Genomic DNA, 144,179 nt, shown 5'->3' on the forward strand with positions numbered 1-144,179 from the left:
TGGATGAAGACTTCTCCCGGCTTCGTTGAGGACTTCGGCCCGGTTGGGTGAAGACTTCTCCCGGTAAGGTGATCTTCAAGGGGTAAGTGTTAGTTTTTTTTAAGGGGGTATTGGGTGGGTTTTAGAGTAGGGTTGGCTGTGTGGGTGGTGGGTTTTAATGTTGGTGGGGGATTTGTAATTTTTTTTACAGTTAAAAGAGCTGATTACTTTGGGGCAATGCCCCGCAAAAGGCCCTTTTAAGGGCTATTTGTAATTTAGTGTAGGATAGGGCTTTTTTATTTTGTTAGGGGGATTAGATTAGGTGTAATTCGTTTAAAAATCTTGTAATTTGTTTATTATTTTGTGTAATTTAGTGGGGGTTTTTGTATGTTTATTTAATTGTATTTAATTGTATTTAATTTAGGGAATTAATTTAATTATAGTGTAGTTAGGTGTAATTGTAACTTAGGTTAGGTTTTATTTTACAGGTAACTTTGTATTTATTTTAGCTAGGTAGTTATTAAATAGTTAATAACTATTTACTAACTATTGTACCTAGTTAAAATAAATACAAACTTGCCTGTAAAATAAAAATAAACCCTAAGATAGCTACAAAGTAACTATTAGTTATATTGTAGCTAGCTTAGGGTTTATTTTACAGGTAAGTATTTAGTTTTAAATAGGAATAATTAAGGCCTAGATTTAGAGTTTGGCGTTAGCCGTGAAAACCAGCGTTAGAGGCTCCTAACGCTGGTTTTAGGCTACCGCCGGTATTTGGAGTCACTCAAAATAGGATCTAACGCTCACTTTTCAGCCGCGACTTTTCCATACCGCAGATCCCCTTACGTCAATTGCGTATCCTATCTTTTCAATGGGATTTCTCTAACTCCGGTATTTAGAGTCGTTTCTGAAGTGAGCGTTAGACATCTAACGACAAAACTCCAGCCGCAGGAAAAAAGTCAGTAGTTAAGAGCTTTCTGGGCTAACGCCGGTTTATAAAGCTCTTAACTACTGTGCTCTAAAGTACACTAACACCCATAAACTACCTATGTACCCCTAAACCGAGGTCCCCCCACATCGCCGACACTCGAAAAAATTTTTTTAACCCCTAATCTGCCGACCGCCACCTACGTTATCCTTATGTACCCCTAATCTGCTGCCCCTAACACCGCCGACCCCTGTATTATATTTATTAACCCCTAATCTGCCCCCCTCAACGTCGCCTCCACCTGCCTACACTTATTAACCCCTAATCTGCCGACCGGACCTGAGCGCTACTATAATAAAGTTATTAACCCCTAATCCGCCTCACTAACCCTATAATAAATAGTATTAACCCCTAAAATCCCTAACATCGCCGACACCTAACTTCAATTATTAACCCCTAATCTGCCGACCGAATCTCGCCGCTATTCTAATAAATGTATTAACCCCTAAAGCTAAGTCTAACCCTAACACTAACACCCCCCTCAGTTAAATATAATTTAAATCTAACGAAATTAATTAACTCTTATTATATAAATTATTCCTATTTAAAGCTAAATACTTACCTGTAAAATAAATCCTAATATAGCTACAATATAAATTATAATTATATTAGAGCTATTTTAGGATTTATATTTATTTTACAGGTAACTTTGTATTTATTTTATCCAGGTACAATAGCTATTAAATAGTTAAGAACTATTTAATAGCTAAAATAGTTAAAATAATTACAAATTTACCTGTAAAAGAAATCCTAACCTAAGTTACAAATAAACCTAACACTAGACTATCAATAAATTAATTAAATAAACTACCTACAATTACCTACAATTAACCTAACACTACACTATCAATAAATTAATTAAATACAATTGCTACAAATAAATACAATTAAATAAACTAGCTAAAGTACAAAAAATAAAAAAGAACTAAGTTACAAAAAATAAAAAAATATTTACAAACATAAGAAAAATATTACAACAATTTTAAACTAAGTACACCTACTCTAAGCCCCCTAATAAAATAACAAAGCCCCCCAAAATAAAAAAATGCCCTACCCTATTCTAAATTACTAAAGTTCAAAGCTCTTTTACCTTACCAGCCCCGAACAGGGCCCTTTGCGGGGCATGCCCCAAGAAATTCAGCTCTTTTGCCTGTAAAAAAAAACATACAATACCCCCCCCAACATTACAACCCACCACCCACATACCCCTAATCTAACCCAAACCCCCCTTAAATTAACCTAACACTAAGCCCCTGAAGATCATCCTACCTTGTCTTCACCATACCAGGTTCACCGATCGGTCCAGAAGAGCTCCTCCGATGTCCTGATCCAAGCCCAAGCGGGGGGCTGAAGAGGTCCATGATCCGGCTGAAGTCTTCATCCAAGCGGGCCAGAAGAGGTCTTCCATCCGATTGAAGTCTTCATCCAAGCGGCATCCATCCGGAGCGAAGCGGCAGCATCCTGAAGACCTCCACCGCGGAACATCCATCCTGGCCGACGACTGAACGACGTATGACGGTTCCTTTAAATGACGTCATCCAAGATGGCGTCCCTCGAATTCCGATTGGCTGATAGGATTCTATCAGCCAATCGGAATTAAGGTAGGAATATTCTGATTGGCTGATGGAATCAGCCAATCAGAATCAAGTTCAATCCGATTGGCTGATCCAATCAGCCAATCAGATTGAGCTCGCATTCAATTGGCTGATCGGAACAGCCAATAGAATGCGAGCGCAATCTGATTGGCTGATCGGATCAGCCAATCGGATTGAACTTGATTCTGATTGGCTGATTCCATCAGCCAATCAGAATATTCCTACCTTAATTCCGATTGGCTGATAGAATCCTATCAGCCAATCGGAATTTGAGGGACGCCATCTTGGATGACGTCATTTAAAGGAACCGTCATTCGTCGTTCAGTCGTCGGCCAGGATGGATGTTCCGCGGTGGAGGTCTTCAGGATGCTGCCGCTTCGCTCCGGATGGATGCCGCTTGGATGAAGACTTCAATCGGATGGAAGACCTCTTCTGGCCCGCTTGGATGAAGACTTCAGCCGGATCATGGACCTCTTCAGCCCCCCGCTTGGGCTTGGATCAGGACATCGGAGGAGCTCTTCTGGACCGATCGGTGAACCGGGTATGGTGAAGACAAGGTAGGATGATCTTCAGGGGCTTAGTGTTAGGTTTATTTAAGGGGGGTTTGGGTTAGATTAGGGGTATGTGGGTGGTGGGTTGTAATGTTGGGGGGGGGGGTATTGTATGGGTTTTTTTACAGGCAAAAGAGCTGAATTTCTTGGGGCATGCCCCGCAAAGGGCCCTGTTCAGGGCTGGTAAGGTAAAAGAGCTTTGAACTTTAGTAATTTAGAATAGGGTAGGGCATTTTTTTATTTTGGGGGGCTTTGTTATTTTATTAGGGGGCTTAGAGTAGGTGTAATTAGTTTAAAATTGTTGTAATATTTTTCTTATGTTTGTAAATATTTTTTTATTTTTTGTAACTTAGTTCTTTTTTATTTTTTGTACTTTAGCTAGTTTATTTAATTGTATTTATTTGTAGCAATTGTATTTAATTAATTTATTGATAGTGTAGTGTTAGGTTAATTGTAGGTAATTGTAGGTAGTTTATTTAATTAATTTATTGATAGTCTAGTGTTAGGTTTATTTGTAACTTAGGTTAGGATTTCTTTTACAGGTAAATTTGTAATTATTTTAACTATTTTAGCTATTAAATAGTTCTTAACTATTTAATAGCTATTGTACCTGGTTAAAATAAATACAAAGTTACCTGTAAAATAAATATAAATCCTAAAATAGCTCTAATATAATTATAATTTATATTGTAGCTATATTAGGATTTATTTTACAGGTAAGTATTTAGCTTTAAATAGGAATAATTTATTTAATAAGAGTTAATTAATTTCGTTAGATTTAAATTATATTTAACTTAGGGGGGTGTTAGTATTAGGGTTAGACTTAGCTTTAGGGGTTAATACATTTATTAGAATAGCGGCGAGATTCGGTCGGCAGATTAGGGGTTAATAATTGAAGTTAGGTGTCGGCGATGTTAGGGAGGGCAGATTAGGGGTTAATACTATTTATGATAGGGTTAGTGAGGCGGATTAGGGGTTAATAACTTTATTATAGTAGCGCTCAGGTCCGGTCGGCAGATTAGGGGTTAATAAGTGTAGGCAGGTGGAGGCGACGTTGTGGGGGGCAGATTAGGGGTTAATAAATATAATATAGGGGTCGGCGGTGTTAGGGGCAGCAGATTAGGGGTACATAGGGATAATGTAAGTAGCGGCGGTTTACGGAGCGGCAGATTAGGGGTTAATAATAATATGCAGGGGTCAGCGATAGCGGGGGTGGCATATTAGGGGTTAATAAGTGTAAGGTTAGGGGTGTTTAGACTCGGGGTACATGTTAGAGTGTTAAGTGCAGACGTAGGAAGGGTTACCGCATAGCAAACAATGGGGCTGCGTTAGGAGCTGAACGCGGCTTTTTTGCAGGTGTTTGGTTTTTTTTCAGCTCAAACAGCCCCATTGTTTCCTATGGGGGAATCATGCACGAGCACGTTTTTGAGGCTGGCCGCGTCCGTAAGCAACTCTGGTATCGAGAGTTGAAGCTGCGTTAAAAATGCTCTACGCTCCTTTTTTGGAGCCTAACGCAGCCTTTATGTGGACTCTCGATACCAAAGTTATTTTTATGGTGTGGCCAGAAAAAAGCCGGCGTTAGTTTTTCGGGTCGTTACCGACAAAACTCCAAATCTAGGCCATGGTACGGCCAGAAAAAAGCCGGCGTTAGTTTTTCGGGTCGTTACCGACAAAACTCCAAATCTAGGCCTAAGTTAATTATAGTAATTTAGATTTCTTTTAATTATATTTAAGTTAGGGGGTGTTAGGTTCAATGGTTAGACTTAGGTTTAGGGGTTAATAACTTTAATATAGTGGCGGCGACATTGTGGGCGGCAGATTAGGAGTTAATAAATGTAGGTAGGTGTCGGCGATGTTAGGGACGGCAGATTAGGGGTTAATAATATTTAACTAATGTTTGCGAGGCGGGAGTGCGGCGGTTTAGGGGTTAATATATTTATTATAGTGGCGGCGATGTCCAGTTCGGCAGATTAGGGGTTAAAAAATTTATTTAATGTTTGCGATGCGGGAGGGCCTCGGTTTAGGGGTTAACTGGTAGTTTATGGGTGAGCACTTTAGTTAAGAGTTTTATGCTACGGCGTTGTAGTGTAAAACTCTTAACTAGTGACTTTAAAATGCGGTACCAGTCTTGACAGGAGAGGGTGTACCGCTCACTTTTTGGCAGACTCGTAATACCAGCGCTATGCAAGTCCCTTTGAAAATATAGGATACGCAATTGACGTAAGTGGATTTGCGGTATTTTCAAGCCTGACCAAAAAAGTGAGCGGTACACCTGTACCTGCAAGACTCGTAATACCAGCGGGCGTTAAAAAGCAGCGTTGGGACCGGCCAATGCTGCTTTTTAAGCCTAACGCACAACTCGTAATGTAGCCGTATGTTTTTAATGTTCTTATGTTGATATTAACTATTCTGAGACATTAAGAGTTAATGTGTTTATTTACTGGTACCTCTATATAAGGGGTTATCAGGTGTATCACCAGCAGTTTACGAATAAGCGCCACTAGGGGGCACGAAACGCATCAGACATCCTTGTCCGTGTTTTGTACTCTAACTTTTAACATGTTGGAATAAATATATTTTTTTAATTCACTGCTGTGCTCCTGGATATTGTCCTACTTCATACTACCATGTATTAATGGGCAGTATTCATAGACGCTTGTGAGGTTGCTAAAAGACCTCATTGTTGGAAATGCATGTTGGAAATTCATTAAGCCTTGATTCACCTTTCTGAGTGTATGCTTAGTGGGCATTCCTGACATTAACATATATAGTAGCCATAAAGGAACATTTAACACTTAGAGATTGTAAAATAAAATCATTTAAATATATGTAAAAAATAAACTATATACTTTCATAATTTATTTTGACCCCTTTTCTGTAAAAAAAAAATGGTGCCTTTCCATTTCCTGGTAAAAGTGCATACTCCAGACCTAATACTGCTATATCACACACAGGCATTGGTTGCCATTTATAACTTTCCCTAAATGCCCTCAGGAGAGAAGGAAACATAGGTTACAACATGGCAGCATCCATTGCTTTATAGACACTAACACTTTCCAATGCCTAATTATATTATTAGGTTATATAAAGTGTTCATTAAGCTAAAATGTATAAAACTTATAGATTATTTATATGAAGTTTCAAATTACATATTCATTTTTAGACCATGAAATAGTGAGCTACACAAGGTTACAACATAGCATGTGTGTGATTGTGTGACTCACATGATATTTAAAGGGACATAAAACAGAATGTTCTAACATAAGTTTCTAAATATATAATGCAGCCACAGCTTACCTGCAAAACAGTTTCTATTTTAATCCCCATTGATTCAGGCATAGTTTTGTTTGCAGCAAGTTCCCCCCTGGGCATTTCTATATATGGAAGGTGCTATCCAGGCCATAGCTTCTGCAGAATGTACTCGTGCACGTGCACAGTAGGGGGCAGAGTCACATGGCACCTGACTAAAGCAGTGCACAGTATAATGCTGAAGCTTTCACTAAGCATGGGATATTATCCCCATGGAAACAAGCAAGCCACTTGGCATCAAACAATAGCAGTACCTGCTGTCCCTCCTCAACCCCCCCCCCCCTTTCTTGCATAAGTAATTATCCTCACATGCACACTTTGTTATATGATAGCACAAGGTTTAGACTAGGACACTGATAAAAGGGGGGGGGGAGTGGAGCAGGCTACACTTGGCAACACTAAAGTGTAAGTAATTTTTCAGATTTCTTGAAATTTTATTAAAATATGTATAAGCTTCTTTTTTTACACTATTTTTTTCACACACTGTTTTACCTCAGGTGACCCTTTTATAATGTGTGCATAACTCAAAATGTTTTATGGCACTTTAAGTTGCAAGTTTGTTCATGCATTATTTATAAATAATATTGTAGAATTTTTGTATATTTTTATGATGCTTGTGTCCACTTATTTTAAATATCAATTGTATCAAGTAATAATAGTCTTTAAATATTTATGGTATATATATTTTCATATTTTCAGTAGTATGTGTTAAGTATAGGGTCTAACAGGTTTGTGTATTTAACATCATCCAATAGCTTTCTAGAGTTGTCTTTTTAAAGTATGTTGAATATTGTGACATAGGGTCTATGCACTGGCGTATTTTGGCCTAGGCAAACAAGGCACTTGCCTAGGGCACCAGATTTTTTGGAGGGCAGCACTTTTTGAGTCCGACTGCACACACACTCACTACACATACACACTGCACTACACATGCACACACACTCACCATATACACACACACATATACACACACTCACACACATACATACAAACACACAAGCACTTGAATATGAACATTTACTTTGGAAATACCATGAAAAAAAAAAAGTCACGTTACACCTCTCCAAAAAATATTATGGCCAAAAAAGGCCTAAAACTTGGAGGATGAGGGTGGTGGTGGTGGTGGTGGGGGCAGTAGAATTTTGGGTGCCTAGGGCAGCACAAATCCTAAATATGCCACTAGGTCTATGATTATGGCATCCAGCCGAAACGCGTAAGACCAGTCAACTACCCTATTCCTGTGAATGGATTTTAAAGAACATAATAAAGATTTGTGTTTTTACTTGGATCCAGGGTTATCCTTTTGTTTAAATTACCATTTAATATTTGTATATCTGTTTTGTTATAGAAAAATAGTCTTGATAGATAAATGAAATATGTCATAGAAGCCTTGCAGACAAGACAATGGTCTGGCCATAGGATTTCTGGGGTGTGATCAGCATCTATAAAGACTTGATTACCCATGTGACATATCTTGTTTCACAATTGAGTCTCGCTGTTTCAAAGCTGATGAGGTTGTGTCGTTTTATCTTCCTTTCATTTTCTTTTAAAGCTTTTTTGTGCTATGTTAGAGTGGTCTGTTTTATATGTTTTCATCTGTAATGTTTTTAAGTCATTTCTGCAATGCCGCTATCCTTGACAGTTGAGCTTGTTTTATGCATTAAAATGTAAAAGGCTGCAAGATAGATGAGGCAACATTGATTGTGTTGGAATTAGTTTTTTTCCTGGTGCACTATTAATATCTAAGGCCCGCAATCAGAGTAGTACACAATCTGGTATTATATTTATATGGTAAAAGAATGTTTAGTGCTAAACAAGTTGTAAGTTATGTGTTAGTCGTGAGTGCAACACAAAACAATGCTAAACATTTTTTTGAAACTTGAGACCTGAAGTAAAGTGTTAGGGCTAGAATAAAAGTTTAACCACAATGAAAATAAAGTATTAAACTCATACATAAGTAAAATATGTTTATTATTGAAATTAATGTATAAAATGTGTTCTAAAGGGATAGGGTGTATGTCAAGGTGTTTGACTAGGGAGGACTCATATTTGTATATGTGTGTATGTATATATGTGTATATATCTATGTGCAAAAATATATATATATATACACATACAGATATACACATATATATATATATATATATATACAGTATATAAAAAGATGCAGGGAAACAGCACTCGCCAACAGATCAATCACCTGGTGCTCCGCAATTATTAATGTATACACGATTATTGGATAATACCCACGGTTGGCAACCGCATTCCACGGGACAACCACAGAGCAGGCAGACACAGGATTTCATCAAACGCCTTTAATTAGCATGAAAAGGCTACATTCCAAAAGTTTCGGCTCTCACGGGAGCCTTTCTCAATGGAAGCCAAACAGACATACAGTGCACACCCAAGACCATCCCCTATATACCAGCCTCCACCAATCAGACAGCAGGAACAATGCACACCCCTCTTGTTAGTAACACCTGTGTCACACACAAACGACCTGGGCGATTGCTGATGACATCATCAGACCGCATCTGTTAGACCACACATGTAAGCTGTCCGTTGTCATGGAGACACATGTAAACAGCATGCGCCCAGCTGTAGTACACAAAGATGTAGAGGGCATGTGGGCGTAGTCCGACTGCCAGATGAGTGTCATTCAAATACAATAGGTGATCACCCAAACAAGTAAACATACAAAAACAAGTATAAACCTTATATCAAACTTTGAATGAAAATATCCGAAGGACATCATAGTGCAACTATTAATAATGCTGTAAATATAGTGATCTCGGTTACCCTCTATACCAATATGGTATCAAGGTAACTCCAGAAGAACATGAAGCATATACTTCTTAATCTAAAGCAACTTAGGCATACATATCATGGGAAGAGCACACTGCACCCAAACATTATATTGATCAGAATAGGAAAAAATAAGCGACTCCTAGAAATTACTGATTAGACCCTATAGCAGCATCCAAAGTCAATGTTAGTATTGAGACCACGGGGGGGTAACCGTGTCCAGATTGAATATCCACCGAGCTTCCATTCGTAACAATGTCAGTCCTCTATCGTCTCCTCATCTTAGGCAAGGAACATGGTCGATAAGCATGGTCCTCAAGGAGGATACAGGGTGACCCGCAGTCAAAAAGTGCCGGGCAACTGGCTGTTCTGAGCGACCTTTGTCCAAAGCCTGACATATGGCTGTCTTATGATTAGCCAACCGTTCTCTGAATGTTGTCACTGTCATTCCGATGTAATATAGAGAGCATGGGCAAATGATGGCATATGTGACAAACTCTGGGGTGCAGGTTAATCTGTGTTTAATAGAAAACCTCTTATTGGTGTGTGGATGAGGAAATGTGTTGCCAGTTATTAGAGTATTACAAGTCATGCAATGTCCACATCAAAAGCACCCTGGTTTGCCCTTAGGTAACCACATTTGCTTCTCATAGCAGTGTGTTGGGTCATTTATAATCAAGAGATCCCTCAAGTTGCTTGCTCTCTTATACACCATTCGTGGAACCAGAGACTCACAAAAAGGAAGGCTTGTATCCTTTGAGATCACCAAGAAAAACTGGATGGTGATCTCGAAGGATACAAACCTTCATTTAGAAAAAAAAAATATTTTTACTTTTGATAGATAGATAGAAGACAGATTTTCTTCTGAGCAAAGAACAAACGTATTTAAACTTTGTTAACACACTTTCTACTTTAGCGCACCTTTGATTAAGCACACAAGCAAAAGCTGGAACAGGGCTTTGTAGCGCACCCTATAAAAGTCTATCGGGAGAGGGAGTTAGCGTGATCGTGTTACCTGACTTCTAAATGTTAGAGCACATGAGGTTTTTGCTTGAGCTGAACCAACTCAGAGGCTTTTAGAGTGAATAAAGTGTGTACAAAAAATATGCATATATAAAAGTATAATATATATATATTGTATAATACATTTATGGTCAGTAACCTCAAAACATAAATTTATTTCAAGTGAAATGATGATTACATGCAGAATCTTTGTGAAAGCAACATTAAAGGGACAGTAAACCTCAAAAATAATGTTATATAATTCTGCACATAGTGCAGAATTATATAACATTATATTAGCCAAACTTTATAAAACATAATATTCCCTTTTAATTTTTTAAAAAAACGGCTGTTTTACAGACCCGCTCTCTGTGCTCTTCTGAGCGGGTCTGTTTGTTTCACACAGTGCATCGGGCCAGCTGTATAGTCACAGCCCGGCCCGACCGCGCCATTATACACAGTGCAGCTCGCTCCTGCTGTCAGACAAAGCAGGAGCGAGCTGCACTTAGTGTTATGGTGCGGTCGGGCCGGGCTGTGACTATACAGCTGGCCCGATGCGCTGTGTGAAACAATCAGACCCGCTCAGAAGAGCACAGAGAGCGGGTCTGTAAAACAGCCGTTTTTTAAAAAAATTAAAAGGGAATATTATGTTTTATAAAGTTTGGCTAATATAATGTTATATAATTCTGCACTATGTGCAGAATTATATAACTTTATTTTTAAGGTTTACTGACACTTTAAGTAATGTCACCCAGTTCACGTGATATAGGCAGTTTAGAATAATATGTAATAGCTACAGCAATTAGAGTTAAATTGCTGGCAGAGTATGCCCTGTTATGTAACAAGTGTTAAATGCTAGCTGTTTGACATGAAATAATAGTGTCTTCTATTTAATTTAATTATATAATTACAGGTGCCAATTGGCATTATCTATTTATATAACAGCACTTCTGTGAAATGCCAGTAGCTACTTCCCTGAATTGATACTGCAGAGTAAGCTAAACTGTGTTATAGACAGTACTGCAGTTTATCATTTTTCATGACTTAAGAAAACATACAGGCACATAGGAATATACAATATACAATATATAATATATATAATATATATGTTACAAACATACTGAACTCTCACTTTTTCTATCATACATTTAAAATATGCTTTGAAGGGACATGAAGCCCAACATTTTTCTTTCAGAGCATTTTAAACAACTTTCCATTTTTTTCCCATTTATTAAATTTTCACAAACAAAATACAGAACAGACCACGGGATATAAACAAAAAGAAAATAATTATCTTTCATTACATGCATATAGATTCCAAAGAAAAATTCATACAGTAAATCACAAAATTTCAGTACTTCAGTATCCATTACACCAAAAAATCAATTAGTATATAACTTTTTACATAAATAAATATTATAAACCCAAAAAGAGAAAAAAAAAAAACACACAACCTCTACTCATCATCTCACACCCCCTATCCATCTACCACCACAGCCCATATTCTCCACCAACGATTAAGTAAATCAATGAGAGGACAACCAAAAGGAGGGAAGAGAATTGTTATGTACAATACTATGAAGATATGTCAACTTCTGAAATGGAAACACCAATTGAGCTGCCCGTGGTAAGGACGACACAGTTGCCATTTTATGAGAAACAATTATAACTGTCTCTCAGAAGTTAAGTTTAATTCAGATTGTTCCATAATTATTTGTACTTGCATCTTAAAGACAAATTCCGCGATACTACGCCCATGTACAATGTTTTAGTATGTTAAAATTACATTATGGCCAGTTAAAATAGCTGTAATAATCAAATGGCAATTTATATCTGTTCCTTGATCATTATATAGAAAAATTATCGGCTAGATTACGAGTTGTGCTTTAGCTTAAAAAGCAGCGTTGGCCGGTCCCAACGCTGCTTTTTAACACCCGCTGGTATTACGAATCTTGAAGGTACAGGTGTACCGCTCACTTTTTTGGCCAGACTTGGAAATACCGCAAATCCACTTACGTCAATTGCGTAGCCTATATTTTCAATGGGACTTGCATAGCACCGGTATTACGAGTCTGCCAAAAAGTGAGCGGTACACCCTCTCCTGTCAAGACTGGTACCGCATTTTAAAGTCAGTAGTTAAGAGTTTTACACTACAATGCCGTAGCATAAAACTCTTAACTAAAGTGCTAAAAAGTACACTAACACCCATAAACTACCTATTAACCCCTAAACCGAGGCCCCCCACATCGCAAACTCTAAAATACATTTTTTAACCCCTAATCTGCCGAACCGGACATCGTCGCCACTATAATAAATATATTAACCCCTAAACCGCCGCACTCCCGCCTCGCAAACATTAGTTAAATATTATTAACCCCTAATCTGCAGTCCCTAACATCGCCGACACCTACCTACATTTATTAACCCCTAATCTGCCACCCCCAACGTCGCCGCCACTATACTAAAGTTATTAACCCCTAAATCTAAGTCTAACCCTAACACCCCCTAACTTAAATATAATTTAAATAAATCTAAATAAAATTCCTATCATTAACTAAATAATTCCTATTTAAAACTAAATACTTACCTAGAAAATAAACCCCAAGTTAGCTACAATATAGCTAATAGTTACATTGTATCTATCTTAGGTTTTATTTTTATTTTACAGGTAAGTTTGTATTTATTTTAACTAGGTACAATAGTTATTAAATAGTTATTAACTATTTAATAACTACCTAGCTAAAATAAATTCAAAAGTACCTGTAAAATAAAACCTAACCTAAGTTACAATTACACCTAACACTACACTATAATTAAATAAATTAACTAATTTAACAATAATTAAATACAATTAAATAAAATTATCTAAAGTACAAACCCCCCCACTAAATTACAGAAAATAATAAACAAATTACAATATTTTTAAACTAATTACACCTAATCTAATCCCCCTAAATAAAAAAGCCCTCCCAAAATAAAAAAAAGCCCTACCCTACACTAAATTACAAATAGCCCTTAAAAAGGCCTTTTGCGGGGCATTGCCCCAAAGTAATCAGCTTTTTTACCTGTAAAAAAAAGTACAAATCCCCCAAACATTAAAACCCACCACCCACACAACCAACCCTACTCTAAAACCCACCTAATAACCCCTTTAAAAAAAACTAACACTAACCCCTTGAAGATCACCTTACCGGGAGAAGTCTTCACCCAACCGGGCCGAAGTCCTCAACGAAGCCGGGAGAAGTCTTCATCCAAGCCGGGCGAAGGGGTCCTCCAGACGGGCAGAAGTCTTCATCTAGACGGCATCTTCTATCTTCATCCATCCGGCTCGGAGCGGGTCCATCTTGAAGACATCCGACGCGGAGCATCCTCTTCAATCAGACGGCTAACACAGAATAAAGGTACCTTTAAGTGACGTCATCCAAGATGGCGTCCCTTCAATTCCGATTGGTTGATAGAATTCTATCAGCCAATCGGAATTAAGGTACAAAAAATCCTATTGGCTGATGCAATCAGCCAATAGGATTGAAGTTCAATCCTATTGGCTGATCCAATCAGCCAGTAGGATTGAGCTTCCATTCTATTGGCTGATTGGATCAGTCAATAGGATTGAACTTCAATCCTATTGGCTGATTACATCAGCCAATAGGATTTTTTCTACCTTAATTCCGATTGGCTGATAGAATTCTATCAACCAATGGGAATTGAAGGGACGCCATCTTGGATGAAGTCACTTAAAGGTACCTTTATTCTGTGTTAGCTGTTGATTGAAGAGGATGCTCCACGTCGGATGTCTTGAAGATGGACCCGCTCCGCGCCGGATGGATGAAGATAGAAGATGCCGTCTGGATGAAGACTTCTGCCCGTCTGGAGGACCCCTTCGCCCGGCTTGGATGAAGACTTCTCTTGGCTTAGTTGAGGACTTCGGCCTGGTTGGGTGAAGACTTCTCCCGGTAAGGTGATCTTCAAGGGGTTAGTGTTAGGTTTTTTTAAGGGGGTATTGGGTGGGTTTTAGAGTAGGGTTGGTTGTGTGGGTGGTGGGTTTTAATGTTGGGGGGGGGGATTTGTAATTTTTTTTACAGGTAAAAGAGCTGATTACTTTGGGGCAATGCCCTGCAAAAGGCCCTTTTAAGGGCTATTTGTAATTTAGTGTAGGGTAGGGCTTTTTTATTTGGGGGGGGGGCTTTTTTATTTTGTTAGGGGGGTTAGATTAGGTGTAATTAGTTTAAAAATATTGTAATTTGTTTATTATTTTCTGTAGTTTAGTGGGAGGGTTTTGTACTTTAGATAATTTTATTTAATTGTATTTGTTGTTAAATTAGTTAATTTATTTAATTATAGTGTAGTGTTAGGTGTAATTGTAACTTAGGTTAGGTTTTATTTTACAGGTACTTTTGTATTTATTTTAGCTAGGTAGTTATTAAATAGTTAATAACTATTTAATAACTATTGTACCTAGTTAAAATAAATACAAACTTACCTGTAAAATAAAAATAAAACCTAAGATAGATACAATGTAACTATTAGTTATATTGTAGCTAGCTTAGGGTTTATTTTATAGGTAAGCATTTAGTTTTAAATAGGAATTATTTAGTTAATGATAGGAATTTTATTTAGATTTATATAAATTATATTTAAGTTAGGGGGTTAGGATTAGGGTTAGACTTAGATTTAGGGGTTAATAACTTTAGTATAGTGGCGGCGACGTTGGGGGTGGCAGATTAGAGGTTAATAAATGTAGGTAGGTGTCGGCGATGTTAGGGACGACAGATTAGGGGTTAATAATATTTAACTGTTTGCGAGGCGGGAGTGCGGCGGTTTAGGGGTTAATATGTTTATTATAGTGGCAGCGACATTGGGGCAGCAGATTAGGGGTTAATAAATGTAGGTAGGTGGTGGCGACATAGGGGGCGGCAGATTTGTGGTTAATAAATATAATGTAGGTGTCAGCAATGTTGGGGGCAGCAGATTAGGGGTTCATAAGTATAATGTAGGTGGCGGCGGTGTCCAGAGCTGCAGATTAGGGGTTAATAATTATAATGTAGGTGTCAGCGATGTTGGGGGCGGCAGATTAGGGGTTAATAAGTGTAAGATTAGGGGTGTTTAAACTTGGGGTTCATGGTGTAGACATAAATTTAATTTCCCCATAGGAATCAATGGGGCTGCGTTAAGGAGCTTTACACTGCTTTTTGGCAGGTGTTAGACTTTTTTTCAGCCGGCTCTCCCCGTTGATTCCTATGGGGAAATCGTGCAAGAGCACGTTACACCAGCTCACCGCTAACGTAAGCAGCGCTGGTATTGGAGTGTGGTAAGGAGCAGAATTTTGCTCAACGCTCACTTCTTGTCTGGGTTGTAAAAACCTGTAATACCAGCGCTGTCTGTAAGTGAGCGGTGAGCATAAACTGCTCGTTAGCACCGCACAGCTCAAAATGAAAAACTCGTAATCTAGCCGTATATGTCTCACATTCAAAGATATTTTACTTCATAAAAATCGATTCAACCAATAATTAACTCTATTCCATAATCTAATAACTCTGGGAGTGAGAGACAGAAACAATTAACAATATTAGCTTTAGTAGAATGAGAACAGCAAAAACAATCACCGGTACAGGGCCAGATAAATAAATATATATATTTAGCCATGTATATGTATGTATCTCAATTTTAAAGCCCTTTGCTGGCCTTTTTTTTTAATCACCTGAGACCTCATATATTTGAACCCTTATAACTTTTTTGTGCAATAGTTTTTTTGTTTTTAAATAATTTTATTAGATGGTGTTATTATGAGTGTAACTTTATTTTGTAATGTATTTTTTATGTTTTGTAACACTTCTTTGTTTTGAAAAACAGTTATCCAGAGCTCTGAGGTCACGCTAACCCGACGCTTGTTAACTTCAATTGTGCTCAAGTGTTTGCGTTTACTTTCAATGTGCACAAACACCCGCGATAAACCCCTTTTTGCTTGCGCTTCACTCATAATTTAGCCCACAATTGGTGTTACTTTTAGACAGAAGGGAGAGATATAGGATTTATGTATTAGTCTGATATGCGACACTCTCCAAGCTATCGAGATAGTAGAATTCTCGGCTAAAGCAATACTTTGTTTAATATCTTAAATTTCCAAGACTATCTCTTTATTTTGCCAACTTTGAGTTATAAATTGCATATGCTCTTGACCCTTTTTACTCATAAGAAGTTTATTGTGTCCGGACTATTAGCCAACGGACATTTGGCCGACAGATAATAGTCTAACACACAAGTGGCTGTAAGATAACAGTCTGGCCACGAGAAAGATAGATAGATTTGATAGATTAGATAGATAAATAGATGTGATAGATACATTTGATAGATTCGATAGATAAATAGATAGATCGATCATTTCCCAGACAGAGAACCACAAGATGTGCAGGCTGGGACCCATGGCTAGGTTCCCAGAGGCCGTTGTGGCGCCCGAGGCTCTGATTAGAACAGAGCACTCTAGAGCGTATCTGCTCTCGGAAGAACTTGGAACATGCTTCGGCATTCTGTCCGTTGGCCAAATGTCCATCAGACAGAATGCTGTCGGCCAAATGTCCGTCGGCATTTTGTCAGAGCACCGAAGTTTATACCACACAGAGCATGAATTCTACATTCTTATAGTTTGATCCCTTTCTCTAGTTCTGCCCAAATCCCAGTTAGAATCTATAGTACTGGTCAACTAAAAATAAAAATGTCTTATTTGCAAGTAAGTATAGTTTTTATGAGGAATATCAGTCAGTGGATAACACATTAAAAGTCTTAATTAAATTGGAATCATCATGTTTTAGTTGTATTGTATATTTAAGGCCATTGTTTAAAAATTCTATTGAATAGACCTGGAGAGAAATCTGAATTTCCAACTCTGGGTTAAATATTTGGGGGCCGTTTTATTAAGCAGCGTATGCTGCTCATTCCGCCCGAGCCTTTCGGCTCGCCGGAATCAGGATTTAAGAAGCAGCAACCATAAGACCGCTGCTCTTTAATTTGTCCGCCACCTCCAAGGTGGCGGACTACAATCATCCCGATCAGATACGATTGTGATGATTGACACCCCCTGCTAGTGGCCAATATGCACCAGAAATGCTTGTGCAATGATAAATGCCGAAAGCGTATGCTACAGAGAATCATGTCCCCCCGCCATTTATCAAATCTACCCCATAGAGTCTCTATAATCAAATCGACATTCTTTGTAGATTTTTTGCTAAACACAAATAATATTTTTGAAAACCTGTAAGTCTTGTATATTGGAGGGAAGCTTGCTAGTTGGACAATGCAGAATAGCTTTTAATGAAAAATGATATATCAACTCCTTCAGATTAAACAAAAAGGTGACATCATTTATTTCTGCTAACCAATCAACTGCAAATTTTACCATTGTAACTCAGTTATAATATTTAATAGACGGAAATGCTAAACCTCCACTTTCTCTAAGTTGAGTTTGTTAAAATATATAGCGACGTGATTTCCTGTTTCCCCAAATTAACTCAGAACAAACTTTATTAAATTGCTGCATATGCTGTGAATTTATAAATAATGGGAGGTTTTGCATCAGACTTAAAGTGATGGTAAACTTTAACTAATCAAATGTCCTAAATGTAATCCATCTGTGAAAGGGTTAAATTAGTTCATATATATGTTTCTTATTACAATGTTATGCCGGCCCACATGGATGAACTTTTTTTTTTTAATGAAAATTCCAGTGAACATCTAATCAACATGTGTGTCATATGACAATCTTGAAGTCCACCCCCTTTAACCTCTTAAGGACATATGACGGAATTTTTCCGTCATAAAACAATTGAGCAAACTGAAAGCTGTGTCCTTAAAGGGTTAAAACACTTAGAAATCCTATGTAGGGAGTGGAGATGACTGCTCTATACATCACAATTAGGATTATACATTTTTTTGTATAATATATATACACTTTAAAAAAAAATTAATTATGTGGTTTTACTTGCAAACTAATATATTTTTCATTGCAACATAGTTATAGTCTGAAATTTACCATGACTTTAATATTCTTTATTCATAGCTTTATCTTGTGCCCTACTCATTCTTCCTAATTCAAGGTATAAAGTCATTTTAAAAATCCCCAGATATTACCAAATTTCCCTGCATATTTCACAAGCTTATTGGGGCCATAAATATTACACAAGATTCAGAGCATATCATTAACTATTTTACCAAGAACCTCCCCTCTGAATCTATAGTCTTGAATAAAAATATTATGGGCCAGATTACAAGTGGAGCACTAATTAACGCTCTAGCTTGCACGAAAACTCAGCTAAAAGTAAGCTTTGTTACGCGTCTGCAAAAAACTGAACTTATAATATAATAACAAAAGTATTGAAAAAAAATATTGCACAAAAAAAGTTATAAGGGCTCAAATTTATGAGATCTCAGGTGTTAGGGAAAAAAAGGCAGGCAAGGAGCTTTAACATAGACATACATACATATACATGTTTTAATATGTATATTATGTATATATATATATATATATATATATATATATATACATACAGTATATATATGTTTATATGTGTGTACATATGTATTTATATGTGTATATATGTATTTACAGACATATATACACATATAAACACATAAATACATATGTATACACATATATATATATATATATATATATATATATATATATATACATACCTAGGTTTTGGATCCAAGCACTCACTGTACGTTGAATTGCCTGGGTGCACTCTATGGTAGATAGGTAGAAACTTTTCATGTAGAGAAGAGGCACACACAGGACTTAAATAACATAAGTTTTATTTTTTAATTAATTCAGTCAACGTTTTGGTCCTCACAGGGACCTTTGGCAAGACTGTTCATGTTTTCTTCCTTCCGCCCAGGAAGCAAACATGAACAATCTTGACAAAGGTCCCTGTGAGGACCGAAACGTTGACTGAATTAATGAAATAATAAAACTTATGTTATTTAAATCCTGTGTGTGCCTCTTCTCTACATGAAAAGTATATATATATATATATATATATATATATATATATATATATATATATATATATATATATATATATGCATTAGAGCCCTTTGCAGTTAAGTAGATGAAAACATGTAAAAATATATTAATGCAATATTCATCTACACTGTAATCGCTTTTGCAATGCATTCGTCGCCAGTTGCGCACGCATCCTCAAAGGAAGCTGCATCCTGGTGAATTCCGAAAATGGCAGGGTGGTGAAATCTGCCATTTTCGGAATCCACCTGGATGCAGCGTAGGCAAACAAAACCTTAAAAACATGCAACCGCCTGCACAAAACAACAAAAAAACACGTAACTACCCACAAGAAATAAAAAAAAACCTAACCACCCGCACAAAGTATAACAAACACCGAAACTGCCAGCCCCACATCGCAAAATAATAAAATATTAACCCCTAAACCGCCAACCCCCACATCGCAATAAACCTAATTAACCTATTAACTCCTAAACCGCGAACCCCCCACATCGCAATTGTGACGGATCCCGGCTACCCGACTGGGTAACTCTGCCAATGGATCCTCCCGATGCCTGGAGAAGTTGCTCACCTAAATAACTAGACAGACTAGCATTCAGGTGAAACGAGAACTGATTTTATTGGAAAACACACACTCCTTTTATACACAAACACAGGGTCTTATCTTGCTCCCAAATCTCCCGCCATTCCAGCCCTTCCAGACAGGCTATCGCCTGCCATAGCAGCCACAGTCCCACAGAGACCCAGGGGTAGTGGTGAAAGCTCTCAGTCCCCAGATGCCACAGTCCAAAAAGCGGCATGATTTGTTACTGGAGTTACAGCCCGGTAAAAATAGGGGGGTAGGGGTGTCCAAAACCCCAGGTTCCCAAAAGAGCTCCCCTCCGGCAATCACCCCACCTCTTGTCCTCCCTAGGGGCTACCAATCCCCAAAAGAGCGGAGCTCTGAGGCAAAGGGCCGCTGGAGCGACCAGGGGTAAAGTTAGCTGGAGTCCAGCGTGAAGAGGCCGACCGGGAGTTCTAGGAGCCTTGCTAGTCTGAGAGGGGTTAGGCGGGTGTTTGGCCTTGATGCGGCTACCCGGCAGTTCCAGGAGCCAGGCCAACCTAGGAGGGTTTTCCCGGTCAGGGATCAGCTCTTTCAAGAACAGGTTCACATACATTTCTAACCAAAGGGAAGGGGTTGGCGATCGCGGTTTCTCTGAGGAGCCCAAAACTGCCAAGAAATTAGAGGGTGTGAGGTAGTAGGGGGTAGGGGTCTTACCCTTGCAGCCCATTATCCGTGAAAACTCCACCCTTCCAGTTCGGCAGACCCGGCTAGATCCACACACAGTCGACCTGGGGCTGTCCGAGGAGCTATGCCACTTCAGTCTGCCAGGAAAGTCCATCAGCGTTTCGATTGCTTTTTCCCAGCCTGTACTGAATGCCAAAGTTAAAGGGCTGCAGGGCGAAACTCCACCGCAACAATCTTCCATTGTCTCTGGAAACTCTGTTAAGCCATAAGAGGGGGCTGTGGTCGGTGAGGACGGTGAAGGGTCTCCCATAGAGGTAGGGGTGTAGCTTCTTCAGGGCCCATACCAGGGCCAGACACTCCTTCTCCACCGCCGCATAGCCTACTTCTCTGGGCAACAGCTTTCTACTAATGTAGGCTACGGGTGGTCCTGCCCCTCTTCATCTGCCTGGCTTAACCCAGCTCTGAACCCGAACATTGAGGCATCTGTGTGGACAGAAAAATGTTTGGTGGGGTTAGGAGCAGCCAGTACTGGAGCAGAGACTAAGGCATACTTAAGGCTCTGAAAGGCAGCTTCGCACTCAGGGGACCACAGGACCTGTCGAAGCAGTCGTTTATGGGTCAGGTCTGTCAGGGGTTTAGCTAGGGCACTGTAGTTGGGGACAAATCTTCGGTAGTAACCGGCGGTTCTCAGGAACGCTAGCACTTGGGTTTTGGTTCGGGAAGTGGGCCAGTTGGCCACTGCCTCAACCTTAGCCGGCTCTGGCCGCTGCTTTCCGCAGCCCACTCGGTGGCCTAGGTACTGGACCTCAGAGTGACCGATGGTACATTTGTCGGGTTTCAGAGTCAGCCCGGCAGCTCTTAAGCGATCTAAAATGACGCCTAAGTGGACCAAATGGTCATCCCAGGTGTCGCTATAGATGGCGATGTTGTCCAGGTATGCGCAGGCATAGTCCTGGAGGCCATCCAAAAGACGATTCACCATCCTTTGGAAGGTGGCTGGAGCATTCTTCATCACAAACGGCATTACTTTGAACTGGTAGAGGCTAAATGGGGTGATGAAAGCAGACTTAGGGACGTACTTAGGGTCTAAAGAGATCTGCCAGTATCCCTTGCAGAGTTTGAGGTTGGTCAGGAAGTTGCCGAGGGCGATTCTATCTAATAGATCATCGACTCGAGGCATAGGGTAGGCGTCAGTGGTTGTTCTGTCATTGAGCTTACGGTAGTCGATGCAGATCTGGGTAGTCCCATCCTTTTTGGGTACTAACACCACCAGGGAGGCCCAGGGGCTGCTGGAAGGTTCAACAACACCAAGGTCCAGCATTCCCCGAAGCTCACGGTGCATCCTGTCCCTGACTGCCTCTGGAATCCTGTAGGCTGCCTGTCGCAGGGAAGCCTGTCCCGGGGTCTCCACTCGGTGTATGGCCGTTGAGGTGTACCCTGGGACAGTGGAGAACATATCTTGTCTCTCTTCCAAGAGGTGTCGGACTTGCTCTCTCTGTTGAGTCCCTAGGCTCTCATCTAGGGGTATGTCGGCCACCCCTTGGGGAGGTCTCACCTGGTCCGGGGAGCTCCGGCATTGGAAGACTCTCAGAGTCCTCGACCGCTAGAGCACAGATAGTGGCCACATCCTTGGCCATTTCTACATAGGCCTTCAACATGTTCACATGAAAGGTCCGGCGGACCCGGTCATCTGAGCATTTGGTGACCAGGTAGGTGGTGTCATTCAGTTGTTCCACTACCTGGCAGGGTCCTTACCAGGAGGCCTGTAGCTTGTCTGTTTTGACAGGCTTCAGGGCGAGGACCTTCTGTCCTACTGTCAGGGTTCGGGTACAAGCATTCCGGTTGTACCACCTCTTTTGTTTACATTGGGTGACCCAAAGGTTCTCTCGCACCTGTTCGGCAAGATCCTTCAGTCGGTCCCTGTACTGAAGAACATACCCCACAATGGAGTGTTCTTCCCCCCCTGTAGTCCCTTCCCAATGGGCTCTTAATAAGTCAAGGGGTCCCCTTATCTTCTGGCCATATACTAATTCAAAGGGGGAGAAGCCTGTGGATTCCTGGGGCACCTCTCTATATGCAAAGAGGAAGTGCGGCAGGAATCATTCCCAGTCCTTGTAAGTGACAGAGAACGTCCTAAGCAGCTGCTTAAGAGTCCCGTTGAACCGCTCACTTAGCCCATACGTCTGGGAATGGTAGAGGGCACTATGCAGAGGTTTGTTCCTGAGTTCCCTGATCAGAAATCACCTCCCGGGTGAAGCCTACCCTGGTGAATATCCGGAGCATTGCATCTGCTATGGTCTCCGCCTGGATATTGGCCAAGGGGATTGCCTACTGGTATCTAGTGGCATAGTCTACTACTGTAAGGATGTACAGTACCTTTTTCCCAAGGGGCTAGGTTGAGCTAATGGACCCACTATATCGACTGCAATCCTGCTAAAGGGTTCATCGATAATAGGGAGGGGGTGCAGGGGGTCCTTAGTATGGTCTCCGCTCTTACCTATTTTTTGGCACACTTCGCAAGACTTACAGTAGTCCCTAATGTCTGCTGTAATTCCTGGCCAGAAATAGGTTTGGATTAGGCGATGGTGAGTTCTGGACTGGCCTAAATGTCCAGCTAAAGGGATATCATGTCCTGGGGGTCAGTTTCTATTTGGTCCCGATAAGAGGCTAAGGTCGGGTCGTACAGGGTCTCCTGGGCAATGTTGGAGGGGGACGCATAGGGTTGGGAGGGAAAGTTGGGGACAAGGGGAAGTCGGGCGGAATGTCTCACCTGGGTCCCTGGAGCTGGTGCAGTAGCTTGGCGTCTGTCTTGCTGGCAAATGGTTACTGGGTAGGCATCCGGGGAGTTATTCCCCACAAAGGCTGAGGCCAGGTGGCCGAAGTCATTTCCCAACAAGACCTCAGCAGGTAGCTATTGCATGACGCCCACCTCTACATCACGGGAGCCGGCTCTCCAGTTCAGATGTACCCAAGCTGTGGGAGTATGTAACATGGCTCCTCCAGCCACCTTAATGGCAAGGGTCCTCCTGGTTTGACTGGAGGTGGGGGCTAAGTGGGGTTGGACCAGGGAGACGGTGGCACCAGTGTCCCTTAATACCTGGGCCACCTGCCCATTGACCCAGACGTCCTGGCGATGGTGCCGGCGGTTATCTTGGGTCACCAGGTTGACTTCATGCAGAACGCCAACTTTCTCATCTGGCCATTATGCATAGCTATCAGGACCCGCCACATAGGCGCAGTGGGCAGCGGCCTGGAAGGTCCTGGCTGGAGAGGTCCCCCACTGGGCTGGGGAGGAGTTCCTCGGCTGCTGGGATGAGGGGTTTCTTGGCTTTGTTGGACAGAACCGTTGGAAGTGGCTGGGTTGTCCACACTTGTAGCAACCCCCTGTATTGCTGGCCCATAAGATGAAGATAGAAGATGATGGAGCCGCCTGGAAGAAGACCTTCTCCGCCGGACTTCAGGAACGTTGAGTACGTATTTGGGGCTTAGTCTTAGGCTTTTTTTTTTAGATTAGGGTTTTTTGGGCTGGAAAAGCAATGGGAAGTTTATTTATTTTTTTAGTGTTTTTTTTTTATTTTGGGGGTTTTGGTGGGTGGGGGGCTTTTTACTGTTAGGGGGTAATTGGTTATTTGTTTAGGTAAAAGAACTGTTTAACTTAGGGCAATGCCCTACAAAAGCCCTTTTAAGGGCTATTGATAGTTTAGTATTAGATTGGGGGTGTTTTTATTTTTGAGGGGATTTTTTTTTATAGGGGTATTAGTTTAGGTTTATTTTTTTTAATTTAGATAGCTTTCTTTATTTTTTTCTGTAATTTTACATTTTTTATTCTGTATAATTTTAGCTTTGGGTTTGTAGATTTTTTTAAAATAGACTGCCCTCTGGCATAAAGGGGTTTAGTGTGTATGTAATGTAAATATTTCAAATCCAATGTTCTGCACATAGCAGAAAATGTTTTAAGTATTTATAAATAGATATTCCAATATATATACAGTATGTATAAACCCCACCTCCTGTTTCTCACCCTCTTACCCTTGTAGATTGTAAATCTCCCACGGGAATAGGGCCCTCAATTCCTTCTGTATTTGTTTGTCCTGTGTCTTAAAAATATTGTATCATCATTGTACTTTTATCTTTTGTACCCATGGGCAGCACTGTGGAATATTCATATTTTCGTGTCGGTTAGTGCACTTGAGAATATGCAATCGGGTTAACGAATGAGTGGGGTGTTTTTTCCACTTTTTTCTCCATTGACTTCTATGGGTGAATAGGTTATCGCATGTGCTATATTCTAAGTTCGGCTCTTTGCGCACACCGGGTAGCCCAAAAGCAATAAAAAAAAAAATTCAACTTGTAATACGAGCACAACTTCTAGCGCAGTTAGCGCGCAAGCAAAAGCAGTAAATAGCGCTCCACTCGTAATCTGGCTCTTACAATTTTCAGCTCTTTCATTTTAAATTTCAGTTTAAGGAGTTCTCTGTGAGATACCTACACAGACCATGATTATTAAAAAAAAAATTCAGCAGACAATGCCCCTTCAGAAAATACTTTTAGTTTACAAAAAGAAATGACATAATGCCACAACCTGAATGTAATGTTTTACAGTCTACATGCTAAAGAACTGCGTGGGTCATACCTTTCTAAATGCATAATTGTGTAAGTGACTGTCCATTTACAGTTCTGATTAGTTAATTTGATTAACCAATTATAATTAACTTCATTTTAAGTACTCTCAAGCAATTTTACAAATACCTGTACTAATTAGTTGAGGTTAGGAAAAATATCTCATGGTTAAAATGAATGCTGTTTGATTCAATAATATATTTGAGAGCATTTGTAACAATGTGGTATAAATTTCAACCCCCCCCTCTATATATTTTTGAGATTTCAGTAATGGTTGTATTCCTCTATGGATTGTGGATACCCTATCTAACGGTTATTGAGGTTAAAGGGACATTCCAGCCAAAATTGGAATCCACATGGATACATTTCAGTTTTGAATAGAAGCATTCTTGTAATGTACTGTATATGTATTAGCAAAAATGCTTCTAATAAAAGCTATAGCTGTTTCAAAAGTGTATTTAAGTATGCACCGTGCACCAGCATTTTAAACACGGCACTTGCTTAGATAATCTAAGGAAAGCTGTACAAATATTTCATTTCAATTCCGAATCGACCCCATAATGAGCATAAAACTAAAGAAATTCTCATGACTTAAATACGACTAAAACTAAAATGGCATTTTAGTCAAAAGACTATGACTAAAACTAAATCAAAATGTGCTGTCAAAATTAAACCTTTATGCAAGGTGTTATAATCAATCCATATCTAATTACTGCTCTTTTGTAAAAAAAAAAAAAAAAAAAGCAAGGTTATCTTCTTGTTTATTTACGAAACTTAATTTTAAGATAAATAAAGACGTAATATATCACAACAGTTAAATCTGTTAAATCTGTATTGCATGTTCAAACCTTAATACCATAAATAAAAACAGGTTACTAAACCTTTACTCCAGGAGTATATAATGAGTTTGGAATTTCTAGAGCAGTATTAATTTAGTTGCCGAAAATGTTTCGAATCTGTGACCAATCAATTCTTCCTATAGAAATAAGAATAACCCACAAGTATGGGTTTAAGTTATGCTGTGCATGTGCTAGCTATAGAAACTTTGTGTTGTGTTGAGTTACTTGATACTTGTTTTAATTATTAACAGAGAACTGTTAAAGTTTTTATATTGGGTAATATGTGCAAAGGCGTTACAGCCAATACAGTTTACAGTTTTTTTTTTATATTTTAAAGTTGCACTTCTGTTTGCTTATAAAACTTGGTTTTATTTAATTTTAAAGTTTAATAAAGACGTTATATATCACAACGACTAAATCTGTATCTGTATTGCATGTTTAAACCTTAATACCATAAATAATAGAAAGTGTTATGTTTACTCCTGGAGTATATAATGAGTTTGGAAATTATAGATAAATGCTTAAATAATGCATTACACTTTAACTAAACCCTTTAGATATTAGTCAATTAAAATCTACTGGAGATTTATTTGACTAAAATCTACTGGAAATGTAGTCAACTAAAAAAATTCAGATGACTAAAATACGACTAAAACTAAAATGCAATTTTAGTCAAAATATGGAAATGGGTTCGATTCTGAATTGAAATTAAAGTACAGCTTTCCAATTAAGGTGTCAATTCCATTAACGATTATCTTTATCAGCTGTTTTTCATCTCCCGATACACCATTTTTTACATCGTTATAATCATGATTCAAACTATATCATCATTAAACCTATATTATCTATAGGTAAACCATAAAGCAACTGTATAGTTTATTAGTAATGGTCAGGAGAGAAATTCACATATGTATATGTATTTAATAGACATATACATATATACGTGATATTGTGTACAGCTATCTGTAGGAAAAACAAGAAAAAGACAATGACAAACACAAAATCTAGAAATGACGTTTAGCAATCTTGTTCTTATAATTTTTCTTTTTATTTCATACTTTTCGTGATTGTACGTTACAATAATTTCATCTTTTTAAACATGATTTCTATCAGCAATCACATCTTTGGGATTTAATAGTTTGCAATTCCATCTTGTTTTTTGGCAACTGAGATTGTTAGCACAGTTTTTTACATTTACCAGAAGTAAAAAAAAATCGTGTTTTTCATCATCGCGATTTAAAATATATCTAGAACTTTGTGTCTCTATCTTCTTACAGTAATAGTTATTTGGCAAAGACAAACCTCATTTTGTACAGTGAGGTTTGGAACTTCTGTTGGTATTTTAAACACTGACTGTTCTTCTTCATTTAAGATGAAAATCTTGCCAAAATGGAAAACTATTTTTTTAATTAATAAAAATAATAATTAAAAAAATGTTAAAATATTAAAAACTGAAACAACATTACCAGTATACCTATAGGGTATACTTATAGGAAACACCACTTTATCCAAATGCAAAACACACACATAGATTACATTAACACCATTAAACCATTTTGGTTTTCAGTGACTGGCAGCCATTATCAGCTGTTAACTGTGCCATTATGGGATAATGGTAATCAAATATCATAGGAGTTATCATCAATCTTGGCTATGTTTGACTTGTAATAGTTTTGATTAAAAAAAAGTCCAATCCCATTTTTTTATATATTGAATGTGAAATTCCAAAAACATTGGAATTGACCCCAATATTTTAAAGATGTATGATCTAATGGAAAAAAAAGAAAGAAAAAATATATAATATAGCTGATTAAAAGATGTAGAAAGATAATTGATTATGACCTCCCACCCCTTTATTAAGCTGCAAATGCAGCTCTGGGGACCAATCGCTGCAGGGTCGCATCAGACCACAGCTTTCTAACCAGTACACCAGCTATTAGCTGGCGGATTAAATTTCCCTGGGTACGTTCGCTCCCAAGGGTGACTGTCAACCCCTATCCGCGCGCCATTGGGCTAGCTTGTGCAATGTTAAATATGGGCAGCACATTGCTGTAATATGCTGCCCACATTTTGCGATCCCAGGAGGACAGGTTCATGTGATTGAACACTGTCCATCCGGCAGATAATAAATGTAGGCCTATATGTTATTTGATTGCGCTTGCCACCCTTTTAAATCCATGTATTTCGTGCCAAGTGATAACTAGATTTTTAGTATTGATTTCTTTACCATTAATTCTGACCAAATCACCAACACTATTTTCAGCAGTGCAGCCCAAAACTTGCAAGGAACCTCCACCATGCTTCACTTTTGCCTGCAGACACTCATTCTTGTACCACTCTCCAGCCCTTCAGTGAACAAACTGCCTTCTGCTACAGCCAAATATTACAAATTTTGACTTATCAGTCCAATTTTTTCTGCACCCCAGTTACTTTGTTTTCATGCATAATTGAGTAGCTTGGCCTTGCTTCCAGTTCAGGAGTATTACTTTTTGGCCGCAAGTTTTCAATGAATATCCCTTCTGATCACTAGATGTACCAGGGTCCCAATGGTTTCTGCCAATTCTGAGCTGATGGCACTGCTAAAAGCCTTCTGATTATAAAGGGAAGCATCATGTGTCTTTCATCTGCTGCACTAAGTTTCCTTGGCAGACCACTGCATCTACGGTCCTCAACATTTCTCGTTTATTTGTGCTTCTTCAGAAGAATGGGGACAGCACAGCTGGAAACCCATCTGCCTTGAAATGTTGGCCCTGGGGGAGACCTTGCTGATACAGTATAACTACCATGTGTCTGGTTGCTGTGCTCAGTCTTGCCAGGGTGACTTCTAGCATTAAAGGAAAAAGTGTATACCAATTTACATACAGTATAACTGCATATAATAGACACTACTATAAAGAAGAATATGCACAGATACTGATATAAAAATCCAGTATAAAACCTTTTAAAAACTTACTTAGAAGCTCCCAGCTTAACACTGTTGATGAGGTTAGGCTGGGACACCCATTGAAATGGGCTGAGAAAGCAAACCCTCCTCCCTTCTCTGCATATGAAAAGACAGATAACATCAACAGGAGTCTGCAAACACGCGTATACATCTGACACTGTGGGGCTTGGTTAGGAGTCTGAAAATCAGAACAATGTTATTTAAAATTAAGCAAAACTATACATTGTTACAAAAAACACTCTCATATGGGCTATGTAAATGGAACATCCACAAAACATGTATGCAAAGAAAAATATAGTGTACAATTTCCCTTTAAACTGTCTTCAACAACCTCACATTGTTAGCGGAGTTTGGTTGTTCATCACCCAGTTTTATTCATCCTACACAGTTGTTTCTGTTTCAGTTAATGATTGTGTTTGAAGCTACATGTTAAATAGATGATCATCAGCACATGTTTAGTATACTTGTTTAATCATGCACCTGACTACAGTATATGCCTACAAAATCTATGACTAAAAGAATTGGTGCTGTTTTGAAGGCAAATGGTAGTTACATCAAATATTGATTTAACTTAGATTTTTCTTCTGTTAACTCACTTTGCATTTTGTTAAATGATAAAAAATAAACTACTAACATTTCTATTTTTGAAAGCAGTCTTACTTTACACCACTTTCTACACCTGCCTACTTGTATATGCTAAAATAAACAAAAAGATTTTAATAAAACATATAACTATCTGTAAATTAGGAAGAGATGTGTGGCAAGGTTAGGCTTTTTAAGCATGCCTTGTGCTCTTTCAGTTTTCGCAAATGGAAAATCAACAATTTTCAGACTTAAATGGACAAAAAAACAAAAATGTTTATTTTGTGATTTAGATAGAGCATACAATTTTAAACAAGTTTCCAGCTTAGCTCTATTATATAATTTGGTTCTCTTGGTACACTTTGTTGAAAAGCATATCTAAGTAGGCACAGGAGCAGCATTGCCCTACTGGGAGTTTAACACAGCTCCCAACATTTGGGGCTTGTATCCGGAACCCAGGAGGTAGCATTAGGGCCTGTTGCCGTTTTGTGGATAGGGCTGCACCGGGAGGAAAGGGCTTGCAGATCAGTAATGGACTAGATTGTATGCGTGCCTCATTGGTTGGTGTTAATAGCAGATTGTGGGCGTGTTCTGTTGGTTAGTGGGCTGGACTAAGTAAAATACTGCAAATCAGGAGATGTCTCGGAGAGCAGCGCTAAGAATTAGGAACTATTCCTTTGGGATAGTTAGGAGGTCTGCAGTTAACTGCTGATTAGTGGCTGCACATATAAGCCTCTTGTCATTGGCTCACCCGTTGTGTTCATCTAGCTTCCAGTAGTGAATTGCTGTTCCTTCAACAAAGGATACCAAGAAATTGAAGCAAATTTGATAATAGGCGTAAACTGGAAACTTGTTTAAAATTGTATGATCTGAATCATGAAAGAATGAAAGAAAAATAGGGTTTCATATCTCTTTCAATCAAGAAAAGGAGCAAACTAAATACAAATGCATAATTAATTATTATGAACATTTATATTACAATTGTAAAGTGTTTACTGTTCACCTAACAGATCTACAACGCATTGTCTTCGGTGGAAAACAAACGTTATATAAAGTTTGATTTATGTTAGAAAAAAAAAACTATAAATTGCATTTTGCCCTACTCAAATATGAGTACTGACGGTGCCAGTGTTGATGACGTAGTTCCTTTTTCATAACGTTCATTGTTAGGAAGTCCTCCATGTTTGCTCCGCCCCATCCGGCTTTGTAGCTATAGGCATGTCTACTCTGTCCAAGGTGGTGCTGGGCATCTCGGTGCTCTTGTCCGTGGGTACAGTCGTTGGGGTGCACGTGAAGCAGAAACTCGACAGAGAGGTTGGTGCCATGAATGTGACACCACCGCTCGCATAGTGTGTGCTTATGTGTACGGCGTCATTAATTGACCCCTAACTCCTGAGTGCAGTTTTACTTATGTTTACCAATTGTATGAGGTATATCGAGTGATATATTGGAATATTAAAGTTCGATAAACGAATAAAAGAGGGCAGAGAGACTTTCTTTACATGTAACGTACTATGCACGTATGCCAATTAATAAAACCATAATATAGTATAGGTCAGGTGGTGGTGCAATTATTAGAAACGGTGATATTTTTGTAGAATTCCTTTTACAACCATAGGAGATGTCAGGTGCTCTGCCCTAGTAATTGCCCCCTTATTGCTGCATGAGGGTATAAAAGCATCTTACTAGCCCAGAAAGCAGTGTGACTAGCATTTACACACGTTTGGGCATGTAAACGCACGTTTTTATTAAAACAATCATATAAGGAAAATACATTCCTAAGTTGAAGTCTTTAGAGGGGAGGGCGTGGGGGTTCTAGAATAAAACCCTGTAGCTCTACTATGAAACCTTTTAATACCAGTCATTTAATGTGACTTGCATGAGGATGTGCATACTTACTATACTTAACCTTATTCTGTAGTTCAATATGTTTTAGTTAGATTGAAACATCATTCTTGGCTGTACAGCACATTACAGTATAAAAGCATAAAACAGATATTCATGTCTTTTTAATTATTGTAGATCTATAATTTAATAGAATAGATATGTAGGTGACATTGACATTACTGATATTTAATGACCAACATGCTGCTGCATAGAACAAGTTAAACATTTATAATGTGGATGGTGCATATGTACATTGCAGCTTTAGCTTCTCAAGAGATAAGTTACTTCAGTACTTTTAGGAACTTTGACGGGTTTAGTAAGCCTAAATTTTATAAATGTTTCAGAAGTTGGTTCTTGTGAGAAACTTATGTAATAAAATAACAAAAGAAAAGCTAATTGTTAATCATCAGCTAAGGGAAATGTATTTGGTTTTTATATCACTGATTTTCATTTTAACCCATGAAGGGCCATAATTATTTTGTGATAATATTTTAAAACCCTCAACTAGCCACCTAGAGCAATGGTTCTCAACCCAGTAGATTTTAGTCAGATGTCTCCAGGCCTTGTGTGTATGTATGTATATATATATATATATATATATATATATTGTTGTATGATCGTTTTGAAGTATCCAAAAATAAGTTATGCTAGTGAAATTGCTATTATAAAGCTCCGGATAGGAAATCATGTTAGTTTGCTATAGCAGTCTTCTTTGCTAAGTATTATTGGTAGTTTGTGTTTATACACAAATACAAGGACATCCTTTTTTTGTTGTTGCAGAGACTTCGTGAAGGTGTTTTCCGTGATTTGGAAAGGCAAGTACGGAAAGAAGAAAACCTCCGCCTTCTGCAGGAGCAAATTGTCTTAACCAAACAGCTTGAGGAGGAACGTGACAAAATCCTTTTAAGTGAAAGATCCCACAGATCTTAAAAGTAATTGCTAAGAAAAAACATAATTAAGGAACTGTGGTTTTCTTCTTGTTAACACATACATTTATTTTTTATTTGTGCTCTTATTGGCAAACTGAACTCATTTGGAGGATGGAAGCAATCGCAAACACACTAATAATTTGATTACCAGACATATGTATAGATAAATACGTTTGACCTGTGAATGCCATTTGTTTTCCTGTGGTAAAAATGGATACCTCTGCCCATATGACTCATATTGAAGATGAAACCACTAGGACATCCACTTCTGAGGGTTTGGAGGAGGGAGAAGTGGAAGGAGAAACACTTCTGTTGGTGGAGTCTGAGGACCAGGCATCAATAGATCTATCTCATGATCAGAGTGGAGATTCATTAAATAGTGATGTTGGTGATGATGTGGATCCACCATGGATGGAAGAAATGCCTTTTTATTGTGACAAATGTCAAAAATGGATACCAGCAAGTATGAAAACTCTTCAACCAAATAATATGCAGTTGTTAATTTTGTTTACCACTGGTTTGAGGATCAGATAATGATTTTATTTTTATATTTTAGCTGTGCTGAAGTAAGCTTTAGTTTAAGTTCACCTTAGTATTGTATGTAAATTCTGGGTTCTAAATGTTTATAATAACAATTTGGTGTTTTGGAACCATACTTTTTAGCTTAATTTGTGACATATTTGCATATTGGGAGAGAATATAAGTTTTAGACAAAGCTACAATCACAGCTACTTCACCAATCTTTACAAAAAGGAATTATGAAGAACCTAGAGAATGTTACTAACTAGATACAGAGATGTGAAGACACAGTTATGCCTTACAATGCTGTACATGTATTTGGAACGACAAATGTTAATTGAAGGAACAGTGTACACCAATTTAATATATACCTGTATGTAATAGACACTACTATAAAGAAGAATATGCACAGGTACTGTTATAAAAATCCAGTATAAAACCTTTTAAAAACTTACTTAGGGGCTCAAAGTTTAGCACTGTTGATGAGGTTAGGCTGGGGCACCCACTGAAAGGGGCTGAGAAAGCAGGAAGAGCAGACACTCCCCCTCCCCTGCATATGAAAGGATATATTACACAAACAAGAGCAGCAGGGATCTGTAGACATCAGTATACATCTGATACTTTTGGTCTTGGTCAGGAGTCTGAAAATGAGCACAATGTTGTAAAAAAAAAAAAAGCAAAACGATACTTTGTTACAAAAACACTCCCAGATGGGCTATATGAATGGATGATCTACAAAACATTTATGCAAAGAAAAATCTAGTGTACAATGTCTATGGCAGCAGTATTTGCAACTATGTTTAACATTACTACAAAAACATTGTTACATACACTTGCCAGATAGCTAAAGACATGCATACTCCTAGGATTACTCTTTAACCAGGAATACCAAGTGAACAAAGCAAAAATGATCATAGAAGTAAAATGGAAAGTGGTTTAAAATGTCAAGTTTAAATTTGACTTTACTGCCCCTTTAATATACTTTCAACATTGTATCATCAACTTAAAATTTAATTTAAGCAGTTATACCCATTTAAGTTTGTTTTGTACATGCATTAGGATTATTAATTGGCAGACTGATGGGCTGTGTACAAACAGCCTAGTTATGTGACCCCAAAATAAGATTTATTTACAATAGAGAGATCATAGGTCATTGTATTTATTCTAATAAAAAAACCTTTTACTATTTGCATAGGCATCTTATGTGTAAAGATATTTCAAAAGTTTTCACAATGTGTTTTTATAATAATGCTCAAATAATTGCATCTAAGTCAAATCAAACACCATACAATGATCACATATAAAACATTTCAAGATTTTGTAATGTATTTAATTTATTCCCAAATACCAAATATAATTAGTATATACCTATTCCTACAACACTTTAACCCTTTGCCGCCATTAGGACGTTCCATGCCGTCCTCACTGCGCTGGGCTTTATTGCTACTAGGACGGCATGGAACGTCTGAAGCCACAGCCGCTTCCTAAATGGGATCGCGTGCTGGAGGGCCTGCCTAGCGTCATAGGCACCCCCCTGACATGATCCCATAATTGAAATCACAAGATCGGTGGGATTTTCAATTTTTACTTACATCGCTACTTTGTTCCGATGTAGACAAATAAATCCTGGCGTGAAAGGGTTAATTTACGACTGGAAAAACCTCCAATTAGAATTGGATCCAGCAATTGAAAAAAAAATCTTAGAAAACAATGTGAGGAAATCCCCAATATCTTTCTTTGTTATATTTTTTTTAGCCTTTATTGTATTAAACTATAAACATTGTTGTGAAAATTGATGACACAGCCCAGATCTTTGTCAGTCATCTCTAATAATGTCCTTATATACTCCTGTCTTCATTGATCTAGTTTCCATTGCTGTTATAAACTGGAGGTAAAAACAAGTATCTCCATTAAACTTAATGGAAATGTTTTCTGTTACCACCGTTTTACACCGATTATAGCAGCAATGTAAACCAGTTTTAGGTACAGGAAAAGGGGTACTATAGTGATGTATGTTTATCAAGGGTAGATATTTTCCTCCTTTCTTCAGACACAGTATTGTTTTTCCAATTTCCGTAAGAATTGGAGATGCATACTCCTGTCTTCAGTATCCTAACCCTGCAACATGGTTCTCAGTGATTGTTTGATCAGTGTTGTAGCTCATCGCTTTTTGTTTCTAATTGGCTGATTAAAAGGCTATGTCAAACTGTAGAAAATTGCAAATTCTTGTAGCAAAGTTGTTTAAATGCTTTTAAAATATTTATTTTGTATGCAGATCATTTAACTAATATATGGTATTATAATGCATAGGTCTACAAATCTGTTTAAAATGTAGGAGCCAGCAAGATTATTAAGGAGCCAGACAGTGGTATTTGTATATAGATAAATGGAGAATAATCCAAAAAGTTAGGGGCCAGGGGTAGAATTATTGGTGCCAGTGTCTCCCAAGTTTGCCAAGCCCTGAATTACAGCATGGCATCTTTTCAATACTAATACTAGTTTACTTTTAATTTACCCCATACATCGGTTAAACCAGGGGTCGACAAATTTGTTTAAAATTTGTATAAAGATTTATGCAGAATACCTGAAAAAAGGCGCCATGGGTAAAATTCTGGTTTCAATTAGCAGCTATTTCGTATACAAAAATATAACTTACAATTTCAACTCTGCAGCTGGTATAAGTCATTTTAAACACATTGGGCTAGATTACAAGTGGCACTCTATTTTTATCGCGCAAGTTTGCGCCCTTTTGGTCACACGTAAAAGACCATATAACAAGTTGAAAGTAAAAGCAAACACAAGAGCACAATCACGATATACGTTTGTTGGGATAGACTTCAGAGCTCTGCTTAACAATTACGCTCGACTAAAAAGTTGCACAAAACACACAAAAAATACCTGTAGCAGCACAGTTACGCTCATGTTAACACTGTGATAAAAATTGTTGCATAAAAATATTGCATTAAAAAGTTATAAGGGCTCAAAAATATGAGATGTCAGACATTAAACAAAAATGTCCGAAAGTGCTTTTATATAGGGTTCCATAGGAACACATGTATAAATATATGTATGTCTATAAATAATATGTATTTATATCTGTATTTATATGTGTATGTATGCATTTACATACATACTGTATATACACATATAAATACAGGTATACATATGTATAGAAATACATATATCTCTGTGTAATCCGGCGCTCGTGTTTACGCAAGCTGGCGGCTATTTTTATGTTCAAAACAAGGCTCCATTAAAGTCTATGAGGGAATACGACCCTGCATTTGCATCTTTGCAGTGTCTTTTTTTTTCTGCGTCGGGATGTGACCGCAAGAGTGCAAAATTTTTACTTACAGACTGTAATACAAGCGCAACTGGGCACACAATGGTAAAAAAAAAGGTGAGCGCAAATTGTAATCTAAACTTGCCCATTAAGGGCAAACCAATTTTACAATACTATGTCCCTTTTAAGTAGCATATCAGCAGGAAGTCACTATAAACCAATGTGCTTTAGCAAGGATCACCATTTAGCCCGTGAGTATTAGTATGCATTTCCCAACAGACACAGTTGTATTTGTTTCATTTTAAATATCTAAAACTTTTACTTTAGTTTTTCATGAAAAAAACCCCCACAAAGAAAGAAGTATATATTCATCTTGTTTTAGTGCTGCCTTTTTATGTGGATGATAGACAAAAAAGGAAGGGCCGGAATCCAAGCTAAAACCTCATAGAACTCTTTAGTATAAAAAAAAACTATGATGAAATCTCTCAATTATTTGTAACCGAATATACCAATTCTAAATCTACTGTTGGAGTGTAAACACGGACTAAGTAAAGAACTACACATGCGGATATGAGGGCTTAATCTCGAGATTTTGAATGCCTAATCCATTTCTGGATTTAAGATTTGGCCATTCTAACTGGGACATTTGTTTATTTATAAGAATTTTCAGAATAGCTATATATTATTTTATCAAGACTGTGTATAGTTTGTTTCAACATATAGACTGCTACTTTTAGGTTGGCCAAACTATAGATTTTTTAAATTTAAGTTTAGTTACCTTTTTAGGCAATACTTTTATGTGCGATATTTTCATTTAGAAGTTTTTATTAGAAATCCTTCCTAACACGTTATTAGAAATATAGCAAGTTTTTTATACTAACGATTTCTATGAGGTTTTAGCTTGGATTCTAGCGCTTCCTTTTTAACCCTTTTTTGATGAACGTGAACAATAGGGAATGTATCTCTATAGCACAAGATAGAGGAGTGATATCTCTTGTATTGAAATCTTTCATATGGATGACCTTTTTTTTTCTTTTAAACTACAGTGTTTGTTTTAACCAGGAATTCCCTGCTTTTTTGTGTTTGCTAACTTTAACTTTGGTATTAACACAAGTTTTGTGCTATTTATAAAACAAATCCATTTTTTTATGTTACATGCAGTGTTATTGGGGGGTAGTGGTGTTTTTTTTTACTGTTGTTTCCCACTCTCTAACTAGATAGTGATCCCTTTAAATGTACCCCCTGTCCCATTTTAAATCCCATTTTTTAAGCAAAAATGCATTAAAGGGATATTTGTGATTCAAACAGAGCGTACCATTTTTAAAAAGTTTCCAATTTACTTCTATTATCAAATTTGCTTTTGATATTCTTTGTTGAAGAGATACCTAGGTGGGTGTCTGGAGTACTACGTGGCAGGGAATAGTGCTGCCATCTAGTACTCTTGCAAATGGATAACATTGTTGCAAAACTGCTGACATATAGTGCTCTACACACATGCACACTCCTGAGCTTAAGTCTGTGCTTTTCAATAAAATATACCAAGAGAACAAAGAAAACTTAATAGGAATATTGGTTGAACTCTCATGCTCTATCTGAATAAAGAAACCGAAATATTGGGTTTCATATTCATTTAACCCCTTAAAGGGACACTGAACCCAAATTTTTTTCTTTCATTATTCAGATAGAGCATGAAATTTTAAGCAACTTTCTATTTTACTCCTATTATAAATTTTTATTAGTTCTCCTGCTATCTTTATTTTAAAAGCAGGAATGTAAATCTTAGCAGCCAGCCCATTTTAGTTTCAGCACCATGGATAGCGCTTGCTTATTGGAGGCTTACATTTACCCACCAATAAGCAAGCATAAACCAAGTTCTCACCAAAAAATGGTCCGGCTCCTATGCATTACATTCCTGCTTTTTAAATAAATATAGCAAGAGAACAAAGAAAAATTGATAATAGGAGTAAATTAGAAAGTTGCTTAAAATTGCATGTTCTACCTGAATCATGAAAGGCATTTTTTGGGTTTTGTGTCCCTTTAAGGACGTTGCTGGTCTTTTAATGGGGATTGCATTACTAATAGCTATTTCTTGTGACCAAAAGGGTGGAGAGAGGGTACAATTGCACAGTCCCGCCGCTTGCGGCGTGACCTACGCTATTGTTAGCAAGGAAACCCTTAACGACCAGCGACGTACATTTTCATATAACAGCATAAAATAGATACTACTATAAAGAGGAATATGCACAGATACTGATCTAAACATTCAGTATAAAACCTTTTAAAAACTTAAAAGCTCTCAGTTTAGCACCGTTGATGAGGTCAGGTTGGGACAGCCATTGAAAGGGACTGAGAGCTGAACCTCATGGCTGCTCCTGTTACTTTCATATCCCCTTACAGAGAGGGGATGTGCAGCACTTACTGTGTGTATGTAGTTTGACTATACAAGTGGAAGTCAGACTACACAAAAACACAAAATTCATTCACATTATAAAAAGTTACAAGCACATGAAAATGGGTTTAACATTGTTTAGTTTGATTTAACATTGTTTAGATAGTTTGCAGCTATGGTTATGATATATAGAATTTATACACGCTGTTCCTGTTTCATATTATCATCAGTGCCATATGCAATGTATTTTATTATAATTGATGTATAAACTCCAAGATGGTAGAACAGTATATGTTCATAATTTCCTGTATTTCAAATATTTGTGTCAAAACTTTTATTGTGCCCTTAAAGGGACAGTCAACACCAGAATGTTTGTTTTTAAAAATATAGATAATCCCTTTATAACTTATTCTCTAGTTTTACATAACCAACACAGTTATAATAATACACGTTTTACCTCTGTAATTACCTTGCATCTAAGCCTCTGCAGACTGCCCCCTTATTTCAGTTCTTTTGACAGACTTGCACTTTAGCCAATCAGTGCTCACTCCTCGGTAAATTCACATGCGTGAGCTCAATGTTATCTATATGAAACACGTGAACGAACGCCCTCTAGTGGTGAAAAACTGTCAAAATGCAATTAGATTAGAGGCGGCCTTCAAGGTCTAAGAAATTAGAATATGATCCCTCCTAGGTTTAGGTTTAAACTAAGTATATAAAGAGAACAAATCAAAATTGGTGATAAAAGTAAAATGGAAAGTTGTTTAAAATTGCATGCCCTATTTTAATCATGAAAATTTAAAGGGACTTGACTGTCCCTTTAAATTGATAGGAACGTCAAAATTAAACTTTCATGATTCAGATAGAGCATGCAATTTTAAGACACTTTTAAAATAACTTCTATTTTCAAATGTGCTTCGTTCTCTTGGTATCCCTTGTGGAAAAAGAATATGCACATATCCTACACTAGTGGGAACTAGCTGCTGATGGTGCCTGCACACATTTGTCTCTTGTGATTAGCTAACTAGATGTGTTCAGCTACCTACCTGTAATGCAATGCTGTTCCTTCAGCAAGAGAATGAAGCAAATAGAAGTAAATTGAAAAGTTGTTTAAAATTGTATGTTCACTTCTATCCAATATATGAAAGAAAATGTTGGGGTTTCCTGTCCCTTTAATAGAAGTTTCTTTATGGCGATTATAGTTACTCGTATAATTGTACATAGATTACACAATCACATTTGTTTTTTTAGAACAAAATACAAAAGTACACCATTTAAATGTGCAATGCAATGGACTTTTTATTGTTTTTGGGTTTTTTTCAGGACAGCTTAGATGTGACCCACCAAGTTACTTGAAAGGGGATAACTTTTTCAAATTTGCTTGCTCTGCTTGTTCAGAAGATGGGAAGGAACAGTTTGAGCGCTTAAAGTTAACTTGGCAACAGGTAAGCTAATATCCATATGAATACAAATATGCCAGTTGTTAGTTATACTCCAAGAGATACTGAGGATTAAGAGATGAATCTGAACTTAGTTTTAATCGATAATTATAAAGAAAATTTAAGTTGGCATATTTAGCTTGACATCTGTTCATTAACGCAACAAAACGAATAAATACAACTTTTGTTCATCATTCTAATGGAGAATAGTATTAGAGATTTAAATCCGTCTTTCATTCATTATTCTAATGTAGAATAGTATTAGAGATTTAAAACCGTTTTTCATTGTTGTAATAACCAAGCACTTAGCAGTGGGTTATACTTAAAGGGACAGTATACTATAAAAATGTTTTTCCCTTAATGTGTATCCAATTTATTTTTTTACCAGCTGCAGAGTATAAAATGTATTTGAATTAGCAGATTTCTCTTGCAAGGTGTATCCAGTCCACGGATTCATCCTTACTTTTGGGATATTCTCATTCCCTACAGGAAGTGGCAAAGAGAGCACACAGCAAAGCTGTCCATATAGCTCCCCCTCTGGCTCCGCCCCCCCCAGTCATTCTCTTTGCCGCTCTAACAAGTAAGTCGTCAGACTTTTCACCCGGGGGAGTGGGAACTCCATCCGGAGGTATTTGCTCAGCTGACTCAGTTTTGGGGCATTCCAGAGTTGGATCTGATGGCGTCCCGTCAGAACACCAAACTTCCCCTTTACGGATCCAGGTCCAGGGATCCCAAGGCGGCATTAATAGATGCTCTAGTAGCGCCTTGGTCCTTCAATCTGGCCTATGTCTTTCCACCGTTTCCCCTTCTCCCTCGGCTGGTAGCCAGAATCAAACAGGAGAAGGCCTCGGTAATTCTGATAGCGCCTGCGTGGCCACGCAGGACTTGGTATGCAGACCTAGTGGACATGTCATCTGTTCCACCATGGACACTGCCAATGAGGCAGGATCTTCTAATACAGGGTCCTTTCAAGCATCCAAATCTAGTTTCTCTGCAGCTGATTGCTTGGAGATTGAACGCTTAATTCTATCCAAGCGTGGGTTCTCTGAATCGGTCATAGATACTCTGATCCAAGCTAGAAAACCTGTCACCAGGAAAATTTACCCTAATATATATTGCGGAAATATCTTTGTTAGTGTGAATCCAAGGGTTACTCGTGGAGTAAGATTAGGATTCCAAGAATATTGTCTTTTCTCCATGAAGGATTGGAGAAAGGCTTATCAGCTAGTTCCCTAAAGGGACAGATATCAGCTCTGTCGATCCTTTTACACAAGCGTCTGGCAGCAGTACCAGATGTTCAAGCGTTTGTACAGGCGTTAGTCAGAATCAAGCCTGTCTATAAACCTGTGGCTTCTCCATGGAGTCTAAATTTAGTTCTTTCAGTTCTTCAAGGGGTTCCGTTTGAACCTTTACATTCCATAGATATTAAGTTATTATCTTGGAAAGTTTTGTTTTTGGTTGCTATATCTTCTGCTCGAAGAGTTTCAGAATTGTCTGCTTTGCAGTGTAATTCACCCTATCTGGTGTTCCATGCAGATAAGGTAGTTTTACGTACCAAACCTGGTTTTCTTCCTAAAGTTATTTCTAATAAGAACATTAACCAGGAAATCATTGTTCCTTCTCTGTGTCCTAATCCAGCTTCTAAGAAGGAACGGCTTTTACACAATCTTGATGTGGTTCGTGCTTTGAAATTCTATTTACAAGCAACTAAGGATTTCAGACAAACATCATCTTTGTTTGTTGTCTATTCTGGTAAGAGGAGAGGTCAAAAAGCGATGGCTACCTCTCTTTCTGGTTGTAAAGCATCATCCGATTGGCTTATGAGACTGCTGGACAGCAGCCTCCTGAATGAATTACAGCTCATTCCACCAGAGCTGTGGCTTCCACTTGGGCCTTCAAGAATGAGGCTTCTGTTGAACAGATTTGTAAGGCAGCAACTTGGTCTTCACTGCATACTTTTGCCAAATTTTACAAATTCGATACTTTTGCTTCTTTGGAGGCTATTTTTGGGAGAAAGGTTTTGCAAGCAGTGGTGCCTTCCGTTCAGTGACGTGCACTCATAGGAGGCAGGTGAGGCAGTTCCGCACCTGCCATTTGGGGCAAAAGAAAAACTTCCGTTTAGGTTACCTGTCTTGTTCCCTCCCTTCATCCGTGTCCTAAAGCTTTGGTATTGGTATCCCACAAGTAAGGATGAATCCGTGGACTGGATACACCTTGCAAGAGAAAACAGAATTTATGCTTACCTGATAAATTACTTTCTCTTGCGGTGTATCCAGTCCACGGCCCGCCCTGGCAATTAAGTCAGGTTAAAATTTTTTGTTTAAACTACAGTCACCACTGCACCCTATGGTTTCTCCTTTTTCTCCTAAACGTCGGTCGAATGACTGGGGGGGGCGGAGCCAGAGGGGGAGCTATATGGACAGCTTTGCTGTGTGCTCTCTTTGCCACTTCCTGTAGGGAATGAGAATATCCCACAAGTAAGGATGAATCCGTGGACTGGATACACCGCAAGAGAAAGTAATTTATCAGGTAAGCATAAATTCTGTTTTTGTGTTTTGAAGCCACAACCTAATAAATTGGGTTGAGCTTGTAGGTATAATCAGATCTCATTACTTTATCACATTGTGCACACATACCTGCTTCTTTATCTTATATCTGTCCATAAACCAATCATCAATACTTGGAGTGAACAATGGAAAATTAACATTTTATTACCTTATACTATAACCCACTAAGAGTGTAATTTCTTCTACTGGCTGTGTTAACACAGCTTGGCCTTGAGGCCAAAAACTTTCAGGATGGATGGGGATACCACAGGCTAAATAAACTATTTAAAATGCCAATATAAGCGTAATGGAAATACTTGTAAACAATTTAATACACTCCAGCAGGTAAAGTGGATCATTGGGAACAAATTAAAGGGGAGAACATTTTTTAGTAAACTGTCCCTTTAAGGACCCTGCCTAAGAAAATAAAGGTCTTTTAAAAAGAGATTTGGTGGCTGGAAAAATTGTTTGTTCATAGTACAGTAGAGACCTGGATACTCTGTTTCATTGCCCCACTCTGGAGAGTGTGCTGTATTCCCCTGTGGATAAAATTATACTTAAAGGAACCTTAAACTTTCAAAGTAAATTTTTTTTTTTATTATAAATATACTTGTGTATCTATTAACGATGTTAAAATATAACTACATTTCAATTAATATTTAATTTCTTAAGTCAGATTGTAGCCTTTAAAAGTGTCCGTGAGCTCATCTTTAACTCTAGCCCATTGAAAAAAGCAAGCCCCCTCATTTAAAATGTGGTCAATCATTGCTTTTAATTTATGCATACCTAATTATGTGAAGCTCGCTCCCGTTCACACACGCAGTGCCGTAACACGCTACACGCTTGCGCTACTTCATCAAATATCGGCACTTCCGTTTGTAACATCACAATTAAACGCCGCAATTTTCCGCACATATAACAGACAGATCAAGTGCTATAGATGTGCGCATGCGCTTAAGTGATGTGCTCGCCACTGAGGTCCTATCTGGATAGCAATCATGGATAGTGCTTGCTTCATGGCTTGGAAAACAATAGATATTTAATGTATTATTGTGAAGTTAAGAAAAATAATTAATAACATATATTTGCTAATTTAAACCTCAGTTCACTTTACACACAATAGAATAAAGACAATTTGAAGGTTTATTGTCCCTTTAATAGAAATCATTGTAATATTTATTTTAAAACAATTTTACCTTTACAAAGAGGCTGTGGTCTCTACAGTAAGGCAAATGAGTAGCTTTGCTTTGAAGTGGTTTACAAGGAAACACCTGCACTAACTATCTCCATTCACTTTCTTGCCCATGCTCAGTAGATGTCTTTTGTTACAAAAATCATGTGACAGTAGAACATCTCCTAGCTCCCTTATCTCACTAAAGCCAGTAGTAAGAATTTCTAAGTGCTCAATTTTCAAGAAAATAAGCTTCCTGTTTTTTTGTTTACTTTGATTTTTTATTTTTTTCCTAAAGGAGCTCTGTTTCAGATCCCTTTAATGAATGAATGTTATATTCTTTCATTTAATTTTGTTAATGAACAACTATCAGGTAAAATATTACAAACTGCAAAATTTTGTCAAATGAATAAAACATTTTTGCACATCTAGTTATAACCACAAAGCATGCTGATTTAGAAGTTCCAAATTCTTCTTATACTATGCATTTAAGACATTCAAGGACTATTAAATATGGTAGAATAAGAATTGTATAATTAGCAAATGCAAAATAACAAGACAATGCAAATATGTTAAAGACCCAATGATCAAAAACCTGCTTGCATGGTGAGAAATCACTCAAGATCTTTGAGAGTTTTATTGCAATCAATGTGTTTTTTCTTTCACATCCAGAACCCTACATATCAAGATAAACAGCTCTCAAGCTAAAAGTGTCCTTTCTAAAATTCATTGAGAAACCTTGTGGTACTGATAAGGCTTTTTTAAATAATCTTGCAGAAGTGTGTAGAGCTTTAGATGGGGACCCTTAGTCTGAATTTCAAATTAGTACAGGTAGTAGATTTTGTTCTGACAAATTTCAAAGTTAAATTGACAGCCATCAGCCAATCGCAAGCGCATATATATATATATATATATATATATATATATATATATATATATATATATATGTACTGTGAACTCTTGCTCAATAGGAGCTAGTACTGCAGAACGTGTACAGAGTGTTTTACATACACATAGAATATCACAACCTTTAAACAATGAGCTTAATTGTCATTTTGTTAGCTAATTTGGCGTTGTTTTGTATTTTATGTGCTTACTCTTTTTAAAAGTCCCTTGAGTAGGTTTATTGTATCTCCTTTGTTGTGGTGGATGTTTAAACGACCTCCAGCATTGATTAAAATAATGTAGGGTTTGCTTCTTAATTATGAATAATGCACTCCAGGACCAGCATCTCCAGGGGCACTGGGGAAAAAAAATGTTGAGAGTTAAATCAGAGAAAAAGTGGGCAAAATAAATAATAAAAGTACACTGTAATTTAATTCTAGCTATTTATCATACTTTAGGTGGTAATGTTGGCTATGTACAACCTCTCATTGGAGGGCACAGGTCGACAGGGATACTTCAGATGGAAGGAAGACATTTGCTGTTTTATTGAGAAGCATTGGACCTTCTTATTGGGGAACAGGTAGGAATACAGATATAATGCAAGTGTTTATATGTTTGTTTGAAACTTAGGACCCCCCCCCCCTGAGTTAGGAGATTGCAACAGAATTTTAGGAATCATGATTCCAAAAACAATGTAGAAAATTAGGTTTCCTAAACAAGAATATTAGAGGGTTACTTGCTCACATGATTTGTCAAGCAGAAATAATTAATATAGCTTACCTGAGTTAAAGGGACAGTCTACAATAGAATTTTTATTTTTTTAAATGATAGATACCCATCCCCCAGTTTTGCACACCCAACACAGTTATATTAATATACTTTTTACCTCTGTGATTACCTTGTATCTAAGTGTCTTCTGATAGCCCCCAAATCACAACTGTATTAATTATCTATTGAATTGCATTTAGTACATTTGTGCTAACTCTTAAATAACTCCCCGAGCGTGAATACATTGTTATCTATATGGCCCACATGAACTAGCAGTCTCCTGTTGTGAAAAGCAAATACAAAAGCATGTGATTAAGAGGCTGTCAATAGAGCCTTTGAAAACAGGCAGAAATGTAGAGGTTTAAATGTTATAACGTACATGAATATAACAATGTTGGTTGTGCAAATCTGGGGAATTGGTAGTAAAGGCATTATCTATCTTTTTAAACAATAACAAGTTTTGTGTAGACTGTCCCATTAAAGGGACACTAAACCCAAATTTTTTTCTTTAATGATTCAGATGCAATTTTAAGCAACTTTCTAATTTACTCCTATTATTAATTTCTCTTCGTTCTCTTGCTATCTTTATTTAAAAAGCAGGAATGTGATGCATAGGAGACGGCCCATTTTTGGTTGAGAACCTGGGTTATGCTTGCTTATTGGTAGGTAAATGTAAGCCTCCAATAAGCAAGCGCTATCCATGGTGCTGAACCTAAAATGGGCTGGCTGCTAAGCTTTACATTCCTGTTTTTAAAATAAAGATAGCAAGAGAACAAAGAAAAATTGATAATAGGAGTAAATTAGAAAGTTGTTTAAAATGTAATGCTCTATCTGAATCATGAAAGAAAGAAAATTAAGTTCAGTGTCCCTTTAAGTATTTTCTTTTGTGCAATGTACATCAAAGTGAGCACCACCTTCTCTAGAGACTTGCAATAGCACAGGATGTCAGCACCAAGGAAGTTGCCTGAACCACCTGGTATAGGTATTAGAGATGTATAAATTTGAACAGATGTGCACTTCAATATGCCAATTATCCATATATATATATATATATATATATATATATACACACACATACAGCCTGAACAGTGTGACTGCTTTACTTCTTGTTAAACAGCGGGATGTTTCCTGTTTCTTTAGGAAGAAGACCTCTACTTGGTGGAGTACTGTTGCAGGATGTCTTTCTGTTGGGAGTCCTATGTTTTTCAGATCTGGAGCTCAAGAGTTTGGAGAACCAGGATGGTGGAAACTTGTTCACAATAAACCTCCCATTATGAAACCTGATGGAGAAAAATACCCTATCCCTTCACAAAAGGCAAAAGGTAAAGAAGTTCACGGATTTGTTGAAGTCCAATATTGTACTTGGTGTATGTTATTGCTGTCTACAGAAAATAATGATGCCTTGATAGCAAATTACTTTCAACTGGTGCTCAAGCCACTTTGGTATGTTGCTGATCTGTTGTCCATAAAATACAGTTCAGATTATATCAACACCTTTTAAGCCTGTCCGATTTAAAGTTTTTTAATAAGATCAAGATAGTAAAGGTTCTAATTCTAATGCAAAAATGGCATACTCTAATCTGTTACAGTATGTGATTTTTTTATTATTGACCCTAGACAACTATGTTCTTGACCCCAAAAAGCGGTAAATTTCAATTTGCAAGCCAAAAGCATTGCAACTGCCAAGCAGGAAACTGCCTGTGAAACAATCAGGAGCAGTAGCACAACCAGTCACCAGCTATTTTCTGCTCAGAAGCAGCATTGCTTCCAGTTTCCAAGCATGACTTAGTCTAGTCAAAATTAAATTTTCATGATTCAGATGGAGCATGCAATTGTAAAGGGACAGTATACTCCAATTTTATATAACTGCATGTAATAGACACCAATATAAAGAATAATATGCACTGATACTGATATAAAAATCCAGTATAAAACATTTAAAAACTTACTTAGAAGCTCCCAGTTTAGCTTGGTTAAAAGGTTGGCTGGAACACCCACTGAAAATGATTGTATAGCGAAAAGAGCAGACACTCCCCCCTCCCTCCGCATGTGAAAAGACTCTTAACACAAACAGGAGCAAGCTGGAGTAGGTATACATCAGTATACTTCTAAAACTTTGGGTTTGGTTAGGAGTCTGAAAATAAGCAAAATGTTATTTAAAAATAAGCAAATAAGCAAAACTATACATTTAAAAAAAACAAAAAACTGTATAGGCTATGTAAATGGATCATCAACAAAACATTTATACAAAGAAAAATCTAGTGTATAATGTCCCTTTAAGAAATGTTCTAATTTACTCCTAGTATCAAATTTTATTTGTTCTTTTGGTATCTTTATTTGAATGTAAGTTTTGTAGCCGGCCCATTTTTGGTTCAGAACCTGGGTAGCGCTTGCTGATTGTTGTCTAAATGTAGCCACGAATCAGCTAGCACTACCCAGGTGCTAAACCAAAAATTATCTGGCTCCTAAGCTTACATTCTTGCTTTTTCAAATAAAGATACCAAGATCATGAAGAAAATTTGATAATAGGAGTAAGTTAGAAAGTTGAATAAATAAATCAAATTGCATGCTTTATCTGAATCATGAATGTTTAATTTTGACTAGACTATTCTTTTAACCTGTGTGTTTACTTAAATTAGATATCTAGACCGCAGTGGAGGCACCTCCATTTTTTGGGAGGGGGGGGGAGAAAAAAATAAATAATATGCTATTGTAAGGTGAAAAAAGTGAGGTTCCTTTTTTACAGGTTACTATATTTTTTCAGGAGGGCGAGGTTAGTTTAAAATAATAATAATAATAATAAAACAAACCTTTTACAAAATATTGTTCAGCTCTAAATGCTTTTTTAATATTTGCTCTGTCTGAGAGCACTTGAAACATGCTCAGTTCATCCCTATAAGACATTTCTGAAATCACCCATTTAGTCTCCTTATGGCCATTAAGGCTTTAATAAAAATAAAATGGCTCCTAGCCTCCCATTGGCTAACAGCTTGGGGGGTAGGGGTTACGCATTCTTTTTACTATACCCTCAGATACAACCATGGACCTCACCATAACCTGAAGATGTTTTAGGAACACTTTGGTAACATTAAAGGTAAGGCAGTGTAAGAGTGTAAAGTGTGCTTTTGTAGGTGATGGCAAACAAGTGTGCAGGAGAATTATACTGCTTTCATACAGTGCTTCTGCTGTTACTGCTCAATGTGTGTAAGGCCGTGGTGGTTGGTGAAGTTCTATCTTCTTGGCCGATCTCAAGGATTGTTAATTCTAGGAGATATTTTCAGTTTGCTTATTTAATATATCTGGGATTTACTGGTACTTGGCTCCCTTCTGTTTTTTTTACTGGGGAAATAATTCCAGCACAGCTGCTACTATCATCATCATCCCAGCTTCTCTGAGATGACAGTGCAGAGATCCTCTACCCCAGCACTAACGGAGTCCAGCCCCAGTGTGTCACTGAGTACTGATGTGGAAGATGTGTCTATTATTACTTCCTGGCAATTGTGTATTCTGGAGCTTGAGTGAGCCAAGCTGCTGCTGCTTCCAAAACTTTGCTTCCTCCCTTTCTGTAGCTAGGTATGTCACTGACATAACCTGCAGGCTGATGTTCCTTAGCGCTATGCGATCCTTTTTTGCAATGTACTGATTTTTTTTATTTCTTTTTTGCCCAGGCCTAACACATGGTGATTATCTCCACATTATTTATGTACCAACCTGCTCAATGACTGATTACTGTGCCTAGATGTGTCATATATTTAGTACTAAGCTGTATAGACAAGAAAGTTTGGCTAATGAAACCAGGCACAATGCCACTCTAAACATATGTGCTGATTATTTTTCTGAGGAATATCACATTCAAATAATCTGTAGGGTGATGCTTCTTGGCTCTGTGTTAATTTGGCCATATTTTTCTATACATCTTTTATATTGTAATGATCTGAGCTTTATAGACAAGAAACCAAAGCTTATGTAAACTAGTACTGTGCCCCTCGTAAGGTACTCATATGGTCTTGGTTGAAGCATCTGAGAAAAAAATTAATTGAGTTTGCACTTTTCTTTCTAATGGCAATGAGAGTCCACAAGTTCATCATAACCTATGGGAAATACTTCACCTGGTCACCAGGAGAAGGCAAAGACACCCCAAACAAAAGCATTAAATATCCCTCACACTTCCCCTACCCTCTCTGTAGTTCTTTGCCTCGTTTCCTTCTTAAATGGAAAGAGTCCACAGCTGCATTCATTACTTTTGGGAAATAAGAACCTGGCCACCAGAAGGAGGCAAAGACAACCCAGCCAAAGGCTTAAATACTCCTCCCACTCCCTTCATCCCCCAGTCATTCTTTGACTTTCGTCCCAGGAGGATGGCAGAGAAGTGTCAGAATTTTTTATTTTTGTTTTTGTCTCTTATGGAAGGTAGTACTCTTCGTCATGTGACACGAGTTTTAAGTAGTTCTGTCAGTCTCTCAGTAAGGGCTTGGATGAAGGTTAGAGTCCGGAAATGCAGGGAGTTTCTGCGAAACCATCCCGACTCATATCAACAGCTGCTCAAGCAATCGTTGTTGTCGAACTTCGCTTCGCTGCCTGCTTTCTTCTCTCAAGTCCATGGCGGAGGTGATGCTACTATCCGTCACACTTGAAGGGCCCTGTTCCTGTTCCACTGTGTAGATTCCGGTAAGATCGTTTCATTTTACTTTATTCGCAATGTACTGTAATGTATATGCTTCCTGAGAGGCTACCACCTTGCAGGTCTAACTTATAACTTAAGGGTCTCAGTGAGTCTCTTTTAGTATCTTGGAATCGAGGGTTAATATCTCCTGAGGGGGGTTTATTATCATGTATGCAATGGTTTAAGAAGCGCTAAAAAGCTATGGGGTGGATTTCTCTTGTCTAATTGTCCCTGCGTGGTTTGAATATCCCTGCGTGGTTTGAATTTATTCTGTGTCCGTTTTACTTTACCATTTAATATACTGTGAATAATAGCACTACTATAATTTGTATTTTATTCTTTTTACTGAATAAAATATAACATTTTGCTATTGCAAATAATTGTTGATAGTATAAAATCACATCAATACCACATAAAAAATATGACAGGAAAAATATAAAATGTCCAAATTATATTCGTGTTCTAAGTTGTGGCCACAACTCTGCCTTCAAGACTGAGGCGTATGTATTCCTGTTAAAAAGTTTGTTCCTTTATATCCAATGTGTGGTTAAAAACACTTTTTTTCTTACTGGCGTGTTTTCTATATAAAATGAAACAATTGTAACAATTGTATATACATTTTCCGTGAATGTTAGATACTATATTTGCTCCATTAGTGTTATACACTGTGGTTCCTCCGTAAGTGTTATACACTTTATTAGGTTTAAGTCCCTTATTATGTAAGTGTACCCCCTTACTGGACCTCCGATGGCTCCTGTCTCCTCTCTTCTGGGTTATGGAAGGGTTGCCTCAGCTGTCGCTGTTGTTTTAAGGTTGTTCGCCGTGACAGTATGTTATGTTTCACTGTCTTTCGCCAGCTTTGATTTCACCCGACAACTTCCTTCTACCTGGTAACTTCCTTCTACCCGGTCACGTGTCACGCTAATCCCATGTGACACCGGAGGGCCAACCGGGAAACCGGTATACGGGGAATGTTCTTCTCTCTGGTTGGTTTTGCAAAATAGTATCTATTTGCTTAAATCAATGTTCTTGGAGCCAGTGGTGTTCTTAATAGTCTACGCGTTTCAGCGCTATCCTGCGCCTTTTATATATAAAAATATCACTATGTATCAGCTGTTCATTGGCCGATAAGGAAAACTCACATCTCTGTCAGTGACATGTAATTACTTTTCCCAGACCGTCCCCGTGTGTCCCTGAGATTCGGGTCACGTTGTGCACGGTTCCTTTCACACGGTTTATAATCATGTTTGTTACGTGATTAAACCTGCTTATGTGCAATGTTTACTGGGCTTGTGAATGTAACATTGAGGCCTTTGGAAGTGACGCGGCCTTTTGACTGGGCGCACTTGTTTGGACTGTACGGTTCACCTTGTGTTCGGGCGTGGCTACATTCTGTTGTACCATTTCCGTATTCCCGACCGCATGGCAAAGGAAATTTTCTAGTCCGCAGGGGTCTGGTCCTAGGAGGTGGTGAGTGCCCCAGCCATTGGGGGTGTCAGGTGCCGTTTTAGTTTTTTCACTACTTTAGTCCATATTTAAATATCCTCTATCCAGCTATGGAGGATTCTGATGCTGAGACTGTGTTAATTTCAAATTTAGTTACAGAGGATTCTGATACTGAGACTATTTTGATTTCAGATTCTGTGTCCGGGATGAATCCGGAGTGGCCTCGTTGACGCCTGTCAACCAGTTTAGTTCCGTATGCCATTTTAGAGCGCCTGGTTAATCGGGGAATCCAGGGACTGCTGAGCCATCCTGTCCTCCGAGAGGCGAGTTCCCTACCAAATCATACTTCTGCACATGGTTCCTCCATGCGGGGTTGCCTGTTTCCCCTGGAGGTTGCAGCATGTGTTTGCTTCCACATAATGTTGGCCATTGTTTGTCTGCAGAGTCCAGACGTTTATTTGAGAATGTGCTTGTGCCCTATTGTCCCGGGCCTTCCGACTTGGGCCTCTACAGTTCCCCGCTGGGGTATCTGTTCCTGAGTGTTTTGCCTTCCGTTACAGGATTGCGCGCCTTCGCGTGTTGTTCAGACATGTTTTTCAGTTATTGAATTACACTATCGTTAACAGATACAGGGATTTTCAGTCTGATACTTCGAATGGTGCACCTCATTAGACATGTGGGGATGAAGTTATCTCCTGATTGTCATTTGTTAGAAATCTTTCCCATTTTTGTGTGATTGGGCTCCATTTGGCTGGTCCTGCGGGTAGGCCTGTGTCTTTTTGGGCGTTAACCTCCGAGTTCCCTTATATTTTATTTATATCTAATGGGATGTCTTTTATTTGTTTTTTGTTTCCTTCAAGAACCTTCTGGGATTGTTACTCTTTATAACTTCTTCGGAAGTTGTTGGACATGTTAATCCTCTGTTAAAAATGTCTGTTTTCTGTTTTTTTTTCCAGCAAGGGAAAATATACGCAGCTTGCCGGTTGGGACCCTAGGTGCAGGCTGGTCCTGTCGGGTTTGTTCGGTTTTGCGTCTGTTCAGACACGTGGCGCTGTTCTGCTCGGCTGGTTCGGTAGAAGCGTCGAGTGCTCAGGTTATCATTGTTTTTCATGTTCAACTAAGCATTCGAGAGGACCTGTGGGTCCGTGAGGTGGGAAGGATTGTTTCAGTCCTTATAGCCTTCAGTCATAGATGACCGGGCAGGGGAATTTTTCCACTGCATCGCTCTATCTGACATCTGATTTCCTCAGATCTTAGAGTTTCCTCCCCCATGTGGTGGAAGGTGGGAGGGCCCTATTGAACGGTTTGGCCTTCATTTTTTAGTCCTCTGGATGTGTCCTTTTGAGCTTCATCCAACAGCTTGTACAGGATAGCTGTCTAGCATGCGGAAGGTTTGCAGTTTGAAACCTGTTGCAGCTCTTGACACCTTGTAGGTGTACGTGTAGCTGCTTCTAGTATATCTAGATGCAGCTCTTACTCTTGACTTAGTTATAAAGAGGCCTTTGAGTCTTCTTCCATTGCTTCCGGGTGAGTGGATCTACTTTTAGGGATCTGTGTTTCCGGGTGATGGTTGTTCCCTGCGGGGACTTTTGTTTAGCTCGGGGTTTTCCGGAGCTGGGTAGGCTTAGTGCCTTCTCTTCCTTGTGTCCTCTGCTTGTGCGGAGGTGTTAGGGAGACTAGTCCTGCTTGTAGGATTTTTTGGTCCTCGAGGTATCCCTTGGTTGTCTTGAGGCTCTGAGAAGTATCTTCATATGACTCTAGCCTTGCTTCTTGGATCGTTGGACTAGGGGTGGTTCCTTCCTTTGGTCGGAGCTTTTGAGTTCTTCTCGCTATCCGGATTCTCTAGATTTCCATCCATACCCTTGTGTCTGGCTTTTTGGCCGGTTGGGGTGTTTAGTTCTAGGGTAAGGTTTGCCGGAACTATTAGGTGCCCGGACCTGGTTTTCTCCCTGAGACTTCCGGTTGCTAATGCTTTGCTTGGCTTTTTTACTGACCCTGTTTTGGGTGGTTTTGGAATCTTGAATCTCAGGGCTGGTCGGGGTGTTCCAAGGTAGTGGGAACTTGGGCTCTGTCCTTGCTCCATCTACCTCACCTGGTCATGGTTGTCCAGGTTTTCTGAGTATTTTTTTACTCTTTGCCACAGAGTGGCCCATATCATCTGGGGGTTAGCTGTGTGGCTTGAGCCTCAAGGGTGGTTGGTTCATACCCAGCTGCTGGCGCTGGATGCACAATTTATGGTGCGCCTTAGGGTTGCATTCCCCTGGTCAGCTTGCCAGTGTTCCCGTGGATTCCCTGCTCTGCAGGCGAATGAGTTTGCTGTGCCTCTGCTTGGCAAGCTACTTGTAGGGGGGTCCTTTTCTAGGACATCTGTGTTGGGAATTTCCCTTCCCATTCGCTGGTGCCTTCGGGCCTTGAGGACAGTTGTTGCCCTTCCGGCATCATCCCTTTTCTTTAGGGAATATTCTCCTCCCTAGGGAGATAGAGTCCTTGTTTGGGACTTCTCCTGGATGGGAGGTGGAAAGGTGTGATTGGTTTCCCCGGGGGTCTTGCTGGCTCCAAGCAGACTTGTTGGGCCTTTATTTTGATTTCTTAGGTATATTGCCTTGTCTGTTTCAGAGTCGGGTTGTACTTGTGCTCTGTGGGGATGGCTGTGCTATCCTTACACTCGTTCCTGTACCTGTTTCAGGATTCTTTTGTTTCCCTGTCTTGGAGGCTGGGTTGTCCAGCTGAGTCTGGGTCTGCAGGTCAGGATGGCTGAGCGGTCTCCTCTGAATGGGTGAGCTTGTTGAATCTATCCTGTTAGCTTAGTCTGCTAGGGTATAGATTTTCCTTTCAACTTGTTTCATTGATTAGAAGAGGGTTTACTCTTCCTTCGGGTTCTGAGAGTATACTCTCCTTGGGGGACCTCGATTGAGGTTTTTGTGTTCCCCTTTTTAGGGACCTGTGTGTAGGTCCGGCGACTTAGGTTGCCTGGAACGTGCCCTCTGTATAGGTGTTGTTTTTGCAGTCTGTTTCTTGCTTGACTGCTTCTTCTTCCTCGCAAGTACCCTCTGTGTCGTCCTGTTGTGGTCAAATACCTTGGTATTCTAGGGACAGACACTGGGAGGACATTGCCTCTTCAGTTGCATTTCGTGCTTGCAGGATATTAGGGAGACGTCTGTTCTGTCTCTGTGCCCGGTCTTATTCCAGGTTTCGCTTGGTATAGGCGTGGCCTCCTTTCCCTGTTTGGGCCCCTTTGGGTCTCTGTTCCTTTTTGTATTAGGCGACCTTTCGATTTCCTTGGTTCTCCTTTGCCTTGTTCACTTGGGGGTTTCTGCTGGTGTCTCCTTCATTTGTGGAGATGAGCGGTGGGGGACCGTTTGTTGGGCGACAGTGTCTCCTGGAGGACTGTTAACTCAGTCGAGTCAGTTTGTAGTCTCTAGTTTGGCTTCTGGACTAACTGCGAGTCAGTGTCACTGGGGCTTTTCCTCTTAAAGGGACACTGAACCCAAATGTTTTATTTCGTGATTCAGATCGAGCATGCAATTTTAAGCAACTTTCTAATTTACTCCTATTATCACATTTTCTTCATTCTCTTGGTATGTTTATTTGAAAAGCAAGAATGTAAGTTTAGATGCCGACCCATTTTTGGTGAACAACCTTGGTTGCCCTTGCTGATTGGACAGCACCAATTAACAAGTGCTGTCCATGGTTCTGAACCAAAACTGTGCTGGTTCCTTAGCTTAGATGCCCTCTTTTTCAAATAAAGATAGCATGAGAATGAAGAAAAATTGATAATAGGAGTAAATTAGAAAATAGCTTAAAATTGCTTGCTCTATCCGAATCATGAAAGAAAAAAATTGGGTTCATTTTCCCTTTAAAATTTTCTCAGCTTCCGTCGAGGCTGGGTTTTTTATTGGGTAGAGTTTCAGGCCTGGTGTCCTCTATAGCTTGGGTATTGTTTTCCCAAAAGTAATGAATGCAGCTGTGGACTCTTTCCATTTGAGAAGAAAAACATAAATTATGCTTACCTGATAATTTACTTTTCTTCTGATGGAAAGAGTCCACAGCTCCCCACCCGTAATTTTATGTGGGGCGTCCTTATATTCTTCTGGCACCTTTCACCCTGATATTTATTCTACTGTTCCTTGATCCTCGGCAGAATGACTGGGGCATGAGGGGAGTGGGAGGAGTATTTAAGCCTTTGGCTGTGTTGTCTTTGCCTCCTCCTGGTGGCTAGGATCTTATTTCCCAAAAGTAATGAATGCAACTGTGGACTCTTTCCATTAAAAGAAATGGAAATTATCAGGTAAGCATAATTTATGTTTTCATGGAGGTTGGCAAAGAGAGGTGCTCTGATGAAGATTCAAGGTTTATGTCCACAATTAATTGTTTTCTGCAAGAGAGGACTGGGGAGCCATGCAATCCTCTTAGTAGATTCTTGTGTCTGTTAGCTTCTGGTGATCGTAGGGAAGTTCCCATGCCTCCTCCAGGTCTCTGAGCTATACTCTTTTGCAGACAAACAGTGTTAGTTGCACTGAGTTTCTCTGTGTTACAGGACCCAGACTGGTTGAAGACTTCTGACTGGATAATTCCCTTGCTCTTCCTCATAATATGGCTCGTTGCCTAGAATGTTGGGCTGTGAACACTTATATGGAAAGGGAAAGTATTGATTTTTATTGGGGACATTATTACTGGGGTACCTCTAGTAGAGGTGGGCAGCGTTATAATGTGTATATAACAATCCCTATAAGCGGCACCGTATTTTTTTATTTTAACTTACAAGCGGACCCGGTGCACGCTGTTTTACACACCATTCAAACTACTTTTAAGGCTCAGGTGGAATCCTCTCAACAGTGAGGAGTGGGCAGGCTCTATGTGGGGCAGTGTATTTTTATCGTGATGCAGTAACTATAAGGTGCACATACAGATGGCGCCTTTCCATTGCAGACACATATTTTGGTAATAGTGGGAGTGTCCGACAGGAGCAGGAGACGCACTTAGGTAGCATACAATTGTTGGCTCCTTTTTCACCACGCTCTATGTATAACATAGCGCGCTGTGTGCCGAGACACATTGGAAAAGGATCGTCAGGGCGAAAGGTGGCTTGCACGGGAGGTGGTGAGACATCCCAGATATAAGCATTAACTTGGGGCTATATTAGGGAGTTTTTTTCTCTCCGGTTAATTAATAATAATCTTATAATTGGGACTACTGACTGTTATAATGGAAGACTCTATCTCAGACTTTAGTCAGGAGGATGTTTGCCCTACTCCTTTAATTGAATTAAATAAATGTATCCTTTGCAGATTGAGCAAAGTGTGTCCTCCTGCTCAATTGTGTAACTTATGCCTTATGTCTGTCCTGCAGTCTTTGTATTGGGCCTAGTACCCAGACTCCTGTGATATCTCTGCCAGCCCAGGCTAAAACTGTAGGCTTGTCGACTTTCTAGATATCAATGAGCCCTTACATGCCAGTTTTACAACCCCATTCTACCTCTAAGTTCCTGACATGCAGTGCCCTGTAACCCCGTCTTTCAAACATTTTTTAGGGGTTAGCGTTTTCTCCTCATGACTTTGCAGCCCAATTACAGTCGTCAGTCTCTGCTGCCATGAGTGCTATGCCACTTGCAGGAAAAAGGAAGCGGAAGGTTAAGCATTGCTCCTCTGAGTCTAGGATCAGCAGCTCTATGGGGGCTGCAGCAGCTTGTCATGTGCCACTTTTTGATGAGGACAATTCCATGGCTAGTTCTAAGGGGGAACTTTCATCCTCTAACTCCTCTGTTGAGCCAGTACAGGACTCTGAGGACATAATTTTAAATTTTAAATCAAACACCTGAGGTATTTGATTAAAGAGGTTTTATCCCCATTGGGCTTACCTGACTCTAAACCAGCAGAAGACAAACTGGTACACAAGTTGAATATGGTGTTTAAACCTAAGTTAACAACCCCTAAAGTGTTCTCAGTACCGTCCTAGGTGATGGACATCATATCCAAGGAGTGGGAGAAACCTGGTGTTCCCTTTTCTCCTCCTCCAAGCTTTAAGGAGAGGTTTCTGATGCTGGATACACATTTGGAAGATTTGAACACTGTTCCTAAGGTGGACGCTGCCATTTCCAATCTGGCTAAGCACACTACTATACCTCTAGGGGATAGTACATCTTTTAAGGATCCTATGGATAGGAAATTAGAGGGATACCTGAGAGAGGTTTTTCTTCAGGTTGGCTTGCTTTTCCAGCTTGTATTGCAGCGGTGGTGGGGGCTGTCACTTTTTGGTATGACTCCTTATCTGAACTGATTTCGGTGGAATCTCTGTTAGAAGATATTTAAGAACGCATTCAGGCACTAAAAACGCCCAATTCCTTTATTTCTGACACAATTATCCAAATCATTTGTCTTAAAGGGATAGTAAACCCCAACATTTTCTTTTATGATTCATGATAGAACATACAATTTTAAACAACTTTCCAATTTAATTCTATTATCAAATTTTCTTTATTCTCTTGTTATCCATTGCTGAAGGGACAGCATTGCACTACTGACAGGAAGCTGAAAATATCTATTTAGCCAATCACAAGAGACAAATGTGTGCAGGCACCAATTCGCAGCAGCTCCCACTAGTGTATGATATGTGCGTATTTATTTTTTAACAAGGGATACTAAGAGAACAAAGCGCATTTGAAAATAGAAGTGAATTTAATAGTGTCTTAAAATGACATGCTCTATTTGAATCATGCAGGTTTAATTTTGACTTTCCTATCCCTTTAATGCAAAGGCCTCTGGTTTTGCTGTACTCGCTAGAAGGGCTCTCTGATTTAAGTCCTGGTCAGCGGACAGGGTCTCCAAGTCTATTATCACTGGCTTTTAAAGAGAAGACTTTATTCAGGCCAGGCTTGGATTCTATTATTTCTATGGTCACTGGCAGTAAAGGGGCTTTTCTATCCCAGGACAAGAAAGCTAAATCTAAGGGACATCCTATGGGAAAGTTTTGCTCCTTTCGCCAGAACAAGACTCAGAGGAACACATCCTCATCCAAGTCGGATCCTCCCAACTTGGAAACCTATCCCAGTGTGGAACAAGAACAAACAGCCCAATAAATCGACCCCTGACCACAAATTAGCATGAAGGGGTGGCTTCCGACCTGGGCTCAGGTCAAGTAGGGGACAGGTTATCTCAATTCTAGGAAGTTTGGCCTCAGTCCATTCAGGACCCTTGAGTGCTGGACATTGTATCTCAGGGATACAAAATAGGTTTTCTATCTTGCCCTTCAAGGGGCAGGTTCCTCCTCTCAAGGGTTTTTCGAGGAGGCCGGAGAAAAAAAGTCTGCCTTCCTACATTGTTTAGAAGATTTAGTATCCATGGGAGTTATCGTCCCAGTTCCCCAAGCAGAGAGGAAAGGGATTTTATACAAATCTATTCATAGTTCCCAAAAAAGGAGGGAACCTTCCGTCCCATTCTTGACCTGAAGTGTCTAAACAAATTCTTGAGGGTTCCTTCCTTCAAAATAGAGACCATCAGGTCCATCCTTCCCCTTGTTCAGTAGGGTCAGTTAATGACCACCATAGATCTGAAGGATGTGTACCTTGATCATTATCAATTTCTCCGTTGTGCCTTTTTGGACAATCACTACCATTTCATAGCTCTTCGATTTGGTCTAGCTAAGGCTCCGAGGATCTTTACAAAAGTCCTAGGCCCTCCTTGCGGTTGTCAGACTGCATGGGATTGCTGTAGTGCCATACTTGGACAACATCTTGGTTCAAGCGCCGTTTTTACATTTATCAAACTCACACAGAGAAGCTTCTTTGGTATCTTGGGACACATGGCTGACGGGTAAATCTGGAAAAGAGCCCTCACATTTCCAACACGAGAGTGAATTTCCTCGAGTCGGGATCATAATAGATTGTCAGCATGCATATTTATCTCACAGATCAACGCAGGGAGATGCTTCAGGCTGCCAGTCTGTCGCTTCAATCCACTCCTCGCCCTTTGTTGGCTCAATGCATGGAGGTGGTAGGTCTTTATGGTAGCTGCTTTGGATACTATTCCTTTTGCTCACTTTCATCTGAGACCTCAGTTATGTATGCTCAGCCAATGCAATGGAAATTACTTAGACCTGTCTCAGGAAATCTCTCTGGATGCAGTGTCAAGAGAGTCTTTTTCCTGGTTGCTGTCTTAGGAACCTGTTTTCCAGGGCATTTGTTTCCTATGACCATCCTGGGAGATTTTATCAACAGATGCGGGTTTGACAGGCTGGGGCATTGTGTGGGGGTCTCTGAGGGCTAAAGGGACCTGTCACCCAGAGGAAGTGATTCTTCCAATCAACATTCTGGAATTGAGGGCCATCTTTAACTCTCTTCAGTCATGGCCCAAGTTGCGTTCTGTCCGTTTTATTAAATTCCATTCGGACAGTATCACTATGGTGGCTTATGTCAATCACCATCGGAACTCGCAATTCTCTGGTGATGCTGGAAGTGTCTCATATCCTTCAGTGGGCAGAGACATTTCAATGCCAAATATCAGCTATACATATCCCAGGCGTGGACAATTGGGTAGCGGATTTTCTGAACAGACAGACTCTTCACTCAGGGAAATGGTCGCTAAACCGGGAGATGTTTTGCGAAATCACCCACAGGTGGGGATGCCCTGAGATAGATCTGAGGGCTTCCAGTCTCAATGCCAAACTGCCAAGATACAGACCAAGATCGAGGGATCCTCAGGCGGAGTTGGTGGACACTTTAGCAGTTCTGTGACAATTCAATCTAGTGTATCTTTTTTCCTCCAATTGTTGTACTCCCTCGAGTAATAGCCCGAAAAAGAAGGGAATTTCAGCGATCTTGTTAACCCCTGCTTGGCCTCGCAGTACTTGGTATGCAGATCTAGTAAGAATGTCATCTGCTCCTCCATGGCGACTACCTCAGAGGCCGGACCTTCTGGCGCAGGGTCCGTTTTCTATCAAAATCTAGATTCTCTAAGGCTGACTGCATGGAGATTGAACACATAGTCTTGTCCCAGAGAGGATTCTCTGAGGGGGTTATTGAATCTTTGATTAATGCTAGAAAGTCTGTTCCAGACATATTTACCACAAGGTGTGGAGGACTTATCTGTCTTTGTGTGGACTGCGGGGTTCCCTTGGCACAAGGTGAAGACTCTGCGTATCCTTCGGTTTCTTCAGGATGGATTAGAGAAAGGCCTGTTGGCTAGTTCTCTTAAGGGTCAGATTTCTGCTCTTTCTGGTTGCATAAGACATTGGCTCTTTTTCAAGGTGTTCAGTCATTTGTTCAAGCTATTGCTAGAAATATTCATCCATTGCTCCTCCATTTCTCCTCCATAGAGCCTTAATCTTGTTCTTAGAGTTCTTCAACAGGCTCCATTTGAGCCTATGCATTCTGTTGATATCAAGCTACTATCTTGAAAAGTTTTGTTTCTGTTTGCATTTCCTCTGCTTGAAGAGTATCTGAATTGTCTGTCCTACAGTGTGACCCACCTTATCTAGCGTTTCATGAGGATAAGGTTGTTCTGTGGACAAAGATGGGGTTTTTATCTAAGGTTGTCTCTACTCATAATATTAATCAAGAAACTGTTGTTCCATCTTTTTTTCCCAATCCTTCTTCCTCTAAGGAGAGGCTGTTATATACAGTAATCTGGACGTGGTTCTATCTTTATGCTACCAAGGAATTTTGTTAATCATCTGCCTTATTTGTCCTGCATTCTGGTAAGTGCAAAGGTCAGAAAGCCACTGCTTGTACAATATCCTTCTGGCTCAGAAGTTTTATTCGCATGGCATATATAGAAGCGGGCCAGCAGCCTCCATTGCATATTATGGTACATTCTACCTGTGCTGTTTCTTCTTCCTGGGTTATCAAGAATGAGGCTTCAGTTGAACAGATATGTAAGGCTGCTACTTGGTCCTCATTGCATGTGTTCACAACATTTTACAGATTCAATGTTTTTGCCTCAACTGAGGTATCCTTTGAGAGAAAGATTTTTCAAGCCGTGGTGCCAAGTTCTTAGGATTGCCTCTCCCTACTTTTTTTTCCCCTAAATTGTTTGTGAACTCCTCCACAGCTTCGATATTAGTTTACCATAGGTTATGATGAATTTGTGAATTATCACTGCTATTAAAAAGAAAACATAATTTATGCTTACCTGATAAATTATTTTCTTTCTTGACAGTGAGAGTCCACAAAACCACCCTGAACAAATGTAGTGGCTGCAGTCTTTTGGCACCTCTGTACCCCTTTTTATCTCTCTACTTTTCCTTATCCTCGGCTTGAACTACTGAGAGGGTAGGGGAAGTGGGAGGGATATTTAATGCTTTTGTTTGGGATGTCTTTGCCGCCTCCTGGTGTCCAGGTGTAGTATTTCCCATAGGTTATGATGAATTTGTGGACTCTCTCTGCCAAGAAAGAAAATAATTAATCAGGTAAGCTTAAAGGGACATAATACTCACATGCTAAATCACTTGAAACTGATGCACTATAACTGTAAAAAGCTGACAGGAAAATATCACCTGAGCATCTCTATATAAAAAAGGAAGATATTTTACCTCACAATCTCCTCAGCTCAGCAGAGTAAGTTCTGTGTAAAAAGTTATACTTCACCTGCTCCGTCCCAGCTGCAGGTAAAAATAAAAAAAAAAATGAAGAAATGAACAGCAGCCAATCAGCATCAGCAGTGCTGAGGTCATGAACTCTTACTGTGATCTCATGAGATTTGACTTAACTCTCATGAGATTTCATAGTAAGCTTCCTTTACCTGATTGGTGAAATAATATGAGAGTTCACGAGGCTCATCCTTTCAGCTGTCCCAGGACAGACACACTAAAATGCTGCTTAGAAATCCTTTACAATGGGAGGTGGCTACTGAGGAACTTTTGAGGTAAAATATCTTTTTTTACATAGAGATGTTCAGGAGATATTTTCTAGTCAGCTTTTTACAGCTATACTGCATCACTTTCAAGTGTTTAAACATCTGGGTATTATGGCCCTTTAAGTTATGTTTTCTTCCCCTATGGCCAAAGCTTATATCCTTGTGTTATGTAGATATATATGTCTATTTTTTCTATTAAACCACACTGCTGCATTATCATGTTGTCATCTCAATGTTCTATATTAAATCACACCATATTGCTATACATTAAAGGGACACTGAACCCACATTTTTTCTTTCGTGATTCAGATAGAGCATTTTAAGCAACTTTCTAATTTACTCCTATTATCAATGTTTCTTTGTTCTCTTGTTATCTTTATATGAATAAGATGGCTTTTTTCTTGGTTCAGAACTCTGGACAGCAGTTTTTGATTGGTGGATGAATTTATCCACCAATCAGCAAGGACAACCTAGGTTGTTCACCAAAAATGGTCCGGCATCTAAACTTACATTCTTGCATTTCAAATAAATATACCAAGATAATAAAGAACATTTGATAATAGGAGTAAATTAGAAAGTTGCTTAAAATGTCATGCTCTTTCTGAATCACAAAAGAAAAAATGTGGGTTCAGTGTCCCTTTAATATAATATTATTGTTGTTATTAGTAATTGGTTGACCAAAATTCTTTAAGTGAACGGAGCCATCTGAGGGGGTCTGTTTTTTTATTTAAAGGGGGAGGGGGGTCTAACACCCTACCATTTTCAAAATGTACCAGCTGCCACTGATCTAGGGTTGTCTTTCCATTACAATGTCGCTTTACTATATGTTTAAGCATACATTGACAAACTTTATATTTTTAGTAAGAGATACTGGGATGTGTCTAAAATGTCTTCTTCATTGGAGGTCTAATGAATGACTAATCTTGTGAGAAGCAAGATCACTACACTAAAGCATACAAAGACTGTAGGACTGGAGACAACTTGCTATCAGGGTTTTGTATCCTTAGAAGACAATAGCTCTGCCATTTCCAGCACTTTTCCTCAAATCTCCTTCCTTTCTTTCTTCCTTCCTTTCTAATGATATTGCGTTGCTTTGAGCATCATAAACTATGAAATGCTTGTGACATACACTTTTGTCATGTATTCTACAACTTGTATGAATCTGGGTGTGCACAGATAATCCATATATATAGTTAAAAACATTTATATCTAACTGTGCTTTAAACTCTCATAAGGATGCATAAGGGGTTAAATGACACGTTATTAAATGAAGAGGATAGCAGCTCTTTACGTTTGCCAGGTTTTGTTGAAATTACTCTATAGGTAGTTTTATCTTTAGTACTTGATTACTGCAGTTAATCAAAATAGACACTTGTACAATATTTTACAATTAAATGCCAAGTTCCTAGGCATTTTAAGCAATTTTTTTCTTAGTACTGAAAGCATAGGAAGGCATGTGCTAGTTACTTAACAAGTAATACTGTTCAGTGGAATCATCAAAGCCATTTAAAAGTAGTATGGCTTATAGATGGTACTGTTGTGTTTTTGAGTAGACACTTACGTTAAACATGCAATTAAAAAAATGCAAGTTACCTACTTGTTCTTTTTGAGTACTGATTTCATCAAATAAAATCCTTTCATACTGTAATATTATAATTGTATGTATTTTGAAGGGGTATTAAAGTATTTTTTTCTGTGTTGCATCTAAAAGAGGATATTCTAAAACATTACTTTTTGTGCCTGTTCTGAATAAAACAACCCTTTTTGTTTTGTTTCTATGCTTCTATTTATGCTCTGCATAAATAGAGTTTTGGCAGTTTTTATATAAACCTGGATTTTCTGCTAGTTTCAATATGCATTCAGTTTTAACTTAATATTTTTCCTATGGACAAAAATAAAAAGGATTGCTTATTCATATGCATTATAGGAAATGTTTGAGTTTAATGTCCCTTTATATTTGTTTTGTATAAGCAAAAATCAATAAGGAATCTGTGTTTTTGAAACCAGAACTAATTTCTGTGGTGACCTGCATTACAGTCCACCTCTGAGCTAGGCACACATTCTCTCTCTACAGTTCAGGTAAAACCTTCCCTGGACTCTGTCATCACAGTTGAAGGCCTCAGGAAGAGAGTGAGCCGAAACCCTGTGGAATCTGCCATGGAGCTTAAGGAAAAGAGATCTCGAACCCAGGAGGCAAAAGATATACGAAGGGCCCAGAAAGAGGCTGCAGGATATGTGGATCGTAGCACAACCTCTACTCCTGTCAAATTTTCCAGCAGCAGAAACCGTCGACCAGATATCATGCTTGAGAAGGGAGAGGTTATAGACTTCTCATCCTTGAGCTCCTCAGACCGAACCCCTATGACCAGTCCTTCTCCTTCACCATCTTTGGACTTCTCTGCTCCAGGCACTCCGGCTTCTCACTCTGCAACACCTAGCCTGTTCTCTGAGGCAGATCTAATCCCTGATGTTATGCCACCACAAGCCTTGTTTCATGGTGCGTATAATAAACTCTTCAATAGCACTGAATGTATTTTATTAAAGGGACATTAAAATCAATTTGTTTTCCTTGTTGCATATAAAGGAAGATATTTTGAAATGCAGTAAAAAAAAATATTCTATTTTTTTATTCTTTAATTATATTTCTGCTCTGAATTAAAGTTTTTGTCAAACATGGAGGATTTGTCACTAGATAAGTGCATGAATTTGTTATTTGTTATTCATTGCATAAATGAATAACCATTATCCTCAGTTTCCTTCTATTTGGCTAGTATCAGCACCAGATATTTTAGAACTTAAAGGGACAGTCAACACCAAAATTGTTATTGTTTAAAAAGATAGATAACTCCTATACTACCCACTCCCCTGCTTTGCACAACCAACATTGTTATATTAATATACTTTAACATTTAAACCTCTAAATTTCTGCCTGTTACTAAACTACTACAGACATACTTTTTTATTAGCTTTTTATAACAGGAGACTGCTAGTTCATGTGGGTCATATAGATAATACTATGCTCACGTCCGTGGAGTTGTGGCTGACACTGCACTAACTGGCTTAAATATAAGTAGTAAATAAATAAGTAGCCATGTGATCATGGGGCTGTCAAAAGAGGCTAAGATAAAAGGTAATCACAGAGGTTAAAAGTATATTCATATTACCATGTTGGCTGTGCAGAACTGGGGAATGGGTGATAGAGATTATCTATCTTTTTAAACAATAGGATTTTTGGAATTGAGTGTTCCTTTAAATGCAGCTACAAATGTGATTATTTTCAATTATATTGGGAGGTATACTTAAGTTTTAATATATCTAATGTCAGAATTAACCAAATGCTGGAAACTGAAGCTAACTTCGTTCATATAACAAACTATGAATGTATTTATGCATGTCTGCTTGTCACTGTCTACCAGTAAAGTTGTAGGAATTGTCATTATTAGCCAGTGAGCAATCTATCTGAATGTGGTGTGCAAGAACATGCCTTGCCTTTCCCGATAGTTTACACTTAAACATCTAACTTAAAATATTTATTTACTTGAGAAAAAGATTAACAAACTAACTTGCTGCTCTTTCATATGCATGATAGAAAATGTTTGAGTTTAATGTCCCTTTTCATATAAAAAGACACTAAATGTTAGCAAATAGAAATGAAGAACAGTAAACTGTATCAAAGTTTAAAACTAACTTGATTTAATGGGCACAGCAAGATTAAGTAGTTTGTGAATTATATTTAAATCTTAAATGTAGGTGTGCAATGTTTTAAGGTTAAATAATGTTGCATTTCAGCAACGCATTAGAACTAGAAATACTTTGGTGATTCTTGCTGTTTATAAACCACCTTGATTTCACAAACATAGCATAACTGGCATTGAGCTACTTTGGTTCAACACTTGGGGCTCCATTTATCATGCTACGATTGTAGCTTTGGAATCCTTGTGAGCCTGCAACTACAAGTTAAGAAGAACTGGTCTTACAGCTGCTGCCGACTAACCTCTGTCATCTCAGAGTTGTCTAGGATGATTGACAAGCCCTGCTCAGCAGGGATCAGAGCTGCACAAGCAATTGTTAGCGGTTTTAAGTGTGGGCAATGCGTGCTGCCTCACAAGCCCAGAACTTGTTCACTGGCATTTTGAAAAATAGGGCCCATTGTTTTTGCACTCAGGTATTAACAATAGTCTTGATGATGAAGCAAAGAATGTGATATCACACACATTAAATATATTAATCGACTGGACTCTTAATCTCATTGTTAAATTACAGCTGGAGTCATTTCAATTGCTATATATTTTAGTAGTACATAGAAAGTGTAAACCTAGACTTAGAAACCAGGATTAAGGTTATAAGGATCTTTGATATGTATATTTGAGGGTAGCATTTTTTAAATGTATTTAACAATTTTGTGGTATATGGATTTGTACCAGAAATAATAGGGTGGTCTTGTGATAAGGCTTTTACGCCCACTCTTTAGTTTATATTGCGTCATATTTCTGTGTTGCAGATGATGAAGACATGGATGTAGATGGTGTCATTGATCCAGGCATTGAATACATACCACCCCCAAGTAATGCAATAGCAGGATCTTCAACACCTATTCCTCGAAAAAAGGTCAAAACTTCTCTGCAGATCAAGCAAGAAATAGAAAGTGAAGAAGAAAGATCTGAGAGGGTGGAAAGTGAATGTCACGAGGATTCCATTTATGACCGAGGACGTGAGAGAAAAAGGCAGCCTGCCATAGAAAAGGAAAAGAGCAAAGGTCCTGAATATAGTAGTATTAGTCTTTATGAAGAAAAAGGACTTTTAAAACGTCTTGACACCTGTCCCAGTGCTGTTGCTGTAACCCCAGAGGCCAGGCGATTAAGGCGAAAGCTGCTCATACGGCAAGCCAAACGTGAAAGGGGTCTGCCCCTTTTTGACTTAGATCAAGCTGTGAATGCTGCACTCCTACTTGTTGGTGGAATATATGGAGCAAGGGAAGGGTCTGTTACAAGACCACAGAGCACAGTTCCAACATTTCAGACAACAAGCCAAGACTACAGAGTCCTTGATAGATTTCAGGTAAATATATTCTATGCTTAAAGGGATAGTAAACCCAAATATTTATTTTCATGTTTCAGATAGAGCATGCCATTTTAAGCAACTTTCTAATCTACTCCTATTATCAATTTTTCTTCGTTCTCTTGGTATCTTTATTTGAAAAAGCAGTAATGAAAGCTTTGGAGCCGGCCTATTTTTGGTTCAGTACCCTGGATAGGGCTTGCTGATTGGTTTCTACATTTAGCCATCCAATCAGCAAGCGCAACCCAGATTCTGTGCCTAAAATGGGCCGGCTCCAAAGCTTTTATTCCTGCTTTTTCAAATAAAGATACCAAAAGAACGAAGACAAATTGATAATAGTAGTAAATTAGAAAGTTGCTTAAACTTGCATGCACTATCAGAATCAGGAAATAATTTTGTTTATGTGTGCGTGTGTATGTGTGTGTGTATATATATATATATCTATATATATATCATCAATTTCAGATGCTCAATGATGTGATGCTACATAAATTATTAACTGGTATTTTGAGACATAAGTAAATTGTAGTACTCCCTGCTAAATCTGCATAATTAGTTGTTTTTTTCTTAAATGAATTGTCTAACCACTGTTCTGTATAACAGAATACAATGCCAACCACAAAGCGGCGTCAAAATTTAACTACAAGTTTTTTGGCTCGTCTGGGAGCTTCAGAAGATAAGGAAACTGATCTCAGCATTATCAGTCCCTATACGTCTAGAGTCCTAAAGCCTTACATTAGGTAAGTACCAAAACCCTGCAGTTGGTAATTGTATTCGTCTTGGATCTCTGTTAAAGGGACATGAAATCCAAAATTTTAATTATTTTGTTATTCAGATAGAGCATACAATTTTAAACAATTCTCCAGTTTACTTCTATTGTCAATTCTCTTGGTATCGTTTATTGAAGGAGCAGCATTGCCCTACCGGGAGCTAGCTGAACACATTGCTAAGCCAATGACATGAGGCATATATGAGTAGCCACCAATCAGCAGTTAGCTCCCAGCTCCTGAGCCTACCTAGGTGTGCTTTTCAACAACTAGAGAACATAGCAATTTAGATAATAGAAGTAAATTGAAAGTTGTTTAAAATTGCATGAATCCTGAAAGAAATTTTTTTTTGAGTTCCATGTCCCTTTTAGTATTTCTAGTTAATAAGAGTTCAATGTGTGAGGATCTGCTAGTACAGCATAAATAGCATTCTAACAAACTATTTTAGTTTTGTATTTCTGTGTGGTTCAGTTGCACAGGAGACCACTACATATTATTGACAATGCCCACAGAGGCTGAAAAGTGTTTGGTTTTTTTAAATTATTTGTATTATGTCTTTTCTTTTAATTGAAAGGGCATTACATTTGAGTTAGTTTTTTTTTAGTTGATACTGACAGATGATTTAAAGGCACAATGATTTAATTCGAAATTGACATTTTTTGTGATCCTTGTGAATGATATTAATTGAAACACAAGCGCTGGGAAGTATTTTTATAATGTATGTGTATAAAAGCAGCTTGATGCATATAAGGTGAGGGTACTCAGCAGATAGGAAAAACTCCAGAGTATTTAATTGATACTCTGTTCTATAGAGATTATCTTGTCAAATGTTTATCTCATGATATTTTTCTCAGATTTCGTAAGATCCAGCAGTAATTTTATTTTCTGAAAAAAATATGAAAAATAAAGACTGAGGTAATTTTTTATTATTAATAGTTACATATTTACTTTGTGCTTAATCTGTTTAAATATTTATAGGTCTAAGGGGTCGATATATCATGCTACGGTGGACAGGGGCGTACATAAGCGGACCTGTCCGCCGCAGCTCGCCTCTGGATTTTTGCGCTCTTGTGCAACGCCGCCCCCTGCTCGCGCACAGCCAATAATGTGAGGGCAGGAGCTATCAATCTCCCCGGCCGGACGAGACCAGGGAGATTGAAATTCGCCACCTAAGAGTTGGCGAAGAGGTTAGGAAAGCAGTGGTCTGATAACCGCTGCTTCATAAATGCGGACTGCAGGTTCTCTTGTGAGAACCTGCAGTCGTAGGGGGGCGAAGCCTTTGATAAATCGACCCCTAAGTGTAGTGTTTGCATTCTTAACATTTCAGCTAATAAAACATATTGCTTTATAAACCGGAGGGAAATATTGGGACAAATTCTGACAGACCTGGCTCATGTGATGTTTATATATTTTATCTAAAATGCTTTTACCCAGTTGTTTATTTTTGTGGGCTATTAGATTTTTGTTTAGTCTATTATTGGTCAAATTATACATTTTTACAATAATTTAACATCAGCATAAAGATGGCATTCTGAAATATGGAGAATAATTTGCTTACCATTATTTCTGTTGTAATAGCGTTTTACTTTTCATTACATTTAAAAGGACATTAAAGTAATTTTTGTATATATGTATTTATCATCTGTCTGGAATAGTGGTAAGAGCACATTCTTTAGAGTTAAATTACAGTGAATGCAGGCATAATAATTAATGAAAATATTACAAAGTTGTTTTTGTTACTATGCATGGTAGACATTTTAATAATACATTTTTGAGTTAATTGACCCTTTTAAGGCGATTGCTTTGTTAAAGGGATAGTAAACACCAAAAATGTTATTATTTTAAAAGATAGATAATCCCTTTATTTACTATTCCCCAGTTTTGCATAACCAACACTGTTATAGAAATATACTTTTTACCTCTGTAATTACCTTGTATCTAAGTCTCTGCTGACTGCATCCTTATCTCAGATCTTTTGACAGACTTGCTTTTCAGGCAATTAGTGCTGAGTCTGACTCTTAAATAACTTTGTGCGTGAGCACAATGTTATATGAAACACATAAACTAACACCCTCTAGCTGTGAAAAACTTTCAAATGCATTCAGATAAGTGGCTGCCTTCAAGGGCTTAGAAATTCGCACATGACCCTACCTAGGTTTATCTTTCAACTAAGAATAACAAGAGAACAAATCAAATTTGATGATAAAAGTAAATTAGAAAGTTAATATAAAAAGAAATTCCTGAGGAGGAAAAAACTTAAGAGGATGCGCTTGGAACACAGGTTATCAAAGTGGGACCTACCACTTTATGATTGGGTTTGTACCCGTATGCATAAATAAAAAAAAATATTTTTATAAACAGCACAGTGTTTGGTATGTGTAAAAAATTTATAATAATGACGAAAATAAATTGTGTGTAAAACAAGTGCTCAGGACAATTTGTGTATAATATTAGTGATACATTGAAATAATCAGATATCACAGATAAACAATGATATTTGTGGCGATTAGTAAAATATATAAAAAAAGTACTTATCAATGTCCCAAAAATTGCTGTGATGTAAAAAATAAGTGTCCAATCCTAATATGTGAACGGTGATGTGTTCAGGTGTTTGGCGTGCTCCTCTTGTGTCCCGCGGTGCGATGGGTCAGGGTGTCTAGAATGGAAGATAAACAAGGGGCGCCAACATAGTGTGAATCGTTCAAACAACAAATATAAAAGTGATGTGCAAAAAACTACTCACAAGGAAAGTGGCACCTTAAATGAATAAGGTGCGATAAAGCAGGCTGACATTCAAATTCCACAGGTCCTCTGGGTGAGACCTCCAGCGTACTGACTGCTGGAATTTGAATGTCAGCCTGCTTTATCGCACCTTATTCATTTAAGGTGCCACTTTCCTTGTGAGTAGTTTTTTGCACATCACTTTTATATTTGTTGTTTGAACGATTCACACTATGTTGGCGCCCCTTGTTTATCTTCCATTCTAAATTAGAAAGTTGTTTAAAAGTACATGTCCTATCTGAATCATGAAAGTTTAATTTGTACTTTGCTATCCCTTTAATATTACTCTTTCTTTGATGTTTGCACAGGCGGGACTATGAGACAAAGCCTTATAAGCTGCAGCTGTTGGCACAGATCCGTGCCTATCCCCACAGAAATGATGCTAGCTGGGATCCAGGACCAGAAGCTCCAATTGATTACTGCTATGTTCGTCCATGTCACATTCCTACCATTAACTCCATATGTCAGGAATTCTTCTGGCCAGGTATGACTTTAGGATTTTTTTTCCCCCTGTATTTCTTGTAAACATTTTCAGAATGAGGTCTGTTTCCATCTTTTTTTATTTTTTTTAAAGTATTTATTTATAACCAAAATTCATGGAGTATAGCATGTAGTGAAAGAAAATATATGAGTGACGTCACGCAGGACGCAATAAATAAATCCATGCTGATAAGTCATAGATATTGAGCGTATCCATCAAACAATACAAAAAATAGAAAAAAAAAGAAAACAAAAAAAAAATATATATGCAAGAAAACAATCCGCCATTATAATACGCTCCATATAAACAGCTGTTGGTGTTTTTTTTGTTAATTTATATTAAATGTTAGAATATTATAGTTAATTCCTATTAACATTACATCCACAAACAGTAGAGTGTATATTGAAAAATTCATTCATTACCCAAATTAACTTCGGGAATTTGTAGATTGTTGTGGGATCTGTTGGTTCACAGAAAACATATACAGAACCAGACAAACAAAATAAAATAAAACAGGACAAACCAAACAAGCAAACAAACTAACAAGCACACAAAGAAGAAAAAAAAAATAAAGATGAGGAGGGAGAGAAGGGACAAAAGGGTGGAGAGCAGAGGGAGAGAAAGCGCTAGGTGTCTCAATGAGATAACCTATTCAAATTTACTCGGCTAGACAAATGTTATTGAGATGGCCGGCATATCAGCATTAATTAGTGGTTCCACTAATTGGATTTGTGCTGTCTCAGAGGGAGAACATATAAAACTGGTCAATTTTTTTAAACATATGGGCAACTGCCTGTCACTGGGATTTTGCAGTCTGTGTTGATCTACTGTACACTGTGATATCAGCACTTGTTTCAGATCTGAGAGCTTGGGGGCCCGATGAGCTTTCCAGTTTCTTAAAATAAGATTACGTGTTAAATATATTATTGTATTGATTAGAGGAAAGTTCTTGTGTACTCCCTGAAATCGTGCTAAGAAAAAAACAGTCTGGGGTTGGACCACAAATTCTAATGATAAGACTGTATTCATCCAGTAGTTGATCTTAGCCCAGAGCTGTAGAATTTTAGGACAGTCCCAAAAACAATGAAAAATATGCACACGGCTGGCCTTGCAATTTGGACAATAAATATTAGAGTTATAAGACCTTGTTAGAAAATTAATTTTAGATGTGATTCTCGCCAAGTTGTCAAAACCCATGAGTTACCTATTATTTTAAAGCTATCTTGAATATCTTGGGCACTGATATTTAGAAAGTATTTTGTCCATTTAATTTTGACATATTCTATTTGATCATTGGAGGAAAGAGCGATCAAAGTAGCATATAAAGGTGAGATCGAGTATATCCTGTTGCAATATAGATTAATACTTCTTTGTAAAGGGCCCATGGACCAGTCTGGTCCATATTTCTGTTTTAGTTCAACCAAAAAGTGCCTGATCTGAATGTAAGCATAGAAATCTCTATTTGGTATTCCATATTTATTGCAAAGATCAAGAAAAGATTCAATAGTTAGATCTGATCTTACTATTTGTTTAATCCAAATTAAACCCCTGCTATACCACTGAAGAAAAACTCTACTTGAAAGACCTGGGGTAAAGTTAGGATTCCCTATGATCGGAAGAAATTCGGACACAAACGGAATGCATTTAGATTCAATGCAGAATTTCTGCCAGGCTATAACTATATTTTTAAATGTAGTTGGATGGCAGGGACCTTAAAGGGCAATGTAATATAGCATTTAGGTGAAAAGGCGCTATCAGGTTAGTTTCACAATGCAGTACCGTGACTTGTTCTTTTTGAGTGATCCAGTCTATCGCAACTTTAATAATAGCGGCTAAGTTATAGAATTTAATATTTGGAGAGTCCAGCCCAGCCGATAGTCTAGAGTTCATAATGCGAGTAAGTGCTATCTGGGGTTTAGCTCCTTTCCAAATAAACCTGGAACAAGATTGGTTAAACCTTTGAATATCTACTTTATGTATGAGAATCAGGATATTTTGTATTAGATATAATAGTTTGGGAAAAAATTGCGTTATAATTAAAATCACCCGTGCGGAAAGAGAGATTGGTAGATTAGACCATTCCTCCTATCTAGTTATATTATTATTAATATTGGTTATTTGTAGAGCGCCAACAGATCTACACACTCATTAAAGCATTTAGGAGAATTCAAGCGATACCACTCGTGTGGATTTGCACTTATTCTAATACAGAGATAGTTGATCGATGTAGACTCTGTAAAAGGGTGCTTAAAATTGCTATGTTTTGATTTATATAGCCAGAGTAACTCTGACTTCATTAAATTAATCCTGTATCCAGAGATATTACCAAACAACTGGGTATCGGCAAGTAATCTGTGTAGATTAGCCTTGAGATCACTTAGAAATAGTAACAAGTCGTCTGCATATAGTAGAAGCGTTAGCTTCTGGCCCCCTAGTTGTATTCCGTCCAGATTTTGGCGCAACAATATTGCCAAAGGTTCCAGAGCAATATTGAAGAGGAGCGGGGACAGTGGACAACCCTGCCTCGTACCTCTGTGTAGATAGAATCGTTTGGAAAGAGAGTTATTAATAATTAAAGAGGATATTGGAGCGTTATATATTAAGCGGATAAAATTATTTATGTGACCTGAGAAACCAAATTGATCCAGCGTGAAAAACAGATGGTCCCAGCTAATATAATCGAAGGCTTTCTCAGCGTCGACTGTTAGTAGCACAAGGTCAATAGTGCTTCTAAATTTTGTATTTTTAAATTTATTCCAAAAGAAGTCCAACACCAACAATACTCTGCGCATATTTTTCACCGGATTCCTGCCATTCATAAAGCCAGTTTGGTTTTCATGTATTATATTACTTAAATAGAGTTTAAGTCTTTTGGCAATGAGAGATGTTAAACGTTTGTAATCATAATTCAGTAGGGAAATGGGTCTATAAGAGGTAGGTAGTTCTGGATCTTTATGTTTTTTTCAGAATTAGGGTAATATTTGAGGCAGAAAAATACCGTGACATTGGGTATTATCAGAAAAATAGAAATTATATAATTTGTTAAAGGGACACTAAACCCAATTTCTCTTGTAAGCTGTGTCCACGGATCATCCATTACTTGTGGGATATTCTCATTCCCAACAGGAAGTTGCAAGAGGACACCCACAGCAGAGCTGTCTATATAGCTCCTCCCCTAACTGCCATACCCAGTCATTCTCTTGCAACTTTCAACAAGCATGGAGGTAGTAAGAGAGAAGTGGTGAAATGTAGCTGTTATTTTGCTTCAATCAAGAGTTTATTATTTTTAAATGGTACCGGAGTTGTACTATTTTGTTCCAGGCAGAAAAATAGAAGAATCTGCCTGTGATTTCTATGATCTTAGCAGGTTGTAACTAAGATCCATTGCTGTTCTCACACATGACTGAAGAGAGAGATAACTTCAGCGGGGGAATGGCGTGCAGGTTATCCTGCTATGAGGTATGTGCAGTTAAGATTTTTCTAGAAGATGTGAAGGCTAGAAAATGCTGCTGATACCAAATTTATGTAAGGTAAGCCTGAATACAGTGATTTAATAACGACTGGTATCATGCTTACTTTCTGAGGTAATACTCTTTTATATTTACAATATAAAACGTTTGCTGGCATGTTTAAACGTTTTTATATATACTTTGGTGATAAAACTTTATTGGGGCCTAGTTTTTTCCACATGGCTGGCTTAAATTTGCCTAGAAACAGTTTCCTGAGGCTTTCCACTGTGTTACTATGAGTGGGAGGGGCCTAATTTAGCGCTTTTTTGCGCAGTAACTTTTACAGACTGAGACATCCAGCTTCCTCCAGGAGCCCCCTGAATGCTATAGGACATCTCTAAAGGGCTCTTAGGCTTTCCAAAATCGTTTGTTGGGGAAGGTAGGCCCACAGCAAGGCTGTGGCAGTTTGGTGTGACTGTTAAAAAACGTCTATATCGTTTTTTTGATCCATTTTTTGAACTAAGGGGTTAATCATCCATTTGCAAGTGGGTGCAATGCTCTGTTAGCTTATTATACACACTGTAAAAATTTCGTTTGATTTACTGCCTTTTTTCAATGTTTTTCAAATTCTGACAAAATTTGTTTCTCTTAAAGGCACAGTACCGTTTCTTATATTTGCTTGTTAACTTGATTTAAAGTGTTTTCCAAGCTTGCTAGTCTCATTGCTAGTCTGTACAAACATGTCTGACATAGAGGAAACGCCTTGTTCATTATGTTTAAAAGCCATTGTGGAACCCCCTCTTAGAATGTGTACCAAATGTACTGATTTCACTTTAAGCAATAAAGATCATATTCTGTCTTTAAAAAATTTATCACCAGAGGAATCTGACGAGGGGGAAGTTATGCCGACTAACTCTCCCCACGTGTCAGATCCTTTGACTCCCGCTTAAGGGACTCACGCTCAAATGGCGCCAAGTACATCCAGGGCGCCCATAGCGTTTACTTTACAAGACATGGCGGCAGTCATGGATAATACACTGTCAGCGGTATTAGCCAGACTACCTGAATTTAGAGGAAAGCGAGATGGCTCTGGAGTTAGACGAAATACAGAGCATACTGACGCTTTAAGAGCTATGTCTGATACTGCCTCACAATATGCAGAAGCTGAAGGAGAGCTTCTTTCTGTGGGTGATGTTTCTGACTCAGGGAAGATGATGCAACCTGATTCTGATATCTCTACATTTAAATTTAAGCTTGAATACCTCTGTGTGTTACTCAGGGAGGTTTTAGCTGCTCTGAATGACTGTGATACAATTGCAGTGCCAGAGAAATTGTGTAGACTGGATAAATACTATGCAGTGCCGGTGTGTACTGATGTTTTTCCAATACCTAAAAGGTTTACAGAAATTATTGCTAAGGAATGGGATAGACCAGGTGTGCCGTTCTCTCCCCCTCCTATTTTTAGAAAAATGTTTCCAATAGACGCCATCACACGGGACTTATGGCAGACAGTTCCTAAGGTGGAGGGAGCAGTTTCTACTCTAGCAAAGCGTACTACTATCCCTGTCGAGGACAGTTGTGCTTTCTTAGATCCAATGGATAAAAAGTTAGAGGGTTACCTTAAGAAAATGTTTATTCAACAAGGTTTTATCCTACAGCCCCTTGCATGCATTGCTCCTGTCACTGCTGCTGCGGTGTTCTGGTTTGAGTCTCTGGAAGAGGCTTTACAGGTAGTGACTCCATTGGATGACATACTTGACAAGCTTAGAGCACTTAAGCTAGCCAATTCTTTTGTTTCTGATGCCATTGTTCATTTGACTAAACTAACGGCTAAGAATTCTGGTTTTGCTATCCAGGCGCGCAGAGCGCTATGGCTTAAATCATGGTCAGCTGACGTTACTTCAAAATCTAAGCTGCTTAACATTCCCTTCAAGGGGCAGACCCTATTTGGGCCTGGTTTGAAGGAGATTATTGCTGATATCACTGGAGGAAAAGGTCATGCCCTTCCTCAGGATAGGTCCAAATCAAGGGCCAAACAGTCTAATTTTCGTGCCTTTCGAAACTTCAAGGGAAGTGCAGCATCAACTTCCTCTAATGCAAAACAAGAGGGAACTTTTGCTCAGTCCAAGACGGTCTGGAGACCTAACTAGACCTGGAACAAGGGTAAGCAGGCCAAAAAGCCTGCTGCTGCCTCTAAGACAGCATGAAGGAACGGCCCCCTATCCGGTAACGGATCTAGTAGGGGGCAGACTTTCGCTCTTCGCCCAGACGTGGGCAAGAGATGTCCAGGATCCCTGGGCGTTGGAAATTATATCCCAGGGATATCTTCTGGACTTCAAGGCTTCCCCCCCAAAAGGTAGATTTCACCTTTCACAATTATCTGCAAACCAGATAAAGAGAGAGGCATTCTTACACTGTGTACAAGACCTCCTAGTTATGGGAGTGATCCATCCAGTTCCAAAGGAGGAACAGGGACAGGGATTTTACTCAAATCTGTTTGTGGTTCCCAAAAAAGAGGGAACCTTCAGACAAATTTTGGATCTAAAGATCTTAAACAAATTCCTCAGAGTTCCATCATTCAAGATGGAGACTATTCGTACCATCCTACCTATGATCCAGGAGGGTCAATACATGACTACAGTGGATTTAAAGGATGCTTATCTTCACATTCCGATACACAAAGATCATCATCTGTTTCTCAGGTTTGCCTTCCTAGACAGGCATTACCAGTTTGTAGCTCTTCCCTTTGGGTTAGCTACAGCCCCAATAATTTTTACGAAGGTTCTGGGGTCGCTTCTGGCGGTCCTAAGGCCACAGGGCATAGCAGTGGCCCCTTATTTAGACGACATCCTGATTCAGGCGTCAAACTTCCAAATTGCCAAGTCTCATACGGACATAGTGTTGGCATTTCTGAGGTCGCATGGGTGGAAGGTGAACGAGGAAAAGAGTTCTCTATCCCCCCTCATAAGACTTTCCTTCCTAGGGACTCTGATAGATTCTGTAGAAATGAAAATTTACCTGACGGAGTCCAGGTTATCAAAACTTCTAAATTCCTGCCGTGTTCTTTATTCCATTCCTCGCCCTTCGGTGGCTCAGTGCATGGAAGTAATCGGCTTAATGGTAGCGGCAATGGACATAGTGCCGTTTGCACGCCTACATCTCAGACCGCTGCAACTCTGCATGCTCAGTCAGTGGAATGGGGATTACACAGATTTGTCCCCTCTACTAAATCTGAATCAAGAGACCAGGGATTCTCTTCTCTGGTGGCTATCTCGGGTCCATCTGTCCAAAGGTATGACCTTTCGCAGGCCAGATTGGACAATTGTAACGACAGATGCCAGCCTTCTAGGTTGGGGTGCAGTCTGGAACTCCCTGAAGGCTCAGGGATCGTGGACTCAGGAGGAGTCACTCCTTCCAATAAACATTCTGGAACTAAGAGCGATATTCAATGCTCTTCAGGCTTGGCCTCAGCTAACGACAATGAGGTTCATCAGATTTCAGTCGGACAACATCACGACTGTGGCTTACATCAACCATCAAGGGGAAACAAGGAGTTCCCTAGCGATGTTAGAAGTCTCAAAGATAATTCGCTGGGCAGAGTTTCACTCTTGCCACCTATCAGCTATCCATATCCCAGATGTAGAGAACTGGGAGGCGGATTTTCTAAGTCGACAGACTTTTCATCCGGGGGAGTGGGAACTCCATCCGGAGGTGTTTGCACAATTGTTTCATCGTTGGGGCGAACCAGAACTGGATCTCATGTCGTCTCGCCAGAACGCCAAGCTTCCTTGTTACAGATCCAGGTCCAGGGACCCCAAGGCAACGCGGATAGATGCTCTAGCAGCGCCTTGGTCCTTCAACCTGGCTTATGTGTTTCCACCGTTTCCTCTGCTCCCTCGTCTGATTGCCAAAATCAAGCAGGAGAGAGCATCGGTGATCTTGATAGCGCCTGCGTGACCACACAGGACTTGGTATGCAGATCTGGTGGACATGTCATCCTTTCCACCATGGACTCTGCCGCTGAGACAGGACCTTCTACTTCAAGGTCCTTTCAGCGATCCAAATCTAATTTCTCTGAGGCTGACTGCCTGGAGATTGAACGCTTGATTTTATCAAAACGTGGTTTCTCCGATTCAGTCATTGATACCTTAATTCAGGCACGAAAGCCTGTCACCAGGAAAATCTATCATAAGATATGGCGTAAATATCTTTATTGGTGTGAATCTTCATTCCATAGATATCAAACTTTTATCTTGGAAAGTTCTTTTTTTGGTAGCTATTTCCTCGGCTCGTAGAGTTTCCGAGTTATCTGCCTTACAATGTGATTCCCCTTATCTGATTTTCCATGCAGATAAGGTAGTTTTGCGTACCAAACCTGGGTTTTTACCTAAGGTAGTATCTAATAAGAATATCTTTCAGGAGATTGTGGTTCCGTCTTTGTGTCCTAATCCTTCTTCAAAGAAGGAACGTCTATTTCACAAATCTGGACGTGGTTCGTGCTTTAAAGTTTTACTTACAAGCTACTAAAGATTTTCGTCAAACATCTGCTTTGTTTGTTGTCTACTCTGGACAGAGGAGAGGTCAAAAGGCTTCGGCAACCTCTCTTTCTTTTTGGCTAAGAAGCATAATCCGTTAGCCTATGAGACTGCTGACCAGCAGCCTCCAGAAAGGATTACAGCTCATTCTACTAGAGCTGTGGCTTCCACATGGGCCTTTAAAAATGAGGCTTCTGTTGAACAGATTTGCAAGGCGGCGACTTGGTCTTCGCTTCATACTTTTTCAAAATTCTACAAATTTGATACTTTTGCTTCTTCGGAGGCTATTTTTGGGAGAGAGGTTTTAAGGGCAGTGGTTCCTTCTGTTTAAGTACCTGCCTTGTCCCTCCCTTCATCCGTGTACTTTAACTGTGGTCTTAGTATCCCACAAGTAATGGATGATCCGTGGACTGGATACACCTTACAAGAGAAAACATAATTTATGCTTACCTGATAAATTTATTTCTCTTGTGGTGTATCCAGTCCACGGCCCGCCCTGTCATTTTAAGGCAGGTATTTTTTAATTTTAAACTATAGTCACCACTGCACCCTATGGTTTCTCCTTTCTCTGCTTGTTTTCGGTCGAATGACTGGATATGGCAGTTAAGGGAGGAGCTATATAGACAGCTCTGCTGTGGGTGTCCTCTTGCAACTTCCTGTTGGGAATGAGAATATCCCACAAGTAATGGATGATCCTTGGACTGGATATACCACAAGAGAAATAAATTTATCAGGTAAGCATAAATTATGTTTTTGTTCTTTCGTGATTCATATAGAGCATGCAATTTTAAGCAACTTTCTAATTTACTCCTATTATCAAATTTTCTTTGTTCTCTTGCTATCTTTATTTGAAAAAGAAGGCATCTAAGCTAAGAAGCCTGCCAATTGTTGGTTCAGACCTTGGACAGCACTTGTTTATTGGTGCTGTCCAATCAGCAAGGACAACCCAGGTTGTTCACCAAAAATGGGCTGGCATCTAAACTGACATTCTTGCTTTTCAAATAAAGATACCAAGAGAATGAAGACAATTTGATAGTAGGGGTAAATTAGAAAGTTGCTTAAAATTGCATGCTCTATCTGAATCACAAAAGAAAAAATTTGGGTTCAGTGTCCCTTTAAGCGTAGGGGTAATTTGCTCTTGGAGTACTCTGTAGAATTCTAAAGGGAGCTGGTCTGGGCCAGCTGCTTTATTTAATTTTGCAGACTTGATACCATCTGAAATTTCCTGGATAGAAATAGGCAAGGTAAGGTCAGTCATTATTTCTTGTGAGAGTTTGGGTAAATTGAGATTCTGCTAGAATGTTTCGTTCTTCACTGGATCTACCTCCTCTGCTTTATAAAGCTCTGGAAAGAAAGTATAAAACACTTTTCTCCAACATAGGTGTGTCCGGTCCACGGCGTCATCCTTACTTGTGGGATATTCTCTTCCCCAACAGGAAATGGCAAAGAGCCCAGCAAAGCTGGTCACATGATCCCTCCTAGGCTCCGCCTTCCCCAGTCATTCTCTTTGCCGTTGCACAGGCAACATCTCCACGGAGATGGTTAAGAGTTTTTTGGTGTTTAAATGTAGTTTTATTCTTCAATCAAGAGTTTGTTATTTTAAAATAGTGCTGGTATGTACTATTTACTCTGAAACAGAAAATAGATGAAGATTTCTGTTTGTAAGAGGAAGATGATTTTAGCAACCGTTACTAAAATCGATGGCTGTTTCCACACAGGACTGTTGAGATGAAGTAACTTCAGTTGGGGGAAACAGTGGGCAGACTTTGCTGCTTGAAGTATGACACATTTCTAACAAGACTTGGTAATGCTGGAAGCTGTCATTTTCCCTATGGGATCCGGTAAGCCATTTTCTTAATAAGAATAAAGGGCTTCACAAGGGCTTTAAAGACTGGTAGACATATTTCTGGGCTAAAACGATTACTTTATAAGCATATTTAATAGATTATAACTTTGAGGAGTTATTTTAATCTTGGGAATTGTATTAAAAAAAACGGCAGGCACTGTATTGGACACCTTTTTCACTGGGGGCCTTTTCTAGTCATAGGCAGAGCCTCATTTTCGCGCCACTAATGCGCAGTTGTTTTTGGGAAGCAAGGCATGCAGATGCATGTGTGAGGAGCTCAGATCCACAGAAAAAGCTTATTGAAGGCGTCATTTGGTATCGTATTCCCCTCTGGGCTTGGTTGGGTCTCAGCAAAGCAGATACCAGGGACTGTATAGGGGTTAAATGTAAAAACGGCTCCGGTTCCGTTATTTTAAGAGTTAAAGCTTTCAAATTTGGTGTGCAATACTTTTAAGACTTTAAGACACTGTGGTGAAATTTTGGTGAATTTTGAACAATTCCTTCATACTTTTTCACATATTCAGTAATAAAGTGTGTTCAGTTTAAAATTTAAAGTGACAGTAACGGTTTTATTTTAAAACGTTTTTTGTGCTTTGTTATCAAGTTTATGCCTGTTTAACATGTCTGAACTATCAGATAGACGATGTTCTGTATGTTTGGAAGCCAAGGTTCCTACTCATTTAAATATATGTGATGTATGTGATAAACAAAGTAGGGACAATGATGCCACTGATAATGATGTTGCCCAAGATGATTCCTCAAGTGAGGGGAGTAAGCATGGTACTGCATCATCCCCTTCTGTGTCTACACCAGTCTTGCCCACACAAGAGGCCCCTAGTACATCTAGTGCGCCAATACTTCTTACTATGCAACAATTAACGGCTGTAATGGATAATTCTATTAATAACATTTTAGCCAAAATGCCCACTTATCAGCGAAAGCGCGACTGCTCTGTTTTAGATACTGAAGAGCATGAGGACGCTGATGATAATGGTTCTGACATGCCCTTACACCAGTCTGAAGGGGCCAGGGAGGTTTTGTCTGAGGGAGAAATTTCAGATTCAGGAAAAATTTCTCAACAAGCTGAACCTGACGTTATTACATTCAAATTTAAATTGGAACATCTCCGCGCTCTGCTTAAGGAGGTGTTATCTACTCTGGATGATTGTGACAATTTGGTCATTCCAGAGAAATTATGTAAGATGGACAAGTTCCTAGAGGTCCCGGTGCCCCCCGAAGCTTTTCCTATACCCAAGCGGGTGGCGGACATTGTAAATAAAGAATGGGAAAGGCCCGGCATACCTTTTGTCCCTCCCCCTATATTTAAGAAATTATTTCCTATGGTCGACCCCAGAAAGGACTTATGGCAGACAGTCCCCAAGGTCGAGGGGGCGGTTTCTACTCTAAACAAACGCACTACTATCCCTATAGAAGATAGTTGTGCTTTCAAAGATCCTATGGATAAAAAATTGGAGGGTTTGCTTAAAAAGATGTTTGTTCAGCAAGGTTACCTTCTACAACCAATTTCATGCATTGTTCCTGTCACTACAGCAGCGTGTTTCTGGTTCGATGAACTAGAAAAGTCGCTCAATAAAGAATCTTCTTATGAGGAGGTTATGGACAGAGTTCAAGCTCTTAAATTGGCTAACTCTTTTACTTTAGACGCCACTTTGCAATTAGCTAGATTAGCGGCGAAAAATTCAGGTTTTGCTATTGTGGCGCGCAGAGCGCTTTGGCTAAAGTCTTGGTCAGCGGATGCGTCCTCCAAGAACAAATTGCTTAACATCCCTTTCAAGGGGAAAACGCTGTTTGGCCCTGACTTGAAAGAGATTATTTCAGATATCACTGGGGGAAAGGGCCACGCCCTTCCTCAGGATAGGTCTTTTAAGGCTAAAAATAAACCAAATTTTCGTCCCTTTCGCAGAAACGGACCAGCCTCAAATTCTACATCCTCTAAGCAAGAGGGTAATACTTCTCAAACCAAGCCAGCCTGGAGGCCGATGCAAGGCTGGAACAAAGGTAAGCAGGCCAAGAAACCTGCCACTGCTACTAAGACAGCATGAGATGTTGGCCCCCGATCCGGGACCGGATCTGGTGGGGGGCAGACTCTCTCTCTTCGCTCAGGCTTGGGCAAGAGATGTTCTGGATCCTTGGGCGCTAGAAATAGTCTCTCAAGGTTATCTCCTGGAATTCAAGGAACTACCCCCAAGGGGAAGGTTCCACAGGTCTCAATTGTCTTCAGACCACATAAAAAGACAGGCATTCTTACATTGTGTAGAAGACCTGTTAAAAATGGGAGTGATTCATCCTGTTCCATTAGGAGAACAAGGGATGGGATTTTACTCCAATCTGTTCATAGTTCCCAAAAAAGAGGGAACATTCAGACCGATCTTAGATCTCAAGATCCTAAACAAATTTCTCAGGGTTCCATCGTTCAAGATGGAAACCATTCGGACAATTCTTCCTACCATCCAGGAAGGTCAATTCATGACTACGGTGGATTTAAAGGATGCGTATCTACATATTCCTATCCACAAGGAACATCATCGGTTCCTAAGGTTCGCCTTTCTGGACAAGCATTACCAGTTTGTGGCACTTCCATTCGGATTAGCCACTGCTCCAAGAATTTTCACAAAGGTACTAGGGTCCCTTCTAGCGGTGCTAAGACCAAGGGGCATTGCAGTAGTACCTTACTTGGACGACATACTGATTCAAGCGTCGTCTCTGCCACAAGCAAAGGCTCATACGGACATTGTCCTAGCCTTTCTCAGATCTCACGGGTGGAAAGTGAACGTAGAAAAAAGTTCTCTATCCCCGTCAACAAGAGTTCCCTTCTTGGGAACAATAATAGACTCCTTAGAAATGAAGATTTTTCTGACAGAGGCCAGAAAATCAAAACTTCTAAGCTCTTGTCAAGTACTTCATTCTGTTCTTCTTCCTTCCATAGCGCAGTGCATGGAAGTAATAGGTTTGATGGTTGCGGCAATGGACATAGTTCCTTTTGCGCGAATTCATCTAAGACCATTACAACTGTGCATGCTCAGACAGTGGAATGGGGATTATACAGACTTGTCTCCGACGATCCAAGTAGATCAGAGGACCAGAGATTAACTCCGTTGGTGGCTGATCCTGGACAACCTGTCACAGGGGATGAGCTTCCGCAGACCAGAGTGGGTCATTGTCACGACCGACACCAGTCTGGTGGGCTGGGGCGCGGTCTGGGAACCCCTGAAAGCTCAGGGTCTATGGTCTCGGGAAGAATCTCTTCTCCCGATAAACATTCTGGAACTGAGAGCGATATTCAATGCTCTCAAGGCTTGGCCTCAGCTAGCAAAGGCCAAATTCATAAGGTTTCAATCAGACAACATGACGACTGTTGCATATATCAACCATCAGGGGGGAACAAGGAGTTCCCTGGCGATGGAAGAAGTGACCAAAATAATTCAATGGGCGGAGAATCACTCCTGCCACTTATCTGCAATCCACATCCCAGGAGTGGAAAATTGGGAAGCGGATTTTCTGAGTCTTCAGACTTTTCATCCGGGGGAGTGGGAACTCCATCCGGAAATCTTTGCCCAAATAATTCAATTATGGGGCATTCCAGACATGGATCTGATGGCGTCTCGTCAGAACTTCAAGGTTCCTTGCTACGGGTCCAGATCCAGGGATCCCAAGGCGACTCTAGTAGATGCACTAGTAGCACCTTGGACCTTCAACCTAGCTTATGTATTCCCACCGTTTCCTCTCATTCCCAGGCTGGTAGCCAGGATCAATCAGGAGAGGGCTTCGGTGATCTTGATAGCTCCCGCGTGGCCACGCAGGACTTGGTATGCAGACCTGGTGAATATGTCATCGGCTCCACCATGGAAGCTACCTTTGAGACGGGACCTTCTTGTTCAAGGTCCGTTCGAACATCCGAATCTGGCCTCACTCCAACTGACTGCTTGGAGATTGAACGCTTGATTTTATCAAAGCGGGGGTTCTCAGATTCTGTCATTGATACTCTTATTCAGGCTAGAAAGCCTGTAACTAGAAAAATTTACCATAAAATATGGAAAAAATATATCTGTTGGTGCGAATCTAAAGGATTCCCATGGAACAAGATAAAAATTCCTAAGATTCTTTCCTTTCTACAAGAGGGTTTGGAGAAAGGATTATCTGCAAGTTCTTTGAAGGGACAGATTTCTGCTTTATCTGTTTTACTTCACAAAAAGCTGGCGGCTGTGCCAGATGTTCAAGCTTTTGTTCAGGCTCTGGTTAGAATCAAGCCTGTTTACAAACCTTTGACTCCTCCTTGGAGTCTCAATTTAGTTCTTTCAGTTCTTCAAGGGGTTCCGTTTGAACCCTTACATTCCGTAGATATTAAGTTATTATCTTGGAAAGTTTTGTTTTTGGTTGCAATTTCTTCTGCTAGAAGAGTTTCAGAGTTATCTGCTCTGCAGTGTTCTCCTCCTTATCTGGTGTTCCATGCAGATAAGGTGGTTTTGCGTACTAACCCTGGTTTTCTTCCGAAAGTTGTTTCTAACAAAAATATTAACCAGGAGATAGTTGTGCCTTCTTTGTGTCCGAATCCAGTTTCAAAGAAGGAACGTTTGTTGCACAATTTGGATGTAGTGTCCTAAAGCTTTGGTATTGGTTCCCACAAGTAAGGATGACGCCGTGGACCGGACACACCTATGTTGGAGAAAACAGAATTTATGCTTACCTGATAAATTACTTTCTCCAACGGTGTGTCCGGTCCACGGCCCGCCCTGGTTTTTTAATCAGGTCTGATGAATTATTTTCTCTAACTACAGTCACCACGGTATCATATGATTTCTCCTATGCATATTCCTTTACGTCGGTCGAATGACTGGGGAAGGCGGAGCCTAGGAGGGATCATGTGACCAGCTTTGCTGGGCTCTTTGCCATTTCCTGTTGGGGAAGAGAATATCCCACAAGTAAGGATGACGCCGTGGACCGGACACACCGTTGGAGAAAGTAATTTATCAGGTAAGCATAAATTCTGTTTTTCAATATCTGCCTTCTCTGTGAATCTATTTTTATATTTTCTGATGGAGGTAATATAGTTCCTAGATGAGGGTTTAGTAATTCTAGTCAGAAATTTTGTTGATCTACCCACATAACCCCCATATATAGCCTTTAATCTAAGCCTCTCAAGTGCTGTTTTTTGTTTTAATAAAATATCCCTTTGGGTCTTGGAGTTCACATATTTTACCCACAGGTGCTTACTTGGGTTTGCTATATACGCTTTGTAGGAATTTCTGACCTCGTTTGACAGTTGTGTTTCTCTTTGCTTGGCTTTTTTTTTTAATGCAAGCATTAATAGGCTTTAATTTCCCCCCGCAGCACTGCTTTAGCTGATTCCCAAAAGATTTCTATTTTCTCTAAGTATCCAGCATTGAGATTATATAAATTTCTCCATTTCCTCCTTAACTAGTTCTGAAAATTAATTGTATTGATTAGATGTCTGGGAAAATGTATATGTATATCTGACTGGGAGGCTCGGACCTCGAAACTCAATAAGATAATGGCATGATCCGAGATCACTATCAGGGGTTCTGAAATTAAAAACATGTCTATCTGTGATAATGACTGCTGACCTTTAGCACTACACGTGAATGATCTAAGATCGGGGTTCTGAGCCCGCCATATATCCACCAGGCCTAAATGGGAGGAAAATGTCTGTATTATACAAGCTTTCCTGTCTTTCTTAATTAAAGATCCCTTATTTAATCTATCTAAATTAGGCATTGCAACTAAATTAAAATCACCCACAACTATTAAATTTTGACCGATATATTTATGGAGTTTGAGAGTCAGGTCATTCCAGAATACTCTATTAGGGCCGTATATATTGCATAAGACCAGCCGACTATTATTAATTATAATTTCAAGGATTTGATATCGTCCATTTATGTCAGTCTCACTGGCCTCAACTTTATATGTTAACTGTTTAACAAGATTGCCACCCCTCTTTTCCGGGCGTTGTGTGTAGCGGCGATTACTTCCACGACCCATTTGATTTTAAGTTTAGAGATTTCAGTGGCTTTTAGATGAATTTCCTGAAGAAAGGCAACATCCGGTTTGTATTTACTTGATTGTTTGATTATTGCCTTCCTTTTCATCGGGGAGGTTATCCCACCCACATTCCATGACGAAAATGTAATCATGTCTATTCCCAATGAGATCGGTGCTTAGTGTTAAACAAGAAGGAGAACAGAAAGAAAAGGGGGTAGAGGAATGATAGGGGGGGGCAGGGTAGAGAAAAGAAAGAGGGGGAAACAAAAAAAAAACCACATAACAAATATACACATACATTGTGACTCTGTTACTTATCTAATCAAACTATTCAGCCGGGCTCTGTCTGACTAATATAGGCCTACTGATTTACAAAAACTAGATGCCTCTGCCATATTATTACACGTGAGAGTTCCCTTCCCTTATCAATATAAGTTTGGCCGGGTAAATCAATCTAACATTAAAATTAGCATTCATCAACTTAACAAAAAATGGGGACATCTCTCTCCTTTTTGCCAGGGTCTCGGCAGAAAAATCCTGAAACATCAGAATTTTATGGGGTCCAATCATGAAAGGGTTTAACTTCCTGTAATATCTCAGGAAAAGAATCTTGTCTTGGAAATTAACAAATTTAAAAATGACAGGTCTGGGTTTCTGGTTTCCTTCTACATTCCCTCTATTCGTGCCTATTCTGTGGGCTCTTTCAATCTGAAATGTCAGAGTTAGGGATTGTATTTATAACAATTGTGGGAGCATAAACAAAACAAAATGCATCTTGTCCTGAAACTCAGATGTCTCAGAAAGACAGATAATTTTAAGATTATTACGCCTGAAGCGATCCTCCAGGTTCTCTATTCTGGCTTGTAATGCGGCTAGTATATTAAGTCTGGGCAATCATGTTCGGTTCCTGCACATTGACCCTGTCTTCAAGATCTGAGACCCTTGTCTCCACTTCATCTAACCTGGAAGCACATTGTCAAATTTCGTTTGCAAGACCATTTATTTCTGTGTTAATTTCTTGTTTAACTTGTTTAATTGGGAAATGATTATTTCTTCTGTTAAGTGTGATCAGTCCACGGGTCATCATTACTTCTGGGATATTACTCCTCCCCAACAGGAAGTGCAAGAGGATTCACCCAGCAGAGCTGCATATAGCTCCTCCCCTCTACGTCACCCCCAGTCATTCTCTTGCACCCAACGACTAGATAGGATGTGTGAGAGGACTATGGTGATTTTATTTAGTTTTATTTCTTCAATCAAAAGTTTGTTATTTTTTAATAGCACCGGAGTGTGTTATTCCTTCTCTGGTAGAATTTGAAGAAGAGTCTACCAGAGTTTTTACTATGATTTTAGCCGGAGTAGTTAAGATCATATTGCTGTTTCTCGGCCATCTGAGGAGAGGTAAACTTCAGATCAGGGGACAGCGGGCAGTTTAATCTGCAAAGAGGTATGTAGCAGTTTTTATTTTCTGACAATGGAATTGATGAGAAAATCCTGCCATACCGACATAATATCATGTATGTATATTTTACATTTGAGTATTCTGGGGAATGGTACTTCACTGGAATTACACTGTGTATATAAACTTTAGCCTATTTGGCTTTTTACTAATTTATGTTAAACGTTTTTGCTGGAATGTAAAATCGTTTTCATTTTCTGAGGTACTGGGTGAATAAAATGTTTGGGCACTATTTTTCCACTTGGCAGTTGCTTGATCTAATTATGACAGTTTACTGATCTCTCTCACTGTTGAATGTGAGGGGGAGGGGCCTTTTTTTGGCGCTTTTTGTTACGCATCAAAAATTTCAGTCAGAAGCTCATTGTTTTTTCCTGCATGTTCCGGTTCATCTCTACAGAACTCAGGGGTCTTCAAAGCTTGTTTGAGGGAAGTAATCTAACAGAGCTGTGAGATTGTAGTTGACTGTGATAAAAAACGTTTATTCTTTAACTTTTTTATGCCATCAGGGTTAGTTATTCTTTGCTAATGGGAACAAGCCTTTGCTAAAATTGTGTTTTGTTTTACAAAGTTTATTGATTTCAACTGTTATATATCTTTCTGTGCTTCTTGCGCACAGTACGTTTTTCATTGTATTTTACTTAAATAATATTTCCAAGTTGCAAGTTTAGTTGCTAGTGTGTTAAACATGTCTGATTCAGAGGATGAGACCTGTACTATTTGTGCTAACGCCAAAGTGGAGCCCAATAGAAATTTATGTACTAACTGTATTGATGCTACTTTAAAAAAAAGTCAATCTGTACAAATTGAACAAATTTCACCAAACAACGAGGGGAGAGTTATGCCGACTAACTCGCCTCACGTGACAGTACCTGCATCTCCCGCTCGGGAGGTGCGCGATATTGTGGCGCCCAGTACATCTGGGCGGCCATTACAAATAACATTACAAGATATGGCTACTGTTATGACTGAGGTTTTGGCTAAATACCAGAGCTAAGAGGCAAGCGTGATCACTCTGGGGTGAGAACAGAGTGCGCCGATAATGCTAGGGCCATGTCAGATACTGCGTCACAACTTGCAGAACATGAGGACGGAGAACTTCATTCTGCGGCTGACGGTTCTGATCCAAACAGATTGGATTCAGATATTTCAAATTTTAAATTTAAGCTGGAAAACCTCCGTGTATTACTAGGGGAGGTGTTAGCGGCTCTGAATGATTGTAACACAGTTGCAATACCAGAGAAAATGTGTAGGTTGGATAAATATTTTGCTGTACCAACAAGTACTGACGTTTTTCCTATACCTAAGAGACTAACTGAAATTATTACTAAGGAGTGGGATAGACCCGGTGTGCCGTTCTCACCCCCTCCGATATTTAGAAAGATGTTTCCAATAGACACCACCACACGGGACTTATGGCAAACGGTCCCTAAGGTGGAGGGAGCAGTTTCTACTTTAGCTAAGCGTACCACTATCCCGGTAGAGGATAGCTGTGCCTTTTCAGATCCAATGGATAAAAAGTTAGAGGGTTACCTTAAGAAAATGTTTGTTCAACAAGGTTTTATATTGCAACCCCTTGCATGCATTGCGCCGGTCACGGCTGCAGCGGCATTCTGGATTGAGTCTCTGGAAGAGAACCTTAGTTCAGCTACGCTGGACGACATTTCGGACAGGCTTAGAATACTTAAGCTATCTAATTCATTCATTTCGGAAGCCGTAGTACATTTAACTAAACTTACGGCTAAGAATTCCGGATTCGCCATTCAGGCGCGCAGAGCACTGTGGCTAAAATCCTGGTCAGCTGATGTAACTTCTAAGTCCAAATTACTTAATATACCTTTCAAAGGGCAGACCTTATTTGGGCCCGGTTTGAAAGAAATTATCGCTGACATTACAGGAGGTAAGGGCCACGCCCTACCTCAAGACAAAGCCAAACCTAAGGCTAGACAGTCTAATTTTCGTTCCTTTCGGAATTTCAAAGCAGGAGCAGCATCAACTTCCACTGCTCCAAAACAAGAAGGATCTGGTGCTCGCTACAGACAAGGCTGGAGACCTAACCAGTCCTGGAACAAGGGCAAGCAGGCCAGGAAACCTGCTGCTGCCACTAAAACAGCATGAATTGAGGGCCCCCGATCCGGGATCGGATCTAGTGGGGGGCAGACTTTCTCTCTTCGCCCAGGCTTGGGCAAGAGATGTCCAAGATCCCTGGGCGCTAGAGATAATATCTCAGGGATACCTTCTGGACTTCAAATACTCTCCTCCAAGAGAGAGATTTCATCTGTCAAGGTTGTCAACAAACCAAACAAAGAAAGAAGCGTTTCTACGCTGCGTACAAGAACTTTTGTTAATGGGAGTAATCCATCCAGTTCCACGGTCGGAACAGGGACAAGGGTTTTACTCAAATCTGTTTGTGGTTCCCAAAAAAGAGGGAACTTGCAGACCAATCCTGGATTTAAAGATCCTAAACAAATTCCTAAGAGTTCCATCGTTTAAAATGGAGACTATTCGGACAATTTTACCCATGATCCAAGAAGGTCAGTACATGACCACAGTGGATTTAAAGGATGCTTACCTTCACATACCGATTCACAAAGATCATTACCGGTATCTAAGGTTTGCCTTTCTAGACAGGCATTACCAGTTTGTAGCTCTTCCATTCGGATTGGCTACAGCTCCAAGAATCTTCACAAAGGTTCTAGGTGCTCTTCTGGCGGTACTAAGACCGCGGGGAATTTCGGTAGCTCCGTACCTAGACGACATTCTGATTCAAGCTTCAAGCTTTCAAACTGCCAAGTCTCATACAGAGTTAGTACTGGCTTTTCTAAGGTCACATGGATGGAAGGTGAACGAAAAGAAAAGTTCACTCGTTCCACTCACAAGAGTTCCCTTCCTGGGGACTCTTATAGATTCTGTAGAAATGAAGATTTACCTGACAGAGGACAGGTTAACAAGACTTCAAAGTGCTTGCCGCACCCTTCATTCCATTCAACACCCGTCAGTGGCTCAATGCATGGAGGTAATTGGCTTAATGGTAGCGGCAATGGACATAGTACCATTTGCTCGCTTACACCTCAGACCACTGCAACTATGCATGCTAAGTCAGTGGAATGGGGATTACTCAGACTTGTCCCCTTCTCTGAATCTGGATCAAGAGACCAGAAATTCTCTTCTATGGTGGCTTTCTCGGCCACATCTGTCCAGGGGGATGCCATTCAGCAGACCAGACTGGACAATTGTAACAACAGACGCCAGCCTTCTAGGTTGGGGTGCCGTCTGGAATTCTCTGAAGGCTCAGGGACAATGGAGTCAGGAGGAGAGTCTCCTGCCAATAAACATTCTGGAATTGAGAGCAGTTCTCAATGCCCTCCTGGCTTGGCCCCAGTTGACAACTCGGGGGTTCATCAGGTTTCAGTCGGACAACATCACGACTGTAGCTTACATCAACCATCAGGGAGGGACAAGAAGCTCCCTAGCAATGATGGAAGTATCAAAGATAATTCGCAGGGCAGAGTCTCACTCTTGCCACCTGTCAGCAATCCACATCCCGGGAGTGGAGAACTGGGAGGCGGATTTCTTAAGTCGTCAGACTTTTCATCCGGGGGAGTGGGAACTTCATCCGGAGGTCTTTGCCCAAATACTTCGACGTTGGGGCAAACCAGAAATAGATCTCATGGTGTCTCGACAGAACGCCAAGCTTCCTCGTTACGGGTCCAGATCCAGGGATCCAGGAGCAGTCCTAATAGATGCCCTGACAGCACCTTGGGACTTCAGGATGGCTTATGTGTTTCCACCCTTCCCGATGCTTCCTCGATTGATTGCCAGAATCAAACAGGAGAGAGCATCAGTGATTCTAATAGCACCTGCATGGCCACGCAGGACTTGGTATGCAGACCTGGTGGACATGTCATCCTGTCCACCTTGGTCTCTACCTCTGAAACAGGACCTTCTGATACAGGGTCCTTTCAAACATCAAAATCTAACTTCTCTGAAGCTGACTGCTTGGAAATTGAACGTTTGATTTTATCAAGACGTGGGTTTTCTGAGTCAGTTATTGACACCTTAATACAGGCTAGGAAGCCTGTTACCAGAAGGATTTACCATAAGATATGGCGTAAATACCTATATTGGTGTGAATCCAAAGGTTACTCTTGGAGTAAGGTTAGGATTCCTAGGATATTGTCTTTTCTACAAGAAGGTTTAGAAAAGGGTTTATCTGCTAGTTCATTAAAGGGACAGATCTCAGCTCTGTCCATTCTGTTACACAAACGTCTGTCAGAAGTGCCAGACGTTCAGGCTTTTTGTCAGGCTTTGGCGAGGATTTAGCCTGTGTTTAAAACTGTTGCTCCGCCATGGAGTTTAAACCTTGTTCTTAACGTTTTACAGGGCGTTCCGTTTGAACCCCTCCATTCCATTGATATAAAGTTGTTATCTTGGAAAGTTCTATTTTTAATGGCTATTTCCTCGGCTCGAAGAGTCTCTGAGTTATCAGCCTTACATTGTGATTCTCCTTATTTGATTTTTCATTCGGATAAAGTAGTTCTGCGTACTAAACCTGGGTTCTTACCTAAGGTAGTCACTAACAGGAATATCAATCAAGAGATTGTTGTTCCTTCTTTGTGTCCAAATCCTTCTTCGAAGAAGGAACGTCTACTACACAATCTGGACGTAGTTCGTGCCCTAAAATTTTACTTACAGGCAACTAAGGAATTTCGACAAACGTCTTCTCTGTTTGTCGTGTACTCTGGTCAGAGGAGAGGTCAAAAGGCTTCTGCTACCTCTCTTTCCTTTTGGCTTCGTAGCATAATACGTTTAGCTTATGAGACTGCTGGACAGCAGCCTCCTGAAAGAATTACAGCTCATTCTACTAGAGCTGTGGCTTCCACTTGGGCCTTCAAGAATGAGGCCTCTGTTGAACAGATTTGCAAGGCTGCAACTTGGTCTTCGCTTCATACTTTTTCCAAATTTTACAAATTTGACACTTTTGCTTCCTCGGAGGCTATTGTTGGGAGAAAGGTTCTTCAGGCAGTGGTTCCTTCTTTATAAAGAGCCTGCCTATCCCTCCCGTCATCCGTGTACTTTTGCTTTGGTATTGGTATCCCAGAAGTAATGATGACCCGTGGACTGATCACACTTAACAGAAGAAAACATAATTTATGCTTACCTGATAAATTCCTTTCTTCTGTAGTGTGATCAGTCCACGGCCCGCCCTGTTTTTTAAGGCAGGTAAATATTTTTTAAATTATACTCCAGTCACCACTACACCCTTGGTTTCTCCTTTCTCGTTGGTCCTTGGTCGAATGACTGGGGGTGACGTAGAGGGGAGGAGCTATATGCAGCTCTGCTGGGTGAATCCTCTTGCACTTCCTGTTGGGGAGGAGTAATATCCCAGAAGTAATGATGACCCGTGGACTGATCACACTACAGAAGAAAGGAATTTATCAGGTAAGCATAAATTATGTTTTTTGCAATTTTGGTGACTAGTTCTGACATGTCAAAGTTAGCTGAAGCAGAGGCACCACGATCCTGTGAAATGTCAGGGCTAGAATCAAGATTCTTACTACCTTTCTTGTCTTTCTGTTTCGGTGGCATAATTGGGGATCAGCTCTTTGCTTGTGCTATGTATCTTTCCATGGGCCCTACTCTGGAGGGACAGAATTGTCAAATATTGGCTCAAACCCTATTGTGAACAGTGCAATATGTGTTATTGAATACTCAATAGTGAGTATTCAACAATATATGTGCTAAGGGAACAACCTAATTAGGTTAATTCAAATGTATACGTGAAGAGATTATACAAGTATATATTTGTGACTATGCAAAAACAAACAGCAAAATAGAGTGTATATTTTCCCCTTTCCTTTTTTTTTATATATATATATATATATATATATATATATATATATATATATATATATATATATATCCTCCCTTTCCCCCCTTTTTTTGTGGTTTAAGATGCCCTGTCAGGCGGGGCCACCTTCAAGTATTTAGGCTATTATATTCCCAGGTAGTAAATTCCAATAAGCACCAAAAGGCTATCTAATCAAGTATAAATCCTTATTAATACATCATAAAGTAAAGGAGTAGCTTCTATCACAAATTTCTCAGTTAGAGTTTTTTAAGCAAGAGACAATATTAAATGTATGAGACAATATGTGTGGCCTAAAATATACTTTGTCACAGATTATATAAACATATGTTCTTATAGATCACATAGTCCAGACAGTATTCCAGGACCTTTGGTAGACCCCAGTATATCCTAGTGATAGGTTAGACAGAGAAGTTAATCCAGGCCAAACTGTATTTCTTCACAGTAAAGTTCTATCACCCTTTAGAACCAAACATGACCTCTCCCTGTGTATGGGGCACAGGGTTCCAGCAGCAGCAAACAAAGTAAGTACCTTTAGACCTTATAGGCCGTGTTCCATTCGCTCCCACGGGAGTTGCGGAATTTACCCGTCTCCTGGATCGTTGGCTGCAGTATCGTATGCTCGCAATCAGGACTACCGGCTTACGGGCTCACCTGATGCAGACATTGCGGGATTTGCCTGTCCCCTGGTAGGACCACATGATTACAGTGCGGCTGAGAGGCTATCAGTTGCCGGCTGGGAGGTATGGGCTACAGCACCCAACAAATTCCACAGCAATTAGAATGTCTTGCATCTGGCGCTTGCTTCTGATAGAGATAGGTGAAGCGGTAAGCAAAAGAGAGGTGCTTCAGCCACAAAGCCACACAGGGCGACAGCAGGACTTCCACATCGAGGACCTAGGATCTGTTGACCGGGCCGGTTGCACACTCGGCCAAAGCACACTACGATGGGGGTGTTGGTGAGCGTCTCACTCACAGCAAGACATAGAGCAACAGCGTCTTAATCGCTCTTCCCCTTAACGGAAGTCAACCTCGGTCTGTTTCCATCTTAATGGGAGGAGAGTCCACTGCTTCATTCATTCCCCACTCCCTTCATCCCCCAGTCATTCTTTGCCTTTCGTCACAGGAGGTTGGCAGAGAAGTGTCGGAAGATCGGAGTAGTCTCTTATGGAGGGTAGTACTCTTCGAAATGGGACTGAAGTTTTAAGTAGCCCTGTCAGCCTCTCAGTGAGAGCATGGGTGAATGTTAGATTCTGGAGATGCAGGGAGAGTCTTTCTGCGAACCCATCCCGACTCAGTTTAACAGCTCCATTAGCAATCAGCATTGACAAGTTTCACTGCCTGCTTTTCTTCTCTAAAGTCCATGTCAGGAGCGATGCTACTAACCTGTCACACTTGAAGGGCCGTGTTCCTGTTCCACGGCGTTGATTCTGGTAAGATCCCATTTATATATATATTTAATAGCGCATGTAGACAGGGTCACACTGTGGCTCCTTCTATCTTTATAGAATCTAGGGTAATACCCTCGGAAGGGGGCTACTGAACAGGGGGGAGTTTATAGCATAATATTGTTTATTGTGTTTTTACTGCATTTGTGTGAGCTGAGGCTCTGTCAGTGTGGAACATAGTTCATAGCGAGGGATTGAGGCGGGCCTTTTTTGGCACGGTTTTCTCTCGGTTGCAGGGGCGGTCCTGCATGGTACTCCATGTGACCGGGTGTGGCCTCTGCAACTTCCTCCTTCTCGACCTGTGTTCAGAGGAGACCAAAGCTGTTCTTGTAGACTGGGTCATAGGAGGTGGTGAGTGCCCCGGCCATTGGGATATAAAGGTGCCATTTATTTTTTTATCAAGTCCGCAATAAAGGCGCAAGGTATGGAGGACTCTGATATGTTAGAGGATACTATCTCTTTATCTAAACCCATTAACTGTGTATATTGTGAGGAGGTTCTAGTCGAGCCGCCTACGCAACTCTGTTCCACATGCTTTGATAATATTGCTATTTCCAAAAAGAATAAGGTATTTAGTACGACTGAGCCGTCCACCTCTGAGGGTTCACCACCCCGCAAGGTGCTTTCCCGGCAATCATCTCCGATTACACAAGCAGTTCCCCAGGGCACTACTAATCCTCCTGCGAGAGGGGCCCTTTGGCCTCCAGACTTGGCTGATCAATTACAGACAGCGGTTTCTGCGGCCATTAATGTGATACCTCGTCCTACTAAGCGCAAGCAGAAGGAACGGCACAGCTATCTGTCCCAGAGGGGTTGTCGACTCCATTGGATGTCTCTGACAGATTATCCGCTGAGGAGGACAACTCCCACTTATCGGAGGATGTCGCTTCTGGGTCAGAATCAGTTACGTCTAGGCCTCCGTCCCCGGAGGAGCCTGATTTTAAATTTAAGATGTAGCATTTGTGCTTTCTGCTGAAAGAGGTGCTTGCTATGTTGGAGGTTCCGGAACCAAAACTACCGGAGGAACCTTTGATCGCTAAACTGGATAGGGTTTATGAGGTCAGGGTAGTGCCCCAGGCCTTCCTGGTTCCAGTGAAAATGGCTAACATTATTAAGAATAAATGGGAGAAACTTGGTTCGCCCTTTTCCCCCTCTTCTTCTTTTAAAAAGCTTTTCTCTGTCCCAGACGGGCAGCTTGAACTGTGGATGGTCCTATCTTTAAGCTCGCTAAGAGAACGACTATTCCACTGGAGGATAGCTCCTCTTTCAAGGAACCCATGGCTAAAAAGATGGAGTCCATGTTGCGGAAGTTGCTCCAACTTAGGGGGTTCGTTTTTCAACCAGCGGCGGCGGTCGCTGCGGTGGCTGGTGCGGCTACCTACTGGTGTAATGCTCTATCAGCAATAGTCGAGGTGGAGACTCCTCTTGATGAGATTTTAGAACGAATCAAGGCCTTAAGAGTGGCTAATTCGTTCATTTGTGATGCTAACATGCAGATTATTCGCCTGAATGCTAAGACATCAGGGTTTTCTGTTTTAATCCGCAGGGCTCTGTGGCTTACGTCGTGGTCTGCTGACATGACTTCTAAGTCTCGTTTGCTTTCCCTCCCGTTCAAGGGGAAAATTTTGTTTGGTCCGGGCCTGGATTCTATTATATCTACGGTCACGGGTGGCAAGGGTGCCTTCTTGCCTCAGGATAAGAAGGCTAAACCTAAGGGTTCTACTTTTCATCCCTTTCGTGCGGAGCAGTCTCAGCGCCCGCAGCCTGCCGCAAAGGCGGAGCATTCCAAGGGATCTTGGAAGCCAGCTAACTCTTGAAACAAGTCCAAGCAGAACAAGAAGCCCGCCGAATCAAAGTCGACATGAAGGGGTGGCCCCAAGTCCGTCCTCGGACCATGTAGGGGGTAGACTATCTCTGTTTGCGGAGGCTTGGAGAAGAGACATTATAGACCCATGGGTTCTGGAGGTCGTTTCCCAGGGTTACAGGATAGGTTTCAAGTCTTATCCGCCCAGAGGCAGATTCCTCCTGTCAAACATATCTTCAAGACCAGAAAAGAGAGACGCCTTCCTAGGGTGTGTGAGGGATCTCTCATCTCTCGGGGTAATGGTCCCAGTCCCTCTGGCAGAAAGAGGTCTGGGGTATTATTTAAACCTTTTTGTGGTCTCAAAGAAGGAGGGCACGTTCCTTCCAATTCTGGACCTAAAGGCCCTAAACAAATTTTTGTCAGTCCCATCGTTCAAGATGGAGACGATCAGGTCGATTTTGCCCCTGGTTCAAGAAGGGCAATTCATGACGACTATAGGCCTGAAGGACGCTTACCTTCATGTTCCAATCCACAAGGATCACTTCAGGTTTCTAAGTTTTGTCTTCCTGGACCAGAACTTTCAGTTTGTGGCCCATCCATTTGGTCTGGCGACTGCTCCAAGAGTCTGCACAAAAGTACTCGGAGCTCTTCTTGCAGTAGCGAGAGCCAGAGGAATTGCAGCGACTCCTTATCTGGACGATATCCCCATTCAGACTCCGTCCTACAGTCTTGCGGAGGACTACTCGAGAGCTCTTCTCCTTCGGTCCCACGGGTGGAAGATAAACAAAGGAAAGAGTTAATTGGTCCCCAGCAACAGGGTGACATTTCTGGGTACGATAATAGATTCTTCAGTCATGAAGATATTCTTGACAGACCAGAGACGTTGCCAGCTTGCGTCCAACTATCTAGCTCTCCAGACATCTTCCAGAACATCTGTGGCCAGGTGTATGGAGAGGATCAGGTGTAGGGAGATTGTGACCACGGATGCAAGTCTATCAGGGTGGGGAGCTGTTTGGGGTGCCAAAAGGGCACAGGGCAGATGGACTCGAGAAGAGTCAAGTCTACCTATAAATACTTAGGAACTTCGAGCAATATTCAATGCTCTGAGGGCTTGGCCCCTCCTGGGGTCGTCCCGATTCATCAGATTCCAGTCAGACAACATTACCTCGGTGGCTTACATAAACCATCAGGGGGGACAAGAAGTTCCCTAGCCATGAGGGAAATATCTCAGATTCTGGAGTGGGCGGACACTCACAATTGTTGGCTCTCAGCAATCCACATTCCGGGTGTGGATAACTGGGAAGGGGATTTTCTGAGCAGACAGAAGTTTCATCCAGGGGAGTGGTCCCTCCATCCCGAGATGTTCGCGGAGATCTGCACCAGATGAGGGACGCCGGAGATAGATCTCATGTCGTCCAGACTCAATTGCAAGCTACTCAGATACGGGTCACGATCCAGGGATCCCCAGGCGGAGCTTATAGATGCCTTGGCAGTACCCTGGAACTTCAACCAGATTTACATATTTCCTCTGTTACCTCTTCTACCTTGGGTAGTGGCCCGCATCAAGCAGGAGCAAGCTTCGGCTATTCTGATTGCTCCGTCGTGGCCGTGGAGGATGTGGTTTACGGATCTGGTGGCGATGTCATCTCCGCCGTGGAAGTTACCTTTTCGCAGGGATCTGCTGGTTCAAGGTCCTTTTCAACATCAAAATTTCGATTATCTGAGGCTGACTGCGTAGAGATTGAACGACTAGTCTTAGCCAAGTGAGGATTTTCGGAAAGAGTGATTGGCACACTCGTTCAGGCCAGGAAGCCGGTCACTCGTCGCATCTACCACAAGGTGTGGAGGACCTACTTGTCCTAGTTTGAGGAACGAGGATATCCCTGGCATAAGGTCAGGGTATCCAGGATCTTGGCTTTTCTCCAGGATGGTCTGGATAAAGGTCTTGCTGCCAGTTCCCTAAGAGGACAGATTTCAGCTTTATCCGTACTGTTGCATAAGAAGCCTGTGGAGGTAGTATCAAGTCGTAACATCAATCAGGAAATAGTGGTTCCTTCTTTGTGTCCTAACCCTTCTTCTTCAAAGGAGAGGTTACTTCATAATTTGGACGTGGTTCGGGCGTTGAAGTTTTATCTTCAGGCCACGAAAGAGTTTAGACAGACTTGGTCCTTATTTGTTGTGTATTCGGGGAAGCGCAGGGGGCAAAGAGCCTCTGCTACTTCTCTATAATTTTGGTTGAGGAGTATAATCCGTCTGGCATATGAGACAGCGGGTCACAAGCCTCCTCAGAGGTTACGGCTCACTCGACTAGGGCTGTGGCCTCTTCTTGGGACTTTAAGATTGAGGCCTCTATGGAGCAGATTTGTAAGGCGGCCACTTGGTCTTCCTTACATACTTTTGCAAAATTTTATAAATTTGACGTTTTTGCTTTGGCGGAAGCAGCTTTTTGGGAGAAAGGTTCTGCAGGCTGTGGTCCCCTCAGTATAGGGTCCACCTCCTTTTACCCTCCTGTTTTTTTTCATTCAGTGTCCTCTAGAGCTTGGGTATTTGTTCCCACAAGTAATAAATGAAGCAGGGGACTCTCCTCCCATTAAGATGGAAAACATAAATTATGCTTACCTGATAATTTAATTTCCGTTGATGGGAATAGAGTCCACTGCACCTGCCCGTTTCTCCGGTGGGCGGACCTAAATTTATATTAATCTTCTGGCACCATTTATACCCTGATATTTCTCCTACTGTTCCTTGTTCCCTTAACAGAATGACTAGGGGATGAGGGGGGTGGGGGAGGTATTTATGCCTTTGGCTGGGGTGTCTTTGCCTCCTCCTGGTGGCAAGGTTCTTAATTCCCACAAGTAATGAATGAAGCAGTGGACTCTCCTCCCATCGATGGAAATGAAATTATCACATAAGCATAATTTGTTTTCTTTTACAAGATATGCCGAGTCCACGGGTTTCATCCTTACTTGTGGGATTTATCCTCCTGCTAACAGGAAATGGCAAAGAGCACCACAGCAGAGCTGTTACATAGCTCCTCCCCTAACCCCTCCCCCCCATTCATTCTCTTTGCCTATGCTAGAAATAGGAAGGGTAAAGTGATAGTGGTGACAAAATTATAGTTTTAATTTCTCCAATCAAGATATTTTTTATTTTAAATGGTACCGGTGAGTACTATTTTGATCAGGGAGGATATGGAAGAAGATTTCTCCCTGAAATTGATGATCTTAGCAGCAGTTACTAAGTTCAATTATGGTTCCCACTAATCTGAAGGTAATGATTGAAACTCTTCAGTGTGAGGACGGTCTCATGCAGTAAACAGCATTTGAGGTATGTGTCAGCCTATTTTTCTTTGAAGAAACTTGGTATATCAGAATTGGCTGTATTTGGTTCCTTATAATGGTAACAGGGTAAGCAGTAGTCCTAAACCATAAGGGGAGTTACTGTCATACCGGGTGTTTTATTTCCTACATCATTGCAGCACATTTCATAAGCAGCATATTAATTGACACTGGGACTTTTATTTTCACAAATTTTATTATAAAACAGTAAAAGAGGTTTTATTTGATAAATAGTCGTTTGGGGACCACATGGCTGTTTTTAACCGCTTCCCATGTGGTAGTGCACAGATGCACAGTTTACTCTGAAGGAGATAGCAGACATTAGCTCCAGTTGGGCCCTATCTGTGTTTTACACTATCCGGATTGGTGTCGATTCGTTTGGCAGTTATCTGGGGGCAGGTAGGCGCCACAGCAGAGCTGTGGCGAGGTGCAGGGGTCATTATTTATAAAATTGTATTATTTTTTTAAAGTAATATTCCTGTAAAGAGTAAATTCAATCCTTGCATGTGAATGCAATAATTTTTGGCAATTTATATGTCTATATCTACTTTTTAAACGTTCATAGACGTTTTTAAGTGTGCTTAGGAAAAAAATTGTGTGTTTTTATTTCTTAAAGGCACTGTACTCGTTTTTTGAAAAATTGTTTTTGTTAACAAATAAAGTATTTACCAACTGTTGTGGTTATTACTACTTTGTTCAACATGTCTGACATTGAGGAAACTCATTGCTCTATGTGTTTAGAAGCCATTGTGGAACCCCCTCTTACATTGTGTACCTTTTGTACTGATAGAGCCTTACACTGTAAGGAACATATTTTAGGAAATGAAAATATGTCTAAGGATGATTCTCAGTCTGAAGAGAATCAGGATATGCCATGTAATTTTCCTCAAGTGTCCCAACCTTTAACACCCACACAAGTGACACCTAGTACATCTAGTGCGTCTAATTCTTTTACTTTGCAAGATATGGCTGCAGTTATGTCAACTACTCTCACTGAGGTATTATCTAAACTGCCAGGTTTGCAGGGTAAACGCAGTAGGCCAGGTATTAACGTAAATACTGAACCCTCTGATGCTTTAGTAGCCATTTCCGATGTACCCTCACAATGCTCTGAATTGGGGGTTAGAGAATTGTCTGAGGGAGAAATTTCAGATTCAGGGAATATGTTACCTCAGACAGATACGGACTTAGCATCCTTTAAATTTAAACTTGAACATCTTCGCCTGTTACTCAGCGAGATCCTAGGGACTCTGGATGATTGTGAACCTATTACAATTCCTCCAGAAAAATTGTGTAAGATGGATAAATATCTAGAAGTTCCTACCTACACTGATGTTTTTCCGGTTCCCAAAAGAATTTCGGAAATTGTTAGAAAAGAATGGGATAGACCAGGCATACCGTTCTCTCCCCCTCCTAATTTTAAGAAAATGTTTCCCATATCAGACTCCATCAAGGACTCTTGGCAAACGGTCCCTAAGGTGGAGGGAGCAATATCTACTCTAGCTAAGCGTACAACTATACCTATTGACGACAGTTGTGCTTTCAAAGACCCTATGGATAAAAAAATTAGAGGGTCTTCTAAAGAAATTATTTATTCACCAGGGTTTCTTGTTACAACCTGCTGCCTGCATTGTTCCAGTAACTACGGCGGCGGCTTTCTGGTTTGACGCCCTTGAGGAGTCTCTGAAAGTAGAGACGACCCTAGACGACATTTTGGACAGAATAAAAACTCTCAAACTAGCTAATTCTTTTATCACAGATGCTGTTTTTCAGATTACTAAATTAGCAGCAAAAAATGCAGGCTTTGCCATATTGGCGCGCAGAGCGCTATGGTTAAAATCGTGGTCTGCTGATGTATCATCAAAGTCTAAACTGTTAACTATTCCTTTCAAGGGTAAGACCCCATTCGGCCCTGAATTAAAGGAAATCATTGCCGACATTACTGGAGGTAAAGGCCACGCCCTTAAAAACCTCTTAAGATGAGGGGTAAACAAAATAATTTTCGTTCCTTTCAAAATTTCAGAGGAGTACCCTCTGCTTCCCCTTCCACCAATAAGCAGGAAGGAAATTTTGCTCAATCCAAGTCTGTCTGGAGACCTAATCAGACCTGGAATAAGGGTAAACAAGTTTCTTTATATGTTTACGTTGATTTAACATATTTTACTAAACGGGCACTGTTTCATATACCTTTCAATGCGATAGTATAAGTGAATTTAAAATTGCAAGCTCTATCTGAATCATGAAAGTTTAATTTTGACTTTCATGACCCTTTAAAGGGCCAGTAAAGTCAAAATTAAATATTCATGATTCAGATAGAGCTTGCAATTTTAAATAACTTTCCAGTTTCCGTCTATTATATAATTTGCTTTATCTTTTTGGTATCTTTTGTTGAAGAGCATACCTGAGGAGGCTCAGGAGTAGCATTGCGCAGCTGCTGATTGGTGGCTGCACATATATGCCTCTGGTCATTGGATCACCCAATGTGTTCAGCTAGCTCGCAGAAAGTGAACTGCTCCTTCAACAAAGGATACCAAGAGAATGAAGCAAATATGACAATAGACGTAAATTGGAAAGCTGTTTAAAATTGTTTAAATGTTCTGTCTGAATCTGTTTCTTGTCCCTACGTGATTAATTTCCCTATCTAATAACTATGCTATAAAGTACATATTTTCCTTGTCTGATCCATATATTAAAATGTGAGACACGCAAGTCTCCAGCATTTGCCACTATCTTCTAAAATGCACGCTCCAGTGCATTACACAGATGTGGGTTCCTGCTAGCATTACTTGCAATCGGCCATGAAAAGGGTGAAGGAGATGAGGTTACAATAAAATGTATTATTATGCAGTATACCTAAATTATATATTTTCTCCCCTTTTCCTTAATTTACTTTCAATTGTGGATTTTACAATTCACACGAGAGTCGGCATGCATACTCAAGATTTCAAATGTCTTACACTGACACAGTATATGTGTCCCAGATTGTTTTTTGCTGAGGAAGTAAGATACTTTTGAAACTGCAAAACAATGCAAGTTTTGTTAACAAAATGATAGTTTCTTCTTAAAGACACGATGAGTCCACGGATCATCTTCATTACCTATGGGATATTCACCTCCTGGCCAGCAGGAGGAGGCAAAGAGCACCACAGCAAAGCTGTTAAATAGCTCCTCACTTCCCTCCCACTCCAGTCATTCTCTTGGCCTGCGTTAGTGATAGGAGATGGCAAAGTGAGGTGTTAGAAAAGATTCTTCAATCAAGAGTTTATTATTTTTAAAGGAGTGCCAGAGAGTGCTACTTTGTTCTAGGGTGTAGCCTAGTCCAGATCAGTCTCCACAGCAGAGCTTTTGGTGGCTTTAAAGCAATAGGAACTGGTGGGACATAATTCTCACTGCGCCTCCTATACATGTTGCTGCCCTAATCCAGGTAGCCTAAGCACTGTTAACTCAGGCTGATCTTCTTCCACAGGGCTATGGGAGGGAGAGGACCTCTTACACCTGCTGGACTGTCCTGCTGTCGGGCAGAATACAAAGGTAAGTGCTAACTTTTTATTCTGGGTCTGAAACGCACAGAAGGATTCAGGACAGAGGAAGTATAGCACTTTACTGGGACATATATCTCCTATATATAGATTTAGGAGGATTTTCGGACAGCATGTTTATAGTAGGCACTGGGGCTGAGGAGAGTGGCTTGTGGGGACAGTAAACCGAACTGGATTCCATGAGGGATATGCCCTATAACAGTGAGGGCTAATCCACTATTGCCTTTATATTTTTGTAGGCTGGCTCAATTCAACTGTATAAGTACGTTAGGCACATTTTGTACTTTTTACTTGTATGGTAATTTGCCCTCAGGTTCAAAAAAGTTTTCACTTTCATCTCCCGGTATTCTATTCCTTACATAATAATGGCTACTGGGAGACCATGTATTATTACGCCCATGAAGGGCGGGGTTTAGTTTTAGCGCCGTTTTTCAGCAGCGTATATTGTATTTCTCTACCCTGCAGTCTCTGAGATGTGTCACGCCCACGAAGGGCGGAGCTTGGGGCCGACTTAGCCCGCACTTGCTCTTCCGTTCTATACGGAGTTAGATCGGTTTCTGGTGGCTTTGTTAGTTAAACATGGGTTATGCTAGGTGAGCCCGGTTAGCGCTATAGCTGCGCTCCGGATCTGTTTATAATCTGTCATGTCCTTCTTAGGTACATGAAGTTTGAGAGAGGTTTCAGCATTAGAGGGTGCCTCAGCAAGTTTTCACTGAGGTTCTGCCCGTGTTTCTATGTTTTGTGCACTAGTCTAAGCATTTTCACACACACTAAGATAAAAGGTTACTGTTTTAAAATTTAAAGAGACAGTAACGTTTTTATCTGTTTCTCTTATTTTAAATAATTTTACTATGTATTTGTTTAATCCATCGTTTGGGTTGTTGGATGACACAAAAACAAACACTAAATGAATGCTTTTTACATTTAAAGAGACAGTAACAGTTTTTCTCTGTTAATCTTTATGTAAAGAATTTCACTGTTTTATTGTCTACTCCATCCTTTGTGTTTTAGGATGGAACAGGAACACACAATTAATGAGTTTCTTTTTACATTTAAAGAGACATTAACAGTTGTATCTGTTAATCTTGATTAAAAGTATTTCTCTGTTTATTTGTCTAATCCATCCTTGTGTCTTGGGATGGAACTGGAACACACAAAAAATTAGTTACTTTTTAATGTTAAAGAGACAGTAACTTTTGTGTCAATTAAAAAAAATATATATATATATTTTTTTAACCTTCTCCTGCTATGGGAGTCTGTTGACTATGGTCAATCTATGCCACAAATTTCTTCTATAGTGTCCCACAACATATTATAGCCCGCATGCAGTGCCCTGCGCTTCCTCTAACTCTCAGTTTGGAATTACTGTACATTACTAGAGGAATTAATTTCAATCAGTTAGGTGATTGTTTTGGTAGTTGTTATCCCAACTGTTTCTTCCCTGTTAATGAAGGGTGGAAGATACTTCGGGATTATCTAATAGAGAATTCTCAGGCTCAAATGGAATAATATGTTTATTTGATCCTGAGGTTGTTTTTCTCTGTTTTTTAGCTTGATTACCTCCATTTGTTACTTTAGGGGGTTTTAGCTACCCTGGGCGACTCAGACTCTGCTGGTTTTATCTAGTGCGTCCAGTAAGTTGTTAAGGAATGGAAGGAACCGCATTTCCTTTAATTATAAAAGGATATTTTCCATAATCAGCTTAGCTATGGAGGCTGGAAAAGCATTCACTAGGGTGGGCGGAGTAGTTTCCAGCTTGGCCAAGAGAACTACCATTCCCTTAGAGGATTGTTGGGTTCGAAGGTCCTATGAATAAGAAGTAGAAGGGGACGTACAGCAGGGCTCATAATGGCAACCAGCTGTGTATTTTGCTGCCGTCACTAGTGAGACAGCATATGGGTCTCATGCTTTTTCTGATGTTACTAAGTCAGAATCTCCCCTGGATAAGGACCCAGGATAGGATGAAAGCCTTTTAGTTGGTTACTTTATTTCAAATTTTTCCCTTCAAGTTATCATTCTGGGAGCATAGGTTTCAGGGTTTTCTGTTCCAGCTCACAGAGTGTTATGGTTAGAGTATGTTCTAGCGATGTCTGCTCTAAGTTTAAGCTTTTAGCGATTCCTTGCAAGGGGAAGACCTTGATGGGATCTGGCTTGATGAAAGTTATATCCTTTGGAATTCACTTAACCTGCTGTTGAATTGGACACAGCTTGAAGGACATGCCTCCGATCCGGGACCGGATTTTGTAGAGGACAGAATTACGCCTTCGCTCAGATTTGGGTTTGAAGGATCCCTGGGCTATAGACATAGTGTCCCAGGGATACAATCTGGAGTTCCAAAATTTTCCTCCTCGAGGAAGATTTCTTCTTTCAAGATAAACCTGCAAACCAGATAAAGAGAGAGGCGTTCTTACATTGTGTAAGAGACCTTTCCTCCCTGGGAGTGATTACTCCCGTTCCTGTACAGGAACACTGGCAGGGTTTTTCTTCAAATCTGTTTGTAGTTCCCAAGAAGGAGGGAACTTTCAGACCTATTCTAGATCTCAAGAGTCTAAATAAGTTTCTTAGAGTTCCATCATTCAAGTTGAAAACTATTCGTACCTTTCTTCCATTGATCCAGGAGGGTCAATTTATGACGACAGTGGATTTAAAGGATGCATATCTACATGTTCCTATCCACAGAGATCATCACAAGTACCTGAGGTTTGCCTTTCTGGACAAACATTTTCTGTTCGTGGCTCTTCCTTTCAGTCTGGCCACGGCACCCAGAGTTTTCACAAGGGTTCTGGGATCTTTGGTGGTGGTTCTACGACCGCGGGGCATTGTGGTGGCGCCTTATCTGGATGATGTTCTAATCCAGGCGCCATCTTGTCCACAAGTAAGGGATCATACCGATATTGTTCTATCCTTCCTGAGAACTCACGGATGGAAAGTAAATCTAGGAAAGAGTTCCTTAATCCCGAAGTCAAGGGTGATCTTCTTGGGAACTCTAATCGATTCTGTATTGATGAAGATTTTTCTGACAGAAGTCAGGAAATTAAAGATTATAGATACCTGTCGAGCACTTCAGTCCACTCCTCGGCTATCAGTGGCTCAGTGTATGGAGGTAATCGGACTGACGGTGGCGGCAATGGACATCATTCCGTTTGCTCAATTCCACCTCCGGCCTCTGCAGTTAAGCATGCTCAGGCTGTGGAATGGAGATTATGCAGACTTGTTTCCTCGAATAATTCTGGAACAGGAGATGAGGGATTCTCTTCAATGGTGGTTGTCTCTGGATCATCTCTCCCAGGGAACCTGCTTTCGCAGGCCGTCCTGGGTGATTGTGACAACAGTTGCCATGCTCCTAGGATGGGGAGCCGTCTGGGGTTCCCTAAAGGCTCAGGGAGTGTGGACTCAAGCAGAGTCTCTTCTTCCCATCAACATTCTGGAACTGAGAGTGATCTTCAATACTCGCCTGGCCTCAGTTAGCTCCGGTCCAGTTCATCAGATTCCAGTCGGACAACATAACGACAGTGGCTTACATCATTCAGGGAGGAACGAGGAGTTCCTTAGCGATGACCGAGGTAGCCAGGATAATTCAGTGGGCGGAGGTTTACTCTTGTCATCTGTCAGCGATCCACAACCCAGGGGTGGACAACTGGGAGGCGGATTTTCTGAACAGGCAGTCTTTTCATGCGGGAGAGGGGGAACTCTATCCGGAGGTGTTTTCCATCCTGATCCTCAAATGGGGTCGGCCGGAGTTGGATTGCATGGCAGAATGCCAAGCTACCGAGATACGGGTCGAGGTCCAGGGATCACCAGGCGGAACTAATAGATGCTTTGGTGGTCCCTTGGTCCTTCAATCTTGCATACCTATTCCCTACGTTTGCACTTCTTCCTCGGGTCATTGCTCGAATCATGCAGGAGAGGGCATCGGTGATCCTCATTGCTCCTGCTTGGCCTCGCAGGATTTGGTATGCAGACCTGGTGAGCATGTCATCCCTGCCACCTTGGAGACTTCTGTTGAGGAAATACCTTCTCATTCAAGGGCCTTTTCTTCACCCAAATCTAGTTTCTCTGAAGCTGTCTGCTTGGAGATTGAACGGTTAATCCTATCCAAGCGGGGGTTTTCTGAGTCGGTCATAAAGACCATGATTCAGGCTCGTAAGATATGGCGTAAATATCTTTATTGGTGTGAATCCAAGGGCTACTCATGGAGTAGAGTTAGGATTACCAGAATTTAGTCTTTTCTCCAAGAGGGTTTAGAGAAGGGTTTGTCGACAAGTTCCCTAATGGGTCAAATTTCTGCCTTGTCTATTTTGTTACACAAACGTCTGACAGATGTTCCAGATGTGCAATCTTTTTGTCAGACCTTGGTTAGGATCAGGCCTGTGTTCAGACCAGTTACTCCTCCATGGAGTCGGAATTTAGTTCTTAAAGTTTTTCAAGGGGCTCCGTTTGGGTCTATGCATTTCTTAGATATTAAGTTGTTATCTTGAAAAGTTTTATTTCTTCAGCTCGTAGAGTGTCTGAACTCTCGATGTTGCAATATACTTCGCCTTATCTTATTTTACATTCAGATAAGGTGGTGTTACGGACTAACCTAGGTTTTCTTACTAAGGTTGTTTCAGACAGAAGCATTAATCAGGAGATTGTTGTTCCTTCCTTGTGTCCTAATTTTTCTTCTCAAAAGGAACGTCTTCTGCACAATTTAGACGTGGTCCGTGCTTTAAAATTTTACTTGCAAGCGACTAAGGACTTTCGTCAGTCCTCTTCTTTGTAATTTTCTCTGGAAAACGTAGGGGTCAGAAAGCTACGGCTTCCTCTCTTTCTTTTTGGATGAAGAGTATCATCCGCTTTGCATATGAGACTGCTGGACGGCGGCCTCCTGAGAGGGTTACGGCTCATTCCACTAGGGCTGTTGCTTCCTCATGGGCATTCAAACATGAAGCTTCTGTAGAACAGATTTGCAAGGCTGCAACTTGGTCCTCTCTTCACACTTTTTTTAAATGTTACAAATTTGATACTTTTGCCTCGGCTGAAGCTGCTTTTGGAAGAAAGGTTCTTCAAGCAGTGGTGCCTTCTGTTTAGGTTCCCTGTCTTGTCCCTCCCGTATCATCTGCGTCCTCTAGCTTGGGTATTGTATCCCATAAGTAATGAAGATGATCCGTGGACTCATCGTGTCTTTAAAAAGAAAAGAAAATTTATGCTTGCCTGATGAATTTGTTTCTTCTTAGACACAATGAGTCCACGGCCCACCCTGTTCTTTTAAGACAGGTTGTTATTTTTTGTAAACTTCAGACACCTCTGCATCTTGGCTTTTCCTTTCTCTTCCTAACTTCGGTCGAATGACTGGAGTGGGAGGGAAGGGAGGAGCAGCTGTGCTGGCCCGGAGGTAAATATCCCATAAGTAATGAAGATGATCCGTGGACTCCTCTTGTCTAAGAAGAAACAAATTTATCAGGCAAGCATAAATTTTCTTTTTAAATGTTTTTAAATTGATTTTGTTTTCACATCTTTTGCAGTGTAGTGGTAAATTGCTAATTGATGCAATGTGTGTATACAAAAATGAGTGTTCCTTTAACCCCTTTTCAGAGAAAAACTTTCCCAAAATACCGGAGAATGTTTAGCATTTTTGCTATCACTCCATTTAAATAGAAATAGAGCCTTGTTGTTTTTTTATTTACCTATCAAAACTATATATATATATATATATATATATATATATATATATATATATATATATATACAAAACACGGAAGGGAACTGCACTCTCATACCGGACCGGGTACACATCCTATGACCCTGCAACATGCTCAGCCCTGGGTGCCACTGGCACTCACAGGAAGCTGTGCTGTCCCCAGAGCCACAAGCAGTTAACCCCAGACAGGTCTGGGTGCAAGAACCATAGGGAAAATTACAAAACAAATTAATACAACACACAGAGAAAACCCAGCACTCACTTACAAGCTCTCAGCCAAGATTTAAAAGCAAAACTGGAAAGGTTAGTCACCGCATCTGGCCAAATGGGACAAGCTCAGGTACCACGTCAAGGTCCTCTCCAATACCTGAGACCCTAAAACAGCCACACAATGCAAGCTTTCAAATCCAAACAAACTGAAAACAAAAAAAGGGTGCACAGGAATATGTAATCACCCTAGACATATACAAAACACGGAAGGGAACTGCACTCTCATACCGGACCGGGTACACATCCTATGACCCTGCAACATGCTCAGCCCTGGGTGCCACTGGCACTCACAGGAAGCTGTGCTGTCCCCAGAGCCACAAGCAGTTAACCCCAGACAGGTATGGGTGCAAGAACCATAGGGAAAATTACAAAACAAATTAATACAACACACAGAGAAAACCCAGCACTCACTTACAAGCTCTCAGCCAAGATTTAAAAGCAAAACTGGAAAGGTTAGTCACCGCATCTGGCCAAATGGGACAAGCTCAGGTACCACGTCAAGGTCCTCTCCAATACCTGAGACCCTAAAACAGCCACACAATGCAAGCTTTCAAATCCAAACAAACTGAAAACAAAAAAAGGGTGCACAGGAATATGTAATCACCCTAGACATATACAAAACACGGAAGGGAACTGCACTCTCATACCGGACCGGGTACACATCCTATGACCCTGCAACATGCTCAGCCCTGGGTGCCACTGGCACTCACAGGAAGCTGTGCTGTCCCCAGAGCCACAAGCAGTTAACCCCAGACAGGTCTGGGTGCAAGAACCATAGGGAAAATTACAAAACAAATTAATACAACACACAGAGAAAACCCAGCACTCACTTACAAGCTCTCAGCCAAGATTTAAAAGCAAAACTGGAAAGGTTAGTCACCGCATCTGGCCAAATGGGACAAGCTCAGGTACCACGTCAAGGTCATCTCCAATACCTGAGACCCTAAAACAGCCACACAATGCAAGCTTTCAAATCCAAACAAACTGAAAACAAAAAAAGGGTGCACAGGAATATGTAATCACCCTAGACATATACAAAACACGGAAGGGAACTGCACTCTCATACCGGACCGGGTACACATCCTATGACCCTGCAACATGCTCAGCCCTGGGTGCCACTGGCACTCACAGGAAGCTGTGCTGTCCCCAGAGCCACAAGCAGTTAACCCCAGACAGGTCTGGGTGCAAGAACCATAGGGAAAATTACAAAACAAATTAATACAACACACAGAGAAAACCCAGCACTCACTTACAAGCTCTCAGCCAAGATTTAAAAGCAAAACTGGAAAGGTTAGTCACCGCATCTGGCCAAATGGGACAAGCTCAGGTACCACGTCAAGGTCCTCTCCAATACCTGAGACCCTAAAACAGCCACACAATGCAAGCTTTCAAATCCAAACAAACTGAAAACAAAAAAAGGGTGCACAGGAATATGTAATCACCCTAGACATATACAAAACACGGAAGGGAACTGCACTCTCATACCGGACCGGGTACACATCCTATGACCCTGCAACATGCTCAGCCCTGGGTGCCACTGGCACTCACAGGAAGCTGTGCTGTCCCCAGAGCCACAAGCAGTTAACCCCAGACAGGTCTGGGTGCAAGAACCATAGGGAAAATTACAAAACAAATTAATACAACACACAGAGAAAACCCAGCACTCACTTACAAGCTCTCAGCCAAGATTTAAAAGCAAAACTGGAAAGGTTAGTCACCGCATCTGGCCAAATGGGACAAGCTCAGGTACCACGTCAAGGTCCTCTCCAATACCTGAGACCCTAAAACAGCCACACAATGCAAGCTTTCAAATCCAAACAAACTGAAAACAAAAAAAGGGTGCACAGGAATATGTAATCACCCTAGACATATAGAAAACACGGAAGGGAACTGCACTCTCATACCGGACCGGGTACACATCATATGACCCTGCAACATGCTCAGCCCTGGGTGCCACTGGCACTCACAGGAAGCTGTGCTGTTCCCAGAGCCACAAGCAGTTAACCCCAGACAGGTCTGGGTGCAAGAACCATAGGGAAAATTACAAAACAAATTAATACAACACACAGAGAAAACCCAGCACTCACTTACAAGCTCTCAGCCAAGATTTAAAAGCAAAACTGGAAAGGTTAGTCACTGCATCTGGCCAAATGGGACAAGCTCAGGTACCACGTCAAGGTCCTCTCCAATACCTGAGACCCTAAAACAGCCACACAATGCAAGCTTTCAAATCCAAACAAACTGAAAACAAAAAAAGGGTGCACAGGAATATGTAATCACCCTAGACATATACAAAACACGGAAGGGAACTGCACTCTCATACCGGACCGGGTACACATCCTATGACCCTGCAACATGCTCAGCCCTGGGTGCCACTGGCACTCACAGGAAGCTGTGCTGTCCCCAGAGCCACAAGCAGTTAACCCCAGACAGGTCTGGGTGCAAGAACCATAGGGAAAATTACAAAACAAATTAATACAACACGGAGAGAAAACCCAGCACTCACTTACAAGCTCTCAGCTAAGATTTAAAAGCAAAACTGGAAAGGTTAGTCACCGCATCTGGCCAAATGGGACAAGCTCAGGTACCACATCAAGGTCCTTTCCAATACCTGAGACCCTAAAACAGCCACACAATGCAAGCTTTCAAATCCAAACAAACTGAAAACAAAAAAAGGGTGCACAGGAATATGTAATCACCCTAGACATATACAAAACACGGAAGGGAACTGCACTCTTATACCGGACCGGGTACACATCCTATGACCCTGCAACATGCTCAGCCCTGGGTGCCACTGGCACTCACAGGAAGCTGTGCTGTCCCCAGAGCCACAAGCAGTTAACCCCAGACAGGTCTGGGTGCAAGAACCATAGGGAAAATTACAAAACAAATTAATACAACACACAGAGAAAACCCAGCACTCACTTACAAGCTCTCAGCTAAGATTTAAAAGCAAAACTGGAAAGGTTAGTCACCGCATCTGGCCAAATGGGACAAGCTCAGGTACCACGTCAAGGTCCTTTCCAATACCTGAGACCCTAAAACAGCCACACAATGCAAGCTTTCAAATCCAAATATATATATTTATATTTATTTATTTATTTAGTAGACATCCAAAGTTGTTTATCTAGGCCCATTCTGGTATATTTTATGACACAGTTTTGCCACCAAATGCGATCATATAAAAAAAAATTATCAAAGGGACAGGAAACCCAAAATTTTTCTTCCATAATTCAGATTTAGAATACAATTTTAAAAATGTTTCCAATTTACTTCTATTATCAAATTTGCTTTGTTCTTGTTGAAGAGATATAATTTTATTTTTTTTAATTTTTTTTATTTATCATTTTTCAATACATTATATAATAAAATAAGATAGTGGAAGTAAGGAACCAAGATTAAACCAATAGAAATATCCACTGGATTGAGATAAATAAGTTCAAAGATAGTCCAAAGAGACCTTGAAGAATCCATGAGATCCACCACGTCAAAGCGCTGTATGTTCCTTAATAAGAATAATACAAATATAAACAGTTATTGAAAGAAAAATTATATATTTTAGAATTTATACATTCACTAAATAACAAAATAATGAAGGAAAGAAAACATTTAATAAATAATGACATCTTCTGCATTTAAATAAAATACCTAGTTTATCGTTGTAAATTAGTCTTTACTTTGTGTGTAAATCTATCACGGTATTGATTTTTATTCTTAGACTTTTACTTCCAGAATTGCTGCAATTTCAACATACAAATCCATCCGGTCCGTTAGTTGGTAATGTATTTTTTCCAGTGAGACTTTAGAGTGTACTTGAGATAGCCATTCCAGTACAGATGGAACCTTAGTTTGTTAATATCTAGGTATGACTTGTTCTATTCTGAGCCTTTGAAGGTTTAGGTATCGGCTTATATAATACAATAATACAATAATAGTAGGGTCTATTGGTGTTTGGATCGTGAGTAGCCTGTTTATCTCTCTTATTACTAAGGACCAATAGTTAGATCATTGATAGGTAGCGTGCACAAGTCTGGAGCATTACATGACAGGGAATAGTGCTGCCATATAGTGCTCTTGATAATGTATAACATTGTTGCAAAACTGCTTCCTTATAGTACTGAAGAAACATGCCCACTCCTGAACTTACATTCCTGCTTTTCAACAAAGCATAACAAGAAAACAAAGAAAATTTGATAATAGAAGTAAATTGGAAAGTTGTTTAAAATTGTATGCTCTGTCTGAATCATGAAAGAAAATTTGGGGTTTCATGCCCCTTTAACTTTTTCACAAACTTTGGGTTTGTTACTGACATAATTTACATACCACTTGTGCAGTCATAACACAAATGGTTGTAAAAGCTTCTCTGGGATCCCCTTTGTTTAGAAATAGCAGACATATATTGCTTTGCCATTGCTTTTTGGTAATTAGAAGGCCACTAAATGCTGCTGCGCACCACACTTCTAATATTCCCGGGAGTTAAGGGGTTCATTCGTTAGCTAGCAAGGGTAACATTATTGTGGTGTAGCTATTGCCCTCCCAACTGACACCTTCCACCAAACTGACCCTTACCTGATCCCTCCCAAACAGTTCTCTTCCCTCCACCCCACCACACCACACTGGTCATCACTATTTTAAAGGGACACTTAACCCAAATTTTTTCTTTTGTAATTCAGAAAGATCATGCAATTGTAAGCAGCTTTCTAATTTACTTCTATTATCAATTTTTCTTCGTTCTCTTGCTATCATTATTTGAAAAAGAAGGCATCTAAGCTATTTTTTGGTTTCAGTACTCTGGACAGCACTTTTTTATTGGTGGATGAATTTATCCACCAATCAGCAAGGACAACCCAGGTTGTTCACCAAAAATGGGCCGGCATCTAAACCTACATTCTTGCATTTCAAATAAAGATACCAAGAGAATGAAGAACATTTGATAATTGGAGTAAATTAGAAAGTTGCTTAAAATGTCATGCTCAATCTGAATCACGAAAGAAAAATTTTGGGTACAGTGTCCCTTTAAGTACTGGCAGAAAGTCTTTTTTTTTTTTTTGCATTGTAGGGGCCCCTCTCTAACTCTTCCCCCCCCCCCCCCCCCCCCCTCACTAGGAGCAGCCATTTTAGGTACTGGCAGCTGTTTACCGGTACCCAGTTTATAGGAATTGTATTATTATTTTTTAAATGTATTTATTAAATGTATTTATTAATAAAAAAAAAGGTTTTCTGTAGTGTAGGGATCCTACCTTTTTTCTAACATAATGACCATTTTTACAACATGTATTTTGTATGCAGACCTTTTGCAGTGTAGTTTATCATTGTATTTTGAGTTTTAGGATACATACTACATATGTTGAACTTTATGTCCCTCTGAAAGAACATTAAAACAGTTTGAGATTGTGCAACAAGGCTTTATGGACTATAGGATTGTGATGCTACGGGAAAACCTAGATTCATGGTGGTGTACTTTAAAGACACTAAACATTTACACTTATATATTGCATATTATGTTTATAATATACACCTACAAACTATTGTCACTCTGCATATTCTGGTGCATCAGATGTGCTCAAATTGAAGCTAGTTTGTGGAACCTACTAGCACAGTTCATGGTGGGATAAACAGATGTAGCTAACCCACAGTACCTGGTATTTTCTCTATAAATAAACTAATATATCTGAAGCTTGAAGGGTTTAAAAGGGTTTAAGAAACAATAGTGTTGACTTTTCATTCTTTCACTTTATTTGGTGAGGCATTAAAACCTATTGTTTTCCACTGTTTGTCAATTTAGCATTGCCTTTGTTTATGTCTCCAGCTCAGGCACCAATTTGTGTACAATAAACCTGACAATAATATATCTGACAATCAGACTGTAATTGCTCATTCTTAAAGGGACAATACTTAACTAAAAAAATGAGAGCAAACTATTTTGCTTGAGAAAAAAGGTTCATTTAAAACTAGTAAACTGAATTTGAAAGGAAAAGAATGTGTAAGTTTATGCTTATCTCATCTCTATGACAGATTGCTCATTTATGATAAAGGCGACTCCCAAAACTTTAATGGCAGACAAGAACATGCCTCTTTAAGCATGAAAACAAGGCGCTTTTTTTTTTTTTACTATTACCCTTATTTTCTGATGTTTCATTCACAATAGTACTGTGACCCTTAAAAATGGAATCTCCCTGTGAAATCTTAATTAATAAAAATATAAGCATTGCAGTTCATTATTTATTTTGCCTTCTTAAAGGGACATGAAATCCAAAATGTTTCTTTAATGATTAAATGGTGCAATTTATTAAAAAACTGCTTGTCAATTTTTCTTCATTTTCTTGGTATCCTTAGTTGAAGACTATACTTAGGTAGGCTCATAGGAGTGTGCACGTGTCTTTTGCACTTTATTTCAGCAAACATTACTACAAACAGTTACACTGCTGCCATAGACTGCTAAAAACATATGCATGCTCCTGAGCTCTTATGAGCCTACCTAGTTTTGCACTTCTTACAGAAGAATGAAGCACATTTGACAATAGAAGTAATTTGGAAAGTTTTTTTTTTTTAATTGTATGCTCTATCTGAATCATTAAAAAAATAAATTGGGTTTCACATCCTTATTAGGTGCGATAATGACTTAAACCTGCAACCTACATAGTTATCGGCTAGCTCAGAACACAAGTTCACTTGCAGCTATCCATAATTGGCCATTACAAAAGAACAGAAACCATGGATTGGGCAAATACTACTGATTATGGCCAGTGGTCCCTCTGGTTTGGGAGCATGTGAGTGATGTACTGTACTTTATTATGAATTGGTAGGGGAACATATTTTAGTTGGCCAGTACTCCTGATACATATATCTATGGAATTGTAGACATTTCTTCTCTGGGAACTTTGTTTTTTTTTCCAAATACAAAAAAAGGACCCTCTTGCGCTAAAAAAATGTGTTTTTATACTTCTGGAGAACTGTGTGTGGTGCTGTTACCGAGTAGACACAGGCTGTTTTGGGGTTTTGTGTTTGCGGCTGCTGATTGGCTCACTTGACCGCAGGACTAGTAGTGCTCTGTGACTAGTAGTGCTCTGTGACTCCAGAGCAGTACTTTGTGGGGGTTAAACACATAGACCTGATTATATTACATGCTGTAATGAATTGGAGCAGGTCATTTTTGCACTACAATGTTCCATTATGCTTTAACCCTAAAATCTAGTTAGAATTTAAAAGAGCCAAATAATGTACATATTATGCAACACATTTTTATTTATTTTGAGCCAATGAATGTGTTTTTTTTTTATTACCAGGCACTGACCTGTCTGAATGTTTGCAGTACCCGGACTTCAGTGTGGTAGTCCTCTACAAAAAGGTCATTATTGCATTTGGCTTTATGGTCCCTGATGTCAAGTACAACGAGGCCTATATATCATTTCTGTTTGTTCACCCGGAGTGGAGGAGAGCTGGCATTGCTACCTTTATGATTTATCATCTGATACAGGTAAACAGAACATGGATTTATATCATATTTACATGTGTGTATAGATGTGCATGTGTGAACTAGTGCTATTTAGCTGTAAAAACTGTCAAAATGTGCACTAAGATAAGAGGCGGCCTTCAAGGCCTTAGAAATTAGCAAATGAGCCTACCTAGGTTTAGCTTTCAACAAAGAATACCAAGAGAACAAAGCAGATTTGATGATAAACATAAATTGGAAAGTTGTTTAAAATTGCATGTCCTATCTGAATCACGAAAGTTTAATTTTGACTAGACTGTCCCTTTAAAGTTTAGGTCCATTTTGATGAATTAGTGCCCGGTTTTTAATAAACCTATTAAATAGAAGGGCACTTAAATTAATCAAAATTGACATTTCACCGTTTTCTTCAAAAACCAACCTTTTAATCCTGAATGTCGCTCCAGCGCTTCCCCCGGCTGTTGGAAGCCTCTGCAGACGTCAGAAATGACGAATCAGGCTTCCCCCAATCACAGTTCCCTTTCACAAAAATACCAGAATTTTTATGTTTTGCCTCATGATATTCTTGTCATTATTTGTATAACGTACACATTTTGTATTATTATTTCCTCCTTGCAGACCTGTATGGGGAAGGATGTAACACTGCACGTTTCTGCAAACAACTTTGCCATGCTTCTCTACCAGAAATTTGGATTCAAAACTGAAGAGTACATCTTGGACTTTTATGACAAATACTTTCCCTTGGACAGCAAAGAGTGTAAACACGCGTTCTTCCTCAGGCTACGAAGGTGATGTACTGCAGCTTCCCCAAGATGTGCAACTGATCTGAAGAATTTCAGTAGACCATTCTGGTTCATTTTAGATATAAGGAGTTGCTCTAACAACTTCTGTTGCAAGATCATCTACAATAAAGATTATTCTACATCTAATGTCCACTTGAAAAATAAATTTTCCTAGTCTGTATTTTAACTTTGTAAAGTTATTTACTCATGGTTATTTTTTTTTTTCTTCTTCTTCAAATGGAGTTTTCCACCTTGAAACAGATTTGTGCTTATTATGAAGCTAAATTACAAATGATGTCCTCCTTTGAGACTGAATATTGAGCCTTGAATGTATCTATGGTGACTAAATGTACCCATGCCAGCAAGCTTTGGTTCATTGCGTATTTGTTATGTGTCAAGATCTCTGTTGGAACTGGGAGAAAGCGTGAAACTGCAATATTTTGTCTTCAGAATGAAGCAACATAGTTGTAGAACAGTTGCTATTCTACCTGCAAGTACATAATGCTAAAGATTAGCCACTATGAATCATGTTGATTATGCTATTGAGAACAATAAATCACAGACTTCTTTAGGTTTGTTAATAAAGGAACAAAACAATTTTTTGTAAAGGGCTCTGCTTATTTTGTAAACCATGTATTCAGGTTAATTTAATATGGTCTGTGTGGCTTTGTATTCTAATTTGTAACCCAGAGAGAGAGGGGCACTCAAGTCAAAATTAAACTTTAAATTTTCAGATAGTGGACACAATTTTAAACAACTTTCCAATTCACACCCATTATAGAAATGTACAAAGTCTTTTTATATGCACACTTTCCGAGGCATCAGTTTTTACTGATTGGCTGATAGCTGTCCCATGATGCATTAGGAAGGAAAACATTTCTGATATTTCAGAAAAGAAATCTACTACTCGAATTTCAAACTAAGTGCTTTTGTATTGTCTCTTTATTATGCATTTATTGAATATTCCAGTCTTCTCTGTTTAGTGGTCCTTTAAAGGGACGTTAAACACTGAATGTACTTACCGAATGCTACGCAGTGATTCTCACACTGCTCATTTGCATTAAGCTTCTGACAGGTCACAATATTAAAGGATTTTCAATGTGTATTTCCTTGGACTGCTGTAAAGTTGAAAGACCCTGCAAAATGCATTTAAAACATTTATTTTGTATGTCGATAATTTGTACTGAAGTATCTAAAGGGTCTTTGAACGCCCCCATAAAATGTGCAGTTAAACAAGTAAAAAAAACAACAACAATGTAGTGCATATTGTGTTTTCTTTCTTAATATGAGGAGAGTCCACAGCTTCATTCCTTGTGGTAAATACAGAACCTGGCCACCAGAAGGAGGCAAAGACACCCCAGCCAAAGGCTTAAATACCTCCCGCTCTTCCCTCATTTCCCAGTCATTCTTTGCCTTTCGTCACAGGAGGTTGGCAGAGAAGTTTCAGAAAATACGGAGTAGTTCCTTATGGAGGGTAGTACCCTTCAGAATGGGACTGGAATTTTAAGTAGTCTTGTCAGCCTCTCAGTGAGAGCATTGACGAATGTTAGGGTCTGGAGATGCAGAGAGAGTATTTCTGCGTACCCATCCAGTCTTGTATTAACATTTCCTAAGCAATCAGTGTTGACTAGATTTCACTGCATGCTTCTATCATTCAAGTCCATGCCAGGAGCGATGCTACAAGACTGTCAAATTTGAGAGGCTGTGTGTCTGTTCCACGGCAGAGATTCCGGTAAGATCGTTTCATTTTTATACACATACGATAACGCAAGAAGATTTTTATCTGTATGGAATCCAGGGTTAATATCTCCGGAAGGGGATTGTTGAACAGGGGGGATTTATCACATAATTTACTTTATTATGTTTATGCTGCGACATGTGTGAGATGGGGTTTAGGCAGATGTTGGAACGTACAGGTTTTACTTTCGTTTTAAATAGCTGCGCAACCTGTTAGGTTAAGCATGCTTTTTCTTGTAGCAGGGGCTGTCCTGCATGGCGCACCACGTGACCTGGTGTGGTCGCACTGATTTCCTCTTTCCTGACCGTGCGGTTTACCGGAGACAAAGCGGTTTCTCTGTGGGGCCTGGGTCATAGGAGTTGGTGAGTGCCCCAGCCATTGGAGGGTATAAAGGTGTCATTTATCTTTTTCTATAGTTCATCTAACAGGCGCAAGCTATGGAGGACTCTGATACGTTAGAAGGTACTCCCTCTTTACCTAAGTCTAATACCTGTCTATTTTGTGAGGTGGCTATGGTATACCCGCCTGCTCAATTATGTTCCACATGCCTTGATAAAGTAATTATATCTAAGAAGGCCATTATGTTTAGTGCCACTGAGCCGTCCACCTCTGAGGAGTCTCCGTCCCGTAAGGTGCGCTCCCTACAGTCATCTCCTATTACACATGCAGCTTCCCATTGCACTACTAATCCTCCTTCTGGAGGGGCCCTCTTTACTGAACAGCTACAAACGGCAGTGTCTGCAGCCTTCAGTGCTTTACCTCGCCCTGCTAAGCGCAAGCGAAAGGTCAAATATTGCTATCCTTCTCAGAGGTCATCTACTAACTTATTGGATTTATCTGATACAAGATTATCCACGGATGAAATCGCTTCTGATACTTCAGAGGATGCTCTTTCTGGGTCAGAATCTGCTGCCTCTAAGCCTCCAGCTGCAGAGGAACCAGACTTTAAATTTAGGATTGACCACTTACGCTTTCTGTTAAAGGAAGTTTTGGCTACTTTAGAGGTTCCAGAACCTAAATTACCTGAGGAACCTTGTATTCCTAAACTAGATAAGGTCTACGAGGACAGGGTTGTACCACAGACTTTCCTGGTTCCCGTAAAGATGGTGAATATTATTAAGAATGAATGGGAAAGACTTGATTCTTCTTTTTCCCCTTCTTTTAAGAAATTATTCCCAGTTCCGGACTCTCAATTGGAGTTGTGGGGTTCTGTCCCTCAGGTGGATGGATGGCGCTATCTCCATGCTTGCTAAACACACTACTATCCCTCTTGAGGATAGTTCTTCGCTTAAAGAGCCCATGGATAAGAAGTTAGAAACTCTGTTGAGAAAGATGTTTCAGCACACAGGATATTTGTTCCAACCGGCAGAGGCAGTTGCTGTTGTGGCTGGATCTGCTACCTATTGGTGCCACTCTTTATCTGAATTGATCAAGGTGGAAGGTCCCCTTGAAACAATCCAAGAAAGAATTAAGGCCTTAAGGGTAGCTAATTCTTTTATTTGTGATGCAAATATGCAGATTATTCGCCTGAGTGCTAAGGCATCAGGTTTTTCTGTGCTAGCCTGTAAGGCACTTTGGCTGAATTCTTGGTCAACAGACATGACTTTAAAATCTAGACTTCTCTCCCTTCCATTTAAGAGGAAGATTCTTTTTGGTCCAGGCCTGGACTCAATCATATCCACGGTCACTGGAGGCAAAGGTGCCTTTTTACCGCAGGATAAGAAGAACATACCTTAAGGACAAGGTCCAAATTTTCGTTCCTTTCATTCGGATAAATCCCAACGCCAACAGCCCTCCGCGAAGCCTGAGCAGTTCAAGGGAACTTGGAAACCGAATCAGTCTTAGAATAAATCCAAGCAGATCAAGAAGCTTTCCGAGGTCGAAGTAGGCATGAAGGGGCAGCCCCTGATCCGTCTTTGGATCGTGTAGGGGGCATACTATCTCTTTTTTGAGGCTTGGCTGGGGTACGTGCAAGACCCTTGGGTCCTGAAGGTCATCACTCAGGAATACAGGATAGGTTTCAATTCTCATCCACCCAGAGGCAGATTTCTCTTGTCAAACCTGTCTTCAAGGCCAGAAAAACTAGAGGCTTTTCTAGGGTGTGTGAGGGATCTCTGCTCCCTGGGAGTTATTGTACCGGTACCTCTAGCAGAGAGAGGTCTGTGATACTACTCAAACCTTTTTGTGGTCCCAAAGAAGGAGGGAACTTGTCGCCCGATTCTGGACCTAAAATGCTTAAACAAGTTCCTGTTAGTCCCACCGTTCAAGATGGAGACGATAGGGTCCATTCTGCCCTTAGTTCAGAAAGGACAGTTCATGACTACGATAGACTTGAAGGATGCTTACCTTCACGTTCCAATCCACAAGGAACATTTTAAGTTCCTAAGATTTGCGTTCCTGGACCAGCACTTCCAGTTTGTTGCTCTTCCATTTGGTCTTGCTACAGCCCCAAGAGTCTTTACAAAGCTCCTGGGGGCTCTGCTCGCAGTGGCGAGATCCATAGGTATAGCTGTAATACCATACTTGGACGACATCCTTGTTCAGGCAACATCCTGTCGGCTGGCAGAGGATCATTCAAAAGCTCTTCTATTTCTTCTTTGGTCTCATGGATAGAAGATAAACTTAGCAAAGGGTTCTCTTGTTCCCAGTACCAGGGTGGAATTCCTGGGTACTATAATAGACTCCATATCCATGAGGATATTTCTTACAGACCAGAGACGTTACAAGCTAACTTCCAATTGCCTTACCCTTAAGGCCCTCTGTGGCCCGGTGTATGGAGGTAATTGGGCTCATGGTATCCAGCATAGACATCATTCCATTTGCCAGATTCCATCTCAGACCTCTTCAGCTGTGTATGCTGAGTCAGTGGAACGGCGACCACTCTGATCTGTCGCAACAGATTTCTCTAGACAACTGGTCGAGAGAATCGCTCTCTTGGTGGCTCTGTCCAGATCACCTGTCCTAAGGGACATCTTTCTTGAGACCATCCTGGGAGATTGTGACTACGGACACAAGTCTATCAGAATGGGGAGCTGTTTGGGGTGCCAGGAAGGCACAGGGACTGTGGAATCGAGAGGAATCTCTCCTCCCGATCAACATTTTGTAACTTTGAGCGATCTTCAGTGCTCTGAAGGCTTGGCCTCTTCTGGGTTTTTCCCAGTTTATCAGATTCCAATCAGACAACATTACCTCGGTGGCTTACATCAACCATCAGGGGGGAACTAGGAGCTCACTAGCAATGAGGGAAGCGGCTCGGAGTCTGGAATGGGCAGAGGTCCACAGCTGCTCTCTCTGACATCCACATTCCGGGTGTGGACAACTGGGGAGCGGATTTTCTCAGCAGACAATCCTCTCATCGGGGGGGAATGGTCTCTCCATCCCGAGGTGTTTGCATAGATTTGCAACAGATGGGGGACACCGGAGATAGATCTCATGGCGGCCCGGCTCAATACCAAGCTACCCAGATACGGGTCGCGGTCCAGGGATCCTCAGGCGGAGCTAATAGATGCATTAGCAGTGCCTTGGAGGTTCAATCTAATTTACATTTTTCCACCGTTACCACTTCTCCCTCGTGTAGTGGTCCGCATCAAGCAGGAGCAAGCTTCGGCAATACTAATTGCTCCATCGTGGCAGCAAAGGATGTGGTTAGCGTACCTGGTGGGGATGTCTTCATCTCCTCCATGGAGGTTACCTTGTCTCAGGGATCTGCTGGAACAGGGTCCTTTTGTTCATCAAAATCTAGATTCTCTGAGGCTGGCTGCGTGGCGATTGAACACTTAGTCCTAGCCAAGAAAGGCTTTTCTCAGAGCATGATTGATACTCTCATTCAAGTTCGAAAGCCAGTCACTCGTCGCATCTATCATACTGTGTGGAGCACCTACTTATTCTGGTGTGAAGAGCGTGGATTACCATGGCATAAGATCAAGGTTACCAGGATTCTTTCCTTTCTCCAGGATGGTCTAGAGAAGGGCCTTTCTGCTAGTTCCCTAAAGGGACAGTTTTTGATTCTATCTGTTTTATTGCACAAGAGGCTAGCTGAGCTTCCTGATGATGTTCAGTCTTTGGCTAGAATCAGGCCTGTGTTTAGATCTAATGCTTCTCCTTGGAGTTTAAATCTAGTTCTTAAAGTTTTGCAGAGTGCTCTGTTTGAGCCTATGCATATGGTTGACATTAAATTACTTTCTTGGAAGGTTATTTTTCTACTGGCTATTGCTTTGGCGCGCAGAGTCTCTGAGATGGCTGCCTTGCAATGTGAGCCTCCTTACCTATTTTTTCATGCTGATAAAGTTGTTCTTCGTACTGGGTTAGGTTTTCTTCCTAAGGTTGTTTCTGATCGCAACATCAATCAGGAGATTATGGTTCCTTCCTTGTGTCCTAGTCCTCCTCCTTCGAAGGAACGCTTACTTCATAATTTGGATGTGGTTCGGGCCTTGAAGTTCTATCTTCAAGCTACGAAGGATTTTAGACAGACTTCTTCTTTGTTTTCTATTCTGGGAAGCGTAGAGGACAGAAGGCCTCTTTCACTTTGTTATCTTTTTGGTTGAAGAGTATTATTCGTCTAAAATATGAGACAGAGGGACATAAGCCTCCTCAGAGGATTAAGGCTCATTCAACTAGAGCTGTGGCTTCCTCTTGGACCTTTAAGAATGAGGCCTCTATGGAGCAGATTTGTAGGGCGGCTACCTGGTCCTCCTTACATACCTTTTCAAAATTTTACAAATTTGATGTTTTTTGCTGCGGCTGAAGTAGCTTTTGGGAGAAAGGTTTTGCAGGCTGTGGTGCCTTCAGATTAGGGTCCGCCTCTCTTTTTACCCTGCCGTTTTTATTCAGTGTCCTCTAGAGCTTGGGTATATGTTTCCCACAAGTAAGGAATGAAGCTGTGGACTCTCCTCATATTAAGAAGGAAAACATAAATTATGCTTACCAGATAATTTCCTTTCCTTCTGTATGAGGAGAGTCCACGGCCCCCGCCCGTGTTCTCCGTTGGGCGGACCTAAATTTTTGTTTGTTTTTCTGGCACCCTTTATACCCTGATATTTCTCCTACTGTTCCTTGTTCCCTTGGCAGAATGACTGGGATATGAGGGAAGCGGGGGAGGTATTTAAGCCTTTGGTTGGGGTGTCTTTGCCGCCTCCTGGTGGACAGGTTCTGTATTTCCTACAAGTAAGGAATTAAGCCTTGGACTCTACTCATACAGAAGGAAAGGAAATTATCTGCTAAGCATAATTTATGTTTTCCTTCTTAATACAGAAGGAAATGTTTTCCTTCCTCATACAGAAGGAAATGATCTGGTAAGCATAATTAATGTTTTTCCCTCTTAGGAAAGGAGGCTTGCAGTTATTCAGAGACTGTATAGAGCAGATATAAAAAGTCTGATCTTTTAGCTTAGAGCAACCTCTGATTGGCTGCTTCAACATTGGAGACTAGGGGCGCGATCCGATATAGATCGTAGTTTGCGGCGCAAGCGAGGGAACCCGCGTCGCCCGCAGTTTCAGCTCGCAACTCGAGCTATCCCATATACTGCGCCGTCAGATGCTAACGTGCCGTAAGTCAGATAAACCAGCTATGTCCAGAAATCTGCGCAAGTACAAATTTCTGGCGTCGCCAGTGACTTGCGGCACATTAGAAACTGCCGGCGCCTACAAAACCTGACTAAAGTCTAAATCACCCGCACTGTCTAACACGCCTCCCTAACATAGCCCGACACGTCTAACACGCCTCCCTAACATAGCCCGACACGTCTAACCCTCTATCCGCTATCCCCCCTCACTAGCCTAACAATAAAATATGTATTAACCCCTAAACCGCCACTCCCGGAGCCCGCCGCTACCTAATAAAGTTATTAACCCCTAAACCGCCGCCAGCTATATTAAATCTATAACCCCCTAAAGTGAGCCCTTAACACCGCCGCCATCTACCTTACCTACCCCCCAAAGTGAGCCCTTAACACCGCCGCCATCTACCTTACCTACCCCCTAAAGTGAGCCCCTACCCCGCCGCTATCTATTTTAAAATTATTAACCCCTAATCTAATCCCCCTACCCCGCCGCCATCTATATTAAATTATTTAACCCCTAAAATACTAAACTATCTCTACCACTAAACCTAAGTCTAACCCTACAAATAGCCCTGAAAAGGGCTTTTTGCGTGGCATTGCCCCAAAGTAACAGCTCTTTTGCCAGCCCTTAAAAGGGCTTTTGGCGGGGCTTTGTCACAAAGTAAACTGCTCTTTTGCATCTAATCTAAATCCCCCTACACCGCGGCCACCTATAATAAATGTATTAACCCCTAATCTAATCCCCCTACACCGCCGCCAGCTATATTAACTATATTAACCCTAATTATATTAGGGTTAATATAGTTAATATAGTTATTATATTATATATATTAACCCTAATTATATTAGGGTTCATATAGTTAATATCGTTATTATATTATATATATATTAAGTATAATAACCCTATCTAACTCTAACATCCTAACTAAACTCTTATTAAAATAAATCTAATATTAATATTATTAATTAAAATATTCCTATTTAAATCTAAATACTTACCTATAAAATAAACCCTAAGATAGCTACAATATAATTAATAATTACATTATAGCTATGTTAGGGTTTATATTTATTTTACAGGTAAATTGTTAATTATTTTAACTAGGTATAATAGCTATTAAATAGTTATTACCTATTTAATAGCTACCTAGTTAAAATAATTACCCAATTACCTGTAAAATAAATCCTAACCTAAGTTACAAATACACCTACACTATCAATAAATTAAATAAACTACAAATATCTATCTAAAAATACAATTAAATAAACTAAACTAAATTACAAAAAAAACCCACTAAATTACAAAAAATAATAAAAAGATTACAAGATTTTTAAGCTAATTACACCTATTCTAAGCCCCCTTATAAAATAATAAACCCCCAAAATAAAAAAAAAATCCCTACCCTATTCTAAATTGAAAAAAAGTTCAAAGCTCTTTTACCTTACCAGCCCTTAAAAGGGCCTTTTGTGGGGGCATGCCCCAAAGAAAACTGCTCTTTTGCCTGCAAAAAAAAACACAATACCACCCCCCAACATTACAACCCACCACCCACATACCCCTAATCTAACCCAAACCCCCCTTAAATAAACCTAACACTACCCCCCCTGAAGATCTCCCTACCTTGTATTCACCCCGCCGGGCAGAACTCCTCATCCGATCCGGCCGATGTGTTCCAGCAAGCGGCAGTGAAGTCTTCTTCCATCCGGGCGATGTCTTGAAGCAAGCGGCAGAGAGTCTTCTTCCATCGGCGGCATCTTCAATCTTCTTACTTCGCTCCTCCGCCGCGGAGCATCCTTCCGGCACGACGACTTCCCGATGAATGAGGTTCCTTTAAATGACGTCATCCAAGATGGCGTCCGTCAAATTCCGATTGGCTGATAGGATTCTATCAGCCAATCGGAATTAAGGTAGGAAAATCTGATTGGCTGATTGAATCAGCCAATCAGATTCAAGTTCAATCCGATTGGCTGATTGGTTTATTTTGGGGGTTTATTATTTTATTAGGGGGCTTAGAATAGGTGTAATTAGCTTAAAAATCTTGTAATCTTTTTATTATTTTTTGTAATTTAGTGTTTGTTTGTTTTTGTAATTTAGTTTAGTTTATTTAATTGTATTTTTAGATAGATATTTGTAGTTTATTTAATTTATTGATAGTGTAGGTGTATTTGTAACTTAGGTTAGGATTTATTTTACAGGTAATTGGGTAATTATTTTAACTAGGTAGCTATTAAATAGTTAATAACTATTTAATAGCTATTATACCTAGTTAAAATAATTAACAATTTACCTGTAAAATAAATATAAACCCTAACATAGCTATAATGTAATTATTAATTATATTGTAGCTATCTTAGGGTTTATTTTATAGGTAAGTATTTAGATTTAAATAGGAATATTTTAGTTTATAATATGAATTAGATTTATTTAATAAGAATTTAGTTAGGGGTGTTAGGGTTAGATAGAGTTAATATAGTTAATATAAATACTATAGTAACTATATTAACTATATTAACCCTAATATAATTAGGGTTAATATATATAATGTAATAACTATATTAACTATAATATACTTAGGGTTAATATAGATAATATAGCTGGCGGCGGGGTAGGTAGATTAAATTAGGGGTTAATAATTTTAATATAGATGGCGGCGGTGTAAGGGGTTCACATTAGGGGATAGATCAGTTAGATGGTGGCGGTTTTAGGGGTTCACATTAGGGGATAGATCAGTTAGATGGTGGCGGTTTTAGGGGCTCACAGTAGGGGTTAGTTTATGTAGATGGCGGCGGTTTAGGGGTTAAATACTTTATTAGGTATTGCGGCGGGGGATCGTGGTTGACAGGGAGATAGACATTGCGCATGCATTAGGTGTTAGGTTTATTTTAGAAGATCGCGGTTGACAGGGAGATAGACATTGCGCATGCGTTAGGTGTTAGGTTTATTTTAGAAGATCGCGGTTGACAGGGAGATAGACATTGCGCCTGCGTTAGGTTTATTTTAGCAGCCAGTTTAGGGAGTTACGGGGCTCCAATAGTCAGCGTAAGGCTTCTTACGGCTGCTTTTTGTGGCGAGGTGAAAATGGAGTAAGATTTCTCCATTTTCGCCACGTAAGTCCTTACGCTGTATATTGGATACCAAATTGCGCGGGTTTGGTATACCTGCCTATGGCCCAAAAAACTACGGGCGACGGCAGAAATATACGCGCGTAACTTCTAGGTTACGCCGTATATAGGATACCAAACCCGCGCAAATATTGGCGTCGCCGACTTTTGCGGGCGACGATTTTTATCGGATCGACCCCTAGGAGTACAAATTATATAAGGCTTTTCAAGGGATATTTCTGTGGACTATTCTGACCTAGTAAACCCTGCACACTACAATGGAAATTCCAGTTTTAAATCAACTCTTGTGTATGCATTTTTATTTTGCAGTACAGCACATAATCAGGGTTTTTTTTTTTTTTTTTACTAGGCATATGTAAAAAATAATTAAAAACAAAAACACACTATAAGTCCCTTAAACTGTTTGATAATGCAGTTGATCATTTGGGTCACCACATAAACAAAATAACACTCTGCCTCATAAAAATGTTTTTTTTTTTAGGGCTAACAAAAGAAAAATCTGTTAATATGTGATTGATAAAAAAAGTAATTATCAGTTAGTTTTATTCAAAGTCGTTTATCTGTGATGTTGGTCTGGGTTCATAATCATTAGATGTGTGAATAGGGACATTCTATATTATTGCTGAATCTTCATCTGTCTTGCAAATAAAGCTATTCTAGTGTATTGGAAATAAAATCAGTTTAAGGTCCATCATAGACAGAACTGTAATATTGCTGTAAGAACCTGAGATTGTATCACATTTGATTAAACTGTGTAAAAGAAAAATACATTTTTTGTGCAGATTGGTGTAGGGCTGCAACTAATGATTATTTTCATAATCGACCGATTATTTTTTCGATTAATCGACTAATCGGATGAAATCCGCCCCCCCCATATTTAAAAAAAAAAAAAAAAAAAAACACACCAAAACAAAGGTGGGATATTTATCTTTGTTTACTCTCCACCAATGCAAGGGGCCTCTTAAAGTAAGCCTGGACTTCATTCTAACATAATAATTTTTTGAATATCTATATGCAATGATAAATACCCAGCTAAAAGGTTAGGGAAAATATATCTAGTCCGCTCTTAAACAGCAATATAATTAGAGGTTGACTTTGGTACATATTACAATTAATTAAAAAAAATTTTTTTAAAAAAAGTCAAAAGCGCTATGGATTTTATATCAATAAAAGGACAAAGGCTTACACATTTATCTATACAGTACATATAATCAGCAATAGCAAGCGATCAGCTAATAATTGTGCAAACAGATAATAGTGCACACCAATTCAAATAACTCCCATCAATCTAGGGCTAGTCCCCTGATTTAATATAAACAATCCAAATGATGACTCCTATTATTTCTGGGTTGCACATAAGCCAGGAGTAGTTGTAAACTTATACTGTCCTGAAAAAGTGAAAAGTAAATGTCTGTAGACGTTCTTTAGGCTAAGGGCAAAACCATAAAACACAATACCATATGCAGGAGCTCATTGGAGTGAAGTAACTGGTGCCGTGCACAGACCAACTATTCGATGAAGAGATTCGTTGACAACTATTTTCATTATCGATTATGTTGATTAGTTGTTGCAGCTCTAGATTGGTGTAATACATACTTCAGATGTGGCTTTTTTCTTTACATTTTCAAAGCAACATTTTATGATATAAATCTTAAAGGGGCATGCAAATCACAATGGACTCCCCAATAATACGTTTAATTATGCATAGTAAAAATAGATAGTAGATGAGGTTAAAAAAAAGACAGAAGTCTCAAGTTCAAAATATAAACATCTAATATACTTACAAAAAAGCTCCAGTTGAGCTTAAATTTATCCCATTAAAAAGTGACCAATTTAACGTAAGCTATTTTGTCCCTGAATTCTGTTGCTAGCCAGAAATGTATCCGAACCATTTTTAAATGTATCTAAGGTATTGGCATTCACTACCTCCTTTGGTAATGAGTTCCACAATTTTATTGCTCTTACAGTGAAAAAAATGTTTCCTTTGCAGGAGATTAAATCTCCTTTCCTCCAGCTTTAAATTGTGACCTCTTGTCACAAACAATTTTCTTGGAATAAACATAGCTTCTGCCATCTCTGTATATAGGCCTTGAATATATATATATATATATATATATGTATATATATATATATATATATATATATATATATATACATATATATATATATATATATATATAAAGTAATCCTGTCACCTCTCAAGCGCCTTTTTTCTAGAGTAAACAGACCCAGTATGGCTAACCTCTCCTCATAAATAAAGGGATATAAAATAGCAAAAACTCACTAGGGGGCGCTCTTTAACTACAGGTAAAAAAAAATGAAAAGTTGTTAAAAAAAACAAACAATATAACAAAAAATGTGTACAAGTTCAGTTCAAAGTCCAAAAGGTGCAAACAAAGCAGGTTGGAGCTTCTCAGCCGCCCAGCTGAGACGCTCCAGCCTGCTTTGTTTGCACGTGATGGGGCTCTGGAGATGTAAGTTTGTTATATCCCATTGTATTTAACTGAGTCAAACTGTGCTGGGCTATTGTGGCTTCTGTTTTCTCCTGCATAGGAACCGTGTATCTATGGTTAGCTTGGTTTCACCTATGTAGCAGTTTTGCCTGGATATCAATAGCTGGACAACTGGAAAGTACCAGCCTGCTCTTTTAGCGCCATTCTAGTGCTTGCTGTATGTGAGTAGTCATTTTCCTATAGACAAACTTCCTTACCTAATTGTACTAGGCCATTTGGCGCCTCTGTGTTTTCTCTTTCCTTTTTAACCTCTCCTCATAGCTTAAATTCTCCATTCCCCTTACTAGCTTTGTGGCCCTTCTCTGAACTTTTTTGAGGTCTGCAATGTCTTTTTTTGAGATAGGTCCCCAGAACTGCACTCCATACTCAAGGTGAGGTCTTACCAGGGATTTATATAGTGACAGAATTATGCTTTTCTCCCTTGAATCAATGCCTCTTAATACATGCTAGCATCTTATTAGCCTTAGAAGCCGCTGCCCTGCATTGTGCACCCATCTTTAGCTTGTTATCTATTATTACTCCCAAATCCCTTTCCTCCTCTGTTTAGTCTAGTCTAGTCCCATTTAAATAATACATTGCTTGTTTATTTTTACTTCCAAAATGTTGAACCTTGTATTTTCCCATATTAAATCTCATATTCCATTTACTTGCCCATACTTCTAATTTTTGCAGATCCCCTTGTAACGCTAGTTCATCCTGCTTTGATTAAATGACCTTACACAACTTTGTATCATCTGCAAAAATAGAGATGTTGCTATTTAATCCTTGCTCCAAGTCATTATTAAAAATATTAAAAAGAACAGTGCCCAATACCAATCGCTAGGGTACTCCACTGATTACCTTTGTTCTATCTGCTGAGTATAATCTATTTACTACTACACATTGCTCCCTGTCTTTTATCCAGTTATTTATCCGTGAGCTAACATTTTCAGCTATTCCCAGTCTCTTAATTTTGTACATGAATCTCTCATGTGGCACTGTATCAAATGCCTTTGCAAAATCTAAGTATATCACATCAACTGATTCCCCTTTATCTATATTTTTACCTACTTCCTCGTAGAATCTAATTAGATTAGTTTGACATGATGTATTTCTCATAAAACCATGCTGATTTGAACTCATAATCTTGTTTACACGAATATACTCATCAATATAATCCTTTATAATCCCTTCAAGTATCTTCTCCACTATTGATGTCAGACTAACTGGTCTATAGCTTCCTGGATCAGCCCTGCTTCCCTTTTTGAAGAGTGGCACCACATCAGCTTTACGCCAATCCTGGGGTACTATGCCTGAGGATAATGAGTCTTGAAAAATTAAGAGTAGAGGTTTGTTCCCGTAAAACCATTGGGTGTATTCCATCTGGGCCTGGAGTTTTATTAATTTACCTTATCCATTTTTTTTCTGATATCCTCTAGACATAACCCAGTTAATGGTATGGGCTGGTATATTCTAGTTTGTTCCAAAGTATCCTCCATTGGTTCCTCTCTTGCGTATACTGAAGAAAAGAACTGGCTTAGTACCTCAGCCTTCTCTCTGTCACTGTTAATCATGCTAAACTCCATGCATTTTAATGTACCTATAGATTTTTGCCATTTATGAACTTAAAAAACTTTTAGGGTTTGACTTGAATCCTTTGAAATGAATCTTTAATTTTCAATTAAAGCTAATGTGATTGCTTTTTTGCATGCTTTGTTACATTCCTTATAAATATGATATGTTGAGGCAGTACTATTTCTTTGAATAATTTGCATGCCCTACGTTTTTTCCTAATCTCTCAACACATTTTTATTTAGCCACATTGGCTTAGATTTATTTATTTTACTTTTATAACCATATGGTATGTGTTGATATGTATATTTATTTAACAAAGTTTTAAATGTTATCCATTTATCCTCTGTATTGTTTTTATTTTGCCAGGGTTTCCTGTAATTTAACCAATGTGTTTTTTAAAAAAAAAAAACTGCCCTACGAGAGACCAATGTGCATCATGCATGAGCCAAAATTCTGAAAATACTTAATAAGCCTAACCCTGCTACATTCTACACAGTGATTGCTTGATCAGTGCAGGAGCATGTTTATATTTGCCTCTTAACTGAGATAAGATAAACTAAAATACAAAATAATAAAATTTTTGTTAAAGAATATAATTTTGTTAGACATTTTTTTAATACTGTTTCTTCACAGATCTGTGGTAAGGCTAAAAACCTGAAGCAAATGGACCTACAGCAAATCTTAACAAAGAAATGATTGCAACCACTAAAATATATCAATTTCCTTCAGATCGATAGTCACTAGATAGGCGTCATACAGTTGCCTATCCTTGAGATACCATCTTGAACACACATTTGTTGAGAGACTTGAGGTCTCGTGAACCTTTAATCTTTGTGCTAATCAGCTGTACTGAGGAACCTAATTGTAACGCTGATAAACATTATTTGAATGATTTAGTCCATGGTTATACAATCATTGTTTTCCAGGTAATTGGAGCTCTTATAATGTGACTCTCTGAAGGAGATATTTTGGCCTCTACATCCAGCACACCTCTGTTATTAAAGGGACTTTGTACACTAGCTTTTCTTTGCATACATGTTTTGTGGATGATCCATTTATATAGCCCATCTGGGTGTGATTTTGTAAAAATGTTTAGTTTTGCTTATTTTTAAATAACATTGCGCTGATTTTCAGACTCCTAACCAAACCTCAAAGCTTTAGATGTATACTGATGTATACAGACTTCAAATTGCTTCTGTTTGTATAATGGGTCTTTTCATATGCAGGGGGGGGGGGGAGGGTTTGCTCTCAGCCCCTTTCAGTGGGTGTCCCAGGCTAATCTAATCAAAAGTGCTAAATTGTGAGCATCTAGATAAGTTTTTAAAAGGTTTTATACCAAATTTTTATATCAGTATCTGTGTATATTATTCTTTATAGTAGTGCCTATTACATGCAGTTAAATGAAAATTGGTGTATACTGTCCCTTTAATGCTACCCAGATATAAAAGAAAAACTGAAATGATGGTCCTGACAAACCTTTGGTAAGTGTAATCACATGCCATCTAACAACTAGCTCCTTCCTGGCTAGGATAATGGCAGAAGACTACCTTTCTGATTGATTCTTAAAGTGATAGAAAGGTCAAATGTCTATTTTGCAATGACGATATTGCATATAGTTATTATTACTATTTTTCAGTTTCATACACACATATGCTGTGAGGGCCCGTGCACCAGTAATAAAGTTGAGCTGGTAGTGCTGTATATTGTGTCTGTGAAAACGTAATGTGTCATACAAGCCACTGCTGACCCTCTGAGGTGTGGTGTTTTAATACTGGTGCACAGACCCTCACATGATATGTGTGCACACTACTGAAAACAGTAATACATTTTACTAGAAGCATTTTTTGCTAATTGAAGTGTATAGGAAAAATGCTGTTATTTAAAATTGAAGGGCACCCATGCACATTTCAGTTTTAACCTTTATATTCCTTTATTTAACCCAAAAACTGAAAGCAGATGGGAGAAACACCAGCACATATAATGCAGATACATGGGAATCTCTGGGTCGGAAGCAAAACTTTCGTTTGATGAAATACTGGCAACTTCTGCTTCCAAATTAAAGGGATAGGAAACTTGCAGGATTCAGATAGAGCATGTCATTTTAAGACACTTTTAAATTCACTTTTATTTTCATATGTGTTTCATTCTCTTGGTATCCTTTGTTGAAAAATAACATCCTACGCTAGTGGGAGGTAGCTGGTGATTGGTGCCTGTACACATTTGTCTCGTGATTGGCTAACTAAATGTGTTCAGCTAGCTGTCATTAGCGCAATGCAGTTCTTTCAGAAAAAAATTACGAGAATAAAGTAAATTTGATAATAGAAGTAAATTGGAAAGTTATTTTAAAAACAAAATTTATGATTACCTGATGAATGTCTTTCTTTCCGGGCATGGAGAGTCCACAATTTCATTCGAATTACTAGTGGGAATTCAACTCCTGGCCAGCAGGAGGAGGCAAACAGCACCCCAGCAAAGCTGTTAAGTGTCACTTCCGTTCCCATAATCACCAGTCATTCGGCCGAAGGAAAATGGAAAAAGAAGATAAGACAAGGGTATAGAGATGCCTGAGGTTTGTACTAAAGAACTGCCTTCTTAAATTCAAAAGGGTAGGTCGTGGACTCTCCATGCACGGAAATAAAAAAAAATGATCAGGTAAGCATAAATTTTCTTTTCCTTCCTATGGCATGGAGAGTCCACAACCTCATCAATTACTAGTGGGAACCAATACCCAAGCTAGAGGACACAGAATGAAAGAAAGGGAGGGAGAACAAGACAGGCGGACCTCTACAGAAGGCACCACCGCTTGATGAACTTTTCTCCCAAAGGAAACCTCAGCAGAGGCAAAAAATTCAAATTTGTAGAAATTTGAAAAAGGAATGCAATGAGGACAATGAAGCCACCCTGTAAATTAGTTCCACAGAACTTTTTTTTTTCTTTTTTTTTTAATTAGTTTTTATTTTGAAAAAATACCAGATGTTTACAATACGTATATAAAGTTATTTCCAAAGCGTAACAATGAAGCACAACAGAAAAGTGCTTGTAGATATATCATACATGAAAGTGCTACTATTCCAGTGCATAGGTTCAGTACAAAGGCCTGGGTAAATTAAGTTTCTACATACAGTTTTGAAGAAGATACATAAATGACCGTTTACTTTTATTAACATTATACACAGGAGGTATTGGCAGCAAGCTTTAAGGGTGTCTGAGGACAAGACCCAATGGGAGGGGTAGTGTGGTTTAATGGGATCTGAGCTTATGTCGTTCTTTGTGCTGGTTCCATAATAGTATTTTAAGTTCGTGTGTAACTAGTGTGCCCAATTGAAGTTGGTGGTATCTTTCAAGGTATAGGAAACTCTCTACCTGGTCCTCCCACTCTTTTTCTGTCAGGATTGTGTGGGATTTCCAATGTCTTGGAATTAGGAATTTGGTGCTGTTTAACATAAGTATCAGTAGGTCCCTAGCAGTGCTGTCATGCAACTTAGGTAGGAGTAGAAATAATAGAATCTGTGGGTCGTTCGACAGTTGTTTGCCTATTGCATCTGACATGCGCTCAAGAACTGCCAGCCAGAATGCATCCAATTTACTGTATTGCCACCATATGTGTGTGGGAGTACCTACTTCTCTGCAACCACTCCAACACTTATTACTAGCTGTTTTGTAAATAGTGCGTAGTCTGCTGGGGGTTAGGTACCATCTTGTTAAGATTTTAAAATTGGATTCAAGAACTCTTGTGGATACCGACGAGCGCTTTGTAGTATTAAAGGCTGTCAGCCAGTCTTTAGTATCAATGTTAGTGCCCAGTTCCTTGTCCCATGAGTTAGTGTATCAAGCAATAGTTGTGGTTCTTTTATTAGTAGTAATTTGTACAATTGTGATATGGCGTGTTTTCTGAGTGGCATAGGGTCTCAAATGGGGTGAGGTTTCTAATTAAGTGGTGCTTCTTGGGGTGGGTGTCTACATAATGGCGGATTTGGGAATAAGTGTACCAGTTCAAAGACATCTCGGGGTGCATCTCTTGGATTGTGGAGAGGGGTCTGTGTGTTTTGTTTTTTCGGAAGAGCGATATTGTTCTACCCTTAATGTGATAGCCAGAGTCTAATAAGGTGTCTTTATAATTCCAAGGCAGGTCTGGGTTATGGCATATGGAGTACATGGGAGATAGAATGTTTGAGATTTTGGTGGATGTGTTTATTAGTTTATCCCATGTAGTAAAGAAGTCTGTGAGGAATGGGAATTGTGCAATGTTAGTGGGTCTGTTTGTGAGGTATCCAAGCTGCTAGTCCTGCATTACATAGGCCCAATAAGTGCCTATCAATCTGAACCCATTGCTTATTTTTATTGTTTGTACACCAATCCAATAGTTTGTGCAGCATTTTAGACTATTTGTAAATAAGAATGTTGGGAACGCCCAGCCCTCCCCTCCCATGTCTCTCGTCAGATACATATTCTTTCTTGCAATTCTGGGCTTGGAACCCTGCCAGATGTATTGCTCCATTAGTGATTGTATTTTGTCAAGATATTGTGTGGGGAGGTGTATGGGTGTAGTTTGCAGCAGGTATAGGAGTCGTGGCAAGATGTTCATTTTTACATTTATTCTGCCTATCCAAGATATTGATTTGTTTTTCCAGCTTGATAAGTCTGTAGTTAACTATTTTTCCATTGTTTTATAGTTAGCCGAGTAAATTGTTTGGATATCGAGTGCTAATTGGATGCCCAAATATTTCAGTTTGGATTTTTGCCTCTTGAGAGGACAGTTTGGGATCAGTTGATTAAGTTCTCTTTGACCGTAGTTTATGTTTAAATACTCAGATTTTTGTTAAATTTAGAAGGAAGCCGGAAACCCGACCAAAATTCTCAAATGTCTCAAGAACATTTGGTAGGGAAGACTCTATGTGGGTGAGGGTGGACATCATCGGCGTATAACGCCAATTTGTGCTCCGTGTCTCCAAGTCGGATTCCTGTGATAAGATTATTATTTCTGATCTGCTGTGCAAGAGCCTCAATAAATAAGGCAAATAGAGCAGGTGAGAGAGAGCAGACCTACCTTGTGCCATTGTGTATTTTGAAGCTATCAGACAGAATGCCGTTAGCTTTGACCCTTGCAGTGGGGTGGGAATACAGAGAGAAGACCAGATCTAAAAATTTGTCGTCGAATTTCATTTTCTGCATTACTGTTTTAAGGAAAAGCCAATTAACACGGTCAAAAGCTTTCTCTGCATCCGTGGACACTATAATGGTAGGGGTGTGAGTGGCTTGCACGTGGGAAATATCTGTAATGTTTTCATAGTGTTATCCCTAGTCTCTCTTCCCGGTATGAAGCCAACCTGATCTATGTTGATTAATTTGGGTAAATATCTGTTAAATTTTATGGCGAGTATCTTGGCAAAGATCTTTATATCAGAATTTAGGAGTGATATAGGGCGGAAATTTCCGGGTCTATTTGGCGTTTTCCCTGGTTTGGGGAGGATTGTAATATGGGCTTCGAGTAAGTTACCTGAGAAACCTCCAGTGCGCATTAATGAATTGAAGGTGTTTGTTAAGGGAATAGAAAGGTGATGGGTGTATGTCTTGTAATATTTCATGATGAACCCGACGGGGCCTGGGCTTTTACCATTGGGCATATCTTTAATTGCTTTTTGTGTTTCTTCCACCGAGATAGGCAAATTTAGGCTATCTGACTCGTCCCTATCTAAGGTCAGTAGGTCTATGTCTTTGAGGTAAGTATCCATGTCTTGTTGGGTGGTGTTGTTGTCTAGGTTGTACAAGGCCGCATAATACTGTCTGAACACTTCTGCTATGCTTTTGCTATCCTTTTGAAGTTCTCCGTGTTTATTTATTATCGAATGTATATGTGCATTTAGCTGGTTTCTCTTAAGTGCTTTAGCGAGTGAAGACCCTGCTTTATCTTTGGTGTTGAAATATTTTTGTTTCAACAGGGCTGCTCTCTTTTGGTGCTCTTTAACAAGGTGGTTTTTAAGATCTTTCCTGGATTGTGTTAGGGAATCTAATATACTGGTGGAGTGTGGTTGTTTTTTGTTCTCTTTTTCCCAGAAGCTAATTTGGGACATGGTGGAATTTATGAATTGTCTATTCGTCTTTTTTTCCCTCGCTTTGTGTGCTATCATCTCTCCTCTTATAACGCACTTGTGTGCTTCCCAAAGGATGAATGAGGTTATGTGGTCAATGTCATTTTCTTTAAAATATTTTTTTATGGACTGGTCTACAGCCTGTTTGGTTAGAGTGTTCCCTAATAGGAAGTCGTCCATCCTCCATATAAAGGGGCGCTGAGGCATGTCCGGCCGGAATCTGCAAGTCGGTAATCATGGATAGGCCAATCTGGTCCGTGTGTAAGTGGTCGATTTTGGTGTATGTGTTGTGTGGGTGTGAGTAGAAAGTGTAGTCCCTAGTGTCCGGGTTGATGGTTCTCCAGATATCGTGTAGCCTTAGTTGGTGCAGGTTATTGGATACCGATTTTAAGACTCGTTTAGGGGTATTGGTGATGCCTGTAGAAGTGTCTATTGTCGGGTCCAGTGATAAATTAAAATCGCCCCTCAGAAATATTGTCCCTTGGGCATGTTCTAAGAGGAGGTTAGTTACGTGTCTGAATAGGAGGTGCTGTTCTTTATTTGGTAGGTATATGTTTGCAAGAGTAATCGGCCTGTTAAATAACAAGCCTGTTATAATAAGGTACCTGCCGTCTTTGTCTTTCTCTGTGTGGGTCGCTTGGAAGTGTAGAGGGTTTTTAAGTAGTATGCCCACTCCTCCCTTCCTGGTGCCACCCGAGGCCAAGTAGCTCAATCTATATTTCTTTCATGTAATTAGCAAGAGTCCATGAGCTAGTGACGTATGGGATATACATTCCTACCAGGAGGGGCAAAGTTTCCCAAACCTCAAAATGCCTATAAATACACCCCTCACCACACCCACAATTCAGTTTTACAAACTTTGCCTCCGATGGAGGTGGTGAAGTAAGTTTGTGCTAGATTCTACGTTGATATGCGCTCCGCAGCAAGTTGGAGCCCGGTTTTCCTCTCAGCGTGCAGTGAATGTCAGAAGGATGTGAGGAGAGTATTGCCTATTTGAATGCAGTGATCTCCTTCTACGGGGTCTATTTCATAGGTTCTCTGTTATCGGTCGTAGAGATTCATCTCTTACCTCCCTTTTCAGATCGACGATATACTCTTATATATACCATTACCTCTGCTGATTCTCGTTTCAGTACTGGTTTGGCTTTCTACAAACATGTAGATGAGTGTCCTGGGGTAAGTAAATCTTATTTTCTGTGACACTCTAAGCTATGGTTAGGCACTTTGTTTATAAAGTTCTAAATATATGTATTCAAACATTTATTTGCCTTGACTCAGAATGTTCAACTTCCCTTATTTTCAGACAGTCAGTTTCATATTTGGGATAATGCATTTGATTTAATCATTTTTTCTTACCTTCAAAAATTTGACTCTTCCCTGTGGGCTGTTAGGCTCGCGGGGGCTGAAAATGCTTCATTTTATTGCGTCATTCTTGGCGCGGACTTTTTTGGCGCAAAAAATTCGTTTCCGTTTCCGGCGTCATACGTGTCGCCGGAAGTTGCGTCATTTTTTGACGTTATTTTGTGCCAAAAATGTCGGCGTTCCGGATGTGGCGTCATTTTGGCGCCAAAAAGCATTTAGGCGCCAAATAATGTGGGCGTCTTATTGGCGCGACAAATATGGGCGTCGCTTTTGTCTCCACATTATTTAAGTCTCATTTTTCATTGCTTCTGGTTGCTAGAAGCTTGTTCTTTGGCATTTTTTCCCATTCCTGAAACTGTCATTTAAGGAATTTGATCAATTTTGCTTTATATATATGTTGTTTTTTCTCTTACATATTGCAAGATGTCTCACGTTGCATCTGAGTCAGAAGATACTACAGGAAAATCGCTGTCTAGTGCTGGATCTACCAAAGCTAAGTGTATCTGCTGTAAACTTTTGGTAGCTATTCCTCCAGCTGTTGTTTGTATTGATTGTCATGACAAACTTGTTAAAGCAGATAATATTTCCTTTAGTAAAGTACCATTGCCTGTTGCAGTTCCTTCAACATCTAAGGTGCAGAATGTTCCTGATAATATACGAGATTTTGTTTCTGAATCCATAAAGAAGGCTATGTCTGTTATTTCTCCTTCTAGTAAACGTAAAAAATCTTTTAAAACTTCTCTCCCTACAGATGAATTTTTAAATGAACATCATCATTCTGATTCTGATGACTCTTCTGGTTCAGAGGATTCTGTCTCAGAGGTTGATGCTGATAAATCTTCATATTTATTTAAAATGGAATTTATTCGTTCTTTACTTAAAGAAGTACTAATTGCTTTAGAAATAGAGGATTCTGGTCCTCTTGATACTAATTCTAAACGTTTGGATAAGGTATTTAAAGCTCCTGTGGTTATTCCAGAAGTTTTTCCTGTTCCTAATGCTATTTCTGCAGTAATTTCCAAAGAATGGGATAAATTGGGTAATTCATTTACTCCTTCTAAACGTTTTAAGCGATTATATCCTGTGCCGTCTGACAGATTAGAATTTTGGGACAAAATCCCTAAAGTTGATGGGGCTATTTCTACCCTTGCTAAACGTACTACTATTCCTACGTCAGATGGTACTTTGTTTAAGGATCCTTTAGATAGGAAAATTGAATCCTTTCTAAGAAAAGCTTATCTGTGTTCAGGTAATCTTCTTAGACCTGCTATATCTTTGGCTGATGTTGCTGCAGCTTCAACTTTCTGGTTGGAAACTTTAGCGCAACAAGTAACACATCATGATTCTCATGATATTATTATTCTTCTACAGCATGCTAATAATTTTATCTGTGATGCCATTTTTGATATTATCAGAGTTGATGTCAGGTTTATGTCTCTAGCTATTTTAGCTAGAAGAGCTTTATGGCTTAAAACTTGGAATGCTGATATGGCTTCTAAATCAACTTTACTTTCCATTTCTTTCCAGGGTAACAAATTATTTGGTTCTCAGTTGGATTCCATTATTTCAACTGTTACTGGTGGGAAAGGAACTTTTTTACCACAGGATAAAAAATCTAAAGGTAAAAGCAGGGCTAATAATCGTTTTCGTTCCTTTCGTTTCAACAAAGAACAAAAGCCTGATCCTTCATCCTCAGGAGCAGTTTCAGTTTGGAAACCATCTCCAGTCTGGAATAAATCCAAGCCAGCTAGAAAGGCAAAGCCTGCTTCTAAGTCCACATGAAGGTGCGGCCCTCATTCCATCTCAGCTGGTAGGGGGCAGGTTACGTTTTTTCAAGGAAATTTGGATCAATTCTGTTCACAATCTTTGGATTCAGAGCATTGTTTCAGAAGGGTACAGAATTGGTTTCAAGATGAGACCTCCTGCAAAGAGATTTTTTCTTTCCCGTGTCCCAGTAAATCCAGTAAAAGCTCAAGCATTTCTGAAATGTGTTTCAGATCTAGAGTTGACTGGAGTAATTATGCCAGTTCCAGTTCCGGAACAGGGGATGGGGTTTTATTCAAATCTCTTCATTGTACCAAAGAAGGAGAATTCCTTCAGACCAGTTCTGGATCTAAAAATATTGAATCGTTATGTAAGAATACCAACGTTCAAGATGGTAACTGTAAGGACTATCTTGCCTTTTGTTCAGCAAGGGAATTATATGTCCACAATAGATTTACAGGATGCATATCTGCATATTCCGATTCATCCAGATCATTATCAGTTCCTGAGATTCTCTTTTCTGGACAAGCATTACCAGTTTGTGGCTCTGCCGTTTGGCCTAGCTACAGCTCCAAGAATTTTTACAAAGGTTCTCGGTGCCCTTCTGTCTGTAATCAGAGAACAGGGTATTGTGGTATTTCCTTATTTGGACGATATCTTGGTACTTGCTCAGTCTTTACATTTAGCAGAATCTCATACGAATCGACTTGTGTTGTTTCTTCAAGATCATGGTTGGAGGATCAATTTACCAAAAAGTTCTTTGATTCCTCAGACAAGGGTAACCTTTCTGGGTTTCCAGATGGATTCAGTGTCCATGACTCTGTCTTTAACAGACAAGAGACGTCTAAAATTGATTGCAGCTTGTCGAAACCTTCAGTCACAATCATTCCCTTCGGTAGCCTTATGCATGGAAATTCTAGGTCTTATGACTGCTGCATCGGACGCGATCCCCTTTGCTCGTTTTCACATGCGACCTCTTCAGCTCTGTATGCTGAAGCAATGGTGCAAGGATTACACGAAGATATCTCAATTAATATCTTTAAAACCGATTGTTCGACACTGTCTAACATGGTGGACAGATCACCATCGTTTAATTCAGGGGGCTTCTTTTGTGCTTCCGACCTGGACTGTAATTTCAACAGATGCAAGTCTCACAGGTTGGGGAGCTGTGTGGGGATCTCTGATGGCACAAGGAGTTTGGGAATCTCAGGAGGTGAGATTACCGATCAATATTTTGGAACTCCGTGCAATTTTCAGAGCTCTTCAGTTTTGGCCTCTTCTGAAGAGAGAATCGTTCATTTGTTTTCAAACAGACAATGTCACAACTGTGGCATACATCAATCATCAAGGAGGGACTCACAGTCCTCTGGCTATGAAAGAAGTATCTCGAATTTTGGTTTGGGCGGAATCCAGCTCCTGTCTAATCTCTGCGGTTCATATCCCAGGTATAGACAATTGGGAAGCGGATTATCTCAGTCGCCAAACGTTGCATCCGGGCGAATGGTCTCTTCACCCAGAGGTATTTCTTCAGATTGTTCAAATGTGGGAACTTCCAGAAATAGATCTGATGGCGTCCCATCTAAACAAGAAACTTCCCAGGTATCTGTCCAGATCCCGGGATCCTCAGGCGGAGGCAGTGGATGCATTATCACTTCCTTGGAAGTATCATCCTGCCTAT

At 39.8% G+C, this 144,179-nt stretch overlaps 2 protein-coding genes across 3 annotated transcripts; both read left to right on the forward strand.

The window, feature by feature from the left end:
• Positions 1-30,653: 30,653 nt before the first annotated feature.
• LOC128657611 (protein PET117 homolog, mitochondrial) lies at positions 30,654-32,272 on the forward strand. The gene is made up of 2 exons (XM_053711995.1): positions 30,654-30,769; positions 32,123-32,272. The coding sequence occupies exons 1-2, from the start codon at positions 30,674-30,676 to the stop codon at positions 32,270-32,272; spliced, it is 246 nt and encodes an 81-aa protein (XP_053567970.1). The 5' UTR covers positions 30,654-30,673.
• A 194-nt stretch (positions 32,273-32,466) lies between these two features.
• On the forward strand, positions 32,467-119,398 carry KAT14 (lysine acetyltransferase 14). 2 transcript variants are annotated; one of them, XM_053711993.1, is made up of 10 exons: positions 32,467-32,734; positions 39,786-39,907; positions 44,962-45,083; positions 46,412-46,593; positions 64,302-64,724; positions 66,729-67,285; positions 67,889-68,025; positions 71,142-71,317; positions 117,856-118,046; positions 118,638-119,398. In XM_053711993.1, the coding sequence occupies exons 1-10, from the start codon at positions 32,482-32,484 to the stop codon at positions 118,809-118,811; spliced, it is 2,337 nt and encodes a 778-aa protein (XP_053567968.1). In that variant the 5' UTR covers positions 32,467-32,481; the 3' UTR covers positions 118,812-119,398. The 2 variants fall into 2 exon arrangements, with proteins under 2 accessions (XP_053567968.1, XP_053567969.1); XM_053711994.1 differs by lacking the exon at positions 64,302-64,724.
• Positions 119,399-144,179: the final 24,781 nt, after the last annotated feature.

This window comes from Bombina bombina, chromosome 4 (assembly GCF_027579735.1).
Source record: "Bombina bombina isolate aBomBom1 chromosome 4, aBomBom1.pri, whole genome shotgun sequence".
NCBI lineage: Eukaryota > Metazoa > Chordata > Amphibia > Anura > Bombinatoridae > Bombina > Bombina bombina.

Excerpts from the sequence above, each read along its gene's own strand:
- KAT14 (XM_053711993.1), top strand. The coding sequence starts at position 32,482 with ATGGATACCTCTGCCCATATGACTCATATTGAAGATGAAACCACTAGG. Across the intron at positions 46,594-64,301 it reads CCCTTCACAAAAGGCAAAAG|TTCAGGTAAAACCTTCCCTG; the intron begins GTAAAGAAGTTC and ends CTCTCTCTACAG. Across the intron at positions 64,725-66,728 it reads ACCACAAGCCTTGTTTCATG|ATGATGAAGACATGGATGTA; the intron begins GTGCGTATAATA and ends TCTGTGTTGCAG.
- LOC128657611 (XM_053711995.1), top strand. The coding sequence starts at position 30,674 with ATGTCTACTCTGTCCAAGGTGGTGCTGGGCATCTCGGTGCTCTTGTCC. Across the intron at positions 30,770-32,122 it reads AGCAGAAACTCGACAGAGAG|AGACTTCGTGAAGGTGTTTT; the intron begins GTTGGTGCCATG and ends TTGTTGTTGCAG.